The sequence below is a fragment of the Mytilus galloprovincialis genome, chromosome 2, assembly GCF_965363235.1.
Source record: "Mytilus galloprovincialis chromosome 2, xbMytGall1.hap1.1, whole genome shotgun sequence".
Classification (NCBI taxonomy): domain Eukaryota; kingdom Metazoa; phylum Mollusca; class Bivalvia; order Mytilida; family Mytilidae; genus Mytilus; species Mytilus galloprovincialis.
This window is the reverse complement of record NC_134839.1, coordinates 14,043,922-14,188,100: the sequence shown is the minus strand read 5'-3', so window position 1 is coordinate 14,188,100 and position 144,179 is coordinate 14,043,922. Positions and strand designations below refer to the sequence as shown.

General features: G+C 32.6%; 2 protein-coding genes and 1 long non-coding RNA gene across 6 annotated transcripts; 2 read left to right on the top strand and 1 right to left on the bottom strand.

Annotated features, from left to right (window-relative positions):
- Positions 1-8,825: 8,825 nt before the first annotated feature.
- Positions 8,826-41,077, top strand: LOC143062960 (acetylcholinesterase-like). The gene is made up of 4 exons (XM_076234828.1): positions 8,826-9,026; positions 31,194-32,762; positions 34,829-35,031; positions 40,166-41,077. The coding sequence occupies exons 2-4, from the start codon at positions 31,219-31,221 to the stop codon at positions 40,282-40,284; spliced, it is 1,866 nt and encodes a 621-aa protein (XP_076090943.1). The 5' UTR covers positions 8,826-9,026; positions 31,194-31,218; the 3' UTR covers positions 40,285-41,077.
- A 10,900-nt stretch (positions 41,078-51,977) lies between these two features.
- On the bottom strand, positions 51,978-130,230 carry LOC143062959 (protein strawberry notch homolog 1-like). 4 transcript variants are annotated; one of them, XM_076234826.1, is made up of 33 exons: positions 130,123-130,222; positions 127,902-128,057; positions 125,275-125,866; positions 124,827-124,917; positions 124,148-124,255; positions 116,978-117,064; positions 116,055-116,146; positions 115,433-115,501; positions 114,744-114,826; positions 113,132-113,250; positions 112,190-112,242; positions 97,844-97,907; positions 95,598-95,768; positions 95,004-95,071; positions 92,865-92,975; positions 91,657-91,750; positions 90,969-91,085; positions 87,964-88,058; positions 87,383-87,551; positions 86,717-86,777; positions 84,677-84,806; positions 83,644-83,729; positions 83,239-83,354; positions 82,532-82,609; positions 81,748-81,882; positions 81,055-81,116; positions 73,569-73,670; positions 72,774-72,950; positions 72,072-72,154; positions 60,430-60,513; positions 58,958-59,063; positions 58,301-58,439; positions 51,978-54,319 (listed from the first exon to the last, which is right to left on the bottom strand). In XM_076234826.1, the coding sequence occupies exons 3-33, from the start codon at positions 125,850-125,852 to the stop codon at positions 53,321-53,323; spliced, it is 4,527 nt and encodes a 1,508-aa protein (XP_076090941.1). In that variant the 5' UTR covers positions 125,853-125,866; positions 127,902-128,057; positions 130,123-130,222; the 3' UTR covers positions 51,978-53,320. The 4 variants fall into 4 exon arrangements, with proteins under 4 accessions (XP_076090941.1, XP_076090939.1, XP_076090940.1 ...); XM_076234824.1 differs by lacking the exon at positions 127,902-128,057 and having other exon boundaries at positions 130,123-130,230; XM_076234825.1 differs by lacking the exon at positions 127,902-128,057 and having other exon boundaries at positions 130,028-130,226.
- A 2,290-nt stretch (positions 130,231-132,520) lies between these two features.
- Positions 132,521-137,545, top strand: LOC143062127 (uncharacterized). The gene is made up of 2 exons (XR_012974561.1): positions 132,521-132,782; positions 136,900-137,545. It is a non-coding gene; the product is annotated as an uncharacterized LOC143062127 (long non-coding RNA).
- Positions 137,546-144,179: the final 6,634 nt, after the last annotated feature.

Below are 144,179 nucleotides of genomic sequence, written 5' to 3'. Positions count from 1 at the left end.
TCAAGTTGCTCCTATGAAATAAATAGATTGGTTAGCCCAAGTGATAGGGCATCACAAAACAGCGGATTGGAAGTTGAATCTTAAATAAATCTAACCCTAAGACATCACAAAATTGATAAACTGTCGGTAAAGAAAATGTTCTAACCCTGAAACTTGACTAACTGTGAAATTTTATTTTTTTGGACAAAGGATAGATGATACTGTTACCGATACAGAATCTAAAAAAATCAAAAGCACAAAGAACGAACAAAACGTAGTGAAATCGGTGTTAGTTAAGTGAAAAACCGAAAAATGGTTGTAAGACTAGCGTATGCATATTGATAAAAGGTTGATAGCTGTATGCAAAAAGATTAAATGGTTGACAAGCAACAATAAGATAACCTTCTTATCGGTAAAACTTTTCTGCTTAGGTCACAACGTTACAACAATTTTTCATTCGCATTTGGAAGATCGTTTAAGTCTCATCTACTAGTGTACTTTTTTTTCCTGTAGGAATGGCAAACGTAGAAAATTGTAGTCTGTTAGAATCCATAACAATTTAAGATTCTCATGAATTTAGTTCCATGCAGTAAATTTCCAATTTCTCCACAACTAAAATCCTGCATCATCTGCATATAATTTATGCTTAACACAATTGGTTTGTTTCTGAACCGATTTTTAGCTCACCTGGTCCTGCGTCGTCGTCCGTCGTCCGTCGTCGTTAACTTTTACAAAAATCTTCTCCTCTGAAACTACTGGGCCAAATTTAACCACACTTGGTCACAATCATCATTGGGGTATCTAGTTTAAAAAATGTGTCTAGTGACCCGGTCAACCAACCAAGATGGCCGCCATGGCTAAAAATAGAACATAGGGGTAAAATGCGGTTTTTGGCTTATAACTCAAAAACCAAAGCATTTAGAGCAAATCTGACATGGGGGTTAAATTGTTTATCAGGACAAGATCTATCTGCCCTGAAATTTTCAGATATATCGGACAACCCGTTGTTGGGTTGCTGCCCCTGAATTGGTAATTTTATGGAAATTTTACTGTTTTGGTTTATTATGTTGAATATTATTATAGATAGAGATAAACTGTAAACAGCAATAATGTTCAGCAAAGTAAGATTTACAAATAAGTCAACGTGACCAAAATGGTCAGTTGACCCCTTTAGGGGTTATTGCCCTTTATAGTCAATTTTTAACAATTTTTCGTAAATCTTAGTAATCTTTTACAAAAAATCTTCTCCTCTGAAACTACTGGGTTAAATTAATCCAAACTTGGCCACAATAATTTTTGGGGTATTTAGTTTAAAAAATGTGTCCGGTGACCCGGCCATACAACCAAGATGGCCGCCACGGCTAAAGATAGAACATAGGGGTAAAATGCAGTTTTTGGCTTATAACTCAAAAACCAAAGCATTTAGAGCAAATCTGACTGAGGGTAAAATTGTTTATCAGGTCAAGATCTATCTGCCCTTAAATTTTCAGTTGAAACAGCAGTAATGTTCAGAAAAGTAAGATATACAAATAAGTCAACATGACTGAAATGGTCAATTGACCCCCTAAGGAGTTATTGTCCTTTATAGTCAATTTTTAACAATTTTCATAAAATTTGTAAATTTTTACTAACATTTTTCACTGAAACTACTGGGCTAAGTTCATTATAGATAGAGATAATTGTAAGCAGCAAGGATGTTCAGTAAAGTAAGATGTACATCATCATCACCAAAACACAATTTTGTCATGAATCTATCTGCTTCTTTTGTTTAATATTAACATATACCAAGGTGAGCGACACAGACTCTTTAGAGCCTCTAGTTTTCTTCAGGAGAGTGCAAAGTTGGTGTTATATAAACCTCCCAGTCATGATTATATTCTGTTCAAAGTCATAAACAGTAGTCTTTACCACTGAGTACAGGTATAAACAGGTGGACATCCCCGGATCAAGCATTAACAAAACTCAACTTTTTTAAGGCCGTTGGTTTTCTCGTTTGAATTGTTTTACATTGTCTTATCGGGGCCTTTTATAGCTGACTATGTGGCATGGACTTTGCTCATTGTTAAAGGCCGTACCTATAGTTGTTAATGTCTGTGTCATGTTGGTCTCTTGTAGACAGTTGTCTCATTGGCAATCATACCACATCTTCTTTTTTATATTTTGTACTAGTATATTTTTATTTTTCTATCTATTCGGCGATTGTCAATGTTTTTCCCTGGTGTCATTTTCCATATAAAATCATCGGGCATCAGGGATTTTCAGAAAATTCTATTTGCATAATCACTGGTTTTGTTTTAGAACTTGTCATTTCATTCAGTAATTGACTTTGCCAGTCGTATTTACGACCATTGTTTTCAAATTGAACTTAATAAATAATAATTTTTACATCCAAAATAATGTTTTATTATATCTCGAGACAAAATGATGAATATTATCTTAATTTTATTTTACATCTGATACATTTGCTTGTTTTAACCCTTAGAGCATTAAATATACCCAAAAAAAGGAGTACTTATCATTTTTTTAAAACAATAATTGTTTGTTTTTTATATTTCAGCTCAAATGTCATACTGTGTTATGGACAACAAAGATTTCGATGATATCAGTCAATCTATCTTTAGTTTAAAATGAAAACATGGTAGCCTCCGGGTGCAGGAATTTCTCGCTGCATCGAAGACCTGTTGGTGACCTTCTGCTGTTGTTTTTTTTTCTATGGTCGGGTTTTTGTCTCTTTGACCCATTCCCCATTTCCATTCTCAATTTTAACATAATTATATTCAATGATTACTGTGGGTTTTTTTTATCTTCAATAATCTAATGCATTTTGATATTGTATATTACTTCCATTTTTTTCTTAAAACAAAAAAATATAGTTGCGCTTTTATAAAATTTGTTCGATAAACACAGGTCATAAAGCTCAAAGTTAAAAATATCTTTGATATTGCGAAGGTAAATTTTCTTTAATGCCTCAAACTCCTTCCAAATCAGTCTCATTCTATTTTTTTTTTTATTAAAGTATGAGTCAAAGATTTACATCAAATGATGTTTTATACAATGCTCGAAACCCTTTTATAGCTGACTATGCAGGATGTGTTTTGTTCGTTGTTGAAGACCGTACGGTGGCCTCTAGTTGTTAAACTCTATGTCATTTGATCCCTCGTGGGGAATTGTGTCATTGGCAATCATACCAGATCTTCTTCTTTTCATATTTTTGTTTAATATTATAATATAAAGGACAATTGAAGAACGTAAAATTGGTACAGACAAAAACACAACAAGAACTGCTGACCCTTCCGAAGGACCTGAGTTCATCCTCGGTTAATAGTAAGGTTCGTGTCACTCGATCTTAAGCATTATGTAAAGTGATTTGTTAATGGGTTGCTTGAATTTTTTTTTTTATTTTTTTCTTTTGATATGGTGCTATAAGTTTTCATTGGTCTTACCATATTTGTTTTATTACCCGAGGTATCTTTCCACTTTTTTAACTATGTAGAACACGTTTTAAAGATCCTAATAGAAATTAATAGTGGTCAACAATATCGTATTCAATAATGCTCCCTTTATTTGGGAAAGCAAGTTGAAAGTAATGGGCCTGCTTATATGAAGTAATTCCTATCTAACGCGTAATATCGTCGAACATACTCTAGAGTAGATTTCAAAAAGCAACGAAATAATAACCACAGGGAACCATTTTATTTCTTCTACTTGGATATTAAATGTTAGCTATTACTTTTTTATTTCCATATAGAACTACGAAATATCGACAGGAAGCAAAAAGGGTATGAATTTTATTTTTCAATATATTTAAACCGTGCGAAAACTGGTCTAAGTTTTCATCCAAAAACACAGCTTTTTTTTTATGAAAAAAGTAATTTTATTTCATAACTTATATTCCTGAAAAATAAAGATTTTGTAAAACTTGTATTTTATTAGTAAGATAACTACCATCAAATTGTTTTGATTCTCAATATACAAGTCTACGTTTTTTTTCCTGTTGGAACTCTCTGATTTGTTACAAAATGCAAACTAATGTCACTGGATCCGGAGTCTTGGAAAACCGAATGACACGCCATGAGGCATTGGGAATTTGATATATAGAACATTGTCCTTTTTTTAATTTTGAAAATTGATATTAAGTGTTTTCCGATGTGTTTGTAGATTATGATTTCAGCAGACGATATCACTTTGAGTAGAATGATTCAGTTTTCATTTTAATCTGGTAACATATTTTCAATATAAGGTATCTTTGTTTCAAATGAAAATAACCTCTTTGAAATACCAGTAGGTTTACTAGTACTTGATTTTAAGGTCACCGTGGTTACACAATATATGTGTCCTTAGTAACATCGTTTGCTGAAATGTAATTTAAATACTTCCTATGTTTTTAAGTACTATTATTTGTTTCTATCTTTATCGACTTTGTTAAGTTGTAATTCTTCCTAAGAAGAGTGTCTGCATGCTATAAACAATAGTAAGAGCATCGATCAGACGTCGGTATTTGTCTTTTGAAATTATCAATTAACTGTTAAGTATCTTTGTTTCCAGCCATTTTAGATTTGTATTAAAGCTATTCTTCTTGAATAAAAGGATCAGATCTGTTCATATACTTTTTAAAATTACGTAAAGTCTGATGTTGGAACGATTTATTGTGATTTGTGTTTATAGAGAGTTTGTCTTTTATCCGAACATACTAGGTGTAAATAGCAGTAGATGCAGATCGAACGTCGTTAAGACAGTAACCCAAATACACAAACACACCATACATACACCAAAGGATTACCTAGTATACAATCCATTATTATGTATCCGTTCATATTTATCGAAATGTATCAACTTATAATTTACCAAAAAAAGCATTCACACATAAATATTCCTTATTTCAACTTGGATCGAGTGGTCTAAGCTATAAAACCAGGTTTAATCAACAATTTTCTACATAGGAAAATACCTGTACCAAGTCAGGAAAATAACTTTTGTTATTCTTTTGATGTGTTTGAGCTTTTTGCCATTTGATAACGGACTTTCTGTTTTGAATTTTCCGAAGAGCTTGGTATTTTTGTGATTTTACTTTTTACTTTCTTAGTAGTTCAAAGTAGAATGAAACATTTACTCAAACTACTGTATCACTAGCCTGGCAACACTGATGTTGTGAGTTCGAACCCCGCACGAGGCAGGTAAGTCAAACTTCAGTCTTTATTCACTAGGACTGTTAGTTTTCCTGTCGAAGCTCGGTGGTTCTCTCTGGGCAATCAGGCGTTCTCCACGAAAAACGTTACCGCCGCAGTGCTTAAGAGGATGTCAAATCAATAAATCAATAATTACACAAAAGCAAATAGTTATCAAAGGTACCAGGATTATAATTTAGTACGCCAGACACGCGTTTCGTCTACATAAGACTCAGCAGTGACGTTCGTATCAAAATATCTATAAAACCAAACAAGTACAAAGTTGAAAAGCATTAAGGATCATAAATTCAAAAAAAATGGTGCCAAATACGGCTAAGGTAGTCTCTGCCTGGGATAAGAAAATCCGTAGTTTTTCGATAAATTCAAAGTTTTGTAAACAGGAAATTTACAAAAATGACCACATTATTGATATTCATGTCAACACTGAAGTATTGACTACTGGGCTGGTGATGAACACACATTTTTATCTGATATTATTTTGATGTAGTTAGCATGCCTTTTCGAAAATTCTATCTTCACGAAAGGTGCCACATATGGAGCAGTATCTGCTTATCTTTCCGGAATACTTGAGATCACTACTGGTTTTGAATGGGGTTCATGTTGCTAAGTCTTTATTTTTCGATGTTGGGCTTTGTGTAAATTGAACAAACATTGTTTCATAGTTTTTCTTTTTTGGCCATTGCATCGGAGTCGTCTTGGTCTTTTTTTGGCCATTGCATCGGAGTCGTCTTGGTCTTTTTTTGCCATTGCATTGGAGTCGTCTTGGTCTTTTTTGGCCATTGCATCGGAGTCGTCTTGATATTTTTTGGCCATTGCATCGGAGTCGTCTTGGTCTTTTTTGGCCATTGCATCGGACGCGTCTTGGTCTTTTTTTTGCCATTGCATCGGAGTCGTCTTGGTCTTTTTTGGCCATTGCATCGGAGTCGTCTTGGTCTTTTTTGGCCATTGCATCGGAGTCGTCTTGATCTTTTTGGCCATTGCATCGGAGTCGTCTTGATCTTTTTGGCCATTGCATTGGAGTCGTCTTGGTTTTTTTCTGGTCATTGCATCGGACGCATCTTGGTCTTTTATGGCCATTGCATCGGAGTCGTCTTGGTCTTTTTTGGCCATTGCATCGAAGTCGTCTTGATCTTTTTGGCCATTGCATCGGAGTCGTCTTGATCTTTTTGGCCATTGCAGCGGAGTCGTCTTGGTCTTTTATGGCCATTGCATCGGAGTCGTCTTGGTCTTTTTTTGGCCATTGTATCGGAGTCGTCTTGGTCTTTTTTGGCCATTGCATCGGAGTCGTCTTGATCTTTTTTGGCCATTGCATCGGAGTCGTCTTGATCTTTTATGGTCATTGCATCGAGGTCGTCTTGGTCTTTTTTGGCCATTGCATCGGAGTCGTCTTGGTCTTTTTTGGCCATTGCATCGGAGTCGTCTTGGTCGTTTTTGGCCATTGCATCGGAGTCGTCTTGATCTTTTTTGGCAATTGCATCGGAGTCGTCTTGGTCTTTTTTGGCCATTGCATCGGAGTCGTCTTGATCTTTTTTGGCCATTGCATCGGAGTCGACTTTGTCTATTATGGCCATTGCATCGGAGTCGTCTTGGTCTTTTTTGGCCATTGCATCGGAGTCGTCTTGGTCTTTTTTGGCCATTGCATCGGAGTTGTCTTGGTCTTTTTTGGTCATTGCATCGGACGCGTCTTGGTCTTTCATGGCTATTGCATCGGAGTCGTCTTGGTCTTTTTTTGGCCATTGCATCGGAGTCGTCTTGGTCTTTTTTTGCCATTGCATTGGAGTCGTCTTGGTCTTTTTTGGCCATTGCATCGGAGTCGTCTTGATATTTTTTGGCCATTGCATCGGAGTCGTCTTGGTCTTTTTTGGCCATTGCATCGGACGCGTCTTGGTCTTTTTTGGCCATTGCATCGGACGCGTCTTGGTCTTTTTTTGGCCATTGCATCGGAGTCGTCTTGGTCTTTTTTGGCCATTGCATCGGAGTCGTCTTGGTCTTTTTTGGCCATTGCATCGGAGTCGTCTTGATCTTTTTGGCCATTGCATCGGAGTCGTCTTGATCTTTTTGGCCATTGCATTGGAGTCGTCTTGGTTTTTTTTGGTCATTGCATCGGACGCATCTTGGTCTTTTATGGCCATTGCATCGGAGTCGTCTTTGTCTTTTTTGGCCATTGCATCGGAGTCGTCTTGATCTTTTTGGCCATTGCATCGGAGTCGTCTTGATCTTTTTGGCCATTGCATCGGAGTCGTCTTGGTCTTTTATGGCCATTGCATCGGAGTCGTCTTGGTCTTTTTTTGGCCATTGTATCGGAGTCGTCTTGGTCTTTTTTGGCCATTGCATCGGAGTCGTCTTGATCTTTTTTGGCCATTGCATCGGAGTCGTCTTGGTCTTTTATGGTCATTGCATCGAGGTCGTCTTGGTCTTTTTTGGCCATTGCATCGGAGTCGTCTTGGTCTTTTTTGGCCATTGCATCGGAGTCGTCTTGGTCGTTTTTGGCCATTGCATCGGAATCGTCTTGATCTTTTTTGGCAATTGCATCGGAGTCGTCTTGGTCTTTTTTGGCCATTGCATCGGAGTCTTCTTGATCTTTTTTGGCCATTGCATCGGAGTCGACTTGGTCTATTATGGCCATTGCATCGGAGTCGTCTTGGTCTTTTTTTGGCCATTGCATCGGAGTCGTCTTGGTCTTTTTTGGCCATTGCATCGGAGTTGTCTTGGTCTTTTTGGGTCATTGCATCGGACGCGTCTTGGTCTTTTATGGCTATTGCATCGGAGTCGTCTTGGTCTTTTTTTGGCCATTGCATCGGAGTCTTGGTCTTTTTCGGCTAATCAGTGTTGATTATTCTTTTGATTGATATTTTTTCTGTCTTTTCTCTTGTTAATTTAAAAAAAGAAGATGTGGTATACAAATAAGTTTGATAAGAGTCTATTGGTACTGGACTTGAATTTAATAGTAGTATTTTTTTATTTCTATTTTTAAAAAAATAGTCACCAAGCGATGTTTCACAAAATTTTGGTTAGATGTAGCTTCCAAATCAATGCTTTTTTAGGTTGTTTACTCGTTGTCAACTCGTGATATAGCGGCCTTTAAATTTTCGAAGTCATTTCACCTCTATGTACTATTTTTAGCCATGTCGGCCATCTTGGTTCGTCGACAGGGATTTTACCTTCACCACTTTACCACTTGGAACTCTTAGTTTGTTAGCTTCCTTGTAAGCAGCGCCTTATATCAAGCAAACCATGATTGTAAATGTAAGCTCGGGAATTTCATACCAACTGGGATACATACAAATTTCAAATAAACAGTCAACACTGTTTTTAATTGTAAATATTTACTTATTTATGCAATGCTAAAGTATTTTTTTACTTAATCAAACATTATTCTTTAGAATCTGTATAAGCTATGAAATCAATAGCAAAAATAAGAGTTTTCAGAAATATTCAATGCGGTTTCCGATAACGATAATTTGTCTTTAAAAAATTGTGTAACACTAATTATAGTATTTCTATAAATTGATGTGAATGGTAATTAATAATTTACCCCAAACTAAAGATATTTCTTAGGACGCAAAGTTAAATTGTCAAAATCCCATTGGGTACCCTATGAAATCCGTTGACCCTCTTTTGATGCACTTCTTACTTCTTTATTGATCTTGCCTAATTGAAGAAACACACCGAGAAAACCGAAGGCATTAATTGTGGTTCTATTTGATGGTATTAATTGCGGTTCTATTTGATGGTAGCTGGCGTACTTACATTGTATCGTCAATCGTACAGTAGATTCCTTAACAATGATGTGATTAAGAGTGAAGAAAGATTTTATTGACGGATTGATATTCTTAACAAAATGTCGACTATTCAACATTGGTAAGTCAGTTTTTATTATATACTCATCTATACAACTAATTATTTTTTCCTATATAGTTCATTATATTCTTACACTTGCTGTTTTTTACATTCTGTCGACTTTGTGTCTTTCTCTTTCTTTTAAATATCTTATCATTCCAGACGATACTTTAAATGTCAAAAATATGTGCTGTTTCATTTAATATTTTATTTGTATTCAATGATGTCCTTAAGCAAATAATGTTTGCGTTGGTTCATTTTTTTTACTTTGCAATTTATTTAACAATAAGCCAATGCAAACATATGATATAAATATGAAGAAAAAAAATGTTAAAAAGTAACTGCGTGATTAAAATTATCTTTAAAGAACAGGAATAAAAGGCTTGTTTAATGGGGAAAATTTACCCCATTAAATCACAATAATTGGTGTTTATGTCCGTTTTCTTTTTCAATTTCTTCTATGGATTTTAGATTTTCAAAATGCAGTATAATTGTATATGATGTAAACGACCATATCTTTTATTCTCTTGTTGGGAGTTGTCTGATTGGCAATCATACCACATCTTCTATTTTATATAATTCATACAATTGAACATGACCCAACGTTCTTTGTATATTATTGTGTTAGAAATTAAACCCAGAACCATGCATTTTAATAGTAACGAATTAATGGCATCATAGTTCAAAGACAAAAACGTTTTAATCAGTTATATTTACAATGGTATACAATTTTATTAAAGTGACAGGGGTGGGTCCCTGTTTTACTAGATTTTTTTCTATCAATTGCAATGCATTCCATGAAAAAGACAAAAACAGCTATAAATGCTTTTAACTCAAAACATGAGAGTGTTCATTTATGAGTTGGATATAAATAGACCCTTCAATATGATTTGATATTCCTACTTGGCTATCTTTTCTTATTACCAAAGCATTATAATTTTGAAAGTACTGAGTTTTTTTTTTATTATTTGTCTTTTAAAACATATATGCTAAATGCAATCATTATCATCGGTATGCACAATAAGCATGTTGTAGTTTAGTACGTGGTTGTCGTTGGTTCATGTCTGTCATATTTGTTCTTCGTAAACTGTTTTGTTATAAATTAGGCAATTAGTTTTCTCAGATGAATTGTTTCATATTTTTCTCATGTCGGTGCCTTTTATATTATGTGGTTTCTCATTGTTGAAGGCCGTACAATTGTCTATAATTGCTTAAGTTACATCCACTTTATTTCAATTTTAGTGGATAGTTGTCTATTTGGCAATCATACCACATTTCCTCATTTTCATATGTTAGTTCCTTGTTACAGAGAAACACATTCTTATTCCGAGCATTCTTGGAATAACGTTAAAACGCATAACAAGTTTTGAGTTCTTTTGAGTTTTGTTGTCCATATTTATAACAGTAGATATTTTTTTTTATCAAGTATCTCTACACTCAAATAGTGGTCTGTACGATGGTCTGTAATAACAGTCCAATTGTAAAAGTTGAATTATTACCTAAAGTGCCATGTCTCGGTTTTAATTAGAGCTTACACATTGAGCAATACATGACAATGCTGGTGTGGTGATTCATTTTGGGTTCTTCTCTTGATATTGAACCACCGCAGTTTGATTGATAAAACAATAAGAATAATCATTCCACAATACTACGCTTCGAAACCTATAATTACACATCGGCATGCAAGTGTTCACCAAAAAATATTATTCGTTATACTGAAATCACTACCTTAACACCAATACATAAATCAGCTGTCAAAACCTTACATTCGTACTTGAATCTTGCAACATTTTGCAAAATGATAACCTGTTAATTAGTGTTCTTTTTTTCTATATGAGGATATGGATGGGGTTAACATATTAACAGAAAAGTGAATTATGGACAAAACGGACAAAATAAAGTGAAACAAATTAAAAAAATATATATATATAAAGATAGGCCAAAAAATGAAGAATCGAAAATGGGGTTCTAAGATATAAATAAATTGGGAATAATGAGCAAAAGTAAATAAATTGGGAATAATGAGCAAAAGTAAGTTTATTTGAAATTTTTTTTTTAAAAATACAGAATTAAAGGACTCCCACACAGACCCTCATAGGGTATATTTTAAATTATTGCGATTGTTTATACACGCCTACTATTTCACTATGAACAAAAATAATGACTGTTTGTAACATTTGCCAATATTTTTTCAAGGAAGCACTGCATACTCGCAGTTAAGAATTTATTTTAAGCAAGAAGAATTATAGGTAAGATACTAATTGTGTTGAGCATAATATCGTTTCTAATCAAAAATTGTAAACGTACGTCATAAGTTTATACCACACTGTGTTCATCAAAGATCGTATTACGTTCTATAGCAATTTAATGATAAAACCACTTTTTACTTATATAATAGAAAAAAACGTAATTATAACCTATGCACCATTCTCTTGTAAAACAATAAAACATTCGAAGTTGTAGTTCTCTTAATTTAAAAGACCCCGAAGCACGGTAAGTCACTGACGACACACGAAACGAGATTTGTTATTGTTTTTGGGTTTTTTTTCTCACAACTAAGTTTATTCAAATTCTTCCATCATTAGGTTACCTTGCGGGGATGTTTGTCAAAAGTATACAGAGAATTAAAAAACAAACCATATGCAATAATTACATTGGCAAAGATAGATTTTTAAAAGTTGTTTATTTCTGTGTCATTTTGGTCTCTTGTGGAGAGTTGTCTTATTTGCAATCATACCACATCTTCTTTTTTATATGATATGAGATGCATGAAAAGATCAATGCACATACCAAGATTTAGCTGCCATAATTGTAAAGACAATATGATTCAAATTCGTTCAGGGACGCAATTTTACTTTTTATATTTGAATTTTTGAATTTTCCATACTCGTAAAAATATACAGTATAAAATTCATTTGGATATTAATTTGATTTTCGTTATCTATTATTTTATTATTTGTTTATGCATATTAACCTAGCCATTTAATTGACTTACAATTTCAATATTTGCACATATCTCTTAAAATTTTACTGTCTGATATTCATAAAGATTATTCATATCTAATATGTGTTTGTCTTTTGATATCGATATTACAGTAAACATTCTATGTGAAAGTGAATATATATTTTTTTTTTAATTCCTTCAAATATTCCCCTTAACTTTCAATGTTCTACTCATGCATTTATCTATGCATGGACCAATATATCCTCATTTTCAATTGTCATTCTAAATTTCTCGCCCATCTTTCCAACCGAATCTTTATCACAGGACAAACCTTTTGTATCTATTGTTAATTTGTTCTCTTCCTGAACATGCATGCCAGTATGTATGCCACTGCACATTAATCAAATAACAACCTATTAATCGAATACGTCAAAACAAAACAAAAAAAACAAGCATAATCCCTAATCTTCCTACCTTAACACATAAATACATTTTCGTAATTAGATGTAGCGTATGTAGAGCCAAGATTCTCTACTTGTGATAGTATTTGTTATCAAAAATACATCATTACTATTTCGTACCATTTTGTTCACATGGCATCAAAATAGATACACCACACTACTGTTAAATTCTTAAGGTTGCTGTTGTTTTAGTTTATCTTTGCTAGGATGATGTCAACACTTGCGCTTTAAGATTATAATGATCGAAACTAGACTTATTGTCCACATGCAGTTGCTTATTAACTAGAGAATTGATATCTTAAAGTTGAAATCCTAGTTAAAGTTGAAGTGTAGATGGAAGACCTCATTTCCTTAATTACAGGATTGTTGTATGATAGTGAAATCATTACTGGCGTAATGCATGTAAGACTATCTTTTTGAAATAAAGTGGTAGTGTAAAAAAAAATAATAATAAATTTAAAAAAACAAACGCTTAGGAAAATCGAAAACGCAGTTTGTTTTTTTTTTATCAAATGGAAAAAATAAATTGCAAAACACATCAAACGAATGAAAAACAACTTTCATATTCTTGACTTGTTATAGGCATTTACTTATGTATAAAATGGTGGATAAAACCTGGTTTCATAGCTAGCTTAACCTGTCTATTGTATTACAGTCGCATGGAATTCCTTAATATTGACAAAAAAATCTGAGAAATAGCTGGCTGTTCTGTGTGAGCCAACACTCCGTGTTGACCTATAAGGGTTTACTTTTATAAATTATTACTGGAGATTTGTCTCATTGGCACTCATAATCTTAAATCAATCCTAATTCTATCTTATTCATTCAAATGTGACGTCATTTTTCATTTTTTGATGATCTGATTTACAAATTCAAATGTGTCGTCATTGTTTTGTCATTTTTTACAATTTCATATATGACGTCACTTGGCGTTGAGGTTTTAACTTATTCGGATGTGTCTATTTTTTGTGTTGCATTTTGTCGGGTTATGAAATGTATTTCGGTTATTTCCTGTAATTAGTTAATCTTTCAGTTTTATCATGTACATCTTTTGTATAGTCATTTTATAAAATTTACTGTTTGCAAAAGTATAAATTATTCTAAATAATAGGGATGTTCTGGTACCTAACAGAAAACCCTGGCCGTTTTTGGCACAGTTTTTTGATCTTTTGCTGTTCATTTTTGTACTTGTTTCAGCTTTCAAACTTTTGTATCTGGGCGTCACTAGTAAGTCTTGTGTGGACAAAATGCACTTCTGGCGTATTAAAATTTTAAACTTGTTGCCTTTTGTTAGCTATTATTCGTGTGCTTCTTTGTCAATTATGTTCTCCTTTTTACTCATATTGTAGTCCTGTAATGTTGTGTTGTCATTTTAAGTAATATATTTCACATGGTCATAAAAGAGGGAGGTTTGCAATGCCACAAAACCAGGTTCAACCCACCATTTTTTCCTTTAAAAAAAGTCCTGTACCAAGTCAGGAATATGGCCATTGTTATATTATAGTTCGTTTCTGTGTGTGTTACATTTTAATGTTGTGTTTCCGTTGTGTCGTTTGTTTTCTCTTATTATTGAGTGTGAATTCACATTACTATAAGACGTGTCACGGTACTTATCTATCCCAAATTCATGTATTTGGTTTTGATGTTATATTTGTTATTCTCATAGGATTTTGTCTAATGTTTAGTCCGTTTCTGTGTGTGTTACATTTTAATGTTGTATCGTTGTTCTCCTCTTATATTTAATGCGTTTCCCTCAGTTTTAGTTTGTTACCCCGATTTTGTTTTTGTCCATGGATTTATTTTTTTTTTAACAGCGGTATATTACTGTTGCCTTTATATACCACGTCTTCATATATATATAAACACAAATAAAAAATGCATAATAAAGAATAAATTACCTTAACTAAACTTTAGTTAGCTTAATCTTCTGAATTTGGATCTGCAATTCTTTGTAACTTTGACTTTATTTGGCCTTTAAATAGTTATCAAAGGTACCAGAATTATAATTTAGTACGCCAGACGCGCGTTTCGTCTACATAAGACTCATCAGTGACGCTCATATCAAAATATTTAGCCAAACAAGTACTGTACTTGAAGAGCATTGAGGATCCAAAATTCCAAAAAGTTGTGCCAAATACGGCTAAGGTAATCTATGCCTGGGATAAAAAAAAATCCTTAGTTTTTCGAAAAATTCAAAGTTTTGTAAACAGGAAATTTATAAAAATGACCACATTATTGATATTCATGTCAACACCGAAGTGTTGACTACAGGGCTGCTGATACCCTCGGGGACGAAACGTCCACCAGCAGTGGCATCGACCCAGTTGTGTAGATAGTTATCAAAGGTACCAGGATTATAATTTAGTACGCAAAAGATTTTGATTCGAACGACAGTGATGATTTTTTTGCAGACGATGTGCGCCCATTGCCTAGCCACAACATGCACATATTTTATTCCACTATATATTTAAATTGGAATAGTATTTGGTAGGTTATTCATTGTTTATACTACAATGTATATAAACAGTACCTTTATAACTTATTATGCCCATTTCATGTAGGAATATATCATTGTTTTCGAGTCGTTTCGTTGATTGATATATAATAAGTACATTTTTCTTAGCAACACAAAAGTAAATGGTTAGATTTTTGTCCTTAAACTGTGAGCAGCTGAAATTTTGATAATTTGTAAGCAAAGATTTTGAGTTCAATATAGCGAATCTGTTACTTATTAAAATACTTATATTAGAAAACAACTCCCAATTCGTTATAAATGTGAATGTTACATATAATTGGTAATGAAATAAGAAATATATACAATTTATTCAGAATGTCTTACGAGATTGGAAGCTTTATATTATATGTGATTAAATAGTAACTTAATGGTCAGTTTATTGAACAGAAAACAGTTAGTTTTATGTCGGAAAACTATATGATTGTATTGAAAGGCTAACTGTTATTTAACTAATTAAATGGATATTCTCGTAAAATCACTATTAAACCAATACTTTTTATGGTAATTTCCTTCCACAAAACAGACAATTTCAATATTTGATTATCTAGCAAGAAAATGTCGTCTAAAGTTTTTTATGAATCGTTAAAAATGTCAAACAAACGATTGGAAATGTTTGTATTCTTGTCTTTCATTTTTGCTTATGTGCTTTGTCTATATACTTTTTGTGCTCCTTTGTTACATTCTTGTTTGTTTTTGTAGTGATTAAGATTATCACACAGTGTTGAACGCTGTACCCCCTATTTGTTTTTGTAGTGATTAAGATTATCACACAGTGTTGAACGCTGTACCCCCTTGTTTGTTTTTGTAGTGATTAAGATTATCACACAGTGTTGAACGCTGTACCCCCTTGTTTGTTTTTGTAGTGATTAAGATTATCACACAGTGTTGAACGCTGTACCCCCTATTTGTGAAATTTTACCTATAATGTTTGTTTTGTTTTCACATTGATGTCATTATGATGGCATTGTATGTAACTGTCATACGAGTGAGAGGTTTAACTAGCTATAAAACCAGGTTTAATCCGCCATTTTTTACATAAAAAAAAACAGTTGCTATCAATTCATTTGCTGTGTTTGAGCTTTTGATTTTGCCATTTTTAAGGACTTCCGGTTTGAATTTTCCTCGGAGTTCAGTATTTTTGTGTTTTTACTTTTTATAAATGTACATTATGACGTCTTTTAATGTAATTGAATATCATGCTTTTTCATGCTTCATCCTAAAAAGGGGTAAATTCCTGAAACAATTAAACACTGTACATTATCTCTAAAACGGAGATAAATATCACGCAGCGAAAAAGTACTGCTTTTATCCATTAATTGCATCCATATTGGTGTAATCTTTGTTACTGCTTTGTCAGGCGGTACGACAACAAACTTGATTCGTGTGTAGTTTTTGTATTTCAGTTTTAGTTTTGGTTTTATGGAGGTGTCTCGTACAAGTTTATGTCTTAATGTTAAATACAATACTCAATCATATTTTCAAACTTTTTCTAAGGAAACTAATGGTTTTTTTTCTATTAACATTGCGTGTTCTGCCAAAAAATTGATTGGCAAATAATGTTAAGTCGTTGATAACTTAATAGTTAATAGCCCTTCATCGTCTTATTAAGCTTTGGTTTGTCAAATATTTTGTCCTCGAGCATCATTGAAGAGACATTGATTGTCGAAATGTGCATCTGGTGTTGACAAAAAAATGGTACTGTTTATGATATTATAGCATTTCTGAAGCTTCCAATTTTAGATAGAGTACTCTTATTTACGTCACATATAAATAAATAAAGTCATGTTTTAAAAGTTCAATATCTTCGAGGTTTAAAAAAAATTGATAGTTGGGTTGATGTTTCCGCTGGAGTATATTCCAAACATATTATTACAAATAGATTCAGTGTCACTACATGCAGGATTTGAAAGCTACATTACAATGATGAATAATAATAAAGAATCTTACACGTCAAATTCCGCCAAAGCATAAATTCTTATAAACATACAAAAACTATAACGCTATAAATGAATGACATTTTGACGTATAGTTTCTACACTTATATTCTCATTAACAAATTAATGAAATGGATAAGGTTGGTAAAGAGATGACGCAAAACATATCACGTTCAAGTTCAAACATTTCAATTTATAAATCACAATATTATTATTTTATCAACCGATATTGTAACATTACAAGATATCCGAAAAACTTATGCATTGTTCCATGTCAAGTTAGCGAAAGGTGAAGTGTAAAAATAAGTCATTAATTGTCTTAGTCATGTACATATGCATGTTGCTTACTGCCATACACTGAAGTACCATATACTTATGATAACAATAAGTAGTTGTATTATCGGTGCCAATGTGAAAACTTGCCTTCTTTATGACGGTGTTGTGAATTATTATATTTTTACGGTGCCAATGTGAAAACTAGCTTTCTTTATGACGGTGTTGTGAATTATTATATTTTTACGGTGCCAATGTGAAAACTAGCTTTCTTTATGACGGTGTTGTGAATTATTATATTTTTACGGCCAAATCCTGTACCATAATAACATGGGTTAGCCTTAAAAATCACAGGTAAAATAAATGTTTAACAAAAATTAAAAAAAAAAATAAAAACCGATGCATTATTCAAAATCAACAAAATATACGAAAAGCAAATATGACTAGTAGATTGTTTAACTTTTTTATCAACCCAAACAATACTTTTAATTTGTATTTGTATACCCTTGCAATTGAGTGATTGTATCTTTTGCAAATTCTTCTTTTTGATAAAACGCGAAAAATGAAGACACCTACCGGTATCCAGGTTTTTGGGTCTGGGAGAGTCACTTTTCTTACCGCATAAACTTTACAAAAATTTACAGTGGAACATCAGTGACTATGAAAAAATCAAGTTGCAACCAAATTCAAAATTAACCAACTCCACTCTCTTTTTCCAATAAAAAACCCAAAATATAATGAAATATAAGTACTGAAGAAACAAACATGCAAATAAATGTCACCATGCCTCTCAATATCTTCTATTAATACATCATTTTGGTCAGGAAGTCCCGAAATTGAAATAAAGTTTACAAATAAATATTTTAGAACGCGCTTAAATCAAATTGCACAAGTTCATAAACATTTGTGGACGTCCTGATACCATTGCGTGTGGATCAATGGAATCAGTGTATAAACATCACTTAAAAGTTTTGAGCTAAAAAGAAAAAAAAGGTAAATGTGTATGATGTGTAAAAAATAGTATAACAACAATACAGAACCGCAAATTCCAAAAGGGAGTCCACAAAAACTGAAAAAATCAAACGCTTTCAATTATCAGAACAAATGAAAAACAGCTGCCATATTACGAACTTCGTACATGCATTTTACGAATATAATGTGAGAAAAAACCTTGTTTTATAGCAAGCTAAATATCTAAGCTCTTCTCACTACAATGTATACTGTAGATTTATTTATTCCCGTGGGCACTAACTTTTGTGGATAGACGACAAAATGCATTTTTGTGAATGTTCGATTTCGTGGTTTTGCTAAAGCCTGCATACAAATCATTTTAACGACAAGTTCTGCTTCGGTTGAACCTTTTAATTCTTGATTGATTGACACCACAAAAAACAAAATCAACTAAAATTTGCATCTAATGAATAATAATGAATTCACAGAAGTTCTCTCACTAGATTTTTTTTAGTTTTTTTTTATTATTATATATTTTGATTTACGTGAGACAATTTTAGTAAGTGAAAAAAGAAGTTACTTGAACCTCTTCTATGACTGAATGATTGAATGATTGATATCTTTAAGTAACATCAATAACATTCAGACTATTATTTTAGCTCACGTTTTGTTTTTAATACGCAGCTGTTTTTTGAAATAATATCATCCATTTTCACAGTATGCTTCGCAATTAAACAGGTGCACAAAACAAAAAAAGAACAAAAAAAACATCAAAAGTATTTACTAATTGTATCAATTTTAAGCTTTGAAACGGTCTTTAAGATTGAAATTTTAACATTCGTTAATGATTTAATGATCATTATTTTTGCTGAGACCATCTGTTAACGTTCTATAACAAAATTAATGAACTTTATTCATGTAACTTGATTAGTAAATAAAGAAGGGGTTCTCAAAATATAATCATTTTTTTATACTCAAAACAAATTTGACATCCTATAAGTAAATAACTATTGTCATTATGATTATAGGATATGACCTTGAAAAAAACCTAGCATTTTTATCTTATAGCACAACAACATCCACATTTTGTGAATGGTCAAGTTATATGCAAGTGCTAGTCTACCTAAGAATCAGGCAGTGGTGAAAACATGACAAACGCTCAAGTTGACATTAATTTATGTTCAAAATGTATAATGATGCAAAAGTATACCATTTGTTTCCTTGTCCTGTTCTGGTAATTGGAGATAAAATTTGGTTACAATGCACTAGAAATTAACAATTAAGGGGAGCTAACTCTGTAATTTGCTATCATTCTAACCAAAGTTTATCTAAAGATTTCTCAAGTTACCAGACACGCAGACACTAAAGACTTACCATTTCTAACTCAGGATGAGTGTTACTTCAAAATAGGATGGCTGGGTAGGTGGGTTTTTTTTCAGCCATGTTTTGATTTTTTTCAAAATTGCCTGATTCTTACAAAGACTGGCACTTAACATTTAAATAAATGTATACCGTACTATAAAAAGTAAAATACTAAAATACCGAATTCCAAGGTAAAGTCAAATGGTGAGGTCCCTTATCACATGGCAAAGTAAAAAGCTTAAACACACCAAACGAATTAAAAACCATATTCCTGACTAGATAAAGCATTTCCTTATGTATGAAATTGTGAATTAAATATGTAGTGGGGTTTGTGTGGGGTTTGGGTTTTTTTTTGGGGGGGGAAGGGGGGTGATTTTTTTTTAACTATTTTCATTTGGTCGTCACAGATGATTTTTTGATAAACAAGACGCGCGTATGTCATAAACAGTTATAAGTATGGCATCTTTGTTAATTTTTTATAAATCTGTTTTGCTTTGGCGGATTAATGTCTCATTTAGTAAATCATTCCATATATCCTGTTTTTAAATACAGATTCTCAAAATCGTTTTCTTCTTCATTGATATTCTGTTTGTTTGACATTGTAGCGATATTGTATTGCGACATATTTTGATGCTTTCATAGCGGTTTCTATACAATTTGTTCTATATCTTTCATAAAATACTCAAGCTGAAAATATTCTTCATTAAATGTAAGTAGGAAAATTCCTTATTTCAAAGTTCATTAATTTTCTCAAAATCGCATGTTATTCTAACATATCAATTAATAAAGCTTCTTTTGGTATTATTTTTCAGCGGCTAAAAGCAGCTGTACGATAATTTATTTTAAATTTTGTCTTGAAATTTAAATATTCACCGTCCTTGATTCTTTTTTCTATTATCGACTCTTCTATTCTGATTCTGAAAACATTGAATGAAATCTCAAATCTTTAACCTTGCTTTTAATACTATTAGAATGAACAGCTATTTGTTCAAAAGTATAGTTCCCTTCAAGATTTCCATTCGAATTTTGACATGTCCATTATCCCCTGACTGGAAGCTTGAAGTCATACACTGAAGTTTACTTCCTTTGATCTGACTCATTTCAGCGGTACACAGTGTGGATAAACAGATGTGTAAAAACACATTCACTTTCCGAATTATTTAGTCCATAAGTTTTGATGGATTTACAATCACGTGGAACGTCGAAAGCCGAATATATTTACGGTAAAAAAAGGCCAAAAACTGAAAGAGCTAAATGACCAAAATTGGACCTTCAATAATGGTCAAATTCAATAAAAGTCAAATTTTCCCAGGGGACTGAAGCCACGAATTTATGTATACGTTAAAAAAACGACAAAATTGGATAAAAGAATTTTACGTTGAGATGGAAGCTTTAACTTCTTAACTTTATTATAAAAAGTGCAAATTTAAAAATAAATAGTCTTTTTGAATTAAGAGCAATTGAAAAGTTGAAACATTTTTTTTTTTTTAAGTTGTATAAAATCTTTATTAAATCATTATCTTTGTTTTGTTGGTTGATAAAGAAAGATGTGGATTTTCGGATTGTATTTATAATTCATGATGGTTTAAGGTCACCATGATAAATTGGTCGACCGATACGACATGTCGATTTACCCGTCAAATAACTGATTGTTACTATTCCCGAGTGCGACAATGTCGTCAAGTGTGAATTGGCGTGTTATGCACGCATAGCAGCAGACGCTTACTCTGTCGACGAACCCGTTCTCGCTTTTTGTTTTAGTTCATACTGATCTTATTTTGATTCATATAATAAGTTACAAAATTCGATCAAAATACTTTCGGGGCATAACAAATGAACGAATATACAAACTTTCAACGATTTGTATCACTCTGATAGCTACATCAAATGATTTATGGGCTAGAATACTATTGAAAGAACTTAAAAACTTTATCTGTATGAACTGAGACACAAAATCACTACGTACTCAATCCATTTTAAAAGAACAAAGTCGTTATCGTGCTCCACTTAGAGTTTAACATCAGTAAACAAACATATCCGCTTATTTAGAGCATTGATGATGTGCTGTTTGTGTTTCTCAGTTTTTAGTTTTCTATGATGTGTCTTGTGTACTGTTATCTTTTATTCTTTTTGGTGGTTTTTTTCCAAAGTCATTGACAGTTTTGTTTCGATTTATGAGTTTGAAAATCCCTTTGGTCTGTCTTTTCCTTGACTACATTTGTTGAAAGTAATATTGATGTTGTAGATGATGGTGTGAAGCTACAAATTTTGTGAAGTTTGAAAGATTATTTGAAAATACATTATTTATATTGATGTCTCACTAACGTATACCACACGTATCATTTACTGCAAAGTGTGAAATAAATTCTGGACATAAATGGTCCTACCGTCCAGAGTCAATCTACAGCACTTTCTTGTAATAAACATATATCAGCTCGATGACAATAATCGTTTAACCCAATTTTTCCGTTTCAAAATTCGCGTTTTTTGATTGAATATCTAGTAATTTACTTCAAATGACCACATACTACAGTTGATGATCAGAATATAATCACAAAATGGTCGTAAATGCTCAAACCTAGAAGATAAAACTCTTATCACTCTAATCAAGTTGTATGCGTTGATAAATCTCAGACTTTCTCATTAACAAAGTCTTAAGGATCAGGTCAAATTAATACGCTAAATTGAGTAATTGATTTACTCCGAATCCTACAAAGCGATAAATCCTTCCGTTGATATATAATTAGTTCCTTTTGATTTTGGCTCTTGGGAATTCAGTTATTAATTGTAATGATTGTGTTTGATGTCGACTGTTTCTCATTCCCAGAACTTTATTGACAATATTTTCTCGTGTATCTGAATTAAGTTACATTTCAGCTGTTATGTATCCCACAAATTAGGGATATACAGATTAATTAAATTGGTGTTTAGCATCAGTTAATTTTAACAAATTGTAATGAACAGATAAATAATCACAGCTAATCAATCACGCAATATTTCTTGAGAGTGAATCGTTGACACACACAAGAAAGTAACTGACAAAATGTCAAGTAGTCAACGTTTTGATACATACTTCCTGGCCTTTCTGTCAGTATATATTCAGGATATTTATTCTTTGTTTTCAAGACTTATTATTCATTCTGACCATTCCAAATATGTATTTGCATGGTTGTTTTTTATCTGTAAATATACTGTAAATAAGTCGTAGTTTTCTTTGACACGTAGGGTTTGTCGTTGTTTAATAATTAAAAAAAAAAAAAAAAAAAAAAAAACACGGAAAACAAGAGTAAATAAACATCAAATAAAGAAACTTCATTTAGAATGAACTTACCATAATGGAAAAATATAAGGGAATCAAATGAATTTCAATGAATCAGAACGTAATTTGTTGATATTTTGATATTCTCCTGTCATACATACATTTCCCAATATACGGCAAATTCAGTCAAGATGTCATAATGGGTAGCTGGACACCATCGGTGAATATAGATAAGAATATAATTTTGATATGGTAAGATATAAGTCTCTTTAAACATATATTTCGAGAATTGTAAACCCATCGTATCGGTCATCCAACTCGCTATAGTGACAATTAAAATTGTGACGTATCAATTTAAATCGTTCTTCCTAGTAACTCTTCGCGAGCTGTTTTTGATGTCCGGGTGACATTTTTTTTGCCCTGCATGTGAAAATGCATGCACGTAAATTGAGGTTTAAACCTATGAATATCTCTACATATAAAGGGCTGTCCCCACTTTTCATACCTTTTATATATAACTTTGATGGATATACAAAAATTGACAATGCTAAACCGAAAGTTAACTTTCAACATTGGAATATATATATGTAACGGTTGTATACCGTAGAATAACAGAAATACCAAACTCCGAGGATAATTCAGAACGGAAAGTCCGTAATCAAAGGACAAAATCAAAAGCCCAAACACACTAAACGAATGGATAACAACTTGCATATTCTTGACTTGGTAGATGTATTTTCTTTATGTAGAAAATGGTTGATTAAACTTATGAGTGAATAAATCGGTATCACCTGACTTTTCACAATTAAATGAAGTGAGAATTGAAATTTAGAAAAAGGGAACATGACAAACCTGGTAAGTCGGCCTGATCATATAATTGTACATGTTTGATATTGATATATGACAGTTAAAAGTCAATAATAAATCAGTAAAGTAACTGAAAACCTGAACTGACATGTTTTTATTAGTAAGAGTACTTATATAAAAACTGTATTTGCTTCCAAAAGTCGGAGGATTAAGATTTTAATTTACTTCCTCATTGCTAGTTTAGTATTGATTGATATACCAGTACGTTTTAAACCAATTTACACAACAGGCACTTGTACGTTTGATGGATGTCTTACAAATACCTAAGATTGATCATCTATTGAATTAAGCTTTTTTACTACCTCGAAAATCGATTGTATTGTGAATTGTTGTAAATGTTTACTTTTTTTCTTACACTAAAAAAGACATTTGTCAAGAGTTTAGCAGTGGTAAAGGTCATATGTCCTTTATATTTTGCAACAATTGCCAAGAAGTTGCGTTGGTAGTATGTAGGTATCAAATATAAATCCTGATAAGTCCCGGAAAAACCGCAACTACAGTAAAAAGAAATATGTTATTTGAATATTTTGATCAGTATTAACTATGTTGATAAAAAATTTTGTTTGCACATGTCAAACCTGATCAGCTTTCATTTCTGAACAATCTGATATCCAGAGTTTCATGATTTCTCATTGCATGTGGCTTAAGTTTTGTTTGCACATTGTTCATGAACGCCACATACCGTTAAAGAACTACAAAAAAGTATATACAATAGGTAGTTAGTATTGTTGAGCACGATACGTATCTTCACAATCAATGTCAACAATGACAATCCACAGATGGAATATTTACTAAAATGTAAAAACATCTGACAATTAAAAAGCTACGAAGCATAACATTAAAGACTACAATATCTTGAAATACATTAAGTTACTGATAGATACAATAAAGAACTGGTCTATTTTCTATGTTGTTTTTATGCCCCAATTATGGGCATTATGTTTTCTGGTCTGTGCGTCCGTTCTTCTGTTTCTCCGTTCGTTCGTCCGTTTGTTCGTCTATCCCACTTTAGTTTAAAGTTTTTGGTTGAGGTAGTTTTTGATGAAGTTGAAGTCCAATCATATTAAAACTTAGAATACATGTTTCTTATGATATGATCTTTCTAATTTTAATGCCAAATTAGAGTTCTGATCCCAATTTCAAGGTCCACTAAACACAGAAAATGATAGTACGACTGGGGCATCCGTATACTATGTACACGTTCTTGTTTATACTAATGTTTGTCTCTTGGTCTTTTCCTTCTTTCTTTGCCATGACATTGTAGGTTTACCTTCGACGTATGAGTTTGAATGTCCTTTTGAAATCTTTTGACCCTCTTTCATACAATTGTCGACTAAATAATTGTAAATCTTTCTCATTGGATAATCTATATCAGTTAAATGACAATTCAATATCTTTAAGAACATTAAGTCGATCTGCCTCAACATTTCTGTGCCATAACCTTTGCTGATTCTACAGAATAAATGCCCTATTGTCCAAACAAGAAATCAAATAAAAAATGTACCTTACTGCTAAAACACAAATCTGACTGCATCATAAGGCTTTGACATTAACGTTTTTCGTTAAATTAAAAGACACAATAAAAAGCCTGTTCAGTCACACGACCGATAGGATGACCAATTCCTAACCAAGGAAAACCTCAAGGCTCATAATTTTAAACAGCGTCAAACTGGCTTGCAGAATGGGAGTTTCAGTTTTCAAAAAATGCATTTACCTGATTTTTTCTAATTAGCTGCCAACCTATTGGTTTTAAGACTCTGTAGGTTTCCATTATGTGTTACACTTTTACTGTACATTTTTAGGTAGGCAAAAGGGACGATTTTAGTGCACATAAAATTGGATTAACTAATCGCGTCAAATGTCTGTATCATGTTATCCTATTTGAACCATCAGTAGTTTGTTATTACATCTATTTAAGTCGGTATTGGGGACTGTGTTTTGTTGTGTTTTGGGTTATTTTCACAAGTGATAAGAAAATAAATATGCACTAGTTGTAATTGACTTTGAACTTCATTTGAGTAATTATTAGTACTCTGAAATCGATTCTTTTTATGTCTTTTGTCTCAATGTTGCTTATTTCTATTTCTTGTGTGAGTGTGTGTGTCGTGCTGATTTATAATTCAAGCCATTTTCAACAGATGTTCACAGTTTTCTCTTTAGTTGTGATTTACAGCAATGGCTGATGATTGACCGTTTACAAACACGTTATAACCTATCGTGTTGTATATGTGCCTGTCCCTAGCCATACACCTGTAAATCAGTGTCGTTAGTTGCTGTCATATTTGTTTTTCGTTTATGGTTTAGTCATAAATCAGGCTGTTGGTGGGTTTTTTTTTCGATTTTAATGGTGTTACATTTTTACATGTCTGGATCTTTCATAGCTGATTATGCTGTATGAATATTACTCCAACATATGTCAAAGGCTGTTGACCATTGCAGTTTAAACTTTAATCCTTTGTTCTTTGGTGGACAGTTGTCTCATTTGAAAGCATACCGCACCTCCTTAATTCTATACACTTAAAAGAGGACCACTAAAATAAAACAAGAAAAGACCTCAGCACTATAAAAACAGAAGGAAAAAAATATATTCTAATAAAGCATAATCACAATAATTGAAATCAATGTAATAGATCTTTTACATATTCTGATATGAAACATACAATTCTACACTCCATAATCAGCAGTTGTACTTCACTACAGATTTCATACCACAACTTATGTTTTGTCGTAAATCAGGATAGTGGTTTTTCCGTCTCAATGGTTTCATATTTTGTCATGTTTGGGTCTTTTATAACCGTCTGCCAGTATAAAGTATGGGTTTGCTCATGGTTGAAGGCCGTACGGTGAAATATATTTTCTTAAATCCGCTTCATTTTGGAATCTTTTGGAAAATTATCTCATTTCATTTCATTGATTTTCGTTTTTTTTTATATAGATGATAACAGTTTGTAACAATGGTATACTAGTAGTATAAAATTATCTGTACAATATGCCACATCTAATTTCATAAGGGTTTTGCCGAGTGTCTTTAGAATGTAATCCTTTTCAATATTCAAATTGCAATAATTTAACATCTGACAATTATTTGATCTTACTTTTTCCCTTATAACAAAAAATATACAAATGTCACCAATATGAATAACTGACCTAGAACATACGTACTGCGTTGCTTTAAAAGTAAATTGGCATAATTTCACTAAAGAGTCTTCTGTTCAGTTTATTTTAGCTGTAGTAATGTTACATTACCACTTAGCGATGGTGTAATTTAAATTTATCACTTTCTTGGTAAAATCGAAATATATGTTTGAACAACACTGTTTCATGAGATTCGTTCTTAACAATCGTTTATTGTATCGTACCGGCTACAGATAAAAAAAATGTTTGAAGATCGAAGGAGATATATTTATTGTTGATAATTTACTGAATGTTCTGACAATCTAAATAATGATGTAATTGACGCATTACTACACTGCCATTAATCATCTACCTCGAGCGTACTGTGAAGTTTAGAGATTAACGCTATGAGCATCAGCGATTATGGCTGCCTTTGTCTAGAAACTGCTGGAATTGGGGATTTTTCCTTCAGATACCTGCTGATATTCTATTGGTATTTGTTTTCAAAGCCATATCTCCTTAACAACTTGTAATAACATCATTCATTTAACAAACAAAAGTGTCTAGTTGTCAAGAAATTCAATAGACTTTACAAAATAAAAAGGCTGTGTTTCTTATACATTCAGATGACAAATATTTACTCTATAGATTTGTTTGAAGCGTCATCAAGAGATGGATACATACTTATATTACATGAAGAGTAAATAAACTTAAAACTACTTAAAAACAATATTTTGAAGCAAGCAGATACTCTAGTGAGTTATATTGCTTTTGTAGTACTGATACTGCATGTTGAACTGAATTTTTATTAGATTGTCGATCTTTGAAATTTACCGAGTGTTTTTTAAAGATCTAGTGTAATTGTGTGTAAGATATTATTAATTGATAGTCTTCCTGTACTTATATTAGTGCGTGCACTGTCATGCACATGTTCAAGGTGATAAGGAGAGGTCCTGGATCTAAAAAAAAACATAAATATAAACCCAGAGCATGTTAAAATATTTGTCCCAACTGTTTCTCAATCATTTGTTTAGTTTTTGTTCTGTGTTTTCCATAATTTGAATAAGATATTTTGTCAATTTTTTGTTTATGTTTGAAATATTGTACAGATATTTTCTATATTGTTCAGAACTTTTGAGTTGACCCTTATACATCTTTTGGTCATTTTAACGTATCCCCTTCAATAATTATATCGCCATTATACATAGAATAACACAAAGTCTTCCTGTACTACTGTGGATTCATTATTTTTCGTTGGATACCAATTTTCGTGGATTTCGTGGGTACAGAATAAATCCCAAAAATGTTCAACGAATTCGAAATTTTCTATAGGCTTGTATTCAGATTTTGGCTAAACCACAAAATTAAATAACCACGAAAATGTAAAATTTTCTCAATCTACAAAATTTGGGGCCCACGAAAATTAACGAATCCACAATATGAATGAAGTTGTTGTATGAAATCTACTGAGAAGTTCAGTGTTGATTAAAGACTGTAGGAAAGCATTGCTTAGTATTGGAAGATATTTTCCTATGCTATGTTCCTTGTCAGTTTGTCTATTTGTCTGTTCGTCAGTTTATTTTTTATTTATGAGTTTGAATGTCCCTCTGGTATCTTTTGACCCTTTTGTAGTTCTTTCACCTTGCTTTCAGTAACTACGATCATGCTTTGGTACATAAATATGTCTGGGTCTACCCAAAGATCGACGTCTGTAAAATGCAGCTCAATGTGTCGGTGTATAGTACATAGCAGAGTTCAAAATTCATATCATAATTACATGTTCTCGTCCTGAATATTCCTTCAATTTGCAACTGGATTTTAATCAGTCATTCATCATCATAGTCACCCTATTGATTGTTAATTGCAATGTCTCAAAACAATGATTTCGTACGGAATGTTGTAAAAAATAATAGCAGACCTTATCAAAATTTTATACCGATTATATGCTTCGTTTTATCTTTAATTTTCAATTATAAATATGTTGATATATTTTTTTTGTTTATCATGTGTTGTTACCTATACAACTGCTATAGTTCCCGGAGTCAATATACAAATCATTGCTTCTCCATCGCTAGTAAAAATAGATCCGTTATCACCCTTGTTATATTGTATCATGCATTGAAGTAGAAACTTATCGCTCAAGGCAGACGACATTTTCCAACTGTGATTGGAAGTGAAACGCTAAAGAACGCGATCTCTTGTCAATTAGAGCTGTTTGTCTTTAGCGTAAACTTCCGATTTTCAGTTTCTGATGTGAAAGACAAATAAATCACTATTTATTAATTTTTTGTGGAAAAATAATTGATAAACAAATTACTTTATTAAATATTTGTTATCGGTTGTTTGTCAGAAAACTGTGTCAAAAACGAAATCTATTTCACAAATTAGCATTTGGATAGCTACGAAGAGAAATGGTAAAGCTATTAGATAGCAAAAATAACTTCCTTGATCTGAAATGTAACAAACATTTCATGGTGGGCACTAATAATTCGCATCATAAATTGGGTAAATTATGAGTTTGATGATAGAAGTAAGACAAGCAAACAACAGTGCGAGAAAATAGTGAGAAGTGCATTGTGTGTAACATTTTACAAAGTATTACAATAAGAAATACAAATATTGTTATCATAGAAATTCAAACAGATTTTAAAAGAATTTGACAGGCTTTTTGAATATGTCAGTTACGCATTAGGAATTTGAAGAATGTTTGCACTATAATAGTATTTATCGATTGTGATAAAGGAAAATTTAAAATTTGTTTTCCTCATTTGTCTGATTAAATTTCTTTTTTCTCTGGCCACAGTTATACTTTTCTAGCACACAACGATTGAAAGTTGACAAAAAAGAGAAGTCGATTTTCATCAAACGCAATTGCTTACATCATCTATACTATTAAATGAGAAGACCTCATTTTGTGTGTCGCTTCTCTTCCTTCTTCAATAAATTAATCATCATGCCTCTGTGTTCTTTAGGCAACTTGCATAGTCGCATTTGTCATCCATTCTTATGATTATTCAGATTCAGTTATTTTGGGAGAAAAACGACAAAATAGGTGTCCAGATATTGTTTCCGTTATCAGACTGACTTGTAGCCATAGATACGACCTCCGGTTTTAAACATGCACAAAAACAACCCATCGTATGATAGATTGCAAAAATGAAAAATAAATAAGCCAATCAGAGCGTTCTCCATATTGTGGTTTTTAGATCGCAAGAACCACAACTATTATACCTCCTTAGAGACAATTGTGTTTTGCGTTTATCCACCTGTAAACTACGAATATACTACTATAATATAGAGACTCTGTATTCTGACTACTTTTTTTCTGAAATATTTACTATCTAGAGGGTCATACCAGTTGCATATATATTGAAATAAGTTAAGCATGTGGAAACAAGAATGTGTCCATAGTATACGGATGCCACATCTGCACTATCATTTACTATGTTTAGTGGACCGTGAAATGAGATAAAATCTCCAATTTGGCATTAAAATTAAAAAGATCATATCATAGAGAACATATTTACTAAGTTTCGAGTTGGTTGGACTTCAACTTCATCAAAAACTACCTCGACAAAAACTTTAACCTGAAGCAGGACAGACTGACGGACGAACGAACGAACTGACTAGAAAACATAATTCCCATAAATGGAACATAAAAACTTATTGTTGAAAGTAAAAACTTTAACCTTAAGCCGGACAGAAGGATGGACGAACGAACGGACGGACAAACAGACTAGAAAACATAATTCCCATGATAAATAGGTCATTAAAATTTATTGTTGAAAGTGAAAGTAGTGATTTGGCAAAATGAAAGAAGTATAGAGATTAGAGGGAGGCAGGACTTATTCGGGACGTCGGGATCGGGTGTTTTTAAGCTCAGTATTAGGGGATTAATCTTTACGAGATGCGGGAATATTTTTTTTTTATTTCGAGATGTCGCCGGGATATGAATTTCGCTAAAATATGCACCTCGGAATTTCATGTTTTCAGGATCAAGGCCCCTCAGACTACCCCTTAAATGAGCCTTAGTCCTTTATACGAGATTCAAATCGTATCATTGGCATGTTAATAGGGCTCCCAAAGGGAAAAGCAGTCTGATGGATTGTCCTAGAAGCACATTTTATTAGAATAATAAGCAGTTTCATTTATTTCATGTTTGAAGCGGTGCAAATTTTTAATTTAAATTGACTTTTACCAAAAACTGAATTGTAGCAAAGGGGAAGAATAATTGTGGTATAAGGCCAGAAACACGAAAAATAATTGAATTTAACAGAAAGGAAACACATAACGGACTTTTGAAAAAAGGGAGAGGGCTTTTGATACCTTATATGTATTTCTCCAGTCATAATATAATTTACAAAAATTCATCCTTCAACAGTTTACAAGATGAATATGCCCGCGATCTCGCGGGTGTGTTCTAGTTATATATAAAAGGTATAAATGTATATACAGTGTGCTTTGCTCGTTCCTTTTTTTTATTAATCTTTTTTCTACGTATTTTACAGAAACACCATCTGGTGGAGTAATGTCATGAAGGGGAAATTTATATCGTCTGTAGTTACACCACTACTATGGACGATACTATCAACTGTTTCAACAACTCTGAGTACCAGTCCAATTATACAAACCAACAAGGGATTTGTTCGAGGCAAACGGCTCACTGTACATCACGGCAAACACGTAGATGCATTCTATGGAATTCCCTATGCAAAACCACCAGTCGGTGAGCTTCGTTTTCGCCATCCATTACCGGCCGATGAATGGCCTGACGTGTTCGATGCTACTCATCTCCCTAAATCATGCATTTATTTAAACGATTCTACGTTTCCGAATTTTAAAGGAGCTCAGATGTGGAATCCGAATACTCCAGTCGACGAAGATTGCTTATATCTAAATGTATGGGTACCTCGGTCAAATCCTCCATTTCAAAATAAAGCTGTAATGATATGGATTTATGGTGGTTCTTTCAGTTTCGGATCATCAGCCTTAGATGTATATAATGCAAAATATTTAGCTGCCGAAAACGACATTATTGTTGTATCTATGCAATATCGTCTAGGTTCTCTGGGATTTTTATCGTTTGGCGATTCAGAAGCTCCTGGGAATGCGGGATTATTTGATCAGTTAGCAGCTATTGAATGGGTCCAAACAAATATACATAATTTTGGAGGTAATAGTCATAATGTTACATTATTTGGAGAAAGTGTTGGTTCTGCGTCAGTCGGAATACATTTGCTTTCACCTCTCAGTAGAGGCAAGTTTCAGAGAGCAATTTTACAAAGTGGAGCACCTCAAGCAACTTGGGCTACCGTTACTAAAAAGGAAGCTTTCCGCCGATCAACAGAACTAGCAAAAGCTTTCAATTGTTTCCAAAAAGATTTGAAGATGACGCTGAAATGTTTGCGAGAAAAAGAAGGTTCACAATTTCCAATGAAAGATTTTAATCGTTCAATAGCTGAAGGCATTAATCAGTTTCCATTCGTAGCTGTTATAGATGGTGTTTTAATTCCTGAATCACCAAAAATGGCATTTAATAATCTTCATTTCAAGAAAACACCAATACTCATTGGGACAAACATAAATGAAGGGAATTATTTCCTTGTGTATGAAAAGCCAAATTATTTTCCTCATAACGTTTCAGATAGTTTAAACTTAAGCAGGTCTCAGTTTCTCCACTGTGTACATCACCTTTTCAAGTACTATCCACAATATCCAAAAGAGCTTAATTCTTTTGGGGAAGAGGCAATAAAATTTCAATATACACCATGGAAAAATCCTTATGACCAAAAGTTGAATGCATTATCGGTAGATCAAGCATTTGGCGATATGAATTTTGTGTGCCCAACTATAGATTTTGCTGACCGATATGCGTTAGCAGGTGTTCCAGTCTATCAATATCGTTTTGAACATAGATCAACAGCACATTTTTGGCCAAAGTGGATGGGAGTTTTACATGGAGATGAAATAAACTTTGTTTTTGGAGAACCTTTGGATCCAACAAAAAATTACACTCACATTGAGAAGAAGTTTAGCAAAAAGTTAATGAAATATTGGACAAATTTTGCCAAAACTGGGTAGGTATAGAATATTATATAATTAGCATAAAGTAACATAATAATGTATCTCTTAGTTGTAACTCACACAAAGTGAAAGCTTTTGAGAGAAAATTGAGAAAATATTGTTTTGATCGTGCATCACAAGTCATTTTTCCGTAGAAGTTGAAAGGTATGTGTTGCAAAACAAGGGCGAAAGGTACCAGAGAGATATTCAAAATCATAGATCGAGAATAAACAAACGATCAAACAGACAAATAATAGTACACAGGCACACAATAGAAAACTAAAGATAAAGCATAACGAACCTCACCAAAAATTTCAAGTATTTAAATAGACATTATTGCCTCTTTCACCAGTCAATGGTCAATATTAGAAGGTTGTTTAAAATTGATGATAATGCCCGTAAAACAATATCAACATTTCAACATATTTCTAACGATTCGAAATGTTATTCCGTACTATATATTGCTGTTGAAGACAATATTGCCAATTTTACTTCTTTTAGTAAAATATCTAATCGAAGGACATCATGTATAAAAATGAATTGATAAGAATCGGAATTAATTTATCGAATAATTTTCAATAAAAACATTCCTTCCAATATACATTATAATGCATAATTGAATGCAAGGGATGTTTACTTAGCGTACTATAACCCCAAACGAAACCTAACAAAATAGCTAAACCTGTCAAAGGATTGATTTTTATACATTTTTTATAGATTTATCAAATTTACTTTATTGAACTTATTGGAAACACATTCCGGCAGAAAAGAAATATACAATAATCCATATATATAGTTCTAAGTGCCATTCTAACAAAAAAAATCGGACAGTGGTAAAAACATGACACACGAAACCCCCTCAAGTTTACTTTAATTTAAGTTCGTTTCCTTTGCCTTTCTAATATTTCAAAATATAATTTGGTTGAAACGCACTAAAATTAAACATTCTAAACAAAAATTGATCTGGATATAACCAAACACACAGAAACGAAAGGCCTCCCATTTCAGGATGAGATTATCTTTAAATTATAATAGTTAGATCGGCGTTTGGGTGAGTTTTTTTTGTCATTGTTTCTTTAACTTTTCTAAATTCTGGCTGATTCTTATCAAGACCGGTGACTGACATTGCCATACCAAATTAAAGAAAAACGATCAAAAGACAAATAATAGCACACAAAACACACGATAGAAACATATATGAACCTCATCAAAAACCAAGGATGATCGTAGATGCTTCGGAAGAGTAAGCAGATCCTGTCCCATATGTGGTACCCGTTATGTTGCTCATATAAGTGCATATACATATACCATTTTAACACTAAACTTTATGAAAAACGCAATGATCAGGATTCGAGATAGTGTTGTTTTGTTTTATCTTTGCAGCTTTTTTCCTGCTTTTCTATGTTTGTATATGTATAGTATACTTTTGAATGCTTTTAACTGCTTTAAAGTAGCCATCCCGATGAAAACAGGGAAGAGCTCATGTGCTCTATTGTGTGTTCTGTACACTGGTGTTTGTCTTTTGGTATATATTGGAAATTATTCAACAGATTAAAGGTTAAAGGTGAAGGAAAAATAAATTTGTCCAATCGAATTGCGTAAGATTTAAAAACAATGACCAGTACATATCAAAAGAAATGGTAGGGGTGATTTGAGTAAGGTGTAAGGGCAGATGTTCTTGTTATCACGACCAATAATAAATAATAATAATAAACCAAACTCTTTTGCTAGTAATTCAAAAAACCTATATGTCTGTATTGATATAGTTTTCCAATTTGTCAGCGATTCAAAGTTGGGACTCCAAAAGTTAACAAAATTACGGACTTTATACAGCAAATTCGTTTTATTGGATCGTAGTCCTTTGACAAAAAATACACACATACATAGCACAAATTTCTTATAAACACTGCAAATATCCTATGAAAACGAATGATGTTTCAGACTATTCAAGTCAAACCTTTGCAGAATCAGTTAAGATAAAGCACCGTATAGTTTCTAGTACTGAAACACTTACAATGATATTTGATGAATATCAAAAGGTAGTTGTGTAAGATGTTTACTGTCCATGAATTTCTTGTAGAGATCCAAACAAAGAGCAGGTTGACGGTGAAATAATGATGTTAGATGAATGGCCAGTTTATACGATAGAAGAACGTAAATACCTCAGACTTACTACGAACATTGTGCATGACCATGAACAAAGGAATACAATAGGAATTGGACCTAAAATTCAAGACTGTGCGTTCTGGAATGAATACTTGCCAAATTTAGTTAAGGAAACAGGTAAGTCTTATACAAAATAAAACAATTTACATACACAATTTGTTAAGTAGATAATATGAAATATGTGCTTTAAAGGACTACATGTGTACATAATTTATGATCATTTTTATTAATTGCAAAACGAATTGAACACCATAACAATCATAAAAATCAAATAAAAAGTAGCTTCAATTTGAACAACTGACAACACAAAAAATGTGACTATATCAAAGAATCGTTATGGAGTTAGAAAAATAAAATTTTGAAGTAAATTAATATGAAGCTATGTAGCTTTTTATTACCCAAATATATGTTCTGTAAACATCTTGAAAACTTAAATTTCTGTATTCTAGCGTAATGATGATATGCCATGAGAGTTTTGAAATATTCTATATTAAGTGCCAGTCTGCCTAAGAATCAGGCAGTGTTGAAAACATGATAAAAAAAACCACCCTATTTGACATTGATTTCAGTTCATAATATGTAGTTATGCACAAAAATAACATTCCTTTCCGTTTTCTGTTCTGGTAATAGAAGATACAATTTGGTTGAAATGCACTAGAAATTAAAAAAAAAAAGGGGAGATAACTCTGTAATTTGCTATCATTCTAACCAATTTTCTAACCAAGTTATTTGATATTACCAGACACACACAAACAAAAGACCAATTATTTTTAACTCAGGGTGATGGTTAGTATTAAATAGCATGATTAGCTCGGTGGGTTTTTTCTAATCATGTTTTAATTTTTACCTAAATTGCCTGATTCTTACAAAGACTGGCACTTAAAACTAAAAAATGATCTATAAAATTTTGAATTGTTCGAAACACTCTGGCTTTCTCTCCAAGAAAGACGTCTCAAGTTGTTTTGGCAAAAAAATGGGGGGATTTTTTGCTTTCAATTGATTTGCTACTGACGATCGCATGCAAAACGCATGTCCGACGTATATATTTGAAAGCGTGGTATCTGAGATGAGTTTCATTATATAAATTACTACATTTGTAAGAACTGATATAAATTAAGATATATTTTCAAATCAGTTATGATTATGATTATATGTCAAAGTTTGAAAAAAAATACCATTATGAAATTTTACGAAAAGTTACTTCTTGTTTTTTTTCAAAATTAAACAAGTCGTGATTGATCTCTTGAAATCGTCTGCTTAGCTTCATTTTCATCAGGAAGGACAAAAATCAGACTTGGGTTATGAATGCCAAAACCTTTTAAACGTTTCTTTTACTTTTCCTTTTTCTTGTGCTTATCTAAGTCGGTGCATTTTTTTCATCTCTAATTTATATTTTTTTTTTCAATTTTAGTAAAGCAATTTTTATTATTGAAACTTGTTTAGAATTGGATTTTATTTGAAAGGTATCCTGTTTTTCTTTCACTTGGCATTTTTCTATGAAAATATTTATTTTGGTTTGTTCCATTCTTCCATATTTGTAACCTTTCCTCTTTTTTTTTCTGATGCAGGATGACTCCTTTTTCGATATAATGCTTAAAAAATAAGAGAATATTTGACATTCTATTGTATTAAAGATATCTTTATAGTAGGGATGTCAAAAGATCTGAAATTTAATACTCGGATACTTGGTCATGATACTCGAGTACTCGCAATTACTAGGATGAATCTTAAACGCCTATTGAAAAGTTTAGATTTTAGGTGGAATGAAGTATTTTGTTATTACCTTTTATATACATAAGACATATGTACTACAAACATAGCTTCAGTTGCTTCTCCTTTTTTTTTGTTTATTAAACAATGAATTACCGACCGCCGTTTCTACAAATAACCTATCATAATAGCAATTATTGTTCGTGTACATGTTTATGAATCCAGAGACATGTCTCTGATGAAAAAAATTCCAATAAAATCAAAAATATTTGCATATAAAGTCCGACAAAGAAGACTACATTTGTATCATCTGTTCCTACGGAGTTTTTTTAATACGATATGTCCATTAATTTTTCAACAACAATATTGGACTTTAAATTACTTGTGCTTTTTCGTGTCGCTCAGTCTTACTTTTTCTGTGTTTTTCATTTGCTCTAGATCGTTAGTCTTATTTTATTTTCATTTTTTGTTTTCAATCATGATGTTGTCAGTTTATTTTCGACTTTGGGGTTTGAATATCGATTTTGTACTTTCGCCAATCTTTAAATTGTAAATTTAACAATTATAGTTAAGTTTCAAACACAGAGTAATTAAATCAACTTAGATATACATCTCGTACCAATCACGTTTACATAGAAGTCTTGATTAACGAACAAAAGTAAGTTTTACGACTTGTGATGAGTTCATTACTAATCAATGAAAGTGTCGATTCGTGTATAAACACCGTTAAAAATGTCTCTATTCAGTTGCGTAGGGTTCACCGCAGGTCACTTTGTTCTTGTTAAGAAATATGATTTGGTCAACAGTTTCAGACGAAAGACTGTTTGACTTTCTATTTTTTGTTTCAAGTAGTGCATATGAAAACATTCCCTCGGAAGAAAAGGACGTTGCTGGTACTACTATAACAAATAGTAACCTAAGGATAAACATATATATGTTGTTAATTGATTTTATTTAGTATTTCGAAGGGGATATTTCAACGGAACTAAAGTGAGTGGACATGTGAAGAGAAATATCTCAAGATGTATAACAGCAAACGAGTATCCGAGTACTAAAACAGTACTCGGGTACTCGGCCTTCCGAGCGAATACCCGAGTACTCGATTACTCGTTTCAATGCCATCCTTACTTTATAGTTATCACGTACCAGGATTATAATTTAATACGCCAGACGCGCGTTTCGTCTACATAAGACTCATCAGTGACGCTCAGATCAAAATAGTTATTAAGCCAAACAAATACAAAGTTGCATTGTGAATCGTTTGAGCTCAATGAATAAGTCACCATGATAAAGTCCTATGTCAGTATATTGCTAGTGACAATTAGTATATTGATAGTGACAAAAGCCATGTTTTTTTTCTCACGAACATGCTTTTTGTGTGTCCACTCTTTTGTAGCCTGTAAATGAAGAGTGATTGTGATTGTGATAAATATATGTACTAACTTGAACTCGATGTCGCATTACTAGTGTACTAATTTCTTTCTTAAAAGAATGTTTTGGTTGTATTTCTGTTTTAACATAATATATCCAATATCTATTATCATTTGACTCAATAATCTAAATGTGCATAAGAATGAAAAACATATCAGTCGGTGCATTTTTTGTGTTCAAATATGTTTCGTTATTGTTGCTGATGTTTTGAAAAAAAAATGAGAATGAATATGACTATGCAATATATTTCTATCAAAGAAATTAAATGTTTGTCATGACATTATAATGAATAAGCGACATTATGTGAAAGTAAAAAGTGTATGTAAAATCCTAATAAAAACTGGTACTAAGCATCACATAGCTTGAATGAAATTTTGTAAAGCAAATCAATTTCGTAACATTGTTTTTACTGTCGATATTAAAGTATTGTTTACTGTATTATTGCACAGTCTTGAAAATAACTTTCTGATTTGTGATTCGCTTTGTTGTTTCCACAATGTGCTAATTGCGGTTTTTTAACGACCAAAATCGAATATTTCGTTGTCTCAACTGCAGTTTTCTTTGTACCACCGTAGATGCGTGTCACCTGAGAAACAAAATTACGAAAACCATTTGTAAAAGCTTTGCATGTTGAACTAACATTTCCAGGTAGGTGAATGTATCTTGTTATTAACTTTAGCTTAATTAGTCAACTATATTGAAGGTTACGTGGTACAGTTACAAAACCAGCTGCAAAATTGTTAGAAGAGTAAAAATTAAGGGTCATTAGTTATAATTTCAATCCATCATCGGAATGAATAAGAAGTTTTGATGAACTGTTATGCAAATATTTTCTTTTTCTCTCTGAAATGCACCACGCAACCTTGAATACGGTAGTTATTATTGACCAGTGCTTGTTAATGTTCTAATATCAAGTATTAAATCATGCTATGTCTTTACTTGCTTGGTATGATATTGCAGTTTGCTTCATTTAGATTCATTCATGACCCGTATAAAGACTAATTATCCAAAATTCAGAACAATAACTTCCATTTATCTGATATTTTATATTAGATTGAATGTAACTTGTTCAGTAACACAGAACCATTTTCGTTTAGAAATCTAGTTAACAACTATCATACTGGAGTAAATTGTTTTCTTTATCTCCAGCTTACTGGTCGGCACTTCCGTGTTGATGTGAATTATCACTGATCCGATCATTTCCTGTAAATTTACTGTTCATAAAATGTTAAAAAAAATATAATCGAGAAAATGTACAAAATTACACTAGATGATATACTAAGATGTATTGGCAGATAATGTGCGCATTATTGCTAATCACAGCACCAGTAAGGAGCCAACAAGGAGCAGAACAATCAACATTAATTTCATACTAATGATTACAAGTGATTCAATACATTTTAACGGATCTCAATTGTGTAAATATAACAAAAATTACAGTACAGAAAACGTTTGGGGTTCTGAAGATCTACCCAGCACCTAAATTCTTAAAGTAGTGATCTTTGTCTGATCATCAGTATGCCTATATTACTTATGATGTTTATATATTATACTAATATTGCTTTGCTTCTCTAGAATTAAGCTATTCCATTAGAACAACATGATCACTGTCACTTGAACATCTCAGTCATGGTTATATTTAGCCGAAACAAAAATTATCATAATTTGCGCACTTCAACTCGTATTGATCTAGTATGAAAAACACAATTGATGTGAAAAAGTAAAATAACAAAATTACCGAGGAAAATTCAAAACGGAAAGTCCCTATTAAAATGGCAAACATATTTCCAAAGGAGATTCAGTACTAACACAAAAAAGTAAACAACTGTAAAGTAAAAATGTAATCCAAATCATACAAATGAGAGCTTTAGCTAGCTATAAAACCAGGTTTAATCCACCATTTCTACATTAGGAAATACCTGTGCCAAAGTCAGGAATATGATAGGTGTTATCAATTCGTTTGATGTGTTTGAGCTTTTGATTTTGCCATTTGATTAGGGACTTTCAATTTTGAATTTTCCTCGGAGTTCAATATTTTTGTGATTTCACTTTTTGTTGTATTAAATCAAATCAAATGTTGTTATAACAGTGATATTGTTTTTAATTACAGCGGATACGTCAGAGGTGGAGAGAGAATGGAAAGTAAAGTTTGCTGATTGGTCAGACCATTTTGATAACTTCTTATTGGCATATGAACATCGTCTTCAGTCCTGTAATAATGTACCATAAACAGGTTTTTAAAGTAACCCTTGTGAGATATTTCTCATAACTGCATATGTATTTATATAAACTATGTCACGTTACACCCTCTATTGAATTCACTTATTATTTGTCATTGAAACATAAATTGCATTTCATACAAAAAATATATTTATCTACTATTAAATGTCCTTACAAATATGAAGTACAGATAATGTACATCCATTATGTTATATTTCTTTTTTGTGAAGTTCGAATTTACATTTTTAATTAGAACCTTATTTTTACAATAATTGATTCTTTAAAAATATAGTTTAATATCTTTTAAAAGAACTAAATGATACTTATTAAGTACTCTTTGTAGGTAATTGTCTTCTTCAATAAGGATTCTCTTTTCCCTTTGATTTCATGGGTGCAGTTGCTTATGATTATGAGTGCACTGAATATAAACTATACTATTTGCACGAAATCACTTGCATTAACGACATTAAAAAATACCGGTAGCTAATGATTTATTTGTCGTTATTTTCTTTTTTATCGTAATAATATTGTATCAGTGAATTTTGTGAACATTATTAAACACAATTTCATAGTTAAAAAACATGAAATAAGTTCCAGTTTTCTTATACAACAAAGCAGAGGCAATAACATAGTTATGGTATCATGCAGGGAAAACTTATTGTAATATAATTCTCAAAAATAATATTTATGTATCAATATCATATTCAAATGAAAACAGGTATCGTTTATTTTTGGTTTATTTCTTTGCAATATAATATGTTAGTGTTATTTGGTAGCTATTGTTCTATAAATTTGTATGTTTTATGTGTCTTCATTTCTTTTTAAATGCATATGACTACCATATATCTAAACGATACAATCGTCCCATTTACCTACATCTGTTCCCGCGTTATTTTGACAGCGTTCGATTTTTTTTTAGTTTTTATGAACTTCCCATTGAGTTCGGTATTTTTCTTATATAGAAATAAGATGTGGTATGAGTACCAATGAGACAACTCTACAACTAAGTCGCAATGTGTAAAAATTAAACAATTAAAGGTCACAGTACGGTCGTTTATACATTTTTTTAACCTTTCAACACTAAATAAATATTACTTTCCATTTCTCGTTTTGACAATATCAAAGCGCCTCTGCCTTATGTAACAATATATATCAACTGTAGTTATATGTTCAAATTTATTTCCATACCATTGCATAAAAGACTCTTATCAGCAATGTTAGTACATCAAAACAACAAGTGAACGCTCATTTAACGATACATTATCAAGACATATTAAATTCAATTAGACAAATGATTCGTAAGAAAAGTTTTGTAGCATTATGTCTAAAATTTGATAGTAACTGGTTCGTACTTCGTACTTTGGATGATGTCATGAAAGGACTAAGATATTTCATAATGTCTGCATCGTTTTGATAAACTGTTTGATTTTTTTGTATTCTTGTCTTTTATTTCTGTGTATGTGCTTTGCCTATATGCCATTTTTTTTTCTTTTTTGACATAGTATTTAAGATAATAACACAATATTGACTGCTGTGCCCCCACTTTTGACATTTTACCTATTATGTCTGTTTGTTTAGTTCACACATTGTTGTCAATATAATCAATTTTATGCGACTGTCATACGTGTTGTAGATTAAGCTAGCCATAAAAACAGGTAAAATCCACCATTTTCTGCATAAGGGAATGCCTGTACCATTTGAGGAATATGATAGTTGTTGTCCATTCGTTTGATGTGTTTGAGGTTTTGATTTTGCCATTTGTTAGAGACTTTCCGATTTGAATTTTACTTGGAGTTCGGTATTTATGTTATTTTTACTATTTACCGGATCTTATAATTTCTGATACTACTCAGTGAAGAATAACATAAAATTGACACATCAAAATACCATATCTTGGTAAATGACATCCTTCAAATGTTCCAGTTGTGTTTCGGTTAGACTGATGAAGCGAATCCCAGGCCTCACGGTCATAAAACTTTCGAGCATGATTTTTGTACCCCGACTCGAAAATCAACCAATCAAATTGCTGGATTTCATGTTTCGAGCCTGATTTTTGTGCCCCGAGCACTGAGCAAAGTTTTATGCCTTCAAGGCCAGGTTTCCATTTTACAATTAACCTTTCAGCTCTCGGAATATCATAGCTGTGGCAATTGTTGACAACTCTTTTGAGATTACTTAATACTTTTGTTACCGTTGTTTTTGTCTTGTTTATTAAATTAATTAGATGAATTTTTCTATTACATTTAGAATGATACACGAAAATACAAATGTCTTGTTCTATATCCAGAAATAAAGGCAACAGTAGTATACCGTTGTTCAAAACTCATAAATCCATGGACAAAAAACAAAATCGGGGTAAAAAACTAAAACTGAGGGAAACGCATTAAATATAAGAGGAGAACAATGACACAACATTAAAATGAAACACACAGAAACGGACTAAGCATTAGACAAAATCCTATGACAATAACAAATATAACATCAAAACCAAATACAAGAATTTGGGATAGATAATTACCGTGACACGTCATATAGTAATGTGAATTCAGACTCAAAAATAAGAGAAAACAAACGACACAACGGAAACACAACGTTAAAATGTAACACACACAGAAACGAACTATAATATAACAATGGCCATATTCCTGACTTGGTACAGGACATTTTTAAAGGAAAAAATAGTGGGTTGAACCTGGTTTTTTATGGCATGCTAAACCTCCCTCTTTTGTGGCCATGTGAAATATAAAATTAAAATGACAACACAACATTACAGGACTACAATATAAATAATAAAGGAGAACATAATTGACAAAGAAACACACGAATAATAGCTAACAACAAGTTTAACATTTTTGCACACAAGACTTACTAGTGACGCCCAGATACAAAAGTTTGAAAGCCGAAATAAGCACAAAGTTGAACAGCATCGAGGACCAAAAGTTCCAAAAAGTTGTGCCAAAAACGGCCAGGGTTTTCTGTTTTCTGTTTTCAGAACATCGTATCTTTATTTCAATTGCAAATAGACACAAAACCATAGCTTGATCTAGACTCTGCTCAAGTCAGCGTCCAGTTTGACTATTGGTTACTATTAGCTATTTCATTGGCAATCATACAGCATCTACTTACTTTATAACAAGTTTCTACAAAAAATTAAATAAACGACAAGAAATTAAATATTTTCAAAATCCTTCAACAATAGTTCTTTACAGATAAATCGATGAGGTTATTTCATTTCCTAATTTTTTATCTGTAGTTCTTAAATACTAATTATTACATCTCAAATTATCATATAGTAATTAAAACGTTTGTTTCATAAAACCTAGTTTTCACCCAGAAGCCAATATCATTGCTACAGTCATGTTTTTTTTTTAATTTTCTCTTCATACTATGCTAAAATCATTCACCACACTAAGGTTTCCCTGTAACAGCCATCGAGGGCCAAAACCAGATTTGGTCCTATTGTTTAGAAATTTATTTATTTCATTTTATACACGAAACGCGCGTATGGGGATCTAAAATAAGGCATCTTGAACAAGTTTCATAATAAGATAGAAAATGTTCTCAAATTGACACTAATGCAAATCTTAATATCAGGATCTCTATGAAATATGTTTAATTTCAGAAATCTTATTGTCAATTTCTCATTCTTGAGTGGTATTATCTCTCCTAACTAAGTCTATTGCGTATGTGTGGTTTGTGTATCCTGTTGATTCAATATCCCAGAGCATTATTGAGATTTCAATAACGGGGATGACTTCAACTAAAAATACCCCTGAATCTTAACAACGAATGATTGGACCCATTACCCATTAACAAGCGCAACATATATATGGTTAGTTAATCTTTCTAATAAGTTGCGTGACTGGTAGCTATATGTGATCTTTCATGATCAAGACTCTTAAAAACAAATTAGAAAGACAAGGTGTAGGTAAACTCGATGGACCGATGCTTTTCCCCAATATGCAGATCCATATTTTAGAAACAATGTGCTAATTTTCGTGTGCACTTATCTCAGCATGAAAAGGAAGTTTAATCAAAAACTGGAAATACATTAAAATATAAGGAAATCTGGTTGATCATAAGGTAGCTTTGAGACAATATCAGGTCTGCATAATGCCATTTGATAGAAGTTATACATTTTGTATTTATACATTCTACTTTATTTGTATCTGTAAAATCGAACTAACAAAACTTAATGAGGACATTTCATTTGTTTTGTTTAACATTTAATAGGTTATCTTCCACTAAACTAATTAAATATAGTAATCGAAACGTAATCGAAAGGTAATCGATGATTATATCATATTTTCTGCTGTATCGATTTAATTACGATTACATGTAATCGAAAATTTTGATGGCAGCGATTACTGTTAATGACTCGGAAAAATTTAATCGTAAATCACAGTCGATTAAAATTACACAAAATGGTTATCCAGATAGGAGTCAATATATGATTCAGACAACTCTATGTGTAGTATCCTTAATTTCAAGTTCAATAACTACATGCAATTAACGTAGTAAGGCTCGAATTAGTCAGTACGAGGATATTATCCTAACGTTAGAACGAAATGCTATTTTTTGCTTAAGTTTTAAAAAGCAACTCGACTAGAGCTAGACAAAAAGCTGGTGTCTAAAGGAAACCTATCCATCAATCACTAACATTTTATGTCAGTATAAAACGAGCAGTCAGTTTTATAGGTTTTATGTGAGTTAGATGTTGTATATAAAATTGAGAATGGAAATGGGGAATGTGCCAAAGAGACAACAACCCGACCATAGAAAAAAACAACAGCAGAAGGTCACCAACAGGTCTTCAATGTAGCGAGAAATTCCCGCACCCGGAGGCGTCCTTCAGCTGGCCCCTAAACAATTATATACTAGTTCAGTGATAATGAACGCCATACTAATTTCCAAATTGTACACAAGAAACTAAAATTAAAATAATACAAGACTAACAAAGGCCAGAGGCTCTTGACTTGGGGCAGGCGCAAAAAATGCGGCGGGGTTAAACATGTTTGTGAGATCTCAACCCCCCCTAATACCTCTAGCCAATGTAGAAAAGTAAACGCATAACAATACGCACATTAAAATTCCGGCCAAGAGAAGTTCGAGTCTGATGTCAGAAGATGTAACCAAAGAAAATAAACAAAATGACAATAATACATAAATAACAACAGACTAACAGTTAACTGACATGCCAGCTCCAAACTTCAATTAAACTGACTGAAAGATTATGATTTCATCATATGAACATCAGGCACAATCCTTCCCGTTAGGGGTTTAGTATCATACCATCATAACATATATGAGAAGAACATAACCCGTGTCATGCCAACAACTGGTTTTTGAATAAATGTGTTTAGTTCCGATGCAAAGACCCTATAAGTGAATCAATATTAACGCCAAAATATGCAATCTTTAATGACCTGACAACAGTATCGTAACTATATCCCGTATATGCATAGCAAGTTTCGTCTGTTCCTTCAATGTACTTCTATATACGTATTCAATTATTTTCTTTTGAAAAGTCGGAACAATTCTTCCAATCTGTCTATGTTTAATTAGTAGGAGGAATGCTTGTGTAAAGTGTAGAGTAGCTTAAACAGTTTTAAGTGGGCACGATGGGAGGGAATCATAAAGTACTATGTACTCTAGTATATCTTTTAATTTTTTAAAGTATATTCATCTGATTCACTCCGCATATGATGTAAGAACTAGTTTTACATGATTTCTAACGCCTAGTTTTAATTGCTGATAATATAAGTTTACCGACCATGTAAGAGCCTAATGAGTCATCACCGAGGTAGTTGATAAACCCTTTCTTCATTGATATACATTCTGATAGTTTGTTGAGGTTTCATAGCAAATTTACCAGATAAAAAAGCAAATAATTTTTAAACCTGTGTATTATGTTACTTTTGTTCTTTAAAGCACTTTTGAGTGAAGAAATTATGGACCCTACAGTCGGGTGTTAAAGGTCTTATATTGAAATTAAATTGGAGTCGCTGTTTCACCAGGGCATTTGGTTGTAATTGGTTGTGATATCTAAATATAAAATGTAAAATTAGCAATATATGTTATATAGAACAGAGGCTTTGAAATAAACAAAAGAATAATACTATACGTTAATGATTATTTTCAGAAAACTTCTAGCAAAGCCATGTTAAACGTTTATCAAATCTGAAAAGTACACGTGCTCTATTTAAGATTTGTTTGGCAAGAAAAGTAAAATGTAAGACAATTTATTCGTAACCCGTCATAAATTTCTCTTCAAAGGTTATGAATCTGCACAAACAATTAACTTGTTCAATACATTTTGAAGAAAATTAATAACGAAGTTGTGAAGCATTCAATTTGGATTTCTCGCCATTGATTTTGAAAAGGAACTAATTAATTGTTAAAGACGAGATTTCCGTAACTTTGTACTGGAATGAGAGGTTATAAATAGGTATTGGTGACTAACAAATAGCAATCTTTAAAAAATATGTCATATTCTATACAATTTTGTTTCTGGTAATTGATCAGAATATATCAAAATAAAAGGGGGATATAAAGTGTAATTTGTACTACCCAATAAATAGAACACAAATTAAATCTCAAATTTTATCTTTGGACATTTTCAATACTTTTTTTCAAAAGTAAACATGCCTGACGTAAATGATATGACATGTGTAAAGATACTATCAAGATAAAACTTGCACTGGAAAATCTTTGTACAGCACAAATAATTATCATTAGCATTTCAGACTCCATGTGGGGTAATAGGATTTTTAATTTGGATATAAGATAAGCAACAACACAAACGAACTGAAGAATCAATATCCATCCAGTTTCCACAACAAAAGTAAAAGTAGAAATTTTCTTCAATGTTTTTGAGGTTTTTCTGCCCAGCCATAGTTGGTCTCAGGAACATTTTCCACAACTCGGTTTTGTGAACTAGATTGAAGACCCTTCATCTTGGTAGTGTGTTTTTTTTTCGGACATAAAATATTTAGTGGCAAGCCAGAGTTACATACGCAATCACTTAGAATATCATGACATGTTCAAAGAAAAAAATAATTGAAAAGATGTCCATGCACACTTAACGTGATTCTATAATGCGCAGATATTCAAGAGTACATTGAACTAATTAAAAAGACAATTGAGAGTTAATTGCGGGATCATGAAATATTGAATTTCATGAATTTCATGTTTATTCCAACATTTCGATATTAAAATAGATATCACTCAACAAGTAAAATATATGAAGGTGGCGACAAAAAAGGGAAGGCCAAAAAAAAAAACGGGACAAGGAAGACGAAAAGCAAACTGAAAACGTAGTCTTAAACTAAATGGGACATGAATCCCGCCGAGAGTCCAGGTTAAAATGTTGTAGTCCGAACGAGACATGTTTAAACTCTAAATAGACCAGCAGTACATGAATCGAATGAAACTATTGTTTACTGCGTTACTGGATTAAACTTCCCCTATCAGAAAATTGTGTGATCTCTGTAATTTTTTAAATGTTTTGATAGAGAAAACATAGAACGTATCTGTAACAAACGGAGACAGTTTTGTTTATCTTGATTCTTAAATAAAGAACGGACTACGGTGATTTGATAATTGTATTTGAAAATTTAAAAAAAGTATTATGTGATATCCTTTCTATGATCAGATATCGGTTATAGGTGCTGAAATGAATTTAAAATATCTGATGTAGTCGAAAACGTGTCCGACGTACAATTATTCTGCAAATTTGATGATGAGATCTTTTAACAACTGGGTCGATACCACGACTGATAGACGTTTCGTTCCCGAGTGTATCACCAGCCCAATAGTAAGCACTTTGTTGACTTTAAATATCATTAATATGTTCTATAAACATGTGCTACACAGACTCCAAAATCCAACCAGAACGAAACTCGAATATGAGCTTTAAAGATTTCTGATAAAAGGCATAAAATCACTGTTAAGTTGATGCAGAGGTTAATATGTTTATGGCACTGGCTACGGTTACATGGAAATGTAACAATAATAAAAATATTATTGTTACATCGGAGACTAATTGCCGGAATGCAAAGTTGGGCAAGGAACCGATTAATTACGAATGTAACAATAATTATTGAGGCTACGGTTACATTGTGTTATTGTTACATGAAAAACAGCAATGTACGCTAAATTTATTAAATTTAAATCTTCTTTAGCTGTGTTGCTTAATTCTTTCATATGTACTAATTAATACTTGTAATAATGATAATTAATAAGTATTATTATTATACAAATGATGTTTAAGTAGTTTTACATATTAATCTTAAAGGTAATAAAAATACCTCAGATTAGCAGTGTCAAAATGAATGCGAAAAATATAGTTTGTTGTTGAGAACTGGGGCTGATAAAGTGTTCACTTTTTTGAAGTATTTAACTGCACACCTTCTCTCATTACTGTCATTATATACTTTGAACAATGGATGCAGAGATTTATTTTACCAATTTAGTTTTGGATGAAAAACTTGGGATGCGTTTGAAACGAAAATGAAACAATATCAAGACACAAATTTCATACAGCTCTATAGCTATAGCTCTATACAAAAGCAACTCTAAAAAATTGATACATCAACTGAAGCAAAGTTTGTTAACTGCTAAGTTGGATACTGAAATCTGAGGTAAACCTAACATCCGTAATGGATGGCAATGCAATCATATTGAAAGACAACATAAAACTACACCACATGCTTTCAACCAAAAGATCGGATGAGAATATCAACATTGCGAGAGTAAAATAGTATTTCTCACCGAAAGCATGGCAAACATTAAAGACCGACCGTGCAAGGGCTGTATAGCCAGTCAAGGTAGTTAAAAACTTCCATTTGTAACATTAAAGATTGCCTTATCTTCTAAAAGGAATATCACAGAATTGAATTGCACGGTATGCGATACAGACGTTCACAGCGGAGGGTAGGAGGGGTCCTGATCCCGAAATCCCGGGCTTAAAAACGTGAAGTCCCGAGGTCCCGAATTAAAAAAATATAAATCCCGACATCCCGAAAGATCAATCTCGATATCCCGAGCTTAAAAAAACACCCGATCCCGCATCCCGAAAAAGGTCCTTCCCCCTTATTACTGGTGTGTGATGGCTGCTTGGAGTGGATTCGTCAAAATGATGTGTCGGACTTAAACATGCTCCAAAAACCACTTACTGGATATTTATAAACTGTCATTGTAAATAAAAAAAATAAAGACATTGTATGTATTGTAAATATAAAATAAATGTCTTAAACTTTTATTATTTAGTACATATTACAAGTCCCCATCGTACATTGCTGTTTTTCATGTAACAATAACGCTATGTAACCGTAGCCTCAATAGTTATTGTTACATTCGTAATTAATCAGGTCCTCATCCAACCATGCATTCCGGCATTTAGTCTCCAATGTAACAATAATATTTTTATTATTGTTACATTTCCATGTTACCGTAGCCAGTGCCTATGTTTATTTCTAAGGCCAACCCAATTTATTTAGTTTTAGTTTTTACATTTTTCTTGTCTTTTTAAATACTCGTTAACACTTGATATCAGAATATACTGCAAAGGGAATTTTATAACATTGCAGTTTATTCGTATTATATCATCAATATCATATGAATTGAAGATATTTTGGAGCAATTTTCTACATTCAAGGGCTACAACTGGCGAACATCGCTCAAACAGAACAAACTTCATTGTAATTCCGATGATATGATTGTAAACTAAATATCTTATCAACTGACTTAGGCATTACTAAAACTAGAAACTCCATGAGTGCATTGCTGACCTTGCAGTTTTACATAAAATTGATACAATGTCACAAGAATTTTTGTTTTAAATGGAAACTTTTTGTAAAAACTTTTTCTCTCTGATCATTTTTGTAAGATAGTTTCTGTCTATCGATTGTATTTTACAAGATAAACCAAAGAAAGGAATGGATTAAAACAACAAAATAGACACACGGCCACACACGTAAATCGTCAAGGCAGTCACATTCAAATTTACATTTTTTGTTTATCTTATGTTGCAGAAAATCTTATGCATTCAAGGGTTCTGTCTAACATTCATTTCAAAATATTAGGTAACACCACAAAATTTTGTCCAAAAAATAGTCATTTAAGGGCAATAACTCCTATAAGAATTTGAGAGAGGATTTCACTCATAATACCTGTAAGACTTCCTTTAAATCTATTTTTGTAATTTTGTTTCTCTCTTACATAGTTTCCTCATAAAATTGTCTTTCAAGGGCAACAACACTTAAATTAAATTTAATCCTGGTATCTATGATGAGTTTATTTAAAGGAAATCTACTGAAGAATTCAGCCATGGTCCTATGATCATTTTTTTCTATTTACAGATTCCCTATATGTCTTATAGTTTGCAATATATAAATACAAATTTAAAATAGATTGTCAAAGCGACACGAATGGCCCCGTCCCAAAAAGTTGAAAAATCTGCAATTTGAATAACACATGTGGACACAAACATGATGGTAGTCTCACATATCTAAAGTCAGCAAAATCTGGAGGCGTATAGAAAAAAAGTCTGTATAACTGTGATTTTCAACAATTTATCAAAGTCCAAAGCCCATAATTTTGGCAAAAATTAGTGGAGCGGAACAAAACTTAAACTTGATCTGTAACTCATCATTGTTAGCTCACATACCAAAAATCAGCCCAATATCTGAAGGCATTTAGAAAAAAAGTCTATAACTGTGATTTTCAACAATTAATTGAAGTCCAAAGCCCGTAATTTCGACAAAATTTAGCGGCACGGAACGAAACTTAAACTTGATCTGTAACACAGGAATTACAGAATTACGGAATTTCAGACAAGGGTAAAACTATATGGCAACGACAACTTCATTGCGTGGCCATAAAAAACATTGGTTAACAGTTTCCTGTAAGGTCAAAACCTTTCTGAGAAGTCATGTGACAGTAGGTTAGGTTTAATCCACCATTTTCTACATAAGATTTTGCCATTTGACTAGGAACTTTCCTTTTTCAATTTTCCTCGGCATTCAATATTTTTGTGATTTTACTTTTTTGACACCTTGTTATGACCAATACTTATCCTGTCAGATTTCTGTATCTATGGCAATATTTATGATCATTTTATTTCTACCATGTACTCAATTCTTAGACTTAGTGGCATTACTGGTTGAATTTGTTTGTTCGGATTTTTTTTTAGGGATGGGGGTTGAACAAACAGAATATATATTCAAATAAAATTGAGAATGGAAATGGGGAATGTGCCAAAGAGACAACAACCCGACCATAGAAAAAAAAAACAACAGCAGAAGGTCACCAACAGGTCTTCAATGTAGCGAGAAATTCCCGCACCCAGAGGCGTCCTTCAACCGGCCCCTAAACAAATATATACTAGTTCAGTGATAATGAACTAGTATGTAGTCTGAAATATTTTTTCTAAAGGAAAAAATATTATGGCATTGCTTATAAAAGTTTCTGGCTAAACTTCTGCAAGTGAAACAAATAAACACTGATGGTGCAGACCTATAGTTAGTTTCTCTCAGCTGTGAGGTATAACATTTAAATTGATGAAATCTGACAATGGTGTTGAATAAATATCAAATAAAAAACCATCTGGATTTATTTGTTTTAAAACCTATAGAATTGTACATAATCTCTTGTAAACATATTCTTTGTGCAAAATGAACAGATGAATAATATTCCAAAAATTAATTTAACAGAGAGCATTTAATTGGAACATAGTGTAAGCTATTTGAAAAGAAGTATAAATACATCAATAACAAAGGAATCAGGATCCAGGATTTGTCTCTCTCTTCATGATTACAAAATGGTAAACAAGGCTAATATATATTTTTTTACATAAACCTTTATTCAATACATCTACCCTTAAATAATCCTCATTTGACTGAAAAAAGATAAACATATACCAGTATTCAAAATCTTTTACATAAATATAAGGTAAATTATTAACAGTTATATAATAACTATGTTATAACATTTTTGTTAAGTCAGGACCTGCTCTTGAGTAAGCAATCCACTAAAAGCATCCAGCATAAAAAAATATCAAAAAATGTATTCAAGATTACTTTTAAATTCATACATATATAACATTCTAACGAGTTTAAAATAATATATAATCTAATAATGATCTGAAACAATAAGTTTCATACTAATACTGTTTTCTTCTTTCTAGAATAAGAATAACTAAAGAACTAATTCTACTGAGATTGTTAAATACCCATTTGAATACAAGTTTGCATAGGTTAAGTGTTGTTTAATAGTAAAATCCATCTGGCCTTGTAGTAAAATATTGTTGTTAGAAAACGAAGCCATACTGAAGACAGAAGCTCTAGTAACTTGCAAAACATGTTTTTCATATCATTCACAATAACAAGCATACATGATGATTAAAACACTCTTGCTTAAACAATATCATTCTTTAAAAAAAAATCATTTATACAGAATAAAAATCTCATATTATAATATACAGCATTGTTAAAAAAACTTATAAAATAGCACCATGTTTCCTTAAAGCACTAAACATATAGAAGGTAGCATAGATAAAAATAAATGTGTATTGACTATTCACATGTTTCGACTGATGGAATGAAAACGCTTAAACAAGCGATAATTTTCCACATATTTCATTCATTTAATAAACAAAAAGGATATTGTTGTCTGATTTGGTTTATATCTTTTTGGTCAACCCGCCCTGATAAATAAGTTTCTTATCACCATACAAAGAAGGATTTCTACGATACACTATTCTTTTTTTCCTTCATTAGATTGTTGCATTGGCATTGCCCTGGTAATTATTTTTGCATTTTCACATGCCCTGAAAAACTATTCATGATTTGCTTAAAAAATAGACACTTTACCAAAGGTAGCTAAATAGATATATTAGTACAGTTTTTCCTCCTAACCACCACTTATTTATAATCGTAATTGTTGTCTTGTGTGAAAACCCTGTAAGAGACAATTCCTTTCTGAAACAATCGAAAGTGTACCAAAATATTTTGGCGATTACACAAATTTACGAAGAATAATTATTCTATTCAATCAAACAGTTGTCAATATGTTCATTAATGTCATCATTTGAAGTTCCTAAATCAAACTTTTTCTGACAAATTGGACATGTTTTCTCCTTTTGTATACTTTCCTCTTTTTTACATGCAGATTTTGCGAAACTGTTCATAATGGAAGACTGTTTACGTCGCTTACTAGAAGGTACAACAGGAGTTGATGATTTACGTTTCTTTCCTTTTGTTTCTTTCTTAGTATCTTTTCCGTCACAACCCACATTTTTACAACTATCACATCCACCCACCAATATAGTGACACGGCTTACAGAAGTGCTATCATCATCCCTTATTTCTTCTGTTTTGCAGAGTTCTGCCAGTTTTTCTTCTGTCTTCTTTGTACCATAAGAATCTATGCTTTCCTCTAAATCAAATTTAGATTCCTTAAGTCTATGGTAAATCTCTGGTAAATCTTGATACTGGTAATGGTTTCTTATTTCACTTTCTCCAATACTAGTATAAACAAGAACACAGTATTTCTCCTTTGGCATTTTGTTGTTTAAGTGGTCATTAGACTTATCTTTTTTACTATCAAGTATATTTGTATTTTCGCCAATGCCATTTGATTTGCCCCGAGATTCTGAGATGTTTGTTTTTTCTAAACAACTGTTTTTAGACTTATCAAGAGATCCACTTAAAGAGGTAGTTACAGAGGGTTTGAAAAAACTCATTATTGTCACTGGAGGACGGAATGCCTTACGCTGAGATTTTAAACAAACAGGAGTAATAGGTTCTGTGAAGAATCGTTGAGAAATTCTGTCAGATAGTTTCTCTTTTGTTGATGGCGACTGTGCTACATCTAATCCAGGTTCAGTTTTGATTCTAATGCCAGTAGTCAAACTAGGACTTGAAGATATGTCTGGTTGTGAACTTGGAGTTCTATTCAGACCAGAGGGCTGCGAACTTGACCTAACTGGAGAACTTTGATTTGAAAAGTAATGACTGAGTTTCAACTGGTCGTCCTGTGCTATCTGTATAAAAATAAAACACAACAAAATAAGTTGCCAATATGTACTATTCATTGATATTTAATGGTGACTTCAAAATCCTTAATACAATGTCAGTTATATTTTTGACTGCTTTTGATTGTCAGTTATATTTTTGACTGCTTTTGATGAATAGTTCTTAAGTTCTTACACAAAAATAATATATATTACCATTTTCCAATCAATCAAGGACCCCAACTACTGGACAGCCAAAATCAAAATCATTTTAACTTTAACTTATCATCAGTAACAACATTTTAGAACTAGAAGACAATCATTTGAAGGTTTCATAAGTAGTTGCACAGAAACAACTGAAGATCCCCCCCCCACCACCACCAAATACCCAACAGTAGTACAACACTAAGTCAATAACAGGATTTCAGTCCCAAAACTGGATTAAAAATGTTATACATTAGTACATATTCATAAACCAATCTACACAAAAAACTTTAATAATATTAGCATTATCAATGCATGAGACAACACATCCTGTATATAATCGAGATGCATGGATTCTGCAACTGTATACCCAATAATATCAACAGATGAACAGTATTTTTCTGAAATCTAATTGTTGAAAACACTGTTGCCTAAACAGGTGCATTAATGTGTAAGATTGTGACATTCATCCCAGACTAAACAACAACCATAGTTCAACGGATGAAACCTTTTTTTTTAAAAAAGAATTTTTCATGAAAGTTTTTAGCTCTATTTTTGTTCCTTAACAAGATCATAATCACAGTACTGTCATGACTGTAAATTTAGAGAATATTGCATGCATTCATAATTGCGAATTTTGTAGAATGCACTTTTGTTTGCTCTATGGTCGGATTGTTGTCTCTTTGGCACATTCCCCATTTCCATTCTCAATTTTATTTTTACTTAAGGTGGTACCTAACACTACAGGGAGATAACTCTGTAAAATCAGCTGAACGTTTTAATTACGTTGCGTTGTTAAGAGAATATTAAGCTTCTCAATGATCAAAACTAGTGTTTGTCAAACTGCTATATTACCAGTGTAATTTTTCTGATAAAATGGTTGGTTCAAATTTTTTGAAATTTTTATATTTTTGTCAAAGGGTCAAAGTAAATACTTTGTCAAAATTTTATGAAAATTAAACGAGCCAAATTGATTTTAGTGAAAGTGTTAGGTACCACCTTAAATGCCAGGTTAATGATTGTGATTTCAGGAAAATCTGCATACAGTTAAATGTATCAGATATAACAAGTTCTCATTATTACAATACTCATACAGTCGCATTCATAAAAATCTTGCAATAACTTCTGAATATACAGTCGCATTCATAAAAATCTTGCAATAACTTCTGAATATACAGTCGCATTCATAAAAATCTTGCAATAACTTCTGAATATACAGTCGCATTCATAAAAATCTTGCAATAACTTCTGAATATACAGTCGCATTCATAAAAATCTTGCAATAACTTCTGAATATACAGTCGCATTCATAAAAATCTTGCAATAACTTCTGAATATACAGTTGCATTCATAAAAATCTTGCAATAACTTCTGAATATACAGTATTATTAGTTACATATTCCATTGAAAACTTGAAAGGGTTTTAAGGTAGTGGTTTTACTATTTGTTCATATTCAGACTTTATGTGTCACAATGACATATTTGTCTGTATCTGGCAAAAGACAGAAAATGTCTGTCATTCTTTGAATAACCTCTGCATAAACAGGGTATGGGCTCATAATTTGTTTGTTTCTTTGAGGACTGTAAATTGCTCTTATAAATAGTAATGTGAAACTATCCCTGTCTACCTTTGAACACTTTCATACCATTGACCTGAATCTGATTTTCTCAAAATGAAATACATCATAAAAACCAATTTAGACTTAACAGAAACAAATTGTTTTTTACTCCATGGCAGACAATCTAACAATTTCCACATTAAAGAAAAGTCGTTCTACAAGACAACAAACCAATTAGCTACGACTGCCAAATAGATCAGGGTTGACAGTTGACAGCAGTTAAGGGCCATAATTACATGTGAAACGAATATCTATGGTTGCCGATTAGGACAACCGTCATTCAATTTACCATTAAAATGACTCAATTACGACAGTATTCTTACTCTAGCAAAGATAAATCAATGGCTATATCAGTCATTAACCAGTTATAATACACCATAAAAGGCAGAAAATTGGTATTTCTTAGAGAGAGACGTACAAATATTTAGACATGTTAATCTAACCATGCTATTGAGATATCTTTATCATCGTCAGTTATGCAATAAATATATCATTTTGCTATGTTTCGCTTGAAGATAATACAACTATAAAGCAAACATAAAGTACATGTTCTTCATATTTATTGTAATTCAATAAATTTTAGTGTACTCAATTTCCACATTCAGTTATAAAAGTAAAGGATTTACAGACTATAATTACTAATCAATATATATAATAATTCTAAAAAGGATCACTTTAATTAAATGTATAAGGGCTTGAACATATTTTTTGAAATTTAGCAACACTGAAAATGAGGAACAGCAATTCTAATTAATGTTTAATACCATTTAAAAAGGGTTTTCTTTAAAAGGCTATATACTAGATTAAATGTATATGTTTCAAAAGGTTACAACATATTAACCATAGTTTTTACAAAATAATAATTTTTACAAAATAGCAAAATAATGATCAGTTTAAGTCCTCATCTGTACATGCGTTAAACTTTTGATTTGATATCTATGACCTATGACCTTGAAATTGAGGTAAAAGGTCAAAGATAGACATTCTAGATGTTGACCTTTGACCTGTTGATTAATTTGGTTGGAAGCATATAACCTTGAAAGTTATATTATTTTCCGGAAATAGCAACTTTGGCACTAAATTAAGGTTTATGACCCCTTCTGTAGCCATTTTTGTATGAATTTTTCAAACATCAATTGTATCAAAACTACAGACATAATGAATAATAGAGAAAGACCATATTGTACATATACTAGGGGGAAACTTGATTGAAAGCATTATAAATTACTGTTTCCTTGCATTTAAAAGAATAAGAGTACTTTGTGGCAAATAAACCCAAGATTTTTATAGAAAATCCACAGCCTTTAATAAAGAGATTTTTGTTATAAAATTTGAAATATAGATTACTCACTTGATTTTCTATAATGTGCCAGTGTTTATGTTTTATTGAGTCACTAAAGTCAAGCACACCCTAAAAGGTGTACTTGATTTTGTCCATATTTTTATTTGTTTTAACCAATAACTACATTAATAAACTTGTTTTAAGGAAATCAATGCTAGCACTGCATGCAATAATACTGTATCTGTCAGTCATCAAATTGCCAAATATGACAGTACAAGGATAAAGGCTGTGGATTTTCTATAAAATTTCCATATGTTTAGCATTGAATCAACAGAAGGGAACATAATCCTTAAGGTCATTTCCCAAAATTTAGGTAAAACAGAATAGTATCTCAACATGGAATTAATAAATATACATAACAAAATCTAAAATACAAAGTAAAAAAAGAATGAGCAAATGTCATTTTCACCCAAAAGACTGTAATTGAGTCAATATGTCAGCTTGAAATTTATTCAAGGAAGTAATTTGTAACTCCTTATAACATAATTATATATTGAAAATAAGATGATCACTTATAGGGTTAGTTATAAAAATCTACCTTTCTTATCATTCATAATGATATAGTATTTAAAGTATCAATAGCAAGTTGTTTGGTCAGTCTGGTCTTGGGATAAAACTTCTTTTTAAAACCAATTTATAGGAATATTGAGACTGGTTGAGTATTGTTATAAAGAGAAAAATAAACTTGCATTCTGATAATTGATATATGATGATTATTTTCCTGACATCACAATAATCAGTTTCACATTTTTTGTCTATTCTTCAAAGATCACAATGATATTTTTTATGATATTTGTGTTGTATTTATTCAATTTCATGAATCTGACAAAAAATCATTAGTATTACCATATGAGCTTGTATCCTGTTCTGTTCTGTTAAAACTTTCTCCACCTGTCTAACTAAAACTTCTGGATAGCGGACACCTACTACTCTTTCACCATTATTAAGTTTTACTCTAACAACCCGTATAGTGGCTTCAGATTTACTGTAAAAACAAAATATAATTAAATTAATTAAATTAAATTAAATTAAATTAAAATAAAATTTTATTATAACAGCAATTATGAGATTAAAAAAACACTCTTTCTGAGAGCTCAAAGTGTTTTTTTTATCCTGTTTTAATTTGAAAATTGACCTTAAAATTCAAATACTATCTTTTTTTATAAGTTAGTCATTTCTGGACTGACAAACAGTTTAGGATTGGCTCAAGTGTTGATGGTTGGATAAATGCTGTTTGGCCACACAGCTAATATTATAATATGGAATGGCTGTTAAAATTGTATTGGAATTGGTTTATCTTTATTTTGTGCATGAGTAAAACAATGACAACAGTGCATGTGATTAAACATCGCATGTATTTAAACTCTTCAATTATAGAAAATAATCTCTTATACCAATACTTAATAAAATTTCAGATTCAGGTGCACAATAAATATTTCTGCTTTTTTTTTTTTTAAAGCAAACACTAAAATTTCAATGATAACTACCATTTAAAACGCTTACCTGAGATTAAGTTTAACAGCAAATTTATTTAGAGTGGCTTCTAACAAGGTCATGTGTGACACAATACTTCCACATAAAAGGTGCATTCTGTAACATCTACTTCCCACTAAAAAAAATATTGTTTGTTGGTGTTTAAAACCAATTTAAGCACTATTGGGTGAAGATTGAAGACAAAAGTATTTCACATTACAACAATACTGAATTATTACAGTGAGAAAAATCCCTTAAAGGCAGTAATGTTTTAACATGCTATAAAATTTCAATTTCATATGGTTTAAAAAATGGTTTTTGGTTTAAAGTTAATTCCCCAATAATTTAAACAAACCAAAAGCAACAAAGACCAACATATAAAGAAACTCAAAATTTGGATTTAACAAGCAACTAAAACCTAAATTCTAACAAGGTTTGGAAATGTACAAAGTTTTCCTTTGAATTCACTTCAAATATAATATATTACCATTATAATGTCTTTAATCATCTACAGATCAAAATGCGTATATTTTTCTATAACTTACTTCATTCTATATCTCTCTTATAAAAAGTCTGTTTTTTAAAAAGTTTTTTTTCTTTTATGTTTCAGATGAAAAGTGTGAAAAATGTAGTGATCCATCAAGTACATCCCCTTACGGCACTGGATCTGCAGGTACTCAAAGCTTCATGGCGACAATGATTCTTACACTCTTGTTACATTTGTGTTTGACATAAGGGGCTTACCATCAACAAAATAATTGTTCAGCAGACGGACCCTCAAGTCATTGACAGGTTCTTAGACCTTTGTGAGAATGGAGTCAAATTATAAGCAGAAAAATGGGAAATACAGAATACAGGTATTGCTATCAAAGGAAAAGAGGGGAGATAATAGATTTCTAAACTGTAAATTACTTGATACATGTTGTGAAAACCTTCCTTTGTAGGGTAAATAGGATTTCTTTTTCCAATAATTTGGGAAACAACTTATACTTTTATTCTACAGTAAAGTGTATATTATACAAATAAGTTCAAATTCTTAAACTTTTAAATATATACAACATACATATTTTATGATTGTTGTATTACTTGGGGGTCAACCTATTTCTCAAGTTTAGATTTTTCTACATTTTCTACCAGTATTTTGATTTTATTTACATCTAGCCAATCATATTCTCTGTTATATAATCATTCCACAAAACTATTCTTCTTTCTACTGGTTTAATATTTTGTAAAGGTCAAAGAATGACACCACAAAGTAAAAAAGGCACGGGATTAAATGATATTTCCACAAACCAATAAAAAATTATCTTATTTTGCTGGTTTTTTTTTTACCTTCAAAAATGTTTTACAAATACAACTCCCTATTGTGAAGACAGCATCTGGCAGTCTCCCACAACAGGATAGTGTGTCCCTCTTTTTGATCACCCCCTCTAAAATATCTGATCTTTCTCAATATTGTTAGATTTTATTTTGAAATGTCTTTCTGCTTCACTAAAACTCACCTCTACAAGTTTTGCTGTGTTTACAACTTTTACCATGTATACACTGGTCCTTAGACTGGCTATATAATTCGTTCCATAATTTCTCTGCAAATAACAACATACTTAAAATATACTCTTTTTGACTAATAATCCTCAGACCAAAAAAATTGCATATATGTTAATTTGTGGGGTTTCCTTGCTAACATTTGAAGGGTAGAAGTGCAAGCAGAGATGGTGTGCAATGATGGGAGTGGATACAAGATTTTTTAATTTTAATAACCTTATTCAATCAACATATAAAACCAATAGTCCCTGCAGATATTTTTTTAACAAATTCTAATTAATAGTTTAAATTTCTAGATGTTCATTTTAGTCTATACATTGTACTTATACAGACCAATGATTGTGAAATAGCTATCAAAGTTACCAGGATTATAATTTAGTACGCCAGACGCGCGTTTCGTCTACATAAGACTCATCAGTGACGCTCATATCAAAATATTTATAAAGCCAAACAAATACAAAGTTGAAGAGCATTGAGGATCCAAAGTTCCAAAAAGTTGTGCCAAATACGGCTAAGGTAATCTATGCCTGGGATAAGAAAATCCTTAGTTATTCGAAAAATTCAAAGTTTTGTAAACGGGAAATTTATAAAAATGACCACATAATTGATATTCATGTCAACACCGAAGTGCTGACTACTGGGCTGGTGATACCTGTGAAACCTTTTCATACTATCACTAGGTTTTTGTCATAATTATTCTGACATGTATTTTTTAACTTTGTACCATACATTTGTGACAACAAAAGGCAACCAGTTTAATATACTTGACCAAAGCATAGAAACTGTTTATTGTGAATTTTGTTTACAATTATTTGGTTGCTTCATTAAATAATTTTGTATTTTATTGAGATTTTATTCTCTTACATTCTGATACTAGTTTTATCCATTGGACTAGTAAGATAAATTATGGTTAGACAACTTATTCTCTGTGAATATCTATGTAATGTCTGGTTACTTTATTTTTGTTTTCAACTTCTCAAATTACACTTGGCTATAAAGCTTTAAATGCTTTTATAAGGCAATAATTTATATACATATTGTCCAACAATGTTATATCTGCAATTTTTTGTTTTTCTCACAGTAATTTTCTAACTAATGCTTTTTTTGGCATTCTGGCAAAGGCCCCATATACTTAATCTAGAGCCCTAGACATAGAAACTTGCAAAGATGATAAAAGTCCCAAAAATAAAAACTTTGCATTTTAAACCTTGATGTTATAATTTGTAAACAACTATTGAAATAACAATTGCATGCAATAATTTCTGAAATTAACACTACTAGTCTGCATCTGGAAAACATTTATCACAAGCTTTCAACACTAAATTCATTCAAATGTTTAGTGAAGTTGTAGACATTACCAATATGTTGTATACATTTTACAACGGTTTTAAATAACAACCAGATTCTTCAAATGACCTTCAAAATGATCAAATGACAATCTTACCCAAATAAACCAGTCATTTTTCATTGCTTGTTATAAATAATCATTGACAGATCACATAAAAATTCTATTATCACAAAGTGCTTTTGTTTTACCCTAGCTTTAAGTTTACTTTGATCAATAGTTCTTTTGTTATCTAATACACTAATTGGGAGGCAAAATGAGGAATATGGTTGACTTAAAGTAAATATTTACATCTTTTCAATATTTGTCTCTCTGCAGTGTACTAAATTGAAAAAAGAATGTCTTCAAGTTTCAAATGAAAATTTGATCAAGTGGTTGCGTAATTGCAGTTGCTTTTGCATCTCCCCTTTTTGGGCCTCACAGTTCTTTTGATTTATTCAATTAATTAGAACATTGAGACCGTCTGACCATTTTAATCCTTTTTGAAATACAGATACCAAATTTTTATTCCTGTAAAATGTAAAGAAAATGCTTGTATCTGATTTTATCCTCACAGAGTAAGAACCAATATCACAGCAATATTCTTAATTTCTCTCTTAGGAGTAATAGTTATATCTTATTTTCATCTAACTGCAATAGATCAAAGCCAAATCTTGCTTTTGATGCACATTTCCTGAGTTAATGTCCTAGAGACAATGACGGCAATAGTGAAAATCGTCAATATCTTTCATGACCTCCATTTTGTAATGAGCAAAACATTCTAAAATTTTAGATAGTTTGAGCATTTTTCAAAATATCACATAGAAACAGTTTGATAATACTGCACATCAATGAGACAATTGATGAGTTTCAGTAAAAACATTTCATATAAAATGCAAGGTAGCATTGTTACTGGAGTCCAATATATTGTTAAAGATATCAAAAATTGGTGGTCAAAAGGTCATGATAGCAAAACTTTTGCAAAACACTGACACAATTTTTACATTTTGCAATAAAAATAATTGTGAGGACCAACAGATTTTCTTCAAGGACCACTAGTGTGAAGAAAGATGGTGAGAACAATGTTTTGTTGTGTTAAGGACAGATAGAGGGTTAAACAGACTGATTCTTATTATAACATTATCCCCCAAATGCCAGTGCAATTTACATTGACTTTTTATCTAATAAATACAATTTCAGTTAGTGTTTTCACATCAGTCTAATCATCTAATGCTTGTGGTACTATATGTTTATTCATACATTACATCGTAGCATCATCTTTGTCTTTTTTTTCTATTTTTAAATTCAATTTTCAAATCTTTTGCATGAACTTTCTACACATTTCAGAATTGTTATATTTTCTTTGTCTAATTTACTTGAAATGAAATACAATGAATTTTTTTTCAAACATTCCAGAAACCTATTAATTCCATTACATACCAGATTTGTCAAAATATGTCACATATAGCATAATGGACACTGTATTTTTCTGAAAAGAGGATCTATAATTTGATCTAAAAAAAAACAAAAACAAAGCCAGATATGAATAGTCCTGAAGACACTAGTTGATAAACCAGAAGATCCAGTAAATCAGTTTTATCCTGAACTGACAAAGTGTGTCATAAACTTTACCTATAGTTTAAAAACTTTAAGCTAGAAACCTGTGTCGCTCACCTAGGTCTATGTGCATCTTCAACAAAGTACATTCTCCATTATTTGTAGACAAGAATAGAATATAAGAGCAATGACTCGAACTAAGAATCTACAAATGATTTTACCGATTTGTATCTATCTTGTTTTGCTGTTCATTTTTGCTATTTAAAGTGTCTTTCTATCTTTAAAATTTTAAGATATAAGACATTTCCACAAAAATTGTTTAAAATTAACATTTAAAGGCAATAACTTCATTTAGGAGTTGTAAGACGATTTTGATGTAATGTGACTTTCGATAGATCTGAATTTTCTAAACATTTCTGCCTATCTCGGATTTTCTCGAATCAAAGCAGTTGTAAAGATACAAGACAAAACTGTTTACCATTATGTTCTATTTTTAGCCATAGCAGCCATGTTAGTAAGCCAACACTACACATTTTTTAATCTAAATACCCCATTGATGTTTGGGGCTAGGGTTGTTTAAATTTGACCTAGTCTTTTTGGAGCAGAAGAGGCAAAGCAATGAGAAAAGCTCACTTGGCTCTTTGGGCCAGGGGAGCTCAAAAGGATAAAGATATTTTTATTGATCTGTACCAGTATGTCTTTAATATCAATTTAATTATTTTAACCCTTTCAAATATAGATCCAAATACACCAGGTGTATTTCAAAAGAAGACATCAGGTTGATGTTGTGATTTTTATTTTTTGTATATACACAATAAAAAATTTATATTGTAACTAAACCTTTGTGACTGGACATTCCCGTAAATATTGGGGAAATAACCTGTACAATACTGATATTTTTTTTTTTAAATCTAATGATTTTTGTTGTATGTAAAATAGTGTAGAGACACACTTTAGACATGTATGTATATATTGTTTGGTACATTTTACACATTTGTAATTTTATAAGAATATTTATAGTTTACATTTATGTTCATATATACTGTAAAATATTTTTGCTGTGTATATGATATGTGTGTATTTAGTAAGTTCTTTGTAGAGGAATCGTTTTGCTTACCATGTAAAATAATTAATACACAATTTATACTTAAGATGGTACATAACACTACAGGGAGATAACTCTGTAAAATCAGTTTAACGTTTTAATCCGGTTCTATTCTGAAGAAAAGATGAAGCTTATCAATGATCAAAGTGAGTGTTTGTCAAAATGCTATTTTCCAACCAATTTTTCTGATAATGTGCCTGGTTCAAGTTTTATGAAATTTTGATTTGTTGGTCAAATGTTCAAAGAAAATATTTTGTCAAAATTTTATAAAAACTAAACGAGCTGAATTAATTTTAGTCAAGGTACTAGGTACCACCTTAACATATATATGTGCTATGTGTATAAATGGTTTCATACTGAAATCAATGCATATTTTAGATGACTATCTGTCATACAAAGAAACATAGTATTCTATTCTTTTATCACTCAACACCTTATTAAGGATGGTTTCATTTTCATGACAATGTAAAGCAATGCCAGTCTCAAAAACAGAGTTTTAAAATAAATCAACTGCATACATTTTTTTAAGATCTGTTAGTCAAACTCATTTTACATAGAACTGAGTAAAGATCTGTTTATAGTCAGCTCCTTTTGCACAGAACTGTTTAAAGATCTGTTGGTCAGCTAATTTTTTTTATAGAACTGAGTAAATATCTGTTAGTGTGTGCATTTTTTTAATAGAGCTGTTTAAAGATCTGTTAGTCAGCTCATTTTGCACAGAACTGTTTAAAGATCTTTAAGTCAGCTCATTTTGCACAGAATTGTTTAAATATCTTTAAGTCGGCTCATTTTGCACAGAGCTGTTTAAGATCTGTAAGTCAGCTCATTTTGCATAGAACTATATTTTGCACAGAAATGTTTTAAGATCTTTAAGTCATCTCAGTTTTCATAGAGCTGTTAAGTATGAAAGCCATAAAAACATTTTTAAAAAAAGCATATATCTTGTTTTTGATCAAAGATTATGAAGTGTTAAACATATTTTGCTTAATTCTTTTTGCAAATTTTACCTTAGTTGTGTCAATGAACTTTTCACCTCATTCATTGATAAATGTATTCAGAAACTTCTAATGAAATGTTTAATGAGTTAAGTGGATGCATATCAAAATTGCATGGGAACACATAAATATACATTAATATATACATGTATGTGACTGAACACATGGGACACAGTACATGTCCAAAATATTAAGTGTAACAATAAATAAAGATTCAGTCTATGAGAAATCTTTTAAAGTAAACGTATAAACCAAGAAATTATTAAATTATAAATCATTTCTTCTGATCAAATCTTGTCCTTATATGTGAAAGAAATTTGATATGGAATCAGAAATGTTACTGTTGATTCAATTATTTTGATGGGTACCAGATTTTGGATTGAAGAAAAACTGTATTTTTAAAGATATTGATATTCAAGGTTTTACTAAAATCTGTATACAAGCCTATGAAAAACATGTACTTGATCCAACTTTAAAATAAATGGTTTATCTAAACCTAGGAATAATAATGAATCTAAAGTATTAGTAGTTATTTAAGTGCGTAGATTAATTCATCATATCTTTTTCACATGCTCAATTAAAATCCGCTTAAATTTTTGGCAATTTTTTTTGGAGATGACATGCATTTGATCACCTGCACTAAAGCTGAATATAATTATGTTATTGTTACAGAAATAGTAGTCTTGTGAGTGATGAATGTTGTATAAACTGTTTAGACTAGTTATGTTAACATTAAATAACTTATAAAACATATGTTGTTGTTGTTATATAACCTCCACTGACATGTTTTCATTTCATACAGGTTTTTGGGATTACATCGGAAGATAAACATGAGGTTCCAAAGGGAAGAAGAATATTATATCATTTTTAAAGCTTTTCAACTCCTCCATTTCTTATATTTCCTTGATCATTAAATATTCAGCTTTCAGCATTCCTGATGAAGGTCAAACCAGATAAGTGCTGTTTTCATTTTTTAAAGGCTTTAATTTCTTCCTGGAAAGTTTTTTTTTTTAAATCCATTAATCTTTGAAGAAAGATTTGCTTTGTGAAGGTTATGAAATAGGAGAAGATTTAAAATTTGTGACAGGATCATATCATTTGTTGAAGCAAAAAATCAGAGTACAAAAAACTGAAAATATTTCAGAACTGAAAAATGCATGTAACATTTGTCACTGGACATTAAGTTTTGCTTAATCATTTAAGCATTGATATTTTCTATCATGAATAGTGTTATTCATAACAAGTCTTTATGTTTTAAATTTTAGTTGAACAAGCATTGTTTACAGGTCAAAGCACAATTCAAAAAGTGAATGCATTTAAACTATCTTAAGGAGGCTAGAGGGTATAAAAAATTCAGACATCTTTTTTAATCTTTTTTTTTTCATTACAAAGTTAATTTAATACACAAAAAATCAACCAAAAAAATCAATTCGTTTTGGCTATAGATGACTTTTAAAATGTTCATCTCATTGAAAACGATCCAAATTATCTCCCTTTAGTGAAAAAAAGCCACTTTTTGTCATTAAAATTGAAATATCTTTTATTACTCATCAGTGACCTATATTTTTTATTTTTTTTTTCCAAATAAGCTTTACTTAAACTAAACTATTATAAAATTAAAGCGATTTCTGTATTTTAGTTCTTTTTTTATTTCGATATTACCTTATTTTCTCCTATTAGTTCAACAGAAAAAACGTACCTAAACAAAAATGTATGCTTCTTTTGCAGGCAGATTGTGAGCTTAAATGAACGGTGACCCAATATTTATATTTTATTTTTCTATTAGATATAGGATAATGTTGATTTATAGAAAAATATAGTGAAATCCTATATTAGAAAAAACAAGAATGTGTCCTAAGTACACGGATGCCCCACTCGCACTGTCAATTTCCATGTCCAATGGACCGTGAAATTGGATAAACAAGAATGTGTCCTCAGTACACGAATGCCCCACTCGCACTATCATTTTCCATGTTCAGTGGACCGTGAAATTGGGGTAAAAACTCTAATTTGGCATTAAAATTAGAAAGATCATATCATAGGGGACATGTGTACTAAGTTTGAAGTCGATTGGACTTAAACTTCATCAAAAACTACCTTGACCAAAAACATTAACCTGAAGTGGGACAGACGGACGGACGAACGAACGGACAGACGGACGGACGGACGAACGAACGGACGGACGCACAGACCAGAAAACATAATGCCCCTCTACTATCGTAGGTGGGGCATAAAAATCTAAATTTGTAATAAATTTAGAAAGATCATACCATATGGAACATGGGTACTAAGTTTCAAGTTGTTTGGTCTTCAACTTCATCAAAAACTACCTTGACCAAAAACTTTAACCTGAAACTCTCACTTTCATTTTCTATGTTCAGTAGACCATGAAATTGGGGTCAAAAGTCTAATTTGGCATTAAAATCAGAAAGATCATATATAAGCAACAAGTGTACTAAGTTTCAAGTTGATTGGACTTCAGCTTCATCAAAAACTACCTTGACCAAAAACTTTAACCTGAAACTCACACTTTCATTTCTATGTTCAGTGGACCGTGAAATTGGGGTCAAAAGTCTAATTTGGCTTTAAAATTAGAAAGATCATATCATAAGCAACCTGTGTACTAAGTTTCAAGTTGATTGGACTTCAGATTCATCAAAAACTACCTTGACCAAAAACTTTAACCTGAAGCGGGGCGAATGAACGGACGAACGAACGGACAAAGGGAGGCACAGACCAGAAAACATAATGCCCCTCTACTATCGTAGGTGGGTCATAAAAAGTTGATTTATACCTGTGAGCCCCCTTACTTACACAATTGTATACAAAGCTATTACTTAGCTATACAAATCTATCTATATCGGACATAAACAAATGCTGTTTTTCAATCAAATGTTTTCACACTTTCGATATAAGAATCATATTTCAATGAATCAAAATACCAAGACAGTTATCTGTGATTTGGAATTTGTTTTCCGATATTATTCTCTATTAAATATTCTTCATTATAAGCTCTTCTAGCCCCTCTGTCAAAATCATGTGAGGTAAAATTTGAGAACTTTTTTCTGATATAAACAAATCAATTAAGTTTTCTATAAATATTAAAAACATACGGCTGATGAATGTCTTACAAACACAAACACTGGATCAATTGTCTAATTATTATAAGAAGTATGACTGTGATAAGTTATTTAAAACAGATTTAACAAAAACTAGAATAAAATTCTTGCATTAAAGCCAATTCATAAACATAAACATGACATAAAAACATGTGTCAATTCATTTAGCTACCCAATTAAAAAGAAATTGACTATTATTACATTTATTTGACCCATATTATATTTAACAGCTGTATACCGTTTATTGCTATTTGTCTGACATCACAAACATTCCTTAAAGTTTTAATGTCACAAAAGAAAATGTCTGAAAAACAGGGTGTCAAAAATGCAAGTTTCGTAAATTTTACTGTCAAGTGTTGCAGTTTTCCAAATGTATAAGTTGTAGTAATGTTATGTAAACATATAAATCCAGACTATTGCAGACCTATAATATAAATTAGGACCTTCTCATGTTTCAAAAAATTGGCAAAAGATACAAAAGGGACAATCCTATAAAAGTCAAAGAAAAAGACAATAATACAAAAAATAACATAAGAAACTAAAAACTGAACAACTATAAACCAAATAAGACCAATACTGTGTCCAAATCTGCCATTGCTTCATGTAATTGATTGAGGTGCAATGAGTGCTGTAAAATTTTATACTATAAACACGAGAAAGTTTTCTAACAAATGTCTTCAGAAGGAAGAAATTATTGACTGCGTCGTGGAGTTACTAGACCTGTTTTTATTGTTGGTTATATCAGGTGATCCAGAAAGGTAAGAAGATCCTGATCCTAATGTAGCATTGTATAGTTATTATTCAACTAATAAGAAAAGCAAACAAGGGTTATCCAATTATTGGGTTCATAAACAAACAAAGTGGTATATGAACGAATTTTAGGTCTGTACGTACAAAGTACCAGCCAATGTGAAGCATCGATTGAAATTTCATGAAGAAAGGAGGCGCTGTGTAATGGAGACGAGCAAATAAGGTTTAGAAGAACAAGGTAAAGTCTGTTGTCAAGATAGTTACAAATGCAGAGACTGGTAAAAAGTTCATTACTTCCAGATGACACCTGTCCAACACCAGTGTATATAGAAATGCCATCCATTAACCTGACCCCAGACTAAGAACTTTTGTTCTTTGGATGACTGGTACAAATGGGAAGCCTGGTGGATCTGACGAGTCTATAAGATAGATCGGGATTAAACCAGACTGTTTCCAATCTACCCAGCACAGCTATAATGTCAGCTCCCCACTTAAAATAGCACTTAGGATTAAGATATTTCCAATCTTAAACATAGCAACAAGTCCAATTACATGGCAGAGCAAGTTTGATTAAAAATTCATAACTGTTTTTCTCACTTTGACGTTCATTAGGGATATTCACATATGAATCCTCATGCATCCTTGGCTATCTAAATATTTGGCTTTAATTCCAATTATTTTTGTCTAATGCAGCAAATTTAGATCTTTATTTACTTTGATGTTAACTAACTTATTACTCATGTTTAATGAACCATAAAATTAAGATCCTACTATCTATCTGACTTTAACAGGTCAGGAGCCTGTAGTTCAGTGGTTGTTGTTGGTTCAGTCTCTATTCTCTATCTATTCTGAATTTCAAAATATTTGACTATTCCTTGCATTTTACCATTATATATTATTTGTAGCAATGACAGCCATTTTGGTTATTAGTTTGTAAAACACACACTTTATACAGAATTATCCTAAGGGTTACTAAATCAAGGTTAGCTAAAAAAATTGTCCTGTAATTTCAGAGGAGAATGCCTTGTTAATGTTTATGACACAAAATGACAATGATGGGCAGATATTGGGCCAAAAAAGGAAGAATAATGATAAAATTATGGCTCCAATATTCCTCCTTAGATTTGCATGAAAATTCTTTTAGGAAACTCATAAAATTTTAATAATATCTAGAACCAAATTACATCTGCAGTTTTGTAGAATTAAAGACGAAACTAGAAGAAAATACAACTACTTGTCTTTCTTCTCATCAAAAGAAAGAAATCAAAGTGCTTGTAAAATTTCTTAAATTTTCAGTGGGAAGTTAAATTAAATATTGCAAGTTTAAAGCATTGGTTGCAGTTGATTCAACGTAACAATTATATATGGACAAAGGAAGATAACTCCAAGTTTAAAGATTACTTTAATAATGACATCATTGATATTTTTCAAACAGATATTAGGCCAAAAAAAAATATATGTCTGTTTCCTGTTTCCCGACTGACCCTGACTCAAACCCCCCGACCCCAGATCTTTTTATTCAAATCCGGAAAAAAAATCGTTTCCGGTCCGATCCAGATCCGTATTTTACTATGCCCAAACAATCAAAATGACTTCTCCCAGCACAAATGTGCTACGATTAAGGTTTAAAAAATGTCAGCACTGGGAGGATTATTCAATTAAAGCTTCTTTAAAGGGATTAAATCATTTTGGGGTACGGGACCCTAACCAAACATGACATTTAACCGACTGCAAATCTGACAGGGAGTGCAAAAATTACAAAAAAAAAAAAAAAAAAAAAAAAAAAAAAAATCCTGACCTACCGACCCTGATTTATTTGCCTTGGAAGCAGGAAACAGACATATATATTTTTTTGGCCTTAGATTGCTGCACCTTGGAAGATTTAGAAATCAAGTCAGTACCACAAGCTTTTGATTGCATTTTATGCAATCTTTACACAAACATGTCTATTGTGTTTTCTTCATTTTTTTTTATCCCATTAGAACATTGAATGGTTATAATTACACCAATATTCAACTCTCCTGAAACTGTATTGTCTCCCTTTAAAACTTTACAGTAAACAAATCAAAAATTCATCTTCATCCCAAAAAAGTTGTCTCCCATTTATTATGTATAAGTAGACTATAACAAAATGTGCCAAGAGGTAAGCATAAAACACTCTTCATTTTCTAAGGTTAACACAATGCATAAAACAAAAAACACCAACATAATGTCCAAAAACTGATATACAAACTAAAAGAAAATAACTAGCTATGCCCAGTTTGAAAATATATTGTAAATTCAGCAATTTTTACATTCATAAAGGCCCATTACTTTATAATGGTGAGTGACGCAACCCAAATTTTAAATTGATTTGCATTTGGTGGCAACATGCAAAGTGTATTATAAGTTTCAAAACATTTGGTTGAGGCAAAGAAAAGTTGAAAGTTTCGAAATGGTAAATTCAGTATTTATTTTAATTTTTTAAGGAACTTGACAACAGTGAAAGTGACTCCCAAATTGGAACATGATCTGTGTTTAAAGGTAACTAGCATTGTGGAAAATTTCATGCCATTTGGTTCAGGCAAACTAGAGTTAGAGAACAGAAACCAAATTAAGGACGGACTTATACAACAGCTGGACAATGGTAAACCCTAATGTCCCTTTCATCAAAGATAGGAGCATAAAAAATGATAAGGTGAAAAGATGGAAATACCGACAAAGAGCACAATGCAAAAATCCAAAATGATTACAATAATATTTGATGTACCTGCTTTGTCTTTTGCTAATGGGACATACTTGTGCATCAATTCTGCTTTTTCTTCCTCAAACATAGATAGTCCTGTGTTTGGTCTACGAATTAAAACAAAAAAATAAAATTCTGTCACCATGATTGCAAGTTTTTCTTGTTAACATTTACATGATACACTTGCAATGAATTACTTACATAGTAATATACAGTGATAGCATACTTATATTTTCTAACAAATAAACTACTGTCACAGACATTTTTAATGATTCCCAAAAAATCGATTAATATTATCATGTATGTCAGTCACAATTTACAAAAGTTTTCTGATTTCAAATTCTAACAAAAGACCACATACTTTATCTATCTAAAGAACAAGGGCAATAACTAAAAAATGCACTTTTTTTTCTTTTAAAGAATATATATATTTCTATCAAAGGTGAAATTAAGGCTTCAGAGCAAATGTAATGTGATTTCCATTATAATCTTGCAAGAATTGTTCACATGAGAGCACTAACAAGACTGGACAGACGGACAAAAATGGATATGGGATGACAAACAACATTATATTTTTTTAATCGTTTTGTCTTTTCTAAGATATATATATCTTTAAATTTTTAAAGAAGCATCACTAATAGTACATATGGACAACAGGAATCAATAAACATACAGAACAATACATGTACAATAGACCACCTGACAAATAATAACAGCAACACTTACCGTGATATTCTAAATAGATGAGATGAAGTTTCCTTTTGTGTTGCTAGAATACATAGTTTCCTTCCCCACATGTCTCTCTTGGATATGTAGAAACCATCGTGTGGACCTGTGTGACTTTCTAATCTTGTCACTGCCATATCCCAACTCATTCCACGATCTATGTTCAATTCTATCAATCTTTAAATAAAATAAAAAAATTTCAGCACACATTTTCTATGAGCTTATGTTGTTTAAAAACATTTCAAATAACCTTATTGGGATATATAGATCCTTCTCAATGAACATTCAGAATTCAAAAGGGTTTTTTTGAAAGAAAAATATGTTCTTATTCATATGTGGTATTGTGCTGTTTTCTGCTCTTTGGATGGGTTGTTGTCTCTTTGACACATTCCCCATTTTCATTCTCAATTTTATTTAATATGACTTTAGATAGATTTCATTTAACTATTTCTTCCTTTTTTTCTAAAATATTTTTTTTTTAGTTTTGATAAATTCACTTAACATAATACTCTAACCTGTATCTATTCGTAATTATAGAAACACACTTATACAGTGACTTTTTAACAAATACTTTCGAAACTCTGCAAATTGATTAAAATTGTTAATAAAGGGTTGTGTGAGCCTGATTGCCAACTGTCACATATATGTTGATTTGTTGATTTCTTACTAATACTATGTGTTCTCTGTACTTCTCCACTGTAAATGGTTTATTGAGAAATAAAGATAATTATATAACACCCTCATGAGTAATCAAGGTTGTTAAAACCACCCTCATCATCATAGATACACACTGACCTGGTTTTAGTATGACTTTTGTTTAGTTCACTGAATATTTCCTTTGGTTCTCCAATCATCTCAACAGATGAAGCTGTGATGTCTAACATTCCTTCATTGTACCTAGACAATATATAAAACATTCCATCATTGTATCTCGACAATATATATTATACAAATTTTTTTCAAATCCACAAATGTATCAACTAAAATTTATTAAACAAATTGTCCAGGATCTCTCAAATATACTCTGGATTCTGGGAGGGGGGGGGGGGGGGGGTTGGAAGGCACATTATATTAATAATACATGGGTGATGGGTATCAGAGCAACTTTTCACACTATAATGCACTATAAGTCTCAATTACAATTGTCTGGGTGGCGGCTGCTGACAAAAAGTGCCTTCCACAACCCCCCACCCCCATTACATTTTTTCTAGAATAGCCCTAATGTCATTGCACCTGGGAACCACAAATTCTAATGTACAATGAATTACAAATTTTCTACAAGAATGTATGCATACTTTTGCAAAACCTGGAAATCAAATTTGTACCCACAAAATTAATTGAATCCACAGTATATGTTGTTATGATATTGTAATTATTGTATTTATTTATGTTGGCCTGATTTGTATTGTGTGGCCTGATAGTTGTTTACAGAATAATTTTAGAACTATGCAGTTTAGAAATCACTGGAACAATTACAGAATGATTGGAACTTTCCAGAATGATCCTAATAAAAGATGCGTTATATAAACTTCTACATTTTACTAGAAACTTCTGTTGTAACTTTCTAGGATGTTCCATTATAGACTGTTCTAGAATCTTCCATGAAAACTATATATATATACAGACACTAAAGTTAATCTCTCACTCTTGGACTTACACTTGGACTTAGACATCGATAGACATTAGCATTCACAGCATTTGGATTGACACTTTTATTCTACAAACAACATCATACTGGATTGTGACCTTAGTAGTGAACGTAATATTCAGATTGGATTCCGAAAGATATCCAGATACAGATAAAGATAAAAGATTGGACTCATATTTTGACAGTTAAGTTGACAGTAATATTTGTGTAATACTTCTTGTAAACTTTTGTACAATAAATATTGTTAAATTTTACTATTGATTTGTGTCTTTTGTTGGCTACAATTTAAAGGCGATTTCTGGCCGTAACAGAAATTGGGGGCTCGTCCGGGATACTGAAAATATCTTATTCAAAATTTGTTTAGTAATTTTTATTATAACTAGCCAACAAAATTCTACAAAATGGCATTTGATGCCGGTAAATTTTTGAAAACGCCAGACCTGGAGGGGTTTGATAATTTAAAGAAAGAGTAATTAGTGTTGCTTGCTAAACATCTGAAACTAGATTTTAAAGTATCTATGAGAAAACAAATTATAAAAAATTTGGTAATAGATAAATTAGTTGACTCAGAAATTTTAGGTGAAGAGGCTCTTGAACTTAAGGTAGAAACTGTTGACACTATCAAATTAAAACAGCTTGCATTAGAACATGAACTTAAATTAAAAGAACTGAAAATGAAGGAAAGGTTGGAGATGGAGAAAATAAAAGAAAAAGAAGATGAATTTAAATTAAAACAAGATGAATTTAAGTTAAAGCAGGCAGAACTAGAAATGAAGGAAAGATTGGAAATGGATAAAAAGGAAAAAGAAGATGAATTTAAATTAAAAGAACTTGAAATGAGGGAAAGACTAGAGATGGAGAAACTGAAAATTGAAATGGTCAAAGAAGAAAGCAACACTAAAATCCAGCCGAAATCAGAATATTTTGATGCAGCAAAAAATATACGTTTGGTTCCCAGATTTTGTGAAAAAACAGTCGATAAATATTTTCCACAGTTTGAGAAAATTGCTCATAATTCGAATTGGCCAAAGCCATATTGGACTACAATGCTACAAAGTGTTTTTGAGGGTAAGGCTGCTGAAATATACTCTGCACTTCCATCAGAAAAAAAGTTCCGATTATGACACAGTGAAACAGGAAGTTTTGAAAGCTTATGAGCTAGTACCAGAAGCATATAGACAGAAATTTAGATCTTATAAAAAGTTTGATTCGCAAACCTATGTGGAATTTGCTCGGGAAAAAGAAGATCTATTTGATAAATGGCTTACTTCAAAGAAAACAGATAACAATTATGATAACCTAAGACAATTGATGTTATTAGAAGAGTTCAAACAATGTGTTCATTTAGACTTAAAAACACATTTAGACGACAAAACTGTTGGGACAATACATGATGCAGCTGTAATTTCAGATAATTATACCCTTTCACATAAAAGAAGTTTCAAGGGTCAAAATGTTAATAATTCAAGTGGAAATTACAAAAATCAAAGCACTGAGCGTACTGATAGTAAGCCTATTGCACAGAATAAGAGTCAGTCCAGTTTTAATATGTCTAGTCCAAAATTTGATACTTTTGAGAAGAAGTCACTGATTTGTGCTTATTGTAAGAAGAATGGTCACCTGATGGCTGATTGTTTTAGACTCCAGAAGAAGAATGAACGAGATAATAAGCCGAAGTCCAGTGCGTGTACGACACCTTATATTACCAGTACGTTGAAATGTCCTGCGAGTCAGGCTTTTAAGTCCAGTTTTTGTGATTACATGGAGGAATATAAACCCTTTATGTCTGATGGGTTTATTTCTATTGTTGATGATACCACTCTTCAGCCTATTAAGATTTTACGGGACACTGGAGCTTCTCAGTCTTTATTGTTAGAAGGTGTGTTGCCTTTGTCCGAGAAGACTTCTGTTGGTGCCTCCGTTTTGTTACAAGGTGTAGAGTTAGGTTGTATAGATGTTCCTCTCCATCGTATTTATCTGAAGTCAGATTTGATAACTGGACCAGTTATTGTAGGTGTTCGTCCTAATCTCCCTGTAGAGGGTGTTACATTATTGCTAGGAAATGATCTAGCTAGGAACAAAGTGGTTGCTGAACCAATTGTTACCAGTGAACCAGTGGTGGATGTTAAATCACCTGAAGATGATGCTGAATTGTATCCAGCTTGTGTTGTTACTAGAGCGATGGCTAGAAAACAACAAGATGAGAATTTGCAAGAAGACCAGTTTGATTACATGGACCTCTCTGACACTTTCCTAGCTGACATTGAAGGTCCTGGTAGCTCAGGAAAGGCCATAATAAGACCACCTAGTGTTAACAAGAATGTTATTATGCCATGGCCAAACGTAAACAGCCATTCATTAGACCGAAAGAATTTATTCGAAGAACAACATAAAGACCCTGAGGTTCTTCAGCTCAACCAGCGGGCTCAACCACAGGAGGAAGCAGACAAAGTGGCCGAATGCTATTACCATCAGGACGGCATTTTAATGAGGAAGTGGAGGCCTCCTGATGCTACCCCAGAGGAGGAATGGAGAGTGGTATACCAAGTGGTGGTGCCTAAAGTTTATAGGCAAGAAATTATTGGTCTTGCCCATGACACCCCCTTGGCTGGACACTTAGGTATAAGGAAGACTTGCCTTAAGATCTTGCAGCATTTCTACTGGCCCAGACTTCGAAATGATGTTGCAGAATACTGCAAATCATGCCATATATGCCAGGTTGTTGGTAAGCCTAACCAGAAAATACCACCAGCACCACTTCTGCCTATTCCAGCCTTTGACGAACCTTTCAGCAGAGTTCTAATTGACTGTGTTGGACCTTTACCAAAGACCAAAACTGGAAATGCGTATTTATTGACAATCATGTGTACATCCACACGCTTTCCTGAGGCTATTCCGCTAAGAAATATCAAGACACCTACTATTGTCAAAGCTCTTATCAAATTTTTCACGTTAGTAGGACTTCCTAAGTCTATACAGTCCGACCAGGGATCAAATTTCATGTCAGGTCTATTTCAGCAAGTCGTGTACCAGTTAGGGATTGCTCAGTATAGATCAAGTGCGTACCATCCAGAATCTCAAGGTGCCTTAGAACGTTTTCATCAAACATTGAAGAACATGATTAGAACTTTTTGTCTTCAATTTGACAGAGACTGGGATGATGGAGTTCACTTTCTACTTTTTGCAGTTCGAGAGGCTGTTCAAGAATCCCTTGGATTTAGTCCCTTTGAGTTGGTATTTGGCCATACTGTAAGGGGACCGTTAAAATTGATTAAGGAAAAGTGGCTAACTGAACATACTGACCTGAATCTCTTAGACTATGTATCTAGATTTAAAGAAAAATTGTATACTGCTTGTCAAATTGCTCAGAAAAACTTAAAAAATGTACAGAACAGGATGAAAATATGGTATGATAAAGATGCCAGGAACAGAGTTTTTGAGCCTGGTGATAGGGTACTTGTATTTTTGCCAGTTCCTGGACATCCTTTACAGGCTAAATATTGTGGTCCTTATACAATAGAGAGTAAAATCAATGATTTGAATTATATTGTAAAAACTCCAGGTCGGCGTAAACAAAACAAAGTGTGTCATATTAATATGTTAAAACCATATTTTGAGCGTACTAATGAATGTGATAGTAAACCAGTTGCCACTTTAGGCATGGTTAAATTTGAGAACAATCATGACAAACCAGATGTAATTGAACCACCTTTTAGTTCTAAAACTATGGAAGAGACAGTTAGATTGAAAAATTCAGAAATTTTGTCAAATTTAGACTCAAAACTTGCACATCTGTCTTTTGATCGTAGAGAAGAAATAAAAACTTTGGTATTTTCTTTTAAAAATCTTTTTCCAGATGTGCCAAACAAAACCACTGCTGTTTGTCATGATGTTGATGTAGGAGATGCTTCTCCAATTAAGCAACATCCTTATCGGCCTAATCCACTCAAACTTGAAGCTATGAGAAAAGAAATTAAATATATGCTTGACAATGATATTATTGAGCCGAGTAACAGTGAATGGAGCTCTCCTTGTCTCCTTGTACCAAAACCAGATAAAACCTTTCGTTTCGTGACTGATTTCAGAAAAGTAAATTCAGTCTCAAAATCTGATTCCTATCCGATTCCAAGGATAGACGATTGTATTGACAACATTGGTCAAGCAAAATTTGTGAGCAAATTTGATTTGTTGAAAGGTTATTGGCAAGTTCCACTGACACAGAGAGCTCGTGAAATATCAGCTTTTGTTACACCAGATGGCTTATTTCAATATACTGTAATGCCGTTTGGCATGAAAAGTGCACCAGCTACATTTCAAAGAATGATCAATAATGTTATAAAAGATTTAAAACTGTTGTTATGCTTATATTGATGATCTAATTGTATGTAGTGATAGCTGGGAACAGCATTTAACACATTTGTATGATAGTTTTGATAGATTGTCACAATCAAATTTGACTGTTAATCTTGGTAAAAGTGAATTTTGTCAGGCCACTGTTGATTATTTAGGGCATACAGTTGGCCAAGGTCAAGTGAAACCTATTATGGCTAAAGTAGAAGCCATTTCCAAATTTCCTCCTCCTACAAATAGAAAACAACTTATGGGATATTTAGGCATGATTGGATTTTACAGAAAATTTTGTTCAAATTTTGCTACTGTGGTTCAACCATTGACTCATCTTTTACAAAAAGATTCTAAATTTATCTGGAGTGAAAATTGTCAAAACGCTTTTGAAAATAGCAAATCACTTTTAATTAATAGTCCAGTTCTGATTACTCCAGACTTTGAAAAACAATTTAAACTTGCCGTTGATGCAAGCGATGTAGGAATTGGAGCTGTTTTATATCAAGAGACAGATGATAATGTTGAGAAACCTATATCATATTTTTCCAAGAAATTAGATAAACATCAGAAAAATTATTCAACTATTGAAAAAGAGTGTTTTGCAATGTTGTCAGCACTTCGACATTTTGATGTATATTTGAATCCCACTGTATATCCTATTCTTGTTTGTACAGATCATAATCCTCTCGCCTTCATACATAAAATGAGAAACAAGAATCAGAGGTTGACTAGGTGGAGTTTATTGTTACAGGAATATGATGTAATTGTAAAACATATTAAGGGTAAAGATAATGTAATAGCAGATGCTTTATCTAGAGCTTATTAGAACACTTTGTATATACTATGTATTTTTGTTCATTTTATTCATGAAAAGTTTTTGTTACACTAAAACTTCTTTTAAGGGGGGAGGTGTTATGATATTGTAATTATTGTATTTATTTATGTTGGCCTGATTTGTATTGTGTGGCCTGATAGTTGTTTACAGAATAATTTTAGAACTGTGCAGTTTAGAAATCACTGGAACAATTACAGAATGATTGGAATTTTCCAGAATGATCCTAATAAAAGATGCGTTATATAAACTTCTACATTTTACTAGAAACTTCTGTTGTAACTTTCTAGGATGTTCCATTATAGACTGTTCTAGAATCTTCCATGAAAACTATATATATATACAGACACTAAAGTTAATCTCTCACTCTTGGACTTACACTTGGACTTAGACATCGATAGACATTAGCATTCACAGCATTTGGATAGACACTTTTATTCTACAAACAACATCATACTGGATTGTGACCTTAGTAGTGAACGTAATATTCAGATTGGATTCCGAAAGATATCCAGATACAGATAAAGATAAAAGATTGGACTCATATTTTGACAGTTAAGTTGACAGTAATATTTGTGTAATACTTCTTGTAAACTTTTGTATAATAAATATTGTTAAATTTTACTATTGATTTGTGTCTTTTGTTGGCTACAATTTAAAGGCGATTTCTGGCCGTAACAATGTTTTAATGTACTGATGGAACATGATCACTTCTGTTGGTCATTAGAAAAAAATACTTGTTAATAAATACCTCATGTCAAGATAATTTATGCATTTTAATGAAAAAGTCCGTTATTGTGATATAATTTTTTATAAAGTGGAATTTAGTGAGATGCACATGCCTTTCTGCAGAATTATTTGTTTACATCCTATTCTTTTAACCTTTAAAAACCGTGGTCTCATTGGCAATCATTCTTGTCTCCTTATTTTCTTTTTTTTTTTTTATATATTATCAAGAGTTAATCAATTAAACTTTTCTTACTAAAACTCATTTTACAGGAAATTAAAACATTTAACCTCAATTTGACTGTTCTATGCATAACTGGATATTTTCTTATTTTTCTGTTCATTTGGTTCAGCAATGCCAAGACATTTACTGGACTAAACAATATATTACTTCAAGTTACCCACTGTTTTTTTTTTTTTTATAACCAATTAAGTGGTACAAAACACTACAAGTAAAAATCAACTGAACATTTCAATTATATTCTGCTGTTTAGGAAATATTAAGCTTTTCAATGATCAAAATTAGTGTCAAACTGTTATACATCCAATAAAAATTTTTGACAAAGTGTGTGGTTCAAGGTCTTTTGAAATTTATTTTTTTGTTCAAGATTCAAAGTCCATATTTTGTCAAAATTTTATGACAATTATAAGACCAATATAAATTATAGTCAAGGTGTTTGTTACTGGCTTAAATCCATGATTTACTATAATTGTCATACAGAACATCTTACCTCCCCTCTTTTCTTGCATTCTGTATTGTAAGTTTTAAAACCTCTGTGAAATAATTGAACATCTGAAAAATAAATTAAAGTATATATATAAAACAGGCTACTATCTTTTAAAAGAAACATTACAATGAAAATTTGGGTCATAAATGGAGCCTGCAGGAAGCTAAAAAACTTTAAATAGAAATATGAAGGATGTAGTTTTTCATTAGCTTTCACTTATTTATCTGTATTTTATTTCAATATCAGCATAATTTTTAGAATAAGCATTAACAGATGCATAATGTGCTCTTTCTTTATCATTTTTTTTTTTTTTTGTTGTCAAAGAACAAGAACAAGAATGTGTCCAAAGTACACGGATGCCCCACTCACACTATCATTTTCCATGTTCATTGGACCGTGAAATTGGGGTCAAATTTGGCTTTAAAGTTAGAAATATCATATCATAGGCAACAAGTGTACTAAGTTTCAGGTTGATTGGACTTCAGCTTCATCAAAAACTACCTTGACCAGAAACTTTAACCTGAAGCAGGACAGACGGACCAACAGATGGAAGGACGAATGGACGGATGGACAAACGAACAGATGGACACAGACCAGAAAACATAATGCCCCTCTTCTATCGTAGATGGGACATTAAAATAAGTAGCCTTGTTATCTTCATTTGAAACTATGTAATATATCAAATTCATAGCTTACTAGATTTTGTTTTTCCACAGATAATCCCAGTATTCTATTGAGGAATTTAGACACATCTCCAGCATCTGAATCTTTTAAAGCTACACCAAGTTTTATATTCTCTATATCAGCTAATCCCATCAGTACTAAACTTTCCTATAAAAGAAGAATATTTCATTGTTTAGTAAATTTTTATTAAATATGGATGATCATCATTAACTAAAAACTGTAAATTCAGAAATTATTGCAATGTTTTTATTATTGTGAGAAATGCGACAGGGTTATAATCATAATAATTTAAACTGGCAATTTGAAATTTTTTTATATGATATGACAGGATTTTTCTGCATATCGCAAAAATTAAAATTGAATTTGTTTGTAAAATGACAGAATTGCAATAATAAATGCATGCAATATTTTCTGTATTGTTTTATTACAATTTACTTTTTCAATATCAAAAACACAAACCTCTGAGTTTTAAAATGTTGATGTCTAAAAATAGTTTTGGCTCAAATGAGATTAAATGATTTTTAAGTGATCTTGTGGTATATATTTATTTCTAGGTTATTTATTTCCTATTTTTGATATTAAGTTAGAAAATGAAATTCATCTCCTACATCTATCAGTTACAAAAGATTAAAAGAAGGTGGTGAAGATATAGACCAAATACCTGGACCAATACAGACAGCAATGACCCCTTTAGATTCTGATTTTGTCCACCTAGTCCCTTATGCAAACAATATAATTTTGACATGTTGAAAGTAGATATATATACAATGTATGCAATAAGGTTATTTGAACTCACCTGTACTAGTGGTAGAAATTGTTCAAAGTTATACTTTTCTGTTATCTCATGTAAATCAATTCCAGGAACTAGCTTTTTCTGTTTAAAAGAAGCATTTTTATTTAATATGACTATGTGTTCTTATCACAAATGGCCTTAAACGTTATCCATAAATGCCAACAAATTACACTTTACTAAAAAGATAATAAAAAAAATTCACACCTATTAATAATATTCTATTATTCTCAGCAACCTTTGATAAATTGGATGAATTAACAACTTTTTGCGTTTTCCATTTGTATCAAATTTTTGTGGATGAGATAAGTGAATTTTTTAGGATATTTGACTTTGTGTTTTTTTGCCATAGTCTGTCATAATAAATAGACTGTTGTTCTATAAATGATAGTGACCACCATCGACAGTAAAACCTCATATGAAAAACTAAACAATCCCCTGTGAGTTTGTATAGCAGCTTGTAGAAAATTTGTACTTCATTGGACCTTTAAATTCATAGTTTACCATTATAAAGGTAATCCATGAAAAAATAATATCTTATGAATGATTATGAATCCCCAATAGTAGATATGTAAAAGCTGTTAAAACAGTGGCTTTAAAAAAGTTTTCTAATTTTACTACATCCTATCTAAGACATAAAATGCCTTTAAAATTCACTAAGAGATACATATCTTTAAACCCATTAAGTAAAATAACTGAAATCTTACACTTACAGAACATATATGCTGATACATAATTCTCAGTGAATTTCTTCCATACGGCGTGTCATAATTAAATTCTCCTAAATCAGCTCCAGTTGCTGCCCTTCTGTCTCCTTTTGTCAAAGCACCTTTATAAATAAATCATATATAAAATTAAGTATCTTGTATAAAAAGTCTTTGGAAAAAGCTTATAACACCAGCAAAAGCATTGGGTGTTTATTAAAAGAAATTCACATATAAATCTGGAATGGTTACCGATAAAGTCACATGTTATAGATTAATAATATACATGTAATACATTTGACTGTTTTCATAAAATGTTATTTTTATTCAGGTAAACATTCATAAAATGTTAAGTTCTTTCAGGTAAACATTCATAAAATGTTAGCTACTTTCAGGTTAACATCACAAACTAACCCATAGACTGCAGTCTTCTAGCAACAGAAGCAGCAAATCTTCTTTCTCCTCCTAAATCTGTGGTCAGCAGTTTATATATTGGCCCACTACAACACATGAATTATGATTATTTACTAGTCAGTGGTTTATATATTGGTCCACTATAACAAACAATTCCTGATTATTTACTATCAATAAAACAAAGATTTATCTAAGCAGGAGTGTACACAAAATATTCAAGCTGTTAAAACTTTTTGATAAATTGTTGATGATCTGAGTGCAGATAAAGTTTGTAGATGCATCTGCAAATCCTACTGTATAGTGTTGCCCCAAGTAAGATTGAAACTTAAATGTGCTTTAATTGAATGCTTTAACTGCCTATATACATATATATATATATTCAGATATACACTGTACTTATATTCATTTTTATAAAAATTACTTTGGTAAAATTATAAAAACATCATAACAAAATAGAATGTGATAATAAAACATCAATGAGAATGTAAAACAACAACATAAATTCATTAAAAAGACATTAAAGGTCATCATCAATAAATGAGAAAGAAATGAAATATTTCTCCAGAATCAATTACTCTTTGTCAAACTATTTAAATTTTAGAAATGAACACTAGCTACTGTGGGTTTCATTCTAATTCGTTGGCTACCAATTTTTCATGGGTACACTTGAACCACAAATTCAAATGTTCAATGAATTACAAATTTTATATAGGCTTTGTATTCAGAGATTGGCAAAACCACAATATCAAATATCCATGAAACTGCAAGTTTTCCTTCATCCACAAAAGTTAATACCCATGAAAATAAATGAATCCACAGTATTGTTTTAGTGTAGTCTTTTCAAAGTTTGTTAGTCGGTTGTGGAATTTTCATGCTGTATTGAAGATCCATTGGTGGCATTTGGCTGTTTTCCTCTCTTTGGTCGAGTTGTTTCATTAACACATTTCCCATTTCTATTTTTAATCTTATTTTCAAAGAACTTTCAAATTTCTACAAAAACTTAGTCTTTTTGTTGAACATATTTATAACTGACCTTGACTGGTTTGACCTATGTGATCGACCTAGTTGCTGGACAGCCTTGTCAGCGCTCCAGGGTAACTCTACTGTCAAGTGCACACGTCGACATTGGTTTGTTACTCTCTTGTCAGCATGGAGAGAAATACCTGTGATAACACAATTAATTTGTAAAACAGCAGTACCTACCCAAAGACATTTTTTAAATCAATTATCTTTAAATTGTAATCCAAGCAATTACAGCCAATTGCATTGAGTGTGTAGGTAAAGGTAATTTTATATATATTTGGTTAGCTTACTTGCTAGCTGAACCGTGAAGTCCTTATTAAGTAAGGTATACTACCCTCTTTTCAGTCGTTTAGTCCTACAGATACATAGATTGGTTATCTGTCAGACTAGTCTACTCTTAAAGGAGGATGTTTACCTAACATAATAATGACTTCACAGTTCAGCTAGCAAGTAAGCTAACCAAAGATACTACCTTTACCTACACACTCAATGCAATCGGCTGTAATTTTTATTTTTGGAGGTAGAATTGATTGCAGCTTTAAACAGCTTCAAACAAATTTATGCATATGCAAGAAGTTATTTTTTCACTTTTTTCCCATCACACATTGGGCTTTACCTCAAACATTAAACCTCAAAGCAGTTTTACATTTTACATTGAAAGAGAAATTTTGTTAAAACAAACTTTTAAATCATAAAAGAAATATCAAACAGAAACTAAAGAATATGATTAAACAAGAATTTGTCCCCAGTACACGGATGCCACATCCACAATATCATTTTCTATGTTCAGTGGACCATGAAAATGGAGAAAAATCTTTAATTTGGCATTACAATTAGAAAGATCATATCATAGGGAATATGTGTACTAAGTTTCAAGTTGATTGAACTTTTCAACTTCATCAAAAATTACCTTGACCAAAAAATTTAACCTTAAGAGGGACAGACGGACAGACGCTCAGACCAGAAAACATAATGCCCATAAATGGGGCATAAAAGATATAAATTATCATTTAAAAGAAAAAATATTTATAATACAAATAATTATTTTATCAGATTGACATTCTGTTAAAAGGCTTGTCACATCTGTTTTATCAATCTTTAAGTTTAATATTAAGAATCAGTGTTCCAGCTAGCATGGAATGGAGGGGCACTGCGCACCACCCCCGAAATTTTGCGCCCCTCTGTGCCCTTTTGAAAAAAAGTTTAAAAAACGATCTTTTTTCCTCATATCGTCGCCATTTTGTTGGGTTCTTTATACACACACTTCATTAAGACAACAGATTAAAATTGTTGACACTTGTTACCTGTATATAATCACCTATTTGATGAGAGTCAATTATTTAATCAGGTGAAATTTACGACCCTGTCTAAACCCTTTGCCCTGAAGCACCAAACATCCAAGTTAAATGAATTGATTTTTTAACGGTGTTCATTTCTATTGAATTTGTTATTTATAAAATAACGTTCATTAAAAAAGAATCATTCCAATAGTATATTGTACATCGTCAACACACAAAATGCTGAAAAAAGAAAAATGACCATCTCGAAAATGTCAAGAAGAAAATAACAAAGTCTTGCCAGTCTATTACATCTTTTTTCAAGAATAATGACCATCAAAAGTAAAAAAAATAATTTAATTCATAACCTTTATGAAAAATTGAGAAGAAGAAAGGTTTCTAGTATCAGATATTGCAATTGTTCTTCTATTGTAAATTATGCCGATAACGGAGCACTCGAAAGTCCGATTTTTATATCATTTTTCTTAAATCGAAATCCGTTTTGACGAACTTTAATATTGATATTATTAGATACGTTCAACATGTCCAATTTTTGTCAGTATCAATTTTCTTATTGAAATCACAGGCACTTGTTTCTATCCATTGGAAGACCCCCTATATCAATGTATATTTACGTAAATATTCGTTGATAGGGGGTCTTCAAATCCTAGCTGGTACACTGAGAATGGACTCACAGTATGAGTACTGAATGGGCATAACAGTCCAGATATTATTATGGATAATATGAGTTTGAGTTTTAAAACAGTTCATACCTGTACTGGCAGCATCAGATATAATGGCCACCAACTTTTTACCCTCCATAAATTGGTTTCTCTGCAAGAAATTCAGGAAAGAATTTGCAACATTTTAAATTGGATAGATCTCGAATTCATACAGTCAGAAACCAACATGCAAACAAAGAGAGCTAAATGTCAATTCATAAATTTTCTTTCTCTCTGATAATGACCATTGGCAAGTAATTTATGATATGTATTTATCCGGTAGAAATTCAGTATAATTTTAACCAAGCTTTGATCAAAATTTTTGAGGGAAATGAGTTAACTTATATTTTTTCTAGTGACAAGAATACTTCTTAACAAGTACAGACAATATGCTGACAAAACATGTTGATAACTGCCTATTACAATTTGTTTTCTTAAGAATCCAAAACAAACTTAACCATATCAAACTTCTTGCTCATGTAGTTAACATTTTCTTTTTTCTTCGCAGGTGGATAGTTGGAATATAGGCAATCATACCCCATCTCCTTATTCTTATACTGTATTTGGTCGTGTAAAGTCCGCATTTTTTTAACCAAAATATGTAGTTGGTACAAGGTGTAGCGATTATACCTTTTTTCATGATTTTAAGGGGATGCACATAAATATACATGGTCAAATAAGGTAATATTCACTGTGGAAAATAATGTAACAACATACTTCCTGTACATTCAGACTATCAACCCCTCCATAAGCATCAATATCAGCTGATCTTTGCTCATATTTGGGCGTGTCTGTAGGCCTATGTCTTACAATCCTCCCCTTTCTTCCAGTCATCTCGGAAACACAGCTAGGCCCTCCTAACTTGTCAATTATTTCATCAAGAGGACTATCCAATGTAAAAAAGAAGCAATAGATTCATTATTTGCAGTAATAAGATGATTGATAGAATATTTGTCATGTGCTCATATGTCCCATATATTAAGCAAATAGTTGAACTTTTTGGATTTGGATAATTTTATTAACATGTTGAATAAATTAAGGTAAAACAGGTATAGCAGGAGCCTATGATGATGAATGCAAATATAATCAAACATAATATATCTAAACTTAGCAATGGCAAAATAAAATAAAATTGGTATATTTTATTTTATTATAGAAATAAATAAGGTCATAGGTTCTCGCTTGGTACTTGGGATTCCTTTATCAATAACTGACTGCCATGAAATAGCACAATAGTGTTAAAAGTGGCGTTAAACACAAATCAATCGATCCATATAAAAATAAATATTTTGTCTTACCTGTCTGGAAGACTTATTTGCTTAGCAAATCCCAGTAACATTCCTTTAGCTGTTTTACTCCATTCATCCTCCTGTATAGGATCAACACCTGCAATCTGACAAAACAAGAAAACTAACTTTATCTTACTTACAGAATTAATTAGGTATAGGAAGATGTGGTATGAGTGCCAATGAAACAACTCTCCATCCAAATAACAATCTACAAAGGTAAACCATTATAGGCCTTCAACACTGAGCTAAGACTATTTACCGGGTTTGTAATAACATAAGCAACACGACAAGGGCCACATGTGGAGCAGGATCTGCTTACCCTTCCAAAGCACCTGAGATAACCCCCAGTTTTTGGTGGAGTTCAGATTGCTTAGTCTTTAGTTTTCTATGTTGTGTCTTCTGTAGTATTATTTGTCTATTTGTCTTTATCTTTTTTTTTAGCTAAGGCGTTGTCAGTTTATTTTCTATCTATGAGTTTGAATGTCCGTCTGGTATCTTTCGCCTCTCTTTTACAGATAATTTAGTGTGACATCAATATTTGCTGAACTTATATATATTTATGTTTAAGGAGGCTCGCGGGTATAAGATTTTCAGAAAAAAATTAAACATTAATTTTTCATTACAAATTTTTATGTATTACCTTTAGTAGTTGTTACTTTATCATATGGTACATCATTCCAAAAAATCAATTAGTATTGGCCCCAGGTCACTTTTAAAATGTTTTAAATAATCTAATTCTTTTTTTTATTTCAATATTACCGCTATTTCTCCTATTATTTCAACAGAAAAAAAGGACATTAACAAAAATGTATGCTTCTTTCGAAGGCAGATTGTGAGCGTAAATGTACAGTGATCCCATTTTTTTTATTTCATTTTTCTATTAAGTATAAGATAAAGTTCATTTATAGAAAAATACAGAGAAATCCTATATTAAATAAAAGAAACTAGAGGCTCTAAAGAGCCTGTGTCGCTCACCTTGGTCTATGTGAATATTAAAGGAAGCAGATGGATTCATGACAAAATTGTGTTTTGGTGATGGTGATGTGTTTGTACATCTTACTTTGCTGAACATTCTTGCTGCTTAAAATTATCTCTATCTATAATGAACTTGGCCCATTAGTTTCAGTGGAAAATGTTAGTAAAAATTTACAAATTTTATGAAAATTGTAAAAAATTGACTATAAAGAACAATAACTCCTAAGGGGGTCAATTGACCATTTCGGTCATGTTGACTTATTTATAAATCTTACTTTGCTGAACATTATTGTTGTTTACAGTTTATCTCTATCAATAATAATATTCAAGATAATGACCAAAAACAGCAAAATTTCCTTAAAACTAACAATTCAGGGTCAGCAACCCAACAACGGGTTGTCCGATTCATCTAAAAATTTCAGAGCAGATAAATGTTGACCTGATAAACAATTTTACCCCCATGTCTGATTTGCTCTAAATGCTTTGGGTTTTGAGTTATAAGCCAAAAACTGCATTTTACCCCATGTTCTATTTTTAGCCATGGCGGCCATCTTGGTTGGATGGCCGGGTCACCGGACACATTTTTCAAACTATTAACCCAAAAGATGATTATGGCCAAGTTTGGATTAATTTGGCCCAGTAGTTTCAGAGAAGAAGATTTTTGTAAAATATTACTAAGATTTACGAAAAATGGTTAAAAATTGACTATAAAGGGCAATAACTCCTAAAGGGGTCAACTGACCATTTCAGTCATGTTGACTTATTTGTAAATCTTACTTTGCTGAACATTATTGCAGTTTACTGTTTATCTCTATCTATATTAATATTCAAGATAATAACCAAAAAGAGCAAAATTTCCTTAAAATTACTAATTCAGGGGCAGCAACCCAACAACGGGTTATCCAATTCATCTGAAAATTTCAGGGCAGATAGATCTTCACCTGTTTAACAATTCTACCCCGTGTCAGATTTGCTCTAAATGCTTTGGTTTTTGAGTTATAAGCCAAAAACTGCATTTTACCCCTATGTTCTATTTTTAGCTATGGCGGCCATCTTGGATGGTTGGCCGGGTCACCGGACACAATTTTTAAACTAGATACCCAAATGATGATTGTGGCCAAGTTTGATTTAATTTGGCCCAGTAGTTTCAGAGGAGAAGATTTTTGTAAAAGTTAACGACGACGACGACGGACGACGGACGACGACGGACGCCGGACGCCAAGTGATGAGAAAAGCTCACTTGGTCTTTCGGCCAGGTGAGCTAAAAAAGGACATTAACAAAAACGTATGCTTCTTTCGAAGGCAGATTGTGAGCGTAAATGTACAGTGACCCCATTTTTTTTATTTCATTTTTCTATTAAGTATAAGATAAAGTTCATTTTAATAGAAAAATACAGAGAAATCCTATATTAAATAAAAAAAATAAATTTAGACCCGCGAGCCCCCTTAAGGGCCAGCAGAAGCCCATGTCAGGGTCCAGAATTTTCTGGCTGTGTTTAAGACCTATTCGTGGTCATGGGCTGTTTTTGCTGACACATTCCTCATTTCCATTCTAAATTTTATTCACTCTATATCATTATTGCAGCAATTAGTCAAACAATTAAGATTTTTCTTAAAATTTTATTCAGATTCTTCCATCTTATTCACCTGACCACCACATCTACTTTTTATTCATAAATAATTATATTACATCAATGTTTGAAGACAGATTTCATGACTCTGGCAGACAACTATCATTATGTGTATAAAGGTAATATTTTATTTCTCAATAAAAAGCAATATCCCAGACTGCATCTGATCTCAAAGACAATTTTCTTGCAGTGCATAATATTAAAATATAACTATTGAAACCATTCAACTTAATTTCAGTAAAACTCTATACAAAATGTGCTTAGTTGAACACATATACACCCGAATAATACTACTAATCAAGGTTCAACTCTAAAGGAACAATCTGACATGAACCTTTGCTAAGAGCCTAAGAGAAAACTTCATTTTATTCAGACATTATTTCAAAATACAAATATAAAGTGTTTTACCTTAGTTTCAATCATAACAGGAAAGTACTGATTTATAAATCTTGTGAGGATTTCTCTACATAAGGACATAAATCCAGTCAGACTTCCTTTCTTTGTCAGTTCACTGTCTAAACTAGCCTAAAATATTAAAAACATGATTTTTATAGCATTTTAATGACCATGATTCATTTGTACAGTCAAATCAGGATAATTCATCACTAAGCTATCAAACAAATCATACAACAATTAAAAATCAAACTTTGCATTAAGTTTTTGTTTCAATGTCTTAAAAATGACAATATCACAATTGTTCACCTCTATGCTTTAAACAGTAAGATAAAGTTTGGTATCATGTTGGATCTGAAGTTTCATAATGATGTGGATGATGATAAATTGCTGCTTTATGTCAGAAATTTTCGTGTATTTCTTTGTTGCAGTTGAACCACAAAATTAAATGTTCAACACATGACATATTTTCTATAAGATTGTACAGAGAGCTCGGCAAAAATATCCATGGATATGGAACCCACAGTATTCATCATGAGAACATGTTCAGGTAAAATGAATATTTACCCTGCTTTGTAGAAGACCGTCACAATTAGCTGGTTTTAAAAGTAAGTGTTCACAGTGAAGTTGGCAGGAAGACATGTAACCCTACCCCACCAAGTGAGCTTAAAAGTGATAGATGTATTAGTCAGTGCATGTATACCTCTCCAGTAGTCTGTAGGCCTATTACAACACAGCAACCTGCCTCTAATGATTCCTTGGTCTCTTTAACAATGGTTGGTACCTTCATACCCATGCTGAAATATTAAATCATAAAATTGTTGGACTTACAACTCTGACATTTCATGCTTAATTTTTTAAGCAAGAATATGTATTTATAGAAACAACAAGTCCAGTTTGCATTTACACTTTTCTATGTTCATTGAAAATATTGGTAAAATCCCTAATTTAGCTGGTATTTTAAACATTTCATAATGAAAATATGTACTAAGTTTCTAGCCTGAAAGAGGACAGACAGATGCAGTAAAAACACAAGAACACAACATTTCGTGCTCTGAAAATCATATGGTTTCTAATTAATAAAATTGAGAATGGAAATGGGGAAAGTGTCAGAGAGACAACCCGACCACAGAACAGACAATAATAGAAGGTCACCAATAGGTCTTCAATGCAGTGAGAAATTCCCGCACCCAGAGGCGTCCTTCAGCTGGCCCCTAAACAAATATATATACTAGTTCAGTGATAATGGACGTACACCTTATAATGCAAAACTTAAAATACTAATACAGAATATTACCTTGCTTCAAAGACTAAAGCTCTTTAAAGGTACCAAAATCACAAATGTCAACAACATCAAACATTTCCTAATAATTGTTTCCCATAACTCACAAAATCAAAGAGCTTGATAGCAGCTATGGGTCAATGTGGTATTTATAACTGCATAAATTATAATAGATGCAATCAAATGTTGATGATGATGAATGGCTGCTAAACATCCAGCGGCAAATCAATATGCATATTCAGGACGAGAACATGTAGTATGAAAATTTACCCTTCCTTGTACTAGACCGACACTCTGAGCCAGAATTGAACGTGCTAGTTCACAAGGTAACAGTCTGTAGGAAGACAAGTTACATTACCAGGACACATTATCTTGACTATGAGCTGACCATTATTTTCTCTTACTCCTTAAAGCCCTGTGCTTAGCGGAGAAGCAGCTAATATCAATTTAAAGTCTTTCTTTAATCCAGCCACGGTTAGAACACATGAACTCCTACACTTGAGGCGAACATGCTACCACAAGACTTCTGAGGCAGTATAATGTTCCAATCAAAGTTACTTTAAAAAATCACTTAGTGTTCTTCAACGAAATATATGAACTTTTGTTTACATACAATAAAGTACACTTACCAAAGTTGCTTGAAAAATCTTTGATGAGCAGACCAATATAGGACCCATAATCTTTGGTTACTACTGTTACATCTCCTATTCGCACTCTCTAGTGCCTTCCTTAATTCATTCCTGTAAAGATAAAAGTACTTTTAATGTTATAGATTTTAAAACAAAAGAAAGACCATCAGAGTTACAGTTAATCATTTGCATGGTATGGCATAACCTGGTGAAGCTTAGTGCAATATATCAACAAACCATCATTTGAAGATGCTGAGAAAAACTGTGAGCTACTGCTCCCTGGTGATACCCCGCCAAAATATTTCGGTAAACAGGAAGTTGTTGAGTAATGTATCTGAAAATGTAACCCACAGTATAACTGACTTTTATAAACCCTAAAATCCAATTTCAGAAATCCTTGTAAAGTAGTTCCTGAGAAAAATGTGACGAAAATACTCATGGGACGGACTGACTGACAGATGGATGGATGGACAGACAGAGGTAAAACAGTATACCACCCCCCTTTTTTTAAAGCGGGGGGTATAAATTGTGAATAAATTTCATATTTGTCCATGGTATTTTCAAAACATAAGATTTTAGCAAACAGTAAGAAGAACATTGTAAAACTTGAAAAAAAAACTCACACCATATGATATGGTTACCATATATCAACAAGTTATAGCTTGTGGTTGCTGATTGATTGGTGTTGAATGCCAATCAATACACTATTGAGCTATTTCAGGGGGTGTCAGTTTTTAGTGGAGGAGGACACCGACATTTGGTAGGAAAACTGACAATGCTTAATACAAGACTGCACAATTAGCTGGAATTTTTAACATGCTTGTTAACAAGTCAAGTGTATAATCACAAACAGGGTTCAAACTGACAACCTGAGAGTTGACTGTCTAGTAATTACAGTTGTTGAACTACTTAGACCACTCCCCAACTGTGGTTGCTGACAAATGTGACAGAAATGTGTAGAGAACAAACAAGTGAAACTGCGAGCTACTGCTCACTGATGATACCCCCGCCGCAAGTGGATAATATTAATAGTGTAAAAATATGCAAGTGTTCAGTAAACAGGAAGTTGTCAAGTGATGAATCTGAAAACGCATCACACGGTATAGCTGACTTATATAAATCCTGAAACCAAATTTCAGAAATCCTTGTATTGTAGTTTCTGAGAAAAATGTAACGAAAATTTTCAACTTGGCTATCATGTGTAAAATCATACAAGTGTTCGGTAAACAGGAAGTTGTCGAGTGATGAATCTGAAAACGCATCACACAGTATAGCTGACTTATATAAATCCTGAAACCAAATTTCAGAAATCCTTGTATTGTAGTTGCTGAGAAAAATGTGACGAAAATTTTCAACTTGGCTATCATGTGTAAAATCATACAAGTGTTCGGTAAACAGGAAGTTGTCAAGTGATGAATCTGAAAACGCATCACACGGTATGGCTAACATATATAAATGTTGATACCAAATTACAGAAAGGGTGGATGTGTAGTTCCTGAGAAAAATGTGAAGAAAATTTTCAACTTGGCTATCATGTGTAAAATCATACAAGTGTTCGGTAAACAGGAAGTTGTCAAGTGATGAATCTGAAAACGCATCACAGGGTATGGCTAACATATATAAATGTTGATACCAAATTACAGAAAGGGTGGATGTGTAGTTCCTGAGAAAAATGTGACAAAAGTTTCATGGGACGGACTGACTGACGGACGGACTGACGGACTGACGGACTGATGGACGGACTGACGGACAGACAGAGGTAAAACAGTATACCCCCCCTTTTTTAAAGCGGGGGTATAATGATCAGAGGTAAACCACTATCACAACCTCCATTTGGTGAGGAGCTGCAGAGGTAAAACAGCTAAGTAAAGTTACATTCAGTATACTTATCATATCAAATGAGAACCTGTGACAAGAAATTACATCTCTGATTTTTAGACTGTGAATGTGCAAAATTTAACATCCAAGTATTGGTGAACTGGTGAAAGTACTTTTTAATAATAACTTTTGCAATACAAAGAAAGAAATTTCGCCTGCATTTAAAAAGTTTGTTAGCTACCCTTCTAGTCTGAGTCAAAAGAAATTGTTTATTCCTTAAGAATCTGTTTGTAAGCGTCAATGATTCATTGTTAATCTTACCATACTTTAGCAGCTACATCATACATTTTCTTCTGTTCTGTGGTCAGTGGTGCTTCTATTGTCACAAACTACACAAAAAAATAACATTTTTTTAAATTTCTTAAGTAAAACATATAGATAAATAAAGAATGAAAAGTATGATTATTTCTGCAGCCAGAGCTTCACTCAAAAGCTTTTAAACATCAATAATGTTCATTTCAACTATTTGTTTAATTATTGAGTCTTCTACTTAATATCAAATAATACCAAGCAGTTCCAAAGAACCAATGGTTTAACATGTCATGTGTCTGTATTGCATTGAAGTAAAACGAAAGTAAGCAAAAATGTGATGGCACATTCTTTGGTGTATTGCCCCTGAAAGCAGTTCTAAAGAACCAATGGTTTAACATGTCTTGTGTCTGTATTGCATTGAAATAAAAATAAAGTAGGAAGAAGGTGATAGTACATTCTTGGGTGTATTTGCCCCTGTAGATTCACTGAAAACATGAACATGTGTCTTTAAGACACAATGCCCTAATTACACTATCATTCAGTGAACCACAAAATCTATAGCTTTCAAAATATTGTTTTTTCTACAGTGGATTGAAATGTTACCTCAGCCTGCTTGTAACTTAGTCCTCTGGAGATATACATTCCTGACATCTTCATCTCCATTGCCAGCATCTCCGCCATACCAAGACCTTTCTTGTGTACCGTGTCCAGGAACCCTTCAAATGTCTTAAATGGCGCTCCCTCTCCCCATAATCCAAGTCTCTCCATAAATGCCTGAAACACATTTGTTTAATAAACAACACAATTGATAGGTGAAATTAAATTAATCAAGAATTCAAAATTGATACTTTAACACAGAAGAGCATTAGATAAGGATCAAATTAAGCTAAAAATATTGATAGGTCATGGAGCTCCTTTTAGAGATAATTGATTTTTAAAATAGTGCAGGAAAAGGCTGACTCTGACTTTTACTTATACATGTATTTGCATTAATATTATTTGGGTCTCAAATCAAAAGAAAGAAAATCAAGAATCTGCTTAAATTTTGGTAAATTAACCTTTATGAGCTATAAGTCTTATTTGAAAAGATAAATGGGTGTTATGAGGCAATATATTTTACATGGTATCATAGGGAAAACACCAAAGAGTCTAAACATCTGCATAACATACTCTAAACTAACTTATTTTCACAGATAATTTGTTCCACGTTTTACCCTTTCTGGCTATATAATTTCGTGATTTTCTGATTTACTTGATGAAGTTTATTAAGGAAATATCAAAGTTTTACTTATTCGCAACAATTAATATAAGCGTTATTTTTCTAATCGCTAAAATAAATCGCTCGCAAAAATATATTGGTTTCCAGTACAGTAGATTCCGGTTATTTGCATATCCTATTTGTCAGACAAAATTATGCAATAAAGCGGAGTATGCTTATATCTGAAATGCCAAATGACAGAGTCAAATAACATCGATAGAACAGATCAGTAAAAGAAATCCATGAAGAAAGATGAACATCTGTAATCCATATACAACAATGAATGTTGATTTATTCTAATAAAAATTATCTGTCTAGTGTCATATGTGTTATTTTATTTTGTTTCTTTAAATAAAGATTATAAACACATTTTGTTTTAGTTTAGTTTATTTGCGTTCCGACTTTCCTTTACCTGGGATACGAAAATAAACTGTTCTAAAAATAGATTTGTTTCTATGACCCATATGTACAATGTACATTGTTATGCTTTGATTAAAATAAACTTTTAAACAATACTTCACAGTTTATAATTATTTTAACAATAGATGTGTAATGAATTGCCTTTGATATGCAGTTGGACAGTGAAGAAACACCTCGTGAGTTTCGTATCTGCAAAGCAGTAATAGGGCCCTGTACGGGTTATTTGCTAGAAACAAGTGTTGAAAGTGAGAAACTATAATAATTAAAAGTAAATGCTCTTTTCATAAAACATTAAAAATAAATGATTGATGCATAAAATTCTTTAACCATTTGTAAATGCCCTATAATATTTAACATTAATACAGATCACCCCAAGCCCAATTAATAGAGTTATGATCGATAATTAGCAGGAGTTATTGTTTTTAAAATTAACCCCAAATGTAATCTATGAACAATTGTTTAAATCCAATCAATTTTTAACACCCTTTGAGATAGAATGGTCAGTGTTTTTACAACAATATCTATTTGACATGTTTATGACCTCGAGGCTTAAAATAGAACATGGGAAACTTTACCTGTGCAGACATCAAGATTTATTTTTAAATCAAATTCATAATATAAACACGAAAGAAACTGTTTTAAAACTTTATTTAGATAACAAAAAAGTAAATATGAAATAATAACGAAAATAAGAATGCATTCAAGAAAATTATACTTACCAAATTGCCATTTCCGGTCAGAAATCTCGTCAGTTTTAACTAAGCATATCTAGACGGCAATAATTTTCTATGCAATAAACCGAAAGGCCACTTGTAGAGCTATGCATATAACCGGACAATTTAACATTACATGAATGGGAAATGGTTTTGTGCAGGAGAAAACTATGCAATTAACCGAATTATGCTATTAAGCGGTATGCAATTAAGTGGAATCGACTGTACCAGGCTTAAGCCTGTACAGCTAAATGTGCATAATTGGTTTTCCTGTTTGAACTGTTTTATACTAGTAATTTTGGGGCCTTTTATAACTTGCTGTTCTGTGTGAGTCAAGGCTGTACTTTAACCTATAGTTAACTGTTTACACATTATGACTTAGATGGAGAAATGTCTCATTGGCACTCATATCATATCTTCTTATATATATAAATTCTATAATATACTAAGTACAGTACCATATTTTTAACATCTGTGACACCAGTAGCACTACAGTATAAAACTCTGGCTTTAGGGAGTAACCTATAAAAAGAAAGGATATCCTTATAAAACACAGACTAAAGTGAGTACTGTGGATTCATTTATTTTCATGGGTACAAATTTTTGTGGATTAAGCAAACCTTGCATTGTCAATGATTATGTAATTTCATGGTTTTGTCGAAGTCTGCAGACAAGCCTATAGGAAATTTTTGTCATTTGTTAAACATTTAATTTTGTGGTTCACCTGTACCCATGAAATCCATGAAATCCATGAAAATTGATATTCAACGAACAATAATGAATCCACAGTATTTAGCTTAATCATATCTTAAGGTTCAGTGTTTACTGCTGACATATCAAAACAGTTTAGTCATATATGCAAAAACCAAATACTATGGATCGTCACTACTATTTTCCACAGTAATGATGTTGTTAGATTGGCTGAATTAAGTGGTTTGGATAAACATTGCAGAAATGTAACTCTCAATCTGACTTGTTAAATCTATGTTATATGATATCTTGTAAATATAGCTTTGTGTAGAATTTCCTAAAATCGCTACATTAAAACATGTAAGGGTAAAATCTAGTGAGAAATTCATAAGAGGGTAAGAATAGATAAATAGCTGTTATCTTCAGTAGCAAATGAAATGCATATTCAGGATGAGAACATGATAATTTGATATAAGTATAAGCCTACTTTTTACTACACAGAAACGAATTTTAAACGTGCTAAAGTTTGAAGGTAATGGTTCCCCGGAAAATATGTTTGCCTACTCTGACATATTATTCTGACTCCAACTCTATCAGTCTTTGTTCTAACTCTTGAATGCTGTGGCCTTAGAAGCAGCCAATACCAAATTTCTCTTCATTGGTTTGACCCGACAGGGGTAGGATGATAATAGAACATATCTTTGAGAATAAGAAACCTGTTGAGATCTATACTTCATTTTTAACAGTTATTCAAAATTTGGGAGATTTTGCATGTAACTTAGTCATTCAGAAAAATATAATCTAAAAATGGAGAGAAAAAAATCAGACAAGACAGTTATATTGCTTTTAGTATATGTTTTCATTTTAAGCATTTTAATGCATGAGGGCCATTAAGTATACAGCTTAAATTATTATTATTTATTATTATTATTATACAGTATTTATAACAGCGCATTATATAATAACAAAAATTACCCTAAGCGCTTTACAACATATTCATACACATATATAAGTATTTACAATAAAATATGAAAGCCCATCTTACAAGTCCTAAAACAAACATATTTAAAATAAATGGCATAAAAAACTATACTATTAAATTTACTGATCAACATAAAATAAGGGAGACATTGAACCCGTACAAATAAAAATAAGTGAAAAATATTTGCATAAAAATTCAAAAAAATATTTGCTTAATAATTCAAAAATTACAGTGATATAAAATATTTTAAAAACTATGAAAAAGCATGTCTGAATAAATGAGTTTTCAGGTGTTTCTTAAAAGCGTTCACAAAATGGATGTTCTGTATATCACTTGGCAAATCATTCCATAGAATGGCTGCTGCTTTGTCGAATCTCCTCTCCATATATGATTTAGTTCTCACACGTGGTGTTGTTAAAATCACGGCATTTTCGGATCTAAGTGTTAGCATTGGTTTATATATATTAACGTGTTCTTGTAGGTAGACCAGTGCCTCCTTGTGCAAGGCCTTGAACACATAGACGAGGAGTTTATATTGCCATCGGTATGTTACGGGGAGTAAATGTAGAGACTTTAATTAAATTTAGGATTGGCGTTATGTGGTCGTATTTTCCTCCTCCTTGTAATGACTTTGAACTTGCTGTAATCTTTGAAGTGTGGTTGATGGGAGTCCATACAGCAATGTGTTCCCATAATCCAAACCAGAGGTTACTAGGGAGCATACTAATGTTTTGAATGCTTCTTCTGTAATAAATGAACGAATTCGTCAAATATTTCTTATCTGATGAAAACATGATTTTGAAACAGCGCTAATTTTCACAAAATAAATGCCTAGGTTTTTAACGCACTCAGTATCACTGACAACATTTCCACCAAAATTGAGATGCAAGTCTGAGAGGTTCTTCACTCGGTTTTTTGAAGCAAACACTATCAGCTCCATTTTGTCCTCGTTTAATTTTAGCAGATTCGAGCACATCCACTTGCTGATGTCAGCTACGCAAGCCTAAAGTCACTTGGATATATTTGTCCAATTATCAAGTGGTTTAAACGTGAGATAAACTTGTGTGTCGTCTGCATAACAGTGATAGCACATATTATGTCGTTTACATATTTCGTCAATTGGTCTTGCGAAAATGCAATAAAGTTTTGGTCCCAAGACCAATCCTTGAGGAACATCAAATAGGAGACGAATCTCATCAGAAAGAACAGAACCAATAGCGATTCGCTGAGTCCTCATCTTGAGATATGACTTCAACCAACTGAGTGCTGTACCGGTTATCCCATAAGAGTAGGGGTGTGGAAATGCTATGCCCGACTCTCCAGACTCGTACATTTGAACAACCGGACAAGTAATTATTTTTGTCTTGGCTGCCCGTGGACAAGTAAAAAAATATACAAAACAAAGTTCAATTCCAACAAAAATATAAAATTGATTTCAAAATGTATAAAAATGTTTAATTTATGTAAAAGAAACCATTGGTCAGCAAGTAAAAACAATCAATGTTCAATTTTCATGACGATAAATATTACATAATACCGGAAATAGATTGATTACCAAAATAAATTAAAAGAGGGACGAAAGATACCGAAGGGACAGTCAAACTCATAAATCTAAAACAAACTGACAACGTCATAGCTAAAAATGAAAAAGACAAACAAACAACAGCACACACGACACAACATAGAAAACTAAAGAATAAACAATACGAACCCCACCAAAAAACTAGGGGTGATCTCAGGTGCTCCGGAAATAGTATACGAATCCAAGTCGCATAAAATTGCATTGGCTTTGTCCATTGAGCCGGATCCCCGATTAGGTTTTATCCATCATTTACTGGAAGTGTCATTTCTTTAAATTTTGTATTGAATTCAGATTGATAAATACTTAATAAAAAGCTGGGCAAGCAAGACAAAAAGAGTAATGAGTCGAGTAGAAAACCTAAAACACAAATGGAGGACACAGAGTATTTAAAATAAACAAGAATGTGTCCAAAGTACACGGATGCCCCACTCGCACTATCCTTTTCCATGTTCCATGGACCGTGAAATTGGGTATTAATCTAATTTGGCATTAAAATTAGAAAGATTATACTATAGAGAACATATGTACTAAGTTTCAAGTTGATTGGACTTGAATTTCATCAAAAACTACTTTGACCAAAAACTTTAACCTGAAACTCCTACTTTCATTTTCTATATTCAGTGGACCGTGAAATTGGGGTCAAAAGTCTAATTTGGCTTTAAAATTAGAAAGATCATACTATAAGTAACAAGCATACGGAGTTTCTAGTTGATTGGACTTCAGCTTCATCAAAAACAAGAAGTAATTGTAACAGGATGCTGTTACGAAGTCTCCCAAACAAAGCTCCCATAACTCGCCATTTATATGGTCCCATGTTCATTTGATTTGATTTTTTGTCCAATACAAGAATATATATGGCTTACGGGTGGGGATCTCCACCATTTACAAGTATTCAAACAGGAGGGGTGGTGGTGACCCCCAACGACTTTACCTACATTTCATTTGATTTGTTTTATTGTCCCATACAAGAATATATGTGGTTTAAGGGTGGGGATGTTGACCGTTTACAAGTTTTTAAACAAGAGGGGGTGGGGTGACTCCCTCGGGACTTCCCTTTTATTTCATTTCATTTGTTTTATTGTCCCCTACAAGAATATATATGGTTTAGGGGTGGGGATCTGGACCATTTACAAGATAATAGCACATTCTCAAATTGAACGGGGTGGGGGCAACCCCCAGGAACTTCCATTTAATTTCATTTGATTAGTTTTATTGTCCCATACAAGAATAGATATGGTTTAGGGGTGGGGATGTTGACCGTTTACAAGTTTTCAAACAAGAGGGCCTGGGGTGAGCCCCTAGGTACATCACTTTTATTTCATTATTTGTTTTATTGTCCCCTACAAGAATATATATGGTTTAGGGGTGGGGATCTGGACTGTTTACAAGATAATAGCACATTCTCAAATTGAACGTGGTGGGGATGACCCCCCTGGGGACTTCCCTTTAATTTCATTTAATTTGTTTTATCGTCCCATTGAAGAATATATATGGTTTAGGGGTGGGGATCTGGACCGTTTACAAGATAATAGTACATTCTCAAATTGAACGGGGTGGGGGGGTGACCCCCAGGAACTTCCATTTAATTTCATTTGATTAGTTTTATTGTCCCATACAAGAATAGATATGGTTTAGGGGTGGGGATGTTGACCGTTTACAAGTTTACAAACAAGAGGGCGTTGGGTGAGCCCCTAGGGACATCACTTTTATTTCATTTCATTTGTTTTATTGTCCCCTACAAGAATATATATGGTTTAGGGGTGGGGATCTGGACTGTTTACAAGATAATAGCACATTCTCAAATTGAACGTGGTGGGGATTACCCCCCGGGGACTTCCCTTTAATTTCATTTAATTTGTTTTATCGTCCCATTGAAGAATATATATGGTTTAGGGGTGGGGATCTGGACCGTTTACAAGATAATAGTACATTTTACAATTGAATGGGGTGGGGGTGACCCCCAGGAACTTCCATTTAATTTCATTTGATGAGTTTTATTGTCCCATAAAAGAATAGATATGGTTTAGGGGTGGGGATGTTGACCCTTTACAAGTTTTCAAACAAGAGGGGGTGGGGTGAGCCCCTAGGGACATAACTTTTATTTCATTTCATTTGTTTTATTGTCCCCTACAAGAATATATATGGTTTAGGGGTGGGGATCTGGACCGTTTACAAGATAACAGCACATTCTCAAATTGAACGTGGTGGGGATGACCCCCCCGGGACTTCCCTTTAATTTCATTTCATTTGTTTTATCATCCCATTGAAGAATATATATGGTTTAGGGGTGGGGATTTGGACCGTTTACAAGATAATAGCACATTCTCAAATTGAATGGGTAGGGGATGACCCCCAGAGACTTCCCTTTAATTTCATTTGATTTGTTTCATTGTCCCATTCAAGAATATATATGGTTTAGGGGTGGGGATCTGGACCATTTACAAGATAATAGCACATTCTCAAATTGAACGGGGTGGGGGCAACCCCCAGGAACTTCCATTTAATTTCATTTGATTAGTTTTATTGTCCCATACAAGAATAGATATGGTTTAGGGGTGGGGATGTTGACCGTTTACAAGTTTTCAAACAAGAGGGCGTAGGGTGAGCCCCTAGGGACATCACTTTTATTTCATTATTTGTTTTATTGTCCCCTACAAGAATATATATGGTTTAGGGGTGGGGATCTGGACTGTTTACAAGATAATAGCACATTCTCAAATTGAACGTGGTGGGGATGACCCCCCTGGGGACTTCCCTTTAATTTCATTTAATTTGTTTTATCGTCCCATTGAAGAATATATATGGTTTAGGGGTGGAGATCTGGACCGTTTACAAGATAATAGTACATTCTCAAATTGAACGGGGTGGGGGGTGACCCCCAGGAACTTCCATTTAATTTCATTTGATTAGTTTTATTGTCCCATACAAGAATAGATATGGTTTAGGGGTGGGGATGTTGACCGTTTACAAGTTTACAAACAAGAGGGCGTGGGGTGAGCCCCTAGGGACATCACTTTTATTTCATTTCATTTGTTTTATTGTCCCCTACAAGAATATATATGGTTTAGGGGTGGGGATCTGGACTGTTTACAAGATAATAGCACATTCTCAAATTGAACGTGGTGGGGATGACCCCCCGGGACTTCCCTTTAATTTCATTTAATTTGTTTTATCGTCCCATTGAAGAATATATATGGTTTAGGGGTGGGGATCTGGACCGTTTACAAGATAATAGTACATTCTCAAATTGAATGGGGTGGGGGTGACCCCCTGGAACTTCCATTTAATTTCATTTGATTAGTTTTATTGTCCCATACAAGAATAGATATGGTTTAGGGGTGGGGATGTTGACCCTTTACAAGTTTTCAAACAAGAGGGGGTGGGGTGATCCCCTAGGGACATAACTTTTATTTCATTTCATTTGTTTTATTGTCCCCTACAAGAATATATATGGTTTAGGGGTGGGGATCTGGACCATTTACAAGATAATAGCACATTCTCAAATTGAACGTGGTGGGGATGACCCCCCGGGGACTTCCCTTTAATTTCATTTCATTTGTTTTATCATCCCATTGAAGAATATATATGGTTTAGGGGTGGGGATTTGGACCGTTTACAAGATAATAGCACATTCTCAAATTGAACGGGGTGGGGATGACCCCCAGAGACTTCCCTTTAATTTCATTTGATTTGTTTCATTGTCCCATTCAAGAATATATATGGTTTAGGGGTGGGGATCTGGACCATTTACAAGATAATAGCACATTCTCAAATTGAACGGGGTGGGGGCAACCCCCAGGAACTTCCATTTAATTTCATTTGATTAGTTTTATTGTCCCATACAAGAATAGATATGGTTTAGGGGTGGGGATGTTGACCGTTTACAAGTTTTCAAACAAGAGGGCGTAGGGTGAGCCCCTAGGGACATCACTTTTATTTCATTATTTGTTTTATTGTCCCCTACAAGAATATATATGGTTTAGGGGTGGGGATCTGGACTGTTTACAAGATAATAGCACATTCTCAAATTGAACGTGGTGGGGATGACCCCCCTGGGGACTTCCCTTTAATTTCATTTAATTTGTTTTATCGTCCCATTGAAGAATATATATGGTTTAGGGGTGGAGATCTGGACCGTTTACAAGATAATAGTACATTCTCAAATTGAACGGGGTGGGGGTGACCCCCAGGAACTTCCATTTAATTTCATTTGATTAGTTTTATTGTCCCATACAAGAATAGATATGGTTTAGGGGTGGGGATGTTGACCGTTTACAAGTTTACAAACAAGAGGGCGTGGGGTGAGCCCCTAGGGACATCACTTTTATTTCATTTCATTTGTTTTATTGTCCCCTACAAGAATATATATGGTTTAGGGGTGGGGATCTGGACTGTTTACAAGATAATAGCACATTCTCAAATTGAACGTGGTGGGGATGACCCCCCGGGACTTCCCTTTAATTTCATTTAATTTGTTTTATCGTCCCATTGAAGAATAGATATGGTTAAGGGGTGGGGATCTGGACTGTTTACAAGATAATAGTACATTCTCAAATTGAACGGGGTGGGGGGTAACCCCCAGGAACTTCCATTTAATTTCATTTGATTAGTTTTATTGTCCCATACAAGAATAGATATGGTTTAGGGGTGGGGATGTTGACCCTTTACAAGTTTTCAAACAAGAGGGGGTGGGGTGAGCCCCTAGGGACATAACTTTTATTTCATTTCATTTGTTTTATTGTCCCCTACAAGAATATATATGGTTTAGGGGTGGGGATCTGGACCGTTTACAAGATAATAGCACATTCTCAAATTGAACGTGGTGGGGATGACCCCCCGGGGACTTCCCTTTAATTTCATTTAATTTGTTTTATCATCCCATTGAAGAATATATATGGTTTAGGGGTGGGGATTTGGACCGTTTACAAGATAATAGCACATTCTCAAATTGAACGGGGTGGGGATGACCCCCAGAGACTTCCCTTTAATTTCATTTGATTTGTTTCATTGTCCCATTCAAGAATATATATGGTTTAGGGGTGGGGATCTGGACCGTTTACAAGATAAAAGCACATTCTCAAATTGAAGGGGGTGGGGATGACCCCCCAGGGACTTCCCCTATATATCGTGTGATTTGTTTTATTGTCCTATAATCATTTCTGAAGACTGCATGTATCTATCACTTACAGTTTTCAAGTTATATTCATTTGAAAATTTTAGAAATAAAATCCCATAGGGTTCTATAGTAAACCCCTTTCTCCTTTCTAACCCCCAAAATACCCCTTAACAGACCCCAATGCACAAACGAAAGGTTGATGGCTCACCTAGACATGTTAGTCTAACATATTGTAAAATCCTAAGTAAATCTGACAAGCCGTTTAGGAGAACCGCTGCGGACAAGTTCATTTTTAAAGTGGCGGAAGAAGAAGAAGAGGAAGAGGAAGAATAATAAAAATAATAAGAACTGACCAAAAACAATAAGTCTCCAAACTTTGTTTGGGAGACTTAACTACCTTGACCAAAAACTTTAATCTAAACTCCCACTTTCATTTTCTATGTTCAGTGGACCGTGAAATTGGGGTCAAAAGTCTAATTTGGCTTTAAAATTAGAAAGATCATATCATAAGCAACAAGTGTACTAAGTTTCAAGTTGATTGAACTTCAGCTTCATCAAAAACTACCTTGACCAAAAACAGACGCACAGACGAACGGACGGACGAACGAACGGAGGCGCAGACCAGAAAACATCATGCCCCTCTACTATCGGAGGTGGGGCATAAAAACAGAGAATTTCAGACAATGTGGATATCAGATTGCCCCTGGCTATCTAGGATGAAAATTCGCAAAATAAATTAAGTTTTTGACTTATTTATTGATGAAAGGTCAATATTATTTGTTGTCGAAGTGGTAATTATAAATTAAAAGGGACGCTTTAATTGCTCATCAAGACAATAATAAATAATCAAGAACAAGAGTGTCAGTTGAGAGAAACACCACAACATCAATAGTTTATATAATTATCTATTATTTACTAGTTTACATTTCTTCAATTACTGTCCACTCCCTAAATTGAGTATATGTACCTACTCAGTGTTCTCCCCAGGCCGTTTTAGCGTCGCGGTACCGCAACGCTATATTTCTTCCCGTGACGCTATAATAATTACCGCGACGCTATAATTATTTTCAGTATGTTATTTTTCTCGTTCCTAAATTTTGAACTTTCATCTAATTACCACTTATGATCATAAAAAAATATATCACTTTTAATTGTAATCCCTTCAAGTCGGACAATAGAGGCAATTTAGAGTGGTTAAATAGGTGTTAATTGCCCTTTGGGTGATAACTGTTTGGATACGAATACCCCAAGCTGTCACTTTGACATGATTAATACCACGTGGTTTGCAATCGGCAAATTTCGACAAGGAAAAAACGTAATCAGAAAATCATAAAAAAATCGAAATATATGTTTGCTAAATGAAATTTCAAAGAAACAAACAATTTTTCTCTTTAAAAATGAGGTTGAGTCTTATCTTTTTACGACTTTTAATATATTAGCATTACTTTCTTTCTCTTCCTATTACTTTTTGTAAATAGAGAGTGAAAATATTGATTTTGGGCTAAATAAGTTTTGTACTTTCTTTAACAAGTGATCAAAATTGGATTGTGTATATGTTTCATCCATTTAATGCATTAAAAACGCCATATTCATTCCCAATCTCTTGTCAAACATTGTTTATTTTTGTATTTTTTATTGCTTTCGGCTGCCATTTAATATTTTAGTGAAAACTACTGATCGGAACCGGACCAGATATGACAAAAATCCGCCTTTTACAATAATAACTACATATGCACAAATGGCACAGTAGACAGAAAACAATGATACACAAGAAGTAATTGTAACAGGATGCTGTTACGAAGTCTCCCAAACAAAGCACCGATAACTCCCCATTCATATGGTCCCATGTTCATTTGATTTGATTTTTTGTCCCATACAAGAATATATATGGCTTACGAGTAGGGATCTCCACCATTTACAAGTTTTCAAACAGGAGGGGGTGGTGGTGACCCCCAGGGACTTTACCTACATTTCATTTGATTTGTTTTATTGTCCCCTACAAGAAAATATATGGTTTAGGGGTGGGGATCTGGACTGTTTACAAGATAATAGAACATTCTCAAATTGAACGGGGTGGGGGTGACCCCCAGGAACTTCCATCTAATTACATGTGATTTGTTTCATTGTCCCATACAAGAATATATATGGTTTAGGGGTGGGGATCTGGACCGTTTACAAGTTTTCAAACAAGAGGGGTTGGGGTGACCCCCTAGGGACTTCCCTTTTATTTCATTTGATTTGTTTTATTGTCCCATACAAGAATATATATGGTTTAGGGGTGGGGATCTGGACCGTTTACAAGTTTTCAAACAAGAGGGGGTGGGGTGACCCCCTAGGGACTTCCCATTTATTTCATTTGATTTGTTTTATTGTCCCCTACAAGAATATATATGGTTTAGGGGTGGGGATCTGGACTGTTTACAAGATAATAGAACATTCTCAAATTGAACGGGGTGGGGGTGACCCCCAGGAACTTCCATCTAATTACATGTGATTTGTTTCATTGTCCCATACAAGAATATATATGGTTTAGGGGTGGGGATCTGGACCGTTTACAAGTTTTCAAACAAGAGGGGGTGGGGTGACCCCCTAGGGACTTCCCATTTATTTCATTTGATTTGTTTTATTGTCCCCTACAAGAATATATATGGTTTAGGGGTGGGGATCTGGACTGTTTACAAGATAATAGAACATTCTCAAATTGAACGGGGTGGGGGTGACCCCCAGGAACTTCCATCTAATTACATGTGATTTGTTTCATTGTCCCATACAAGAATATATATGGTTTAGGGGTGGGGATCTGGACCGTTTACAAGTTTTCAAACAAGAGGGGGTGGGGTGACCCCCTAGGGACTTCCCTTTTATTTCATTTGATTTGTTTTTTTTGTCCCCTACAAGAATATATATGGTTTAGGGGTGGGGATCTGGACCGTTTAAAAGTTTTCCAACAAGAGGGGGTGGGGTGACCCCCTAGGGACTTCCCTTTTATTTCATTTGATTTGTTTTATTGTCCCCTACAAGAATATATATGGTTTAGGGGTGGGGATCTGGACCGTTTACAAGATAATAGCACATTCTCAAATTGAAGGGGGTGGGGATGACCCCCCAGGGCATCCCCCTATATTTCATGTGATTTATTTTATTGTCCTATAATCATTTCTGAAGACTGCATGTATCTATCACTTATAGTTTTCAAGTTATATTCATTTAAAAAATTTTGAAAATAAAATCCCATAGGGTTCTATAGTAAAACCCTCCCTGCTTTCTACCCCCCAAAACACCCCTTAATAGACCCCAATGCACAAACGAAAGATTGATGGCTCACCTAGACATATTAGTCTACCATTTTATGAAATCCTAAGTCAATCTGACAAGCGGTTTTGGAGAAACGCTGCGGACAAGTTCATTTTTTAAAGCGGCGGAAGAAGAAGAAGAATAATAAAAATAATAAGAACTGAGCAAAAACAATAAGTCTCCAAACTTTGTTTGGGAGACTTAATAAAGAGAAAACTAAGCATTAACAGTCTAATTGTAGATAACTTTGTTAAAATATATCATTTTGTAAAAAGAAGCAACTGGGACCATGAACCAATATGTTTCAAAGACATGATAAAGAGATTTTTTCTATTCAAATTTTTTATTAAGGACCCGTTTTTTTCCCTACATATTTAGTGCAATTGTATCTATACAGGTTGCACTATAATAAATCATTCATTCATTTAGCTGAGTATAGGTAGGGTAACTGGAACCACACATATATTTTTGTTTAGACTAAGAGGAAAAAAATAATTCTGGAACTATAAATGAATATAGAAAACATAAACTGAAAATACTGTTATCATGGTTATAGTTTAATTGTATTCTCAGCTATGAATTCAACAATATAAAAATTTTATTTACCAAATAAGGGCCTATAGCATACAAACAATATAATACATTTTGTAATAAACAATAATGTATATAACATAAAGGAAATAAAGCGTTGCCACGACACGATAAATTGCATTGAAAAAAAAATACAATTTATTTGTTTACGCCAAATGTGATGCTATCCAAAATTTCTGGGGAGAACACTGTATCTACTGGCTACAAATCTTTATTCAAAAACTGCTGCAAAATTGTCCTTAACATGTCATTTCATTGGTTGGTTTGCTGTTAGGTTTCTGTCCCATTGATGTTAACCCATTTCTTACTTTCCTATTTTTTTTACACATACATGTATAGACAAATGGATTTCATTTGTTTGTGAGGCACAACAGTGCTTAGTAAGAATCATATATTAGCTAACAAGATATACTTCAATATTTATTGGGATCATCAGGGCAAGTAACTTTTTTTCCGGAGAAGTAAAATTTATAGTTTTACTTGCCAAGGGACAAGTGCTCACAACAAATATTTCCACACCCCTGAAGAGTATTCCATCCGCTTTATGAGAATAGGATGATTGATAACATCGAAAGAAGCCGATAGGTCTAGCATTAGTAAAACGGCACAACAGTCGTTATCAAGTGTAACAGTGATGTCATGATGCACACGAAGTAATGCTGTCTCGGTCAAATAACACGCACGGTAGGCTGATTGTACATCGTCATGAAGAGAGTTTGAACAATGATGGTTTTCAAAGTGAGTCTCGATGACTTTTTCGGACACTTTGAATACAAAGGGAAGATTACTGACTGGTCCATAATTTTTCAATACGTCTTTGTCTAGACCAACCTTATTCAAGAGTGGTCGAACAACTGCCTCCTTGAAACATGATGGTACACAACACTGTTCCAGTGACAAGTTCACTATCTTGGTGATGACGGTAGCTAAACTGTTTAGACACGGTTTTAATATATTTGTCGGAAGAGGATCTAATTCGCATGATGGTTTGAGCTTTCAAAATAATTTAACGTATTTCCTCTACAGATGCAGGTGTAAAGAAGGTTAGTGGTAGGCCTTTGAATTTTTAATCGTATTTAAATTCTTCGTTATCATAGGCAGACGATTCATTCACTAAACATAGATTGGTCCTTATTGTTTCGATTTTTCGAAGGAAAAAATTCTAGAACCTATTTGAGAGTTCTATTTCACTGTGGTGTGATGGCAAAATCACCTGGTTTGTGTTTCCCATTAGGCCGTTTGTGAGCTTAAGCAGTTTCTTTTGATCTTGTCCAACTTCAGAAACTTTAATTGAATAATAATCCATCTTGCATTTGAAGAGCAGTTACTTGTCCTGGAACAATGTTCTTTATAAATCTGTTTATGAACTTCGAGCTTTGTTTTTCGCATTTGTCACTCAGCTTTGCGACGTTCTCGCTTTGCAACACGCAACTCAACAGTGTACCACTCTGTGTTTGGTCGCTGAGTGATCACTTTAGATTGTTCTGGAGCATGCTTGTTGAAGAGAGTTTGCAGCACTGAGTCGTACGAAGCAACACAATGTTCAACCGAAGTATTTCGTTCATTTAGGATAAGTGAATTGTTTATATCCTTCTCGAAATTTTCAATGTTTATTTCTTTGAACTTCCAAAAACTCACAGACTTTCATTGTTTTAGTGGTTTCATGATATTAAGTTCACAAAGCACTGCAAAATGATCTAGCGAGGAAATGCCTTTGTCATCACAGATTTGCAGATCCTCAATTGATGGTACTCTAGCAAAAATGGAACTATTCTCCCTACATATGATAACGTCGAGTGTGTGTCCACGGATATGCATATTGCCAACAACATGTTGTACGAGACCATGGTCGCTAATTGTTTCTTCAAATTAATGAGTGTCACAATTACTCTTATCATCGAGATGGAAATTTAAGTCTCCTGCCAGAATGATTTCTTCTGGAATTTTGACAGTGAAGTCAAGGAAATCTGACCACTCCTCAAACAAGAATGTGTCCATAGTACACAGATGCCCCACTCGCACTATAATTTTCTATGTTCAGTGGACCATGAAATTGGGGTCAAAACTTTAATTTGGAATTAAAATTAGAAAGATCATATCATAGGGAACATGTGTACAAAGTTTCAAGTAGATGTGACTTTAACTTCATCAAAAACTACCTTGACCAAAAACTTTAACCTGAACTTTGCACTTTCATTTTCTATGTTCAGTGGACCATGAAATTGGGTTCAAAACTATAATTTGGCATAAAAATTAGAAAGATCATATCATGGGGAACATGTGTACTAAGTTTCAAGTGGATTGGACTTCAACTTCATCAAAAACTACCTTGACCAAAAACTTTAACCCGAAGTGGGACGAACGGACGCACGGTACAACGCAAGGATGGACGAACAGACGGACAGACGAATGAATGGAGGCACAGACCAGAAAACATAATGCTCTTCTACTATCGTAGGTGGGGCAAAAAAATGTTGAATTCTTGAGTTGATTTTTCCGAGACGGAACATATAATAAAATATAACAATCTAGTGCTAGCCAATACCTACCTCTGTATAGTGGCCACAGATAAAGCTACTTTCGTACTATTCTGTTCTTTTCCCTGTCATTAAATCAAAATAAAAAAATTAATTTGATAAAACTCAATCATGGTAGATACACTATACTTAATCATGAAAATCAGTCATCAAATACTAAAATTGAGATGGGAATCGGGAATGTGTTAAAGAGACAACCCGACCAACGAGCAGAAAACAGTCAATGCTAATTATGGGTCTTCAACACAGTAAGAAATTCTTGCAACCAGAGGCTAGCTTTAGCTGGAGTTCTAGAACACATTCCAGAAATGAATATGCAAAAAGCATTAAAAACTATTTTAGTCGATGTCACTGCTGTTTCCTCTCAAATGGCCATCATCCCTATAGTCAGCAATTGTATGAATTATCATTAATATGCGCATATCTACAAATTAACTGTTTGCAAAACTTTTGAATTGTTTGAAAAACTAAGAATTTTTCTCTGCAGATATATTTGCAAAACCTTTCAGAATTTAAGCTCCTTGATTCTCATAAAATTTATTTGGCCTTTTCAACTTTATTGATTTGAGCATCAGTGATGAGCCTTTTGACAAAGAGTGAGCCTGACATACAAATTGATAAGCCTGGTATCTTTGGTGATTATTTTTGAATACTGTAACCCAACTTTTTTTTGCAGATATTTAATTTCATGTTTAGCCCTTTCTAGACCACTTTGCAGCGTTTTAATTTCGCAATTTACAAATTTACTTGATGAAGTTAGATAAGGTAAGATCTATTTTAACATATTCGCAACGATTTACAAAAATAGTGTATATTTGAGTTATTTTTCTACTCGTGAAAGGCGAATAAATCAATCGCCCCCAACAGTACACAGTTACATAAAAAAACATTTAATAGCCAAGTCCAGTTAAAAATTTACTTTATTTAGAGTAGTTTGTATAATATCTAACTCACAGGAACAAAGTTCTTAGCTTTATGACATTCATCAAATATAAGACAGCCATCAAAGTTATCCCCACCACACCAGTTCACAAGCTGTTGTATTCTACTATGCTTAGATGTACTGAATACTCCTAAAACAATATACATTAATGTTAGGTATGTCAAAATATCTGCTGTATTCTACTATGCTTAGATGTACTGAATACTCCTAAAACAATATACATTAATGTTAGGTATGTCAAAAGATCTGCTGTATTCTACTATGCTTAGATGTACTGAATACTCCTAAAATAGCATACATAACTGTTAGATTTGTCTCAAATGATCTGAAATCTAATACTTCAGTATTCAGTTCACAAGCTGTTGTATTCTACAGCGCTTAGATGAACTGAATACTCCTAAAACAACATACTCCAGAATTATGTCATGATATTTATGAGAGCTCTAGAACTCAGATAATTCTTGAACATCTATTGAAAAGTATTGATTTTTGTTTGGATGCTGCATTTTTGTTATTACCTTTCATAAACCGAATTACAATATGATGACATTGCTTTGCATCTTAAGGTGGTACCTAACACTACAGGGAGATTACTCTGTAAAATCAGCAGAACGTTTTAATGACGTTGTGTTCTTAAGGGAATATTAAGCTTCTCCATGATCAAAATAAGTGTTTGTCAAACTGCTATATAACCAGTGTAATTTTTCTGATTAAACGGTTGGTTCAATTTTTTTGATTTTTTTATATTTTTGTTAAAGGGTCAAAGTAAATAATTTGTCAAAATTTTAAGAAAATTAAACGAGCCAATTAATTTTAGTTCAGGTGTTAGGTACCACCTTAACAAAAGACATTACTATGGATTCATTTATTTTTGTGAGTACCAATTTTTGTGGATTGAGGAAATATTGTATTTTTGGTGGATATTTGATTTCATGGTTCTACCAAAGTCCTCATACAAGCCTAAAGAGAATATGTACGTCGATGAACATTTAAATCTTAGGTCTGAGACCACAATTATTTCGTAGTGCATTTTTTAGATAGAAGATAAATGAAAATTAAAAAAATCCCACCAGCACTTTCTCAATGAAATTTTTACAGTGTGTTGTACTACTTTTGGGACAAATTATATCAAAATTATAGAAAATTTCATCGGCTCTAACTCAAAATATGGACAATTTTATGTTTAGGGCGTCTTGAAATCCTTTGACAGCTTCCGAAGTTCTAATTTTCAACCTTTTTCAGCTAGACCAAATCACTACTTTCCTTTAAACATCTGAAACCAAATTTTTTTACAGTGTAATTTCACCCCCCTTCTTGCAATTTAAGGCATTTAACATGGAGAAATAAATTTGGAAGAGGTATAAAAATTAATGGCAAGTAACCCACTGTCAACACTAGGGACTATATTTGTGAACAACGAAAATCAAAGGACGACAATTGTGGTCTCGGACCGTATTATTGCAAAACTCAAACTGTATGAATGCAAAATATAACTTGATCCTTAATTGTGTGTAATGCTTCTTTTTATTGCAGCAACAGGGTGTATAGAGCTTCATTCATCTATCTTCAAACAAAGCTGTTGATGTTAAATATAACAAATGTACTTCATGTTAATATCCTCACCTCCACGCTGTACTGAAGAAACTAAAGTTGCATAAGTACTAAACACAACTCCTTCTTTAAAATCGGCAGGTAAACCAAGAACCCTGTAATAAAATAAGTAATACAGTAAAAATATGTACTAGTTTTTTTAAATTTCGAATAACACAGCAAATTAAAGGCAACCACTACAAAACCGAATCTAAATTACATTTAACAGTATTTCCTGTAACAATATATTTTTCTTTTCATTCTGTGCTTATTTCATATTATAACACAACCTACCAATCCCTAAAATTAATTAATTTACTTAATTGTTGCCAAACCAGGGGTATAATCTTGTCCAACAATAAAGTGTTTCTGTTGCATATACCAATACCTGCTAGGAGTCATATACATTATAAAAAGAAACGCTCTCGTTTGTTGATGTGGCTATTGGTGTTTCCAATTCTTTATATAGAATAGACTGTTGGTTTTTCTAGTTTAAAAGGTCATTTTTTGGTCCCTTTAAAGCTTGCTGTTCGGTGTGAGCCAAGGCTCTGTGTTGGAGACCGTCCTTTGACCTATAATGGTTTACTTTTACAAATTGTGACTTGGATGGAGCATGTGCTCATTTGGCACTCATACCAAATTTTCTTATATCTATTCTACACATTCTCGACTTTCTTTTCCATGACAGATCTAGTGAGACTTCACCTCAACATTATTTTTACCTTGTTTCCTTGTCAAGTTCTTGACACCCATCTATAACTCTAATGTGACATCCCAAATCTGTCAGGTCTCTGAAAAAGTTAATAATTTAAACTCTGTATTCAAATATTAAAGGGGTCAACATCTAGGTGGTCACAAATTGGTTACCATTTAAATTCTGCTGTAAGAAATAACTTTGCACACTCAAATTACTATATGATTTTGAAAAATGTTCAATTACAATCAGTTTTAAATAAAATTCTTCATAGAGTTTCCACACAAGTTCATAAAATAGAAATACTTCAATAGCTATGTAAAACCAGGAGAATGTGACAATGTGTTTCAATTTTCATTTTTCCATTTACCTAATAAATATAATACCATGTACATTTTTCTTAATGTCAAAAGCATGTTTCGTCTTCGAAAGACTCATCAGTTATTATGTCAACATATAATTGCTGACTATGAGCTGGTGATACCCTTGGAGAGGAGACCTCCATGCCCATTATTATTAGAACTGTGGTTTTAAAAAAAACATAAAAGATATCAGGCTTATAATTTGGGGTACATATTGTGTCTACAAAAGACATACAAATAAAAAAAAATAAAAAGATCAAAGTATGAAACGGAGTTACAACTACAAACCTTCGAGCATCCACGATTAGGTCAGAAGAAATAGTAAACCATATGTGTTTTGTTCTTTTCCTAGAGAAGTTGTCCAGAATAATACCTGCTATCTACAAATGAATAATTCATGGCATTTTACATTTGTTTAAGCACTCTCATGACCCTACATATGCTCACTCCTGTATGGAATAATTCAGAAAATTTAAATCATTGGATTACTTGATTGTAAAGACAGTAATCTTGTTTTTTTCACAGAGAATTAATATTAGTGTTGGCGTCTGGTTTTGACTGCAGTAATGTTATTTATTTTTTTCTATATCATAGTTCAAGTTAATAGATTTAACACATGTGGTTTTCTGGAAATTTCTATTGATTTCAATAATAAGATTAAATTATAATAACTTTGTAGGAGTCAAAGCAAAAATTATCCGACAGAAATTTAATTTCGTTTTGCCTAGTTGTTTCACAGAAAATCTGAAAATTCCATCAAAGATTTAAAACATTTTTCCTGACATTTATGTATTTGATGTTGATAACTCTATTTTGCTCAGATACCCATCTTGAATGATTTGTAGGACTTCTTGATAATATCCAGGAACAAGAAATCTAATGGGAAATTAATCAGACAGGCTTTTCAGTATAATATTGATAAAATCTCGAACTTTATGAGATCATGAGATTTATGGTTTATGGTGGCGTATGACTGGAAACAATCGTAACAGTCAAATAAATTAACCACATAATATCAAACGTTCAACAAATACAAAATTTATCTTGTCAATTATTAACTATGATCAGATAAAATCAGCTTAAGTTACGTAGTGTCAAGTCCTGTCAATATGTATGTTCTTGATAATTTTAAAAAGAATCTTCAAAACACCACTCTTTGAATGTCTAGTTATATTTTAAAAACATATCACTTAATTGCCTAAGAAAAGTACCTGTCTTCCTTTGCCCACACCTGCAGCATCACCAATGAAGAATCCTGCTCGCTGACCATTAGTTAAAATCATCTGATGTCTCTGACACTGAAATAAAAATGTTATTTTCAATAACAAAAAGAAGAGATAATTTAATATATAAGGCTCTGCAAACTTTCCCAATAGACACATTTCCTGTTTTAAACTAAGTATTCTTTAGGATAAAAATAAAAAATTTATAATCCATCATTGTGGACAGTTAGAAAAACACATTATACACTAAAAATATATATTATTGTGTAAGCTCAAGTAGCCAATTGCAATGATTTTTCACTTTTAAATGGCATTCCTATCTAGGCTTAGAGCTATTATATCAATTAAGATATAAGGACAAAAAGTAATATATAAGTCAGTAAATCCTGTGAAAAAGTGAAAAAATAAAGATGTGAAATTTTACAAACCACTATCAACAGTTCAACAATGTGTCTTTGGACTGTATATATAAAATTGAGAATGGAAATGGGGAATGTGCCAAAGAGACAACAACCCGACCATAGAAGAAAAAAAAAAAAAAACAACAGCAGAAGGTCACATTGTAGGACTCTAAAGTGCAATGGGGACGCTAAAGTAAGATGGTCACTCTAAAATGCAATGGTCTGCGCTAGTGCGTTGCCTCCATATGCTAAAGTGCAATGGTTTGCAAAAGTATACACGTAAGAAACCTAGATGGATTATGACTTAAGCAGTCGTTTAAATAAACTAACAAGAGCTGTCAAAATGACAGTAAACTGGATTCTTTAACATTTATTTGTGTTCTGGCATTTATCAATATTACAAGGACCAAAACTCCTAATAGGTAAAATTTATGATTATCAATATCAAACTTGACTTCCATGTTGTCAACAATAACAACATATAAACTAAGTAACAACATATTAAAATTTTAAAAGGTTTGGTTGAACGGTTCATGAGTAAATGCACGGACACAACATTTTTTAAACTTTCAAGAACCGTAACTCCTGAACGGTAAAAGTCAAAATCGTCATTATTGAACTTGACCTCCATTTTGTTGTCCGTAACAACATTTCAAAATTTTAAAAGGTTTGGTTGACTGGTTCATGAGTAAATGCACGGACACGACATTTTTTAAACTTTCAAGAACTGTAACTCCTGTACGGAAAAAGTAAAAATCGTCATTATTGAACTTGACCTCCGTTATGTTGTCAGTAACAACATATTAAAATTTTAAAAGGTTTGGTTGAACGCTTCATGAGTAAATGCACGGACAACATTTGGTTGCAGCCTGCCCGCCCGCCTGCCATCCCCAAATATATAACCGACATTTTTGACACAAAAATCCGGTTAAAAATGAACTGTTGGAAAACAAATTTCAAATATTTGAATAACCCTTTCCTCAATAGTGACGCCTTTTGACGCCACCCCCTTTACTCCATAATGATGCCTTTTGACACCTGTGTAGTACCTCAGTTGAAACGCTTTGACTACAAAGTGTCTGCAGTAGACTTAATAAAATTTGTATCCAATATCAAAAGGAATATCATAGGGATATCCAACTTAAATTTATTTGATGAAATATTTGTTTTTCGCATTGCATTAATACTTTAGAGCATATTTTCTGCATTTTATTGAAAAATCCTATGCAAATCGAGTATGCAAAAAAAATAAAAAATTCAATGGAGGAGAGGGTTAAGAACTTATCAACAAAATTTCAATCAATAGCATAATGGAGGCAACTGAGGCAAAACGAAGACCAAACTTTAGAAGTGTAATTTTTTTTTTCTTTTCAATTATGTACTTAATTTTACATTATCAATATGCAGAGTTTCGAGTTTCAAATTATCTACCGGCACACTACATACAATAGCCACTGCAGCTTTTACCATAGAGGTGACTGTAAAAAGATAAGTGTTCCGAATACAAATCAAAATAAAACCAGGTGCTCCGCAGGGCGCAGCTTTATACGACCGCAGAGGTCGAACCCTGAACAGTTGGGGCAAGTATGGACAAAACATTCAAGCGTGATACAGCTCTGAATTTGGATTGTGATCAAATTTTTGACATTACATGGTTTTTTTTTACACAAAACAAATGTCAAGATTTTACAAATCAATCAAAGATTTCTTCTTCAAACTTTTTAAATCTAAAATTAAATAGTTGATCATGACACAGCATAGGTTTCTGACACAGAACTAATGTGGTCTAATGAACTTAAAAGTTTTTTTTGCCTTTGAGCAATTCACTATGCTGTTGAATATTAATCCTCTCAAAAAAATGTTTGAAGAAATTTTCTTTTTATTTATGAAATCTGAAATGAGAAAAATTTAAACCCCCCCCCTTTTTTCACATCCCCGTTTCCCTTTTTCCAAAACTGATATCAATTCAAATTTCTAATGGAGTTTGCAACAATAACTACTCTTTTAAATATATCATAAAATATTAAAATGTAAAATATAGTGCTTGTAATCACTGAATGGTAAAGATTGGTTGGTAGTAAAAGTGAATATACATTGTTTATTGTATAAAACAATAAAAAAACTTCATCAGCAACATTTTATATTGACAAATTTCCAATGAAGTTATTTACATAAAATTATTGGCAAATAAAAATAGAAACTGACATCATAGTCATGTCTGGCAAATGTCCAACATACATTATCTAAAAACATTTTAGATAAGATAAGGGAAAAAAAGCTTCATCAGCAACATTTTATATTGGCAAATTTCCAATGAAGTTATTTACATAAAGTTATTGGCAAATAAAAATAGAAAATGACATCATAGTCATGTCTGGCAAATTTCCAACATATAAAATCAACTACTATTCTATACAAAGAAAGATAACTCCAATTGAAAATTAATTGCTATTGCACAATATTGTGCAATTAGATATTTCTTGCTATTGTGCAATACTGTGCAATTGAAAATTTCTTGCTATTGCACAATACTTGATATGGAATCCTAATTTGGACCAACTTGAAAACTGGGCCCATAATCAAAAAGCAAAGTACAGGTTTAGATAAAGCATATCAAATAAGCCCAAGAATTTAATTTTTGTTAAACTCAAACTTAGTTTAATTTTGGACCCTTTGGACCTTAATGTAGACCAATTTGAAAACTGGACCAAAAATTAAGAATCTACATACACAGTTAGATTTGGCATATCGAAGAACCCATTTATTCAATTTTTGATGAAATCAAACAAAGTTTAAATTTGGACCCCCATTTGGACCAACTTGAAAACTAGGCCAATAATTAAAAATCTAAGTTCATTTTTAAATTCAGCATATCAAAGAACCCCAAGGATTCAATTTTTGTTAAAATCAAACTAAGTTTAATTTTGGACCCTTTGGACCTTAATGTAGACCAATTTGAAAACGGGACCAAAAATTAAGAATCTACATACATAGTTAGATTCGGCATATCAAAGAACCCCAATTATTCAATTTTTGATGAAATCACACAAAGTTCAATTTTGGACCCTTTGGGCCCCTTATTCCTAAACTGTTGGGACCAAAACTCCAAAAATCAAACCCAACCTTCCTTTTATGGTCATAAACCTTGTGTTTAAATTTCATAGATTTCTAATTACTTATACTAAAGTTATGGTGCAAAAACCAAAAATAATGCTTATTTGGGCCCCTTTTTGGCCCCTAATTCATAAACTCTTGTTACCTCAACTCCAAAAATCAATCCCAACCATCCTTTTGTGGTCATAAACCTTGTGTTTAAATTTCATTGATTTCTATTTACTTATACTAAAGTTATTGTGCGAAAACCAAGAATAATGCTTATTTGGGCCCTTTTTTGGCCCCTAATTCCTAAACTGTTGGAACCAAAACTCCCAAATCAATCCCAACCTTCCTTTTGTGGTCATAAACCTTATGTCAAAATTTCATAGATTTCTATTCACTTAAACTAAAGTTATAATGCGAAAACCAAGAAAATGCTTATTTAGGCCCTTTTTGGCCCCTAATTCCTAAAATGTTGGGACCAAAACTCCCAAAATCAATACCAACCTTCCTTTTGTGGTCATAAACCTTGTGTTAAAATTTCATAGATTTCCATTCACTTTTACTAAAGTTAGAGTGCGAAAACTAAAAGTATTCGGACGCCGGACGACGACGACGACGACAACGACGACGATGCCGACGCCAACGTGATAGCAATATACGACGAAAAATTTTTCAAATTTTGCGGTCGTATAAAAAAATGAAACAAATCTTAATGTCGTTACAAAACTGGTTGAAGACGGGTTCTTTAAAGAGAAAAAAAGATGAAAAAGGTAACTCATTAGTATAAACACCCCATATCGTAGCAGCTACGTAGTGCTAAGCAGATTTTGACTATTGAATGTGTAGCTATAGACTAGTTGTTACATAGATATTGTTAGCCGCTGAGTAGCCGCTACGTAGTTCAATACAAAATTGAACTCAACCCTGTTTACACTATCAACTCACTGAACAACAAATGCTAATCGATAAAATAATTCATTGACCAAAAAAATAAAATAATTTATAATTAATTTAAACAAAATCATGAAGCGCCTTTTCTATGGAAGTCTTTAATGTATAAGGCAATTCATGATTTTTATTTATCTTTAATAAAAGTATGAAATATATTTTTGGTATTGTTTGAAAATATTTACTTATTCCAAAAAACGTAGGCAAGTTAACAAAGACTTATACCGAAATGTTTTCATAAAATTACAAATATTTTTAACTGTCACATCAGTCTATTGTGAGAGATCGTTTTCAAGTTTAAGGCATTTGAAAACCTGGGAACGGGCTACAATGGGTGGTGACAGGCTTTGTTGGCTTTCCATGCTCCATGTGCATAGGGACGATACAGTTGACAAAGAACGTGTGTTGAAGCTTTTCGATAGTACAGGTCACAAGAGAATCGGAAAGTTTTTGGTTGACTAACAGAGATTAACTTTAATATTGAAACTTGTTTTGTTACTTACTAGGTTAGCTAATAAAAAAAAAAAACGCATTTCTGTTATATTTTTTTTGATTTTTATTATAAATACATTGACTTCTTCCATAGTAATGCCGAAATAAACTTCTCCCATTTCAGGCACCCGAACCCCCCTAAAAAAATTATTTGCCTCGCTCTGCTCAGCGATTTGTCTCCGTTGATTAGACATGCGCTACGGCCTTGCAATGACATAATTAATTTAAACCTAACCGTGCTTTTTCAGCTACTTAAAGCAAAAGTATTTTATTTCAGTAGTTGAAAGAAAAACTTGTATCCTGCAGTCGACTGTTTTACTATAGGCCCTATAGATACAAGTAGCATTCCCCTAGATATCCTGTATCCTGCTTTTATTGGAAGCAAATGGATACATTTGAATCATTTTTTATGTTGCAGTTTACTATGCAGTCCCCATTAAAATGTTGTAACTTTTATTTAAAAGTAACGTCAGCAAAATAATTTTAATCAGTTTAATTGCGGTCTTAACTGCTAGTAGTCTGTTGTTATTTATGTATTGTTGTCATTTTATTTATTTTCTTTTGTTACATCTTCTGACATCGGACTCTGACTTCTCTTGAACTGAATTTTAATGTGCGTATTGTTATGCGTTTACTTTTCTACATTGGCTAGAAGGATAGGAGGAGGGTTGAGATCTCATAAACATGTGTAACCCCGCCGCAATTTTGCGCCTGACCCAAGTCAGGAGCCTCTGGCCTTTCTTAGTCTTGTATGATTTTTAATTTTAGTTTCTTGTGTATATGGAGTTTAGTATGAAGTCCATTATCACTGTACTAGTATACATATTTTTAAGGGGCCCGCTGAAGGACGCCTCCAAATGTGGGAGTTTCTTGCTACATTGAAGACCCATTGGTGGCCTTCAGCTGTTGTCTGCTCTATGGTCGGGTTGTTGTCGCTTTGACACATTCCCCATTTCCTTTCTCAATTTTACATGTTTTATGCGCAAATTATAAATTGTCAGCTAAAAAAATTAGTTTGTACATTGAAGGGAAAAAAGGAGTAAATTAAGCTCGGCGAACATAACCTTTCTCTCTCATTTAAATTATAGTGTAAACAAATAAATGTTACATATTCTGACAATAATCGAATTTTGTATTTGTAATTTCCAATAAGTGATAGACTGCAACGAGTGAATGGCAATTTCCACCAATTACCATAATATTTAATAATTGTTAAAAATTCATTTATAAACCGCCATTTGTTGTCACAAATAATACTAAGTTACAGTGGCTACAGTATAGATTCAATCATCGAATCTTAGCTACAAACAAATTTCTTCATAAAATTAAGATTTATGATAATCCAAATTGTATATTTTGTAATAGAGAAATTGAAACATTAGAACATTTGTTTTGGGAATGTGAACATACACAATTATTATTAGAACAGATTGAAAATAGGTTTCTAACCAATGGAATTAGTGTACTTTTTACAAAAGAAGTTTTTTTGTTTGGTAACACTGCAAAAATATCAAAAGGCAATGCAGAAAATACTCTTTTTCTTACCATAAAGCAATATATTTATAATTCCAAATGTTTTAAAAAAAAACTGTCAATAAACTCAGCAAAAGAAAAGATTATGAAAAACAAATGTGAACATCAGTTTCTCAGAGAATGGAATGCTTTTGATATATTACTTAGTTAAGTACAAAAGTGTATATACTTTACATTTAATATTATACATGCTGTATTTACTATACTAAAATAGAAGTCAATTTCTAGATGAATTATATTGAAAACTCACCATACTATTCTCTCTCACTCTCTCTCTCTCTCTCTCTCTCTCTCTCTCTCTCTCTCTCTCTCTCTCTCTCTCTCTCTGGTGTTCAAACTGCTTTACTCTTTATCTTATATTTGTATATTAAAAAAAAAAAATTATAATGTCACAAACCTTATACATTGTAATTAATACTAGATTCTACAAAAGGACTATTTTTACTTTAAATGTTCTTTCGAGTAATTTTGAAGACCTCAAACCTTACCCTTTTGGTCCATCACACTTTAGTGTTATATACCATCGTACTTTAGCAAACACACAATCATCGCACTTTAGCGTGAGACACCATCATACTTTAGCGTAGACCATCGCACTTTAGCTTGACCATCCCACTTTAGAGTACCATCACACTTTAGAGTCCTACATATATAATATAAACAATGTATTGCCTTATATACTTACTGCATATAGTACCCCTTCTAACTGTAAACTACTGAGTTTTCCAGTAGCCACTATGTCTGATGTTATGCCTTCAACAACTGGGTAGGTAGGATCTGGAGGTAGTAATTCCTGCAAAATACATAAAAATGTGGTCAAATAGGTAGAATACAAATATATAGAAATTATTGTGAGGTTCTTATTATTGAGAATGATGTGAATCCTTGAGTAAACCAAAATAAGAACTTACAATCTACATGTATATCTGATACATATAGCCATACTAAATTTTTAACTCATTCTACAATAATAAATGCATGCAATAATTCCTGAATTGACAAAACTTGAGACAAACAGACTTTAAAGGGAAAACTCAAGTCTTATGTGTTAATTAGAAACAAAGAAATAAATAACAAAAAAACAAAACATTTAGAAATTGTTGTACATGCCATTAATTCCTTAAATTAAACAAACTAACATAGCTAAGCAACACATGGGGTGTAAATGCTGTAGCTCCTACATCCTTATATTTTTTAACCATTGCAAGATATAATAAGGTTCTGCAGCAAGGGTTGAATATGCAAGAGACAACAAATAACATACATGTAGGTACAGGTAATCTATGTTTACAGAGCAGGTGCTTGATAAACAGTAAATAAAATTAAAAACATTGGTTCAAAGTATGTATTATTCCATTACTTACTGCAAGAGGTCCAGCCTCTACAATATCCCCTGGGTGGGGCATACATCCTGGTACAATCTCTCTGTGAACATACTTTGAAAATACTTCAGTACTGAAAATAGAAATGGTAAGCACCTTATCTATAATGTTGCACTCTGAATAAATGTTTTGCAATAATCATTGATAAAAACAAGTCAAAAGTCAGAAGCATGTTTAATCATCAAAGAAGGAAAAATATATGATGTATGAAAATCAAATTATTGGCACCCCTGTATCATTTTTTCAAACATATTTTTACTATACATTTTAAATAGTTGGTAATTTTAATAATGAACATTTCAATCATAAAAAGATAAACTTATTAAATAGACTCCTAGTTAATTGGTCATATTTAATAGAAACATACATATGAAAATAACAGTTTAGAAATTCCTCTATACATTTTGCTTACAGTGAGCTTTAACCTTACCTGACACTTTCTTCAAGCCCATCATCCTTCATTTTTCCAATTTCTTCCTGTTCTGTTAGATCGACTGTTGGTGGTTTTGGTGTCTGCTGTACAACTAAACTGTTAGTAGGATACAATCCATTTAGGGTTTGAATTTGTTGCAATATTGGATGTACAGGGATCATAGGTGATCCATTTGACATCATTACTGGTGATTGATAAGCTCCGTTAGTTATTTGGCTTAAATTAATCATTTGAGAGGCTAACACAGGAGGCATCGTGGACATTTGAATAGATTGATTCATTTGACTGACATTTGGCGATATCAAATTTTGTGAGAGCATTGTTTTGTTATTTTGTTCAACTTGAGGAACAGTTCCTTCCTTAGAGTTCAATATCTGGGACAGTACTAACCGATGTTGACCTAATGAATTATCTGTTCCATTGTTCATTCTTAAACTATTCCCAGTGGTCTCCTCTTTTCCATTTAGTTTTTCATGATCATTGTTCTCTTCACTTTTTTGTTCACTCTGTAATTTGAATTTCTTAACATCATGGTTTGAAGCATCATTTTCCTGTAGTAGACTCTCTGTTTCCATAGTAAAAATATAGTCTGAAAGCAGATATAATTAATATTCAAGAGAATTATAGGATAAGATTACACTATATATTACATGTATATTTCATTATAATATGTTTTTTTTATTTGGACAACATCAATCTCGAGTCATTCTGAAATTGACCTTCATTTCAAAATAAAATGTATCATTCATAATGACAGGAGTTCCACAATAAATTAAAGTGTACAGGTAAATAAAAAAAAACTTTAAAGAAATTGTGTTTTCTGGATCCTGGCAAATAAATGTAATTATAAGTATGGAATGCTTCTTTCAGTACTTTTATAATTTTATAGCATAAAGGGTTGTAAAAGTGTTGACCGTGTGAACATTTCACCTGTCATTTTGAAGAATTAAGTGCTTCTGCACTTCATACAAATTGTAATTTGGTCAACACCCATGACACCCCAGTTATTTTCAAATAGAAACATTCAATATTTAAGACAATTCTTTGGGTCAAGCAGAACAAACATTTTTGTTTTTACAAATATCGATGAGGTGTATAATTTGTGACAGGTGATCATGCATGCATTTACAATCAAAACTACATAATTGTGTAGTCAGCTGATCTTTATTTTTCATGTATTTAAAAATTTAGATAAAACAGGGGGGTAAACCTTCATTAGACAAATCAAATCTTTGTACTAAAATGAAAATGCATACCTGCCAACTGTCACTATTTGCTGGGGATTTCCCCCATGGAGGCTCCCAAATTGAAAATTTGAAAGAGCAATTTTGTCCTTAATTTTTAACAAAGCAATTAATTTTACAATGGCTACAGGTTTGTAAAAGTATGAGGAAGCCAAAAAACAACATTAAAATATATTTGAAGGCCCCTTGAAGGTTTTGTTGGACTATAAGAGCCCTCTTGCATATAAAGCCCCAATGGGCATTTTTAAAAGTTGGTAGGTATGAAAATGTAAAATCAGAAGCTTACACAACAGCCCAAGTGGATTTTGCTTTTTCCACCTGCCCACCCGTGCCCACTCTAGCTATAATTTTTAAAATATTGATTACAAATGCTTATCTAATTTTTTCAAGTGATTGTACTTGCAAGTCTCGGTCCTACTAAAAAGCGCCCGGAACCGCCCCGGAAAAGAAAAAGCCCCCGGAGAAAAGAAAAAGCGCCCGGAGAAGAAAAAATAGCGCCCGGGAGAATAAAATAAATAAAATTTTACAACATTAATGTTTTCTTGAATAAAAAAAAAAAAATATTGCTTGTTTTGTCCTTAATATTAATGGGGATATGCACGATGCTACATCTAAAGTGTGTAGATGGTGTTGTTGCATTTTTACATTTTATATTTCATTTTGTTTTATAGTAAGTAAGAATTGAAATGATATGTATATTTTAGAATTGAATGCTTCTTTTTGTAAATTTATTGGGGTGTAAAAGCGTTGACCGAAGTACATTTCGTATGAAGCGCGGAAGCGCTTCATTCTAAAAATGTGCGCACGGTCAACGCTTTTACAACCCTATAAAGTTACAAAAAGAAGCATTCAATACTTATAATTACATTTTTTAGCTATGATCATGAAAATACGAATTTTATATTTTTTTTTATTTAATTCACCTGTGCACTTTATTGTTGGACCACGTGTTATCATGAATGAAAAGTTGTATTGAGCAATGCAACTGCTTATGGAATAACATGTGATGTGCAGTTAGCCAATCAGAATAAAGTATTATAATGAAACATACATCTAATGTAATTATTTATAAATATAATAAGCTAAGACTAATCAACAATCGTTAACTGTACACACGACACGCTGATTACAGTAATCCGATTGTAATGAAATAAGATAAGACTAATTAACAATCGTTTAACTGTACACACGACACACGCTGATTACGGTAATCCAATTAACCACAATCGTTAATATTCAAAACCATTTGTGTGTATTTCATATATGGTATTTATATAGTCCTATAATATAAGACTCTATGAACCTTTATCTTACATTATAGGACTAGGTATTTATAAAGAAATTGATTACTTTTAGGCTGGTGAACAGGGATTTAATTACCTACGATTTTGCTGTAAAAGAGAAAAGGGAATGCTACCCACAATGACTGAAGCTGAGTACAGCGAAGATAAGTTGGCTGTACATTCGGAACATTCTACATCCAAACTGCTGTTGAAACAATACAAGATGAATGAGAATGGTGAGAGATTCTTGGTGCTATAAAGAAAATACCGGAAATATATATTTATAATAACATTAAGCTTTAAAATATATAATATAAAAAAAGTTATATCTGTTTCATATGAAGCATTTGAATTCACTGTCTCGTTTGTCATATAATAAAAGACAGCAAAATAACTGGACAATAGTGAAGTCACATGCTTTCTAAACTTTTAGTCTATCTCGAGGCTTCGAATTATACACATATGTCTAAAATATAAAGAAGATGTTGTGTGATTGCCAATAAACCCACTTTCCACTTTTCACAAGAGACAAAATGACACAGAAATTCACAACTATAGGTCACCGTACGGCTTCAATAATGAGCAAAGCCAATACCGCATAGTCAGCTGTAAAAGGCCCAGAAATAAAAATGTAAAGCAATTCAAACAAGAAAAATGCGGACTAATTTATGTAAAAAGTAAATGATCCCAACCCTCCCCTAACCTGGGACAGTACAACATCTATTAAACTCTATTATTTTGGTTTCAGGTGTCCCATTGACATCTTTTTGGACGATATTCCTGGATCACAGATAAGTGGCAAAAGCCTTGTTTTTGGCTCGGATGAGGAAAAGGCTTTGACGAAAGCAATACACAAGTGCTTTCCAGATTCCCAGCAAATTCTTTGCACACGGCACATTGAGGAAAATTTTAAGAGACATTTACGGGAAGTCATTGGCGAAAAAGACCCAAATTATAACACTGTGCTCAACGATGTATTTGGCATAGATGGTCTCCTCTCTTCTCCTGATGATGTTGAGTTTGACCTAAAGGTAATGGAGTTGGATGCGAAGTACGAGTACAGTGTTCCCGCGTTTCAACGTTACTTTAGCAGTAGTACATCATCTTTGAAGAACTATGTCTGGGAACCGGCACAAAGACATTGCCCCAATTAACTGGAAGAACAATTTAAGCGAATCCATGAACAATATTTTAAAACTATCTACAAATTGGAAAGCCGTTAAGCTCCCGGACCTTATAGGCAAACTTCACAAGATTGTTCAATTGCAATATCGAGATATACGCCGAGCATTACATGGCCAGGGGAACTATGTGTTGGCTCCTTGGGCTAGAAAACTTCAAGTAACAGAAGTGGTATGGTCGTCAAAATGTGCAAAAGAAAAGGACGCCATTTTCAGAAAGTTAATGAATCTAAGCAAACCTAGAGACAATTTTGTGGAATCATCTGACAGAAAATTAAAGAGTCCTAAAACTCCAACCACCGCAAGGAAGCCAAACCAAAAGAAGCGTATTCGTAGCAACAAGACCACTACCTTGAAATTTTCAACATAACTTTTAATGTACATTGTATTATATTCGTTATGAACAGTAGTGTAGTTAACAGTTTGTATGAATAGGTGGTAAGACCCATAGTGCTTTACTTTTAGTGCTTTTTAACAATAGTAAATGTTTTATATGCATATGCTGATAAACATGTCTTTTGATGTCTTACATTTTATAAATCTTAAGCAAAAACTGTGATCCATTATTATCTGTCTTTCGAAATAGCATTCATATATTACTGTTAAAATCGAAACATTCATACTTGTTTTAGTGTTTTATTACAAATGTCTATTATCTAAATTTGCAAGATACTTGTCTAAAATTAAAAAAAATCAATTTGCATAACTTATTTTATCACCACAAAGATGTCTCATGCCAATACAATAACTATTTATTTTCCCCGGGCGCATTTTCTTTTCCCCGGGCACTATTTTTTCTTCCCCGGGCGCTTTTTCTTTTCCCCAGGCGCTTTTTCTTCTCCCGGGCGCATTTTAGTAGGACCCGCAAGTCTTTAGATTAAACAAAAGAAATTGCATACCCACTCCTATGGGTGGGCAGAGTGAACAAGGTAGAAATTTTGTCCACTCGGTGCCCACTCCCATGGTGGGCCGGTGGACAAAGCAAAATCCATCCGAGCTGTAGAGTATGTGATTATACATCCCTAAAGTTGCTGAAAATAACCTGTTGACGCTCTTCTATTATTGTTTATACCAATAAAATTCTCTATTGTATGTTTTCTTGAATTACAAAAGAAAGTAATCTGAAGGGTTATTTACAATAGATGTGTCGTTAATTCTTTTTGTTTTGTTATAAAGATTGAGAGATTTGTCTTTACATTTTCTGCTGTTGCCGCGATTTGTTCTGCAACTAAACGTATCTCAGTGTCAGAGAGCGTTTAACGGGGATAAACAAATACCATAAAAAATACCACTAGGAGAAAGCAGTTAACCAAAACGTACCAATGTTCGGTATAATCATTATAGCATAGTAAGCGTGTAGTGAAGTTACATATATATTTGAGGCAATAGGTGACTTAGAACATGACATTTAATTCTTGAAATAAAGTTATTCAGTGAATTGAGGCTAATGGTTAAATGCTGTTAGCGGCAAACTGCAATAGGTACGACCCCAAGGTATATTACTTAAAGGCACTTATAAAACATTTCTTTTCATAGCTGGGATCTAAGGCAAAATTGCTAAATCTCAATTATTTAACGCTATTTTCAATATTAACAATATTATTCTATTCATTATGGTCAACCGTTTTGATCTATATCCAGGTTTTTTTTTATATATAAAGCTAACACATTTGTTTTGTAATACTTGTAATTTATCTTTATATTTTTTTGCTGACATCAGCATACTATGCAGAACAGGCATAGTCAAAATGACATTGAAGCTGTAACTAAAGTCTTTTTAGATTCACTGATTGTTCTGATAAACAGTTGGCTTGTCTGTGTAGGAACTTCAATCTTTAATTTATCTTTTGAATAATGAAAAACTACTAAATGATAAACTATCAGATATAAAGGATAACAGCAAACTCACTATTTATAAACATATAATACAGAAGAAAAATATTTAACTTGCTCAAAACTTAAATTCAGAAAACTGATAACAAAATTTAGATTAAGTGACCATAATTTATAAATAGAAAAGGGAAGATACCTTAAAATACCAAGAGAAGAAAGATTATGCAAAAACTGTAAACAAATTGAAGATGAAATTCATTTCTTTTTATATTGTAATTGAAACCATAATAATAGAAAAGTTTATTTTGATTTTTTGATAAATGGGAATATCCACTTTATAAATTTTAATGACATAGATAGAATAACATATATACTCAACCCAATTTCACACATTCAGGTAAATAAGCTAGGATCCTTAAATTTTTAAAATAGTCTATTGAACTGAGGACAGGGGACTCTTAAAAATATTTACTTTCATTGTGTATATTAATGATCTTATTGTAATTTTTTATTTTCATTTTGTTATGTTGTGTCACAACTATAAATATGTAAAGATTTGAATCGAATTGAATAATATTATCATTTAATATTCTTTCTTCAGAAAAAAAAATATCAATATTCAGGATTAAATACTTCACACAATTTTGAGCTGAAATTGTGTGATTATTACAAGTAAAGTAAAACCTGCGAATTTTAGACAATTTACGTTTGATTCAAACAGAATAGTTTCTGTTTTCCCCAAATGAAGTGATAATGTATTATCGATAAGCCATTTGCTGCACGATTCAACTTCCGTACCCAGTTTCTGAGATATAACTTCTGGGTTCTTATGAGAGTATAGTATGGTACTATCACCAGCATATAATAAAATTTTGCAACAAGTTGATTCAAACAAAATGATTCTTTATGTCAAGTTTATTACAGATGTTTAATGTAATAACATGTGCACACAATGTTCTTAAAAATGACTCGATTACATTCCTCCGAGTCTCAGAATTTACATATCTCATTTAATATCTAGACCAAACGTTTCTGCTCTTTGACAATCCAAGATATGGGGATATAGTCGATATCCAGCCAATTTTACCAAAAAAATGTATATTGAACAAAATGGATGAAAGGTTACCAGCGTTTGTTTTTGTAAAAAATAGTATTGTCTGTTGAACTAAGCATAAGATTTTTTTTCAAATCTGCCAACCGGGAAGATGTCTTTTGTTTTGGATTTTTGTTTTGGAAACGAGCCTTCCCATGTCTTCCCGAAGATTGAGATCAAATATGCTATAGACAGAAGCTATATGCACAGAACAATAATACATGTATGTAAAAAAATATCTTTTTGATTTTTAATAGAATACAACGCGACGTTTTAAGAATGGTTAGTGTGATTAATCTCAATATAATAAATATGGTTAATGATTTGAAATAACATTGTGAAAGAACTTTTTTATCAGGCCACAATATTTTAATAGTGAAAACACAGACTAATCAATTTGAAGTCATATCTAGTTTTCGTCATTTCTTGAATTAACGGCCGATTCTTCCTAAAACCAATTCCCTAAACATGGAGAAATATCGATTTAAATTCGGTACGAAATCAAATTAAAACTTATTGCCAAAACCAATCTATGATTGTTATTCCTGAGACAATACTGAAAATCTGAAAGCAATCGACTTAATTGAATATTGAGTATAATGCGATCCTAGATATTTTAGCCTTAAATATTACAGTGAGTTTCAGACCTAACTGACCAATGATTAATCTCGTTTAGGAAACATACATGATGATCACGTACTATGATAATAAAAGTCATAGATTGTATTATATAGTGTTATTTTTGATACAAAATGAAGCTATGATTAAAATCGAAGGTAAATAAACATGTGAGTAGTAAGGATCTGTGCATGCATGGTTAATGCTTAGGATATACTAGTATATTTTACAGCGAGGATTGATATGTAAAATTGTAAGTATAATTATTAGTCATTCTCATTGTATTTCTCTGATAAATATTAAAATAACGTATCAGTTATCACTTTAAAAAATTCACCCATGCAAATTTTGATTCAGTTAACTTTCTTATTTTATAAAGCCTCGGTCACACCTTACCGGATAAGACGAACGGACGCATAACGGATGAAAATAAAAGTTGTCCGTTGACAAAATTGTTATCCGTTGGGCGTCCGTTGATGTACTGACCAACTAAAACGGACGCCTAACGAATGCATAACGGACATGCAACGGATATGCAACGGACGAGAAACGGAGACGTAACGGACAGAACGGATGTCGAACGTACATCTAACGGACGAGTACCGCATAAAACGGACACATAACGGAAGCGTACCGGATAAAACGGATAAACAAGATATACGAAAGAATTAAAGGCGACAATAATAATACATGTAAATCGCATTAATATTGAAAATGTTCTAGTTAAGTAATTAAGAAAGTAGATTTTATTTAGAGTCGGCATATATATACATAATAACAGACAAAACATGAGCTCTGATGAGCTTTTTAACTGACTATCACATAAAAAATCATGCAAATACTACCAAACAAAACTGAAAAAAACATGCAATATAATGAAAGCAAATCTATTTGATTTGTGAGCCTCCAGAGTCAAAGTTCTGTGTAACTGGTTTTTGTTTGTTCTTCAAAATGCCGCTAAAGGGCAGTGTCTGACCTGAATAAGTTTAACAGCTGCTTGATTGTGAATATGTGCCCTTACTCTAAGATCGATTATGAATAATAAGAATTCATGAACCTTAAGAAATCTTTTTGGCATTTCTGACGAGAAATTTTCAATTGGCATTAATTTTATCCGTTTCAGATCCGTTCATCGTCCGTTTTGTCCGTTATACGTCCGGTAGAAGTCCGTTTCTCATCCGTTTTATCCGTTAGACGTCCGTTAGAAGTCCGTTGGTGAATTTATCTGCCAGACCTCCAACGGATGTATAACGGACACGTAACGGATACAAAACGGAAACGAAACGGACGAGTACCGTATAAAACGGACGCCTAACGGACGTCTAACGGACGTTCAACGGACATTTTATCCGTTAGACGTCCGTTCAAAGTTTTGAACATGCTCAAAATTTTCCACCGGACAGAACGGACGTCGACGGATAAAACGGACGCTTAACGGACATGCAACGGATAAAACGGACGCTTAACGGACATGCAACGGATATGGACGGACGTCTAACGGACTTGAACGGATTGAAAAAAAAGTTATCCGTTAGGCGTCCGTTCGAGCTATCCGGTAAGGTGTGACCGAGGCTTTATGAAGAAAAAATATTTATGTAAATGCATTCAAAAATATTTGGTTTTGTATTTAATGTCCGTTGGAAAGCGAGAAGAAAGGAAAGCAGATAATTCATTTAAAAATCATCAAAGGGGTGACATGTTTACTATCCTCCCACTTCAGGAAAGAGTCAAACAAAAGAAGGAAGATTAATTGTATAAATGTTGCTGGTCACATTTTTTTGCAGTGCCGTCAGCTTTTGAAATATAATGTTATGAAATGCTGTTAAAATTTTAATTATACACCAAGGAGTATGATATGACCTTGTTAGCTGGAAGCACGATGTTATATTGGATAAACAATTATTTTTTCTCTACCTCCCTTCCTACCTTAAGTTATCATTAGTGTGAAATTTCCATGCCTACCCTAAGACAATTATGGGCATTTTTTTCATTACAGCAACGTTAAACAAGCGTTAAACTTTAAATAATTTCTTTTCAAAGTCTCGGTAAAATTATTTTACCTAGCTAACTATCATATTTTTTTTCTGCGAGTAGGCAGAAATTGTTACACGGGTTACTAACTTGGCCGTATATTTAGTTTTTCTTGTAAGACCGAAAAGGGGGGGGGGGTGAGTCTTGAAGATTCAAAAGTTTTATAAATGCATAAATTAAAAGAAAATGTACAATTCTTCGTTTCCTTTTTCTATTCATGAAATGAATAGAGGTAAAGGAAATGCAGGGTGAAAGTCAACAAGACAGCAAACAAAATACCAAAAACAAGCAATCTAGAGTTCTACATTGATCGTCATCAATTAGTATAGAAAATCTATATATTTGTATTATAGTATACAATATGTTAAAGATTAGGAATGTTGAGAATGAATCGAATAGACTCGAGACATCAATAATATAATTTGTTTAAGACTGCCAAAATACTTTAATTTTCACCTGGTATATAGAGCTTTTACAACTGCGTGCTCTATCTTAGAGCTTTACGTACTATAATTAGTGTGTTCAGTTCATAAAGAACAGGGATCACAAATCATAAGCCGGATTGCCAGTCATAAACCATGGAATTAGACGCTAAAAATTGAAATGTTATTTTATCCTTTTCGCCCTCTCCCCCGTAGTAAAGATTAACTATTTTTAGTTTTGGGGTCTTGTCATCACTGTCTATTATATAACGTTGATTGATCGTGGTTGCTTAGCGTCCAGTGGCAAATATTTCATGCATGCTCAGGACGATATTATATAACAGAAGTTCAAGAACTTAGCATAAACAAGTGTTACAGATATATCCAGACGAATATAAATCAACGCAACTGATTACCAACTTCTCGAAAATATTTACTAATTTAATCAAAATAATTACACATCGCATATTTTACCAATAATTTCATCTAACAACACAGACACGAAAAGAACATTCTTAGATTAATTATACATTCTAGGGCAAGTACAATTAGATGGTAAATAATATGGAAGTAGCACACTCAGACACTAATACTAAACGTAACGCCATGAAAATTGTCAAAACTTTAAAAAATCAACAACGAGACGCTAGTAACATAAGTTATCATCACACTTTTTCAATAAACCTCTACAGATTTAAGAACACGAATCAAAAGGACCTTTTACTGGGTGAAGAATGAAAACAAACTATAAAGAAGGTTTATCATTCATTTAATGGAGCCAATATCTAGAGGGAGTTGGTTATCAGTAACAGCTTTTAATTATTTAGTCAGTGTTGAGGCATATTTAACTAATATTTATCGAAGTTGTGAGTATCGACGTGTTCGAATGAGTGATCTTAGTTTTGAACATTTCTTTATCATAGAACTTAGATTAATGACGACAACGTCGTTCGGTGCTTTATAAGCAGACACAACAACAAAATTTTGTCCATCATAATTTTGCCATTGAGTCACTTCAGTTTAACGAGTTTGTCACAGTATAACGTTACTTTTGAAATCTTTAAAAGCGTTTTGAAGAGAAAACAATTATGGCTAGGAGGTGTTTATCATCTACGCTTAAATATGTAGTAAGAGGAAATGCAGTTGCTTATATCTTCAAGATATTTTTTTAACGTGTATCTAGGTATAAACAGATGTGGTATAAGAGTGCCAATGAGACAAATCTCCATCCAAGTCACAATTTGTAAAAGTAAACCATTTTAGGTCAAAGTCAGACGGTCTTCAACACGGAGCCTTTATTCTCACCGAACAGCAAGCTATAAAGGACCCCAAAGTAACTAGCGTAAATAAAGGTCCGCAAAGTAACTAGCGTAAAACCATTCAATCGGGAGAACCAAGGTCTAATCTATATTAAAAAAAAACAAAAAAAAAAAAAAAACGGATAACGAGCTCGAATCACGTATGGACCACATCAACAACGACAACTACTGAACACCAGATTCCTGACTTAGGACAGGTGCAAACAAATGCAGAGGGTTCAAACGTTTGAATAGGTACCAACCTTCATCCTTTTCAAATTCACCGCACGTTATATGAGGGGAGGAAAAATATGACGTTAACGATATTTAAAAAAACCACAACATAACGAACTCAACACTTGATACATTCATTGACGTCATACTTAATTATACTTTTAAAGTCTTGAGTTTACATACTGAAATATATTAAAAGGATAAGTATAATATATGTATTATATCGAAATAAGGATATATGGTATGATTGCAAATGAGACAAATATTGTTTGTAAAAAAAACATCTTTCATATCAAATTTAAGAAACTATAATTGTTTTGTGTAATAAATACTAGTATATAAGCTTAGCATTTTGCTATCGGATTTTACTAATCTGTATTTTTAGAGTATGGTAGACTTGTAACTGACAAGAACAACGTGATTTAGAGTTTAAAATGCCATCTTGCTACGCGAGGCCAACAACGAAGACCTCAGACCAGAGTAATACCACCATTTCACCAGGGAACATGAACCCAAACGAAAACGTTATAGATGCAGGGATGGACAGTAACGTAAATTATATTAATAACGTCTTCAGTAACAGCACCAATTTCAGTATTTCGCAATTACGAAATGGTAACACAGATAGTTTGTCTCGTATAAATGGCAGCTACACAAATGGTACATTTTCCGGAGACAAATACGAAGACAGTTTTTTGTTCAGGGAGTTTGGAATGATAAGATTAGCAGTGCTGGGGATTGTGATTATGGTACTTATATTATCGACTTGTAAAATTGTATTCAAAATGTTTTCTCGATCTTTACATAACAAACGAGACGATGAATGATTCACGGTTGAAAAATATCAATTTCGTTTAAATTCAACCCCTGGACATGTGAAAAAAGTCAATGCATAGGACAAAGGATATTTAATCAGACTATCTTAATCCGACCAGCATTGTTTTTTACCTGAGTACACTGAGCTGTACTGAACAAAGATAATGTTTTTTGTAGATATCGTCTTTCATACAAATAAATATGTCTTTGTAAAACATTTTCCATTCCTTCTTTGTGTAGAATGTTCAAACGTTCGTGTTGAAAATGATAATTCAGATGCTGCTCAGTAAAACGGAAGACTGAACGGATAAATTGAATGATAAGATGACACAAAAATGCCATTGTCAGCACTCTACGTTGAATTTAGTTTCTCACTTATATATCCGTAATTCAGCAAGGAAAGTATGGTAAAGGATTATGCAGCAGAGTTATCACAAAGTCCAGTCCATGACTCTGGAACTCATGAAAATCTGTCTGTACACATCATTTTCAAAACTGGTTAGTTCAAATGTTCGTTTATAAAAAGTTGTATCATCTGAGTAATCATTTTATAGCAAAAGTTCAAATTATTTTGAATTTGATGTCATTTTCTCACTCTTTATGTCATGGAGACTGAAATAATATTAATTTCAATCATATCTTCTCACTTCTCATAAAGAACACAAATGACGATTACATGGAAACGGGGAATTTGTCAAAGAGACAGCAACCCAACAAAAGAGCAGAAAACAGCAGAAGGCCACTAAGGGTCTTCAACGAACCTAGAAAAACACACACACACCAGGAGGCAGGCTTCAGCTGGCCTATAAAAATTAATCAACACTTACCTTCGAAGCATACAAATAAAACAATAACAACAGATTTTCCAGTTTTCGGACAATAACTCAAATATGCTGCAAGTTGTTTTCGTCAAACTTGGGCGACTTGTTAATATCTAGGGATTTTATTCTTTGAAAAATCCACGGGCGTATCGTGCGCTCATGGCGCAGATGTTTATCTAAAATGTAATGTATTCACATAGAAGTTAATTATTCCAAAGTTAAAATGTTGAAAGGAAATCCTCCAATGGAACTGCACATGCACAAGATTTATTTACAGGAATGTACATATCATATATAACACGAAGCACTCATAGTTCGTTGGCAAATATGTAGATTTTATATTAAAAGCAATGTCAAGCTAAATAAAATCTGGGACACTCATCTAACGCTGTGTCTGGTACAGGTTGACTGTCACTGTGCACAACAGTTCGTCATAGAACCCTATGGGGAAAACCAGAGAACTCGTTATGCCAGAAAACACTGTCAAACACCCAAACAACTATCCATACTAATCTGTGTCCACACTTGTTTACTTATAAAATAGTATTATCAATGACATCAATGATCCGTTTAAACGAGTTCAAGGTCAGATGAACCCTAATCTAACCATTTTATCGTAAACCACATATTGTTACCATTGCAATGTTTACAAAGGGGAACCTTATAGCATCTGAGAAAGAGATCTAAATACGCAAACCGATTATTCCACCATAAAAATGAGTTTTAGGTCAGATGAACCTATGTCATACAGACATTTACACCCTTCCATCATTCAATATACCACAAATGGTTAATTTATTGCCTTTTAAAACGGAACTTACCACCAACACTTAACATTGTCTATTTGAGAGGATAAGGTCAGATGATAACTGCCGGACAGACATTTCCATTTTGATATCATTTCATATACCAAATATATAGTTGACCTTTTGCTTAAAGTATCCGTAAAACAGACTTACCCAGGATTCTAGAAACTTACCATTTACCAATGAATCATTAAATGTTTTAGCTATTAGGATCACGTTAGTTGTCGTCTGCCAATGCAGCAGCATGGTCATCATGTAATAAAAATTGATTTGAAGAACAGTTTATTCGTCACTCGTTACTCATGCTTACCATAGTCCCCCAGCCAAGTACACGATAATTGTTTCTTTTTACGGTGAATCCTGGTCATTGCCTATTGGTAAACAAGAGTGCACACACTGAAATGTCTAGCCTTTACTAACCATTGATATGTTCATAGCCCTAATTATAAAGACTTACTGTCACATAAAATTAACATGCTCCAGGAAAATGAGGTCTAGGTCATATAAACCAAACGAGAAATACATGTAAACCTTTCAATCATTCAATACACTAAATGTAGTTGACCTATTGTTGATAGTTTCTAAGAAACAGACTTCACAAAAAAAAATAAACACTATCCAATGAACCATAAAAATGAAGTCAAATAAAAGGTCAGATGAACCATGCCAGGCAGACATGCACAGCTTACAATCCTTCCATACAACAAATATAGTTGACCTATTGCTCAAAGTTTAAGAAAAACAGACCAAAAACTTAACACTGAGCAATGAACCATAAAATGAGGTCAAGATAAAACTAGAGGCTCTAAAGAGCCTGTGTCGCTCACCTTGGTATATGTGAATATTAAACAAAGGACGCAGATAGATTCATGAAAAATTGTGTTTTGGTGATGGTGAAGTGTTTGTACATCTTACTTTACTGAACATTCTTGCTGCTTACAATTATCTTTATCTATAATGAACTTGGCCAAGTAGTTTCAGTGGAAAATGTTAGTAAAAAGTTACAAATTTTATGAAAATTTTAAAAAATTGTCTATAAAGGACAATAACTCCTTAGGGGGTCAATTGACCATTTCAGTCACGTTGACTTATTTGTAAATCTTACTTTTCTGAACATTATTGCTGTTTACAGATTATCTCTATCTATAATAGTATTCAAGATAATAACAAAAAACAGCAAAATTTCCTTAAAATTACCAATTCAGGGGCAGCAACCTAACAACCAGTTGTCCAATTCATCTGAAAATTTTAGAGCAGATAGATCTGGACTTGATAAACAATTTTTTCCACTGTCATATTTGCTCTAAATGCTTTGGTTTTTAAGTTATAAGCCCAAAACTGCATTTTACCCCTATGTTCTATTTTTAGCCATGGCGGCCATCTTGGTTGGTTGGCTGAGTCACTGGACACAATTTTTAAACTAGATACCCCAATGATGATTGTGGCCAAGTTTGCTTTTATTTGGCCCAGTAGTTTCAGAGGAGAAGATTTTTGTAAAATATAACTAAGATTTACGAAAAAAATGGTTAAAAATTGACTATAAAGGACAATAACTCCTAAAGGGGTCAACTGACCATTTTGGACCTGTTGACTTATTTGTAAATCTTACTTTGCTAAACATTTTTTCTATTTACAGTTTATCTCTATCTATAATAATATTCAAGAAAATAACCAAAAATAGCAAAAATTTCCTTAAAATTACCAATTCAGGGGCAGCAACCTAACAAAGGGTTGTCCGATTCATCTGAAAATTTCAGGACAGTTAGATCTTGACCTAATAAACAACTTTCATCCTGTCAGATTTGCTCTAATTGCTTTGGTTTTTGAGTTATAAGCCAAAAACTGCATTTTACCCCTATGTTTATTTTTAGCCATGGTGGCCATCTTGGTTTGTTGTGCGGGTCACCAGACACAATTTTTAAACTAAATACCCTAATTATGATTTTGGCCATATTTGGTTAAATTTGGCCCAGTAGTTTCAGAGGAGAAGATTTTTGTAAAAGATAACTAAGATTTACGAAAAATGGTTAAAAATTGACTATAAAGGGCAATAACTCCTAAAGGGGTCAACTGACCATTTTGGACCTGTTGACTTATTTGTAAATCTTACTTTGTTTAACATTTTTTCTATTTACAATTTATCTCTATCTATAATAATATTCAAGATAATAACCAAAAACAGCAAAAATTTTCTTAAAATTACCAATTCAGGGGCAGCAACCTAACAACGGGTTGTCCGATTCATCTGAAAATTTCAGGGCAGTTAGATCTTGACCTGATGAACAATTTTACCCCATGTCAGATTTGCTCTAAATGCTTTGGTTTTTGAGTTATAAGCCAAAAACTGCATTTTACCCCCATGTTCTATTTTTAGCCATGGCGGCCATCTTGGTTGGTTGGCAGGGTCACCGAACACAATTTTTAAACTAGATACCCCAATGATGATTGTAACCAAGTTTGGTTGAAATTAGCCCAGTAGTTTCAGAGGAGAAGATTTTTGTAAAAGTTAACGACGGACGACGACGACGGACGACGGACGACGGACGCCGGACGCCGGACGCCGGACGCCAAGTGATGAGAAAAGCTCACTTGGCCCTTCGGGCCAGGTGAGCTAATAAAACCTGTGAGACTGACATGCACATTATAAAATATTTCCTTACACAAAATATATTTAACATATTGCATAAAGTATTAGAAAACTAGGATATAACGTTATAAAGAGGCACAACTCAAGAACTGTGAAAGTGAAGCTGCCAAAATTTGAACTTGAACTGAGTTTAGCGGTAATAAGCACTATATATTGAGAAACTTAAGTTAGAGAACAGAAACGAAAAAAATCAGAAATTTTTCCTTTTGCAAAGGGGCAAAACCCTAAAATAGTAATCCAATGGTTTGTAAGCACTGAATGGTAAAGATTGCTTTAATTTATCAGTTGGTAGTAAAATTGAATACTGCATTGTATAAAGCATTGGTTTTAGTTGATTCAACTACCATTTAGGACAAAGAAAGATAACTCCAATTTTCAAAGAAGATTTCAAAAAGCATTTATTGAAGTTGATTCAACTATGATTATGCTAGGCAAAATTCAAACCTAATCTGTATTTAGTGGTAATAAGCATTGTGTAAAAGTTTTATAATATTTGGTTGATGCAAACTAAAGTTAGAACGGAAACAAACTTTCGTGCATACTTACGTACAGACGGACAAGGGTAAAACTTAATGCCCCATCCCTTACAGTGGGGGCATAATAAGACCAAAATTCAACCAGATGCTCCGCAGGGCACAGCTTTATACGACCGCAGAGGTTGAACCCTGAACGGTTGGGGCAAGTATGGACACAACATTCAAGCTGGATTCAGCTCTAAATTTGGACTGTGATTAAATAGTTGACACAGCATAGGTTTCTGACACAGAATGAATGTGGTCTAATGAACTTAAAATTTATGTTTTGCCTTTTAGCAATTCACTATGCTGTTGAATATTAATCCTCTCAAAAAAATTGAAGCAATTTTCTTTTTATTGATGAAATCTGAAATGAGAAAAATTTACCCCCCCCCCCCCCACCCCAATTTTTTTTTCACATCCCCCTTTCCCTTATTCCAAAACTGATCTCAATTCAAATTTCTAATGGCTCCTAGCAATAACTACTCATTTAAATACATCATAAAATATTAAAATGTAAAAAAAGTGCTTGTTATCACTGAATGGTAAAGATTGTTTTAATTTATCAGTTGGTAGTAAAAGTGAATATACATTGTATATTGTATAAAACAATGATTTAAGTTGATTCAACTACTATTCTGGACAAAGAAAGATAACTCAAATTGAAAATTTTTTGCTATTGCACAATATTGTGCAATTAGATATTTCTTGCTATTGCGCAATACTTTGCAATTGAAAATACTTGCCATTGCGCAATACTGTGCAATTGAAGATTTCTTGCTATTGCGCAATACTGTGCAATTGAAAATTTCTTGCTATTGCACAATACTGTGCAATTGAAGATTTCTTGCTATTGCTGAATACTGTGCAATTGAAAAATTTCTTGCTATTGCACAATACTTAATATAATAATTTTGGATCCTAATTTGGACCAACTTGAAAACTGGGCCCATAATCAAAAATCTAAGTACATGTTTAGATTCAGCATATCAAAGAAGCTCAAGAATTCAATTTTTGTTGAATTCAAGCTAAGTTTAATTTTGGACCCTTTGGACCTTTATGTAGACCAATTTGAAAACGGGACCAAAAATTAAGAATCTACATACTCAGTTAGAATCGGCATATCAAAGAACCCCAATTATTCAATTTTTGGTGAAATCAAACAAAGTTTAATTTTGGACCCCGATTTGGACCAACTTGAAAACTGGGCCAATAATCAAAAATCTAAGTACATTTTTAGATTCAGCATATCAAAGAACCCCAAGGATTCAATCTTTGTGAAAATCAAACTAAGTTTAATTTTGGACCCTTTGGACCTTAATGAAGACCAATTTTAAAACGGGACCAAAAATTAAGAATCTACATACACAGTTAGATTTGGCATATCAAAGAATCCCAAATATTCAATTTTTGATGAAATCAAACAAAGTTTAATTTTGGACCCTTTGGGCCCCTTTTTCCTAAACTGTTGGGACCAAAACTCTCAAAATCAATCCCAACCTTTCTTTTATGGTCATAAACCTTGTGTTTAAATTTCATAGATTTCTATTTACTTATACTAAAGTTATGGTGCGAAAACCAAGAAAATGCTTATTTGGGCCCCTTTTTGGCCCCTAAATCCTAAACTGTTCGGACCTCAACTCCCAAAATCAATCCCAACCTTCCTTTTGTGGTCATAAACCTTGTGTTCAAATTTCATTGATTTCTATTTACTTATACTAAAGTAATGATGCGAAAACCAAGAATAATGCTTATTTGGGCCCTTTTTTGGACCCTTATTCCTAAACTGTTGGAGCCAAAACTCCTTAAATCAATCCCAACCTTCCTTTTGTGGTCATTAACCTTGTGTCAAAATTTCATAGATTTCTATTTACTTAAACTAAAGTTATAGTGCAAAAACCAAGAAAATGCTTATTTGGGCCCTTTTTGGCCCCTAATTCCTAAAATGTTGGGACCAAAACTCCCAAAACCAATCCCAACCTTCCTTTTGTGGTCATAAACCTTGTGTTAAAATTTCATAGATTTCTATTAACTTAAACTAAAGTTATAGTGGGAAAACC

What these genes read in the sequence shown, in the direction of transcription:
- LOC143062960 (XM_076234828.1), top strand. Translation starts at nt 31,219, where the DNA reads ATGAAGGGGAAATTTATATCGTCTGTAGTTACACCACTACTATGGACG. An exon ending in ACAAATTTTGCCAAAACTGG is followed by an intron (nt 32,763 to 34,828) that starts GTAGGTATAGAA and finishes AATTTCTTGTAG; the next exon opens with AGATCCAAACAAAGAGCAGG. An exon ending in AAATTTAGTTAAGGAAACAG is followed by an intron (nt 35,032 to 40,165) that starts GTAAGTCTTATA and finishes TTTTAATTACAG; the next exon opens with CGGATACGTCAGAGGTGGAG.
- LOC143062959 (XM_076234824.1), bottom strand. Translation starts at nt 125,852, where the DNA reads ATGGAAACAGAGAGTCTACTACAGGAAAATGATGCTTCAAACCATGAT. An exon ending in ATCTGATGCTGCCAGTACAG is followed by an intron (nt 84,807 to 86,716) that starts GTATGAACTGTT and finishes GTGTTATCACAG; the next exon opens with GTATTTCTCTCCATGCTGAC. An exon ending in TGTATCAGCATATATGTTCT is followed by an intron (nt 82,610 to 83,238) that starts GTAAGTGTAAGA and finishes TCTTTTAAACAG; the next exon opens with AAAAAGCTAGTTCCTGGAAT.